Source organism: Gadus morhua, chromosome 23 (genome assembly GCF_902167405.1).
Source record: "Gadus morhua chromosome 23, gadMor3.0, whole genome shotgun sequence".
In the NCBI taxonomy this organism is placed as follows: Eukaryota; Metazoa; Chordata; class Actinopteri; order Gadiformes; family Gadidae; genus Gadus; species Gadus morhua.
The window spans coordinates 7,512,331-7,656,509 of NC_044070.1; the positions used below are offsets into that span (position 1 = coordinate 7,512,331).

At 42.3% G+C, this 144,179-nt stretch overlaps 6 protein-coding genes, 1 long non-coding RNA gene and 1 pseudogene across 15 annotated transcripts; 4 read left to right on the forward strand and 4 right to left on the reverse strand.

Annotated features, from left to right (window-relative positions):
- Window positions 1–24,728: 24,728 nt before the first annotated feature.
- On the reverse strand, window positions 24,729–26,467 carry LOC115537404 (uncharacterized). The gene is made up of 3 exons (XR_003974799.1): window positions 26,391–26,467; window positions 26,038–26,301; window positions 24,729–24,940 (listed from the first exon to the last, which is right to left on the reverse strand). It is a non-coding gene; the product is annotated as an uncharacterized LOC115537404 (long non-coding RNA).
- Window positions 26,468–29,439: 2,972 nt separating this feature from the next.
- On the forward strand, window positions 29,440–32,798 carry LOC115537649 (uncharacterized; annotated as a pseudogene).
- An 11,047-nt stretch (window positions 32,799–43,845) lies between these two features.
- Window positions 43,846–56,260, forward strand: LOC115537653 (arachidonate 15-lipoxygenase B). Its single transcript, XM_030349698.1, has 14 exons — window positions 43,846–44,083; window positions 44,227–44,431; window positions 44,598–44,679; window positions 46,284–46,406; window positions 46,559–46,662; window positions 47,272–47,438; window positions 51,052–51,195; window positions 51,358–51,561; window positions 51,689–51,775; window positions 52,252–52,421; window positions 54,018–54,139; window positions 54,274–54,374; window positions 54,505–54,675; window positions 55,069–56,260. Exons 1-14 carry the CDS (start codon window positions 43,946–43,948, stop codon window positions 55,246–55,248), a joined length of 1,998 nt encoding a protein of 665 aa, XP_030205558.1. The 5' UTR covers window positions 43,846–43,945; the 3' UTR covers window positions 55,249–56,260.
- A 4,341-nt stretch (window positions 56,261–60,601) lies between these two features.
- LOC115537317 (zinc finger and SCAN domain-containing protein 2) lies at window positions 60,602–88,787 on the reverse strand. Of its 8 annotated transcripts, none has more exons than XM_030349143.1 (10): window positions 68,154–68,698; window positions 67,239–67,422; window positions 65,656–65,890; window positions 65,260–65,533; window positions 63,971–64,061; window positions 63,526–63,791; window positions 63,281–63,344; window positions 62,513–62,778; window positions 62,268–62,334; window positions 60,602–61,763 (listed from the first exon to the last, which is right to left on the reverse strand). In XM_030349143.1, the coding sequence occupies exons 1-10, from the start codon at window positions 68,421–68,423 to the stop codon at window positions 60,751–60,753; spliced, it is 2,730 nt and encodes a 909-aa protein (XP_030205003.1). In that variant the 5' UTR covers window positions 68,424–68,698; the 3' UTR covers window positions 60,602–60,750. The 8 variants fall into 8 exon arrangements, with proteins under 8 accessions (XP_030205003.1, XP_030205001.1, XP_030205002.1 ...); XM_030349141.1 differs by having other exon boundaries at window positions 63,281–63,347; XM_030349142.1 differs by having other exon boundaries at window positions 62,268–62,331; window positions 63,281–63,347; window positions 68,154–68,697.
- On the forward strand, window positions 76,246–80,637 carry LOC115537318 (hydroperoxide isomerase ALOXE3-like). Its single transcript, XM_030349150.1, has 8 exons — window positions 76,246–76,409; window positions 76,572–76,775; window positions 76,903–76,989; window positions 77,453–77,622; window positions 79,192–79,313; window positions 79,448–79,548; window positions 79,679–79,849; window positions 80,249–80,637. Exons 1-8 carry the CDS (start codon window positions 76,392–76,394, stop codon window positions 80,426–80,428), a joined length of 1,053 nt encoding a protein of 350 aa, XP_030205010.1. The 5' UTR covers window positions 76,246–76,391; the 3' UTR covers window positions 80,429–80,637.
- LOC115537319 (zinc finger protein 239) lies at window positions 85,771–87,465 on the reverse strand. Its single transcript, XM_030349151.1, has 2 exons — window positions 87,441–87,465; window positions 85,771–86,932 (listed from the first exon to the last, which is right to left on the reverse strand). Exon 2 carries the CDS (start codon window positions 86,844–86,846, stop codon window positions 85,920–85,922), a length of 927 nt encoding a protein of 308 aa, XP_030205011.1. The 5' UTR covers window positions 86,847–86,932; window positions 87,441–87,465; the 3' UTR covers window positions 85,771–85,919.
- Window positions 88,788–95,129: 6,342 nt separating the features above from the next.
- Window positions 95,130–98,298, forward strand: LOC115537320 (tigger transposable element-derived protein 6-like). Of its 2 annotated transcripts, XR_003974794.1 has the most exons (4): window positions 95,130–95,509; window positions 95,687–97,101; window positions 97,222–97,371; window positions 97,484–98,298. XR_003974794.1 is itself a non-coding variant. In XM_030349152.1 (3 exons), exons 1-2 carry the CDS (start codon window positions 95,207–95,209, stop codon window positions 97,055–97,057), a joined length of 1,674 nt encoding a protein of 557 aa, XP_030205012.1. In that variant the 5' UTR covers window positions 95,130–95,206; the 3' UTR covers window positions 97,058–97,101; window positions 97,222–98,298. The 2 variants fall into 2 exon arrangements, 1 of the variants encoding a protein (XP_030205012.1); XM_030349152.1 differs by having other exon boundaries at window positions 97,222–98,298.
- Window positions 98,299–100,356: 2,058 nt separating this feature from the next.
- On the reverse strand, window positions 100,357–119,794 carry LOC115537321 (arachidonate 15-lipoxygenase B). The gene is made up of 14 exons (XM_030349153.1): window positions 119,565–119,794; window positions 119,223–119,421; window positions 118,967–119,048; window positions 118,261–118,383; window positions 117,994–118,097; window positions 117,177–117,343; window positions 113,864–114,010; window positions 113,525–113,728; window positions 113,313–113,399; window positions 112,346–112,515; window positions 109,234–109,355; window positions 108,991–109,091; window positions 108,687–108,857; window positions 100,357–101,189 (listed from the first exon to the last, which is right to left on the reverse strand). Exons 1-14 carry the CDS (start codon window positions 119,703–119,705, stop codon window positions 101,010–101,012), a joined length of 1,998 nt encoding a protein of 665 aa, XP_030205013.1. The 5' UTR covers window positions 119,706–119,794; the 3' UTR covers window positions 100,357–101,009.
- Window positions 119,795–144,179: the final 24,385 nt, after the last annotated feature.

Sequence of the window (144,179 nt, forward strand, 5' to 3'; positions counted from 1 at the left end):
GTGTGTGTGTGTGTGTGTGTGTGTGTCTTTGATCCGGACCCAAATTTAACCTAAAGGTGCGGCCACACCAGACACGTATCTCGCGTACTTCGCGTATGAAATCGCCATTTTTTCCATAGGGAACCATTGGTTTACGCGCGTATTACGCGTATTAAGCAACATTTTACGCGCGTATAGCGCGTATATTTACGCGCAATACTCGCTATACGCGCGTATATCGCGTATATCGCGTACATTTCAAGAGTTCAAAAAATTGAACTTTTTACGCGAAGTACGCGAGATACGCGTCTGACGAGACACGCATTGCCCAATCAGCGTTGAGCTTGACCCGACGTCACTGGCAGAGAGTAGTGAGCTTGGACAGAAGCATACGGCCGACATCTTTCTTTATTCTGTGTGGAAATAGTAACATAGTTACGCCATTAAATGCTTTTATGGAAACATTTCTAGCGAGAAATGTGCATTTTACTTTCATAATGTTCACTCGGTGAATGTGAAGGATGTTTGGTTTGATAGTTATGACGAAGAGGGAACGCTCCGTTCACTTGCATGGACATGGACTCATCTAGGCGAGTGACGTATGCGCGTATGGCGCGTATTGCGCGTATGTGACCATTTTTGACACAAAATGTTCAAGCAACATTTTACGCGCGTATCTCGCGTAAAAATTACGCGAGATACGCGTCTGGTGTGGCCGCACCATAAAACACACTCTGATATTGAATCGAAAAATTCAATTTGAGTGCACCAGGACAGATATCTGGGTCATTTTTTTTAGAGGCAGCCTTTCTAAGATGCTCTGCCAGTGTAACATCATACCGTGCTATAAGAGATTAAGGATACATTTTTTTACATTAGCTCACTAAAACTCTCTGTAACTCGTGTATTAAGCAAAAAAAGCCTTACCTCCAACAGTTGGTGTTATCGTGAGAAAAGGGAATGATGCAGAATTTCCAAAGTGATTCAGAAACTGCCGTAAAGCAGTACCTCTGACAGTATGACAATGTGTGACGTCATCGAATTTTTTGGGGTTTTGAGGTACGTGTCATCAGATGACAATACGGTTCAAATGAAGACACTCTGGTGCTCGCCTACAGGGCGTGGTCGAGGGGGCGCCCACTGGAGCGCCGTGTGGGGAGGAGGGGGGGAGGGAGGCGAAGGAACTTCACTATTTTATCAGTGACGTTCCTCTGTTATTGATTATCATATCATGTACACAAACGCTGTTAAATACAGAAAAAATAAAAATAATAATCAAATAATTTTACTTCCATCACTTTGGCGCCCCCTCTGGTGCGGCACCCCTATGCGCCGCATATAGTGCATACCCACTTTTTGGAGTAAGGTCTCGCTGCAGCCTGTAGGACATGGACATCCAACGTCCAAGTGCTGTCGCGTGACGACAAGATGACGGTGAGACTCCTTACGCCTCGTTTCCACATACGTACATTCTCGTATGCGATCCAACCGTCTCCGACCGAAAGTCCATTAATTCCTATGTGATTCTCCGTAATGTCAGTTTTTCCTCCGAGACTCTTTCTGTCCGGTATGTCCGTAATATACCTTCAGAAAATTTAACTTTCGCCGTCGTTTTACGGAGATACCGTATGAAAGTTTTTATGTTTTTCACAAAACATTTAAGTTCCTGGCAGGCCAAACTCCTCGCCGATCTCTTTCCAAGCCTGGTTGGTTTTGTTTTTATCTCTGTATATGTCGATCCTCATGTTCCAAAGTACCGGTCTCCTAAAAACGGACATTATCATACGATCCCCCATCTTTTGTCCTTAAATAAATTCATGTCCGTACGTAAAAAACACTAGCGACTCCTTCCGTAAATTTACGGAAGCACGGATACGAAAAACATAAGTATGTGGAAACGAGGCGTTAGCTGTGTCCCTATTCCTCTACGAATAGTCAAATCTCCTATCCTTTACTTAAACTTTGTGGAAAACGTCATCGGGTCAAGGAGAGATGAAAATGTGCTTCCTTTCGAACATAGGAAAAGACAGCGCTGTTTAAAATGAATTCGACTCCACTTCTCCTAACCAACGTCATTGCGCGACGGGGAGTATTGCTGACCTCTAGCGTTTCTATGGTGGAACTACAGTTTTCCGAAGTTGGTCTACAACAGGGGTTCTCAAAGTTTTGACAGCTGAGCAGGGACACGGGAAGTGGGGGTGCTTAGGGTGCTGCAGGACCCCCCCCTGGCGGCCCCTGGCTGTAACTGCAAGTTAGAAAGTTTTCTGAAAAAATCGATACATTTTTTTTAATTTAATTTTATCATACAACATGATTTTTCATCAAATGTTTGACATCCAACCTTTTTATGATATTTATGATGTTATCATTTCATTTTATTTAGAACATTGTCTGTGTAGGCTGACTTAGGCTATGATGCACAACGCAGAACTGTCCATAGCTGAATAATGGTACTATGCTGATTTTACATAAGCATGTTGGTGTTCAACATCTGCTGTAGTAAACATTCTAAAACTGGTGTAAGATGTTGCTGCCATACTAATAGACAAGTTGAATGTTATCGTTTTGATTCTGGAATCCCGCACATAAAATGGTTGGCAAAAAAAGAGCAAAGATGGACGGTTCACTTGACGGAGAAACCGTCACTTTCCTCTTATCAGATAACTCGTAACTCTGGATGAAAATGAAGGCTTTCTCTTATTTTAATTTTCCTTTGTAAACCTTTAGAAATAACCTCCTGAATCCTTGTTATAACGCTGTGTATAATCCCGGACCGCAACATCTTGTCGGCATGTTGTTAGTGTGTGAAATTCAGAACAGTATCAGCCGAGTTGACTCTAATTTCCACATTGTTTACTTGCCAATAAATAAAAAACGACAGTGTTACCCCTTATATTATATTTGACAAAGACAGCAGTGTTACCCTTTGTGTTTTTTCTCATGACGACCAACAAAAAAAAACAATGTTATCCCTTTAGTTTTTTTTCATGACGACCAATAAAAAACAACAGTGTTACCCCTTATGTTTTTTTTCATGACGACCAATAAAAAACAACAATGTTACCCCCTATGTTTTGTTTGATAAATAGCAACAGTGTTACCCCTTATGTTTTTTTTCATGACTACCAATAAAAAACGACAGTGTTACCCCTTATGTTTTTTTTCATGACGACCAATTAAAAACGACAGTGTTACCCCTTATGTTTTTTCTCATGACGACCAATAAAAAACAACAGTGTTACCCCTTATGTTTTTTTTCATGACGACCAATAAAAAACGACAGTGTTACCCCTTATGTTTTTTTTCATGACGACCAATAAAAAAACCACAGTGTTACCCCTTATGTTTTTTTTCATGACGACCAATACAAAACAAGAGGGTTACCCCTTATGTTTTTTTTCATGACGACCAATAAAAAACAACAGTGTCACCCCCTATGTTTTATTTGATAAATATCAACAGTGTTACCCCTTATGTTTTTTTTCATGACGACCAATAAAAAACTACAATGTTACCTCTTATGTTTTTTTTCATGACGACCAATAAAAAACAACAGTGTTACCCCTTATGTTTTTTTTCATGACAACTAAAGAAAAACAGCAGTGTCACCCCTCATGTTTCATTTGATAAAAACGACAGGAAAAGGCTTGCTTAACAAAGCATGGAACATGAGATTTACCTGTATAACTACTGTATTAACAGTATAAGGGGGAACATAAGTGTTCCCCCTTATGTTTTTATCAGAGCTGTCAGTTAAACGCGTTTTTATCAAATGAAACCTTTACGTTTCATTTGATAAAAACAACAGCGTTTTTTTTCATGACGACCAATAAAAAACGACAGTGTTACCCCTTATATTATATTTGACAAAGACAGCAGTGTTACCCTTTGTGTTTTTTCTCATGACGACCAATAAAAAAAAACAATGTTATCCCTTTAGTTTTTTTTCATGACGACCAATAAAAAACAACAGTGTTACCCCTTATGTTTTTTTTCATGACGACCAATAAAAAACAACAATGTTACCCCCTATGTTTTGTTTGATAAATAGCAACAGTGTTACCCCTTATGTTTTTTTTCATGACTACCAATAAAAAACAACAGTGTTACCCCTTATGTTTTTTTTCATGACGACCAATTAAAAACGACAGTGTTACCCCTTATGTTTTTTCTCATGACGACCAATAAAAAACAACAGTGTTACCCCTTATGTTTTTTTTCATGACGACCAATTAAAAACGACAGTGTTACCCCTTATGTTTTTTCTCATGACGACCAATAAAAAACAACAGTGTTACCCCTTATGTTTTTTTTCATGACGACCAATAAAAAACGACAGTGTTACCCCTTATGTTTTTTTTCATGACGACCAATAAAAAAACCACAGTGTTACCCCTTATGTTTTTTCTCATGACGACCAATAAAAAACAACAGTGTTACCCCCTATGTTTTATTTGATAAATATCAACAGTGTTACCCCTTATGTTTTTTTTCATGACGACCAATAAAAAACTACAGTGTTACCGCTTATGTTTTTTTTCATGACGACCAATAAAAAACAACAGTGTTACCCCTTATATTTTATTTGACAAAGACAACAGTGTTACCCCTTATGTTTTTTTTCATAACGACCAATAAAAAACAACAGTGTTACCCCTTATGTTTTTTTTCATGACGACCAATTAAAAACGACAGTGTTACCCCTTATGTTTTTTCTCATGACGACCAATAAAAAACAACAGTGTTACCCCTTATGTTTTTTTTCATGACGACCAATAAAAAACGACAGTGTTACCCCTTATGTTTTTTTTCATGACGACCAATAAAAAAACCACAGTGTTACCCCTTATGTTTTTTTTCATGACGACCAATACAAAACAACAGGGTTACCCCTTATGTTTTTTTTCATGACGACCAATAAAAAACAACAGTGTTACCCCCTATGTTTTATTTGATAAATATCAACAGTGTTACCCCTTATGTTTTTTTTCATGACGACCAATAAAAAACTACAGTGTTGCCGCTTATGTTTTTTTTCATGACGACCAATAAAAAACAACAGTGTTACCCCCTATGTTTTATTTGATAAATATCAACAGTGTTACCCCTTATGTTTTTTTTCATGACGACCAATAAAAAACTACAGTGTTACCTCTTATGTTTTTTTTCATGACGACCAATAAAAAACAACAGTGTTACCCCTTATATTTTATTTGACAAAGACAACAGTGTTACCCCTTATGTTTTTTTTCATAACGACCAATAAAAAACGACAGTGTTACCCCTTATGTTTTTTTTCATGACGACCAATACAAAACAACAGGGTTACCCCTTATGTTTTTTTTCATGACGACCAATAAAAAACAACAGTGTTACCCCCTATGTTTTATTTGATAAATATCAACAGTGTTACCCCTTATGTTTTTTTTCATGACGACCAATAAAAAACTACAGTGTTACCTCTTATGTTTTTTTTCATGACGACCAATAAAAAACAACAGTGTTACCCCTTATATTTTATTTGATAAATAGCAACAGTGTTACCCCTTATTTTTTTTTTCATGACGACCAATAAAAAACAACAGTGTTACCCCTTATGTTTTTTTTCATGACGACCAATAAAAAACAACAATGTTACCCCCTATGTTTGATTTGATAAATAGCAACAGTGTTACCCCTTATGTTTTTTTTCATGACTACCAATAAAAAACAACAGTGTTACCCCTTATGTTTTTTTTCATGACAACCAATAAAAAACAACAGTGTTACCCCTTATGTTTTTTTTCATGACGACCAATAAAAAACAGCAGTGTTACCCCCTATGTTTTTTTTCATGACGACCAATAAAAAACAACAGTGTTACCCCTTATGTTTTTTTTCATGACGACCAATAAAAAACGACAGTGTTACCCCTTGTGGTTTTTTCATTACGACCAAAGAAAAACAACAGTGTTACCCCTTGTGGTTTTTTCATGACGACCAATAAAAAACAACATTGTCACCCCCTATGTTATATTTGATAAATATCAACAGTGTTACCCCTTATGTTTTTTTTCATGACGACCAATTAAAAATGACAGTGTTACCCCTTATGTTTTTTCTCATGACGACCAATAAAAAACAACAGTGTTACCCCTTATGTTTTTTTTCATGACGACCAATAAAAGACGACAGTGTTACCCCTTATGTTTTTTTTCATGACGACCAATAAAAAAACCACAGTGTTACCCCTTATGGTTTTTTTCATGACGACCAATACAAAACAACAGGGTTACCCCTTATGTTTTTTTTCATGACGACCAATAAAAAACAACAGTGTTACCCCCTATGTTTTATTTGATAGATATCAACAGTGTTACCCCTTATGTTTTTTTTCATGACGACCAATAAAAAACTACAGTGTTACCTCTTATGTTTTTTTTCATGACGACCAATAAAAAACAACAGTGTTACCCCTTATATTTTATTTGACAAAGACAACAGTGTTACCCCTTATGTTTTTTTTCATAACGACCAATAAAAAACAACAATGTTACCCCTTATGTTTTTTTTCATGACGACCAATTAAAAACGACAGTGTTACCCCTTATGTTTTTTCTCATGACGACCAATAAAAAACAACAGTGTTACCCCTTATGTTTATTTTCATGGCGACCAATAAAAAACGACAGTGTTACCCCCTATGTTTTTTCTCATGACGACCAATAAAAAACAACAGTGTTACCCCTTATGTTTTTTTTCATGACGACCAATAAAAGACGACAGTGTTACCCCTTATGTTTTTTTTCATGACGACCAATAAAAAACAACAGTGTTACCCCCTATGTTTTATTTGATAGATATCAACAGTGTTACCCCTTATGTTTTTTTTCATGACGACCAATAAAAAACTACAGTGTTACCTCTTATGTTTTTTTTCATGACGACCAATAAAAAACAACAGTGTTACCCCTTATATTTTATTTGACAAAGACAACAGTGTTACCCCTTATGTTTTTTTTCATAACGACCAATAAAAAACAACAGTGTTACCCCTTATGTTTTTTTTCATGACGACCAATTAAAAACGACAGTGTTACCCCTTATGTTTTTTCTCATGACGACCAATAAAAAACAACAGTGTTACCCCTTATGTTTTTTTTCATGACGACCAATAAAAAAACCACAGTGTTACCCCTTATGTTTTTTTTCATGACGACCAATACAAAACAACAGGGTTACCCCTTATGTTTTTTTTCATGACGACCAATAAAAAACAACAGTGTTACCCCCTATGTTTTATTTGATAAATATCAACAGTGTTACCCTTATGTTTTTTTTCATGACGACCAATAAAAAACTACAGTGTTACCTCTTATGTTTTTTTTGACAAAGACAACAGTGTTACCCCTTATGTTTTTTTTCATAACGACCAATAAAAAACAACAGTGTTACCCCTTATGTTTATTTTCATGGCGACCAATAAAAAACGACAGTGTTACCCCCTATGTTTTTTTTCATGACGACCAATAAAAAACAACAGTGTTACCCCTTATGTTTATTTTCATGGCGACCAATAAAAAACGACAGTGTTACCCCCTATGTTTTTTCTCATGACGACCAATAAAAAACAACAGTGTTACCCCTTATGTTTTTTTTCATGACGACCAATAAAAGACGACAGTGTTACCCCTTATGTTTTTTTTCATGACGACCAATAAAAAAACCACAGTGTTACCCCTTATGGTTTTTTTCATGACGACCAATACAAAACAACAGGGTTACCCCTTATGTTTTTTTTCATGACGACCAATAAAAAACAACAGTGTTACCCCCTATGTTTTATTTGATAGATATCAACAGTGTTACCCCTTATGTTTTTTTTCATGACGACCAATAAAAAACTACAGTGTTACCTCTTATGTTTTTTTTCATGACGACCAATAAAAAACAACAGTGTTACCCCTTATATTTTATTTGACAAAGACAACAGTGTTACCCCTTATGTTTTTTTTCATAACGACCAATAAAAAACAACAGTGTTACCCCTTATGTTTTTTTTCATGACGACCAATTAAAAACGACAGTGTTACCCCTTATGTTTTTTCTCATGACGACCAATAAAAAACAACAGCGTTACCCCTTATGTTTTTTTTCATGACGACCAATAAAAAACGACAGTGTTACCCCTTATGTTTTTTTTCATGACGACCAATAAAAAAACCACAGTGTTACCCCTTATGTTTTTTGTCATGACGACCAATACAAAACAACAGGGTTACCCCTTATGTTTTTTTTCATGACGACCAATAAAAAACAACAGTGTTACCCCCTATGTTTTATTTGATAAATATCAACAGTGTTACCCCCTATGTTTTTTTTCATGACGACCGATAAAAAACAACAGTGTTACCCCTTATATTTTATTTGACAAATACAACAGTGTTACCCCTTATGTTTTTTTTCATGACGACCAATAAAAAACAACAGTGTTACCCCTTATGTTTTTTTTCATGACGACCAATAAAAAACAATAATGTTACCCCCTATGTTTTGTTTGATAAATAGCAACAGTGTTACCCCTTATGTTTTTTTTCATGAATACCAATAAAAAACAACATTGTTACTCCTTATGTTTTTTTTCATGACAACCAATAAAAAACAACAGTGTTACCCCTTATGTTTTTTTTCATGACGACCAATAAAAAACAGCAGTGTTACCCCTTATGTTTTTTTTCAAGACGACCAATAAAAAACAACAGTGTTACCCCTTATGTTTATTTTCATGGCGACCAATAAAAAACGACAGTGTTACCCCCTATGTTTTTTTTCATGACGACCAATAAAAAACAACAGTGTTACCCCTTATGTTTATTTTCATGGCGACCAATAAAAAACGACAGTGTTACCCCCTATGTTTTTTCTCATGACGACAAATAAAAAACAACAGTGTTACCCCTTATGTTTTTTTTCATGACGACCAATAAAAGACGACAGTGTTACCCCTTATGTTTTTTTTCATGACGACCAATAAAAAAACCACAGTGTTACCCCTTATGGTTTTTTTCATGACGACCAATACAAAACAACAGGGTTACCCCTTATGTTTTTTTTCATGACGACCAATAAAAAACAACAGTGTTACCCCCTATGTTTTATTTGATAGATATCAACAGTGTTACCCCTTATGTTTTTTTTCATGACGACCAATAAAAAACTACAGTGTTACCTCTTATGTTTTTTTTCATGACGACCAATAAAAAACAACAGTGTTACCCCTTATATTTTATTTGACAAAGACAACAGTGTTACCCCTTATGTTTTTTTTCATAACGACCAATAAAAAACAACAGTGTTACCCCTTATGTTTTTTTTCATGACGACCAATTAAAAACGACAGTGTTACCCCTTATGTTTTTTCTCATGACGACCAATAAAAAACAACAGCGTTACCCCTTATGTTTTTTTTCATGACGACCAATAAAAAACGACAGTGTTACCCCTTATGTTTTTTTTCATGACGACCAATAAAAAAACCACAGTGTTACCCCTTATGTTTTTTGTCATGACGACCAATACAAAACAACAGGGTTACCCCTTATGTTTTTTTTCATGACGACCAATAAAAAACAACAGTGTTACCCCCTATGTTTTATTTGATAAATATCAACAGTGTTACCCTTATGTTTTTTTTCATGACGACCAATAAAAAACAACAGTGTTACCCCCTATGTTTTATTTGATAGATATCAACAGTGTTACCCCTTATGTTTTTTTTCATGACGACCAATAAAAAACTACAGTGTTACCTCTTATGTTTTTTTTCATGACGACCAATAAAAAACAACAGTGTTACCCCTTATATTTTATTTGACAAAGACAACAGTGTTACCCCTTATGTTTTTTTTCATAACGACCAATAAAAAACAACAGTGTTACCCCTTATGTTTTTTTTCATGACGACCAATTAAAAACGACAGTGTTACCCCTTATGTTTTTTCTCATGACGACCAATAAAAAACAACAGCGTTACCCCTTATGTTTTTTTTCATGACGACCAATAAAAAACGACAGTGTTACCCCTTATGTTTTTTTTCATGACGACCAATAAAAAAACCACAGTGTTACCCCTTATGTTTTTTGTCATGACGACCAATACAAAACAACAGGGTTACCCCTTATGTTTTTTTTCATGACGACCAATAAAAAACAACAGTGTTACCCCCTATGTTTTATTTGATAAATATCAACAGTGTTACCCTTATGTTTTTTTTCATGACGACCAATAAAAAACTACAGTGTTACCTCTTATGTTTTTTTTGACAAAGACAACAGTGTTACCCCTTATTTTTTTTTCATAACGACCAATAAAAAACAACAGTGTTACCCCTTATGTTTATTTTCATGGCGACCAATAAAAAACGACAGTGTTACCCCCTATGTTTTTTTTCATGACGACCGATAAAAAACAACAGTGTTACCCCTTATATTTTATTTGACAAATACAACAGTGTTACCCCTTATGTTTTTTTTCATGACGACCAATAAAAAACAACAGTGTTACCCCTTATGTTTTTTTTTCATGACGACCAATAAAAAACAATAATGTTACCCCCTATGTTTTGTTTGATAAATAGCAACAGTGTTACCCCTTATGTTTTTTTTCATGAATACCAATAAAAAACAACATTGTTACTCCTTATGTTTTTTTTCATGACAACCAATAAAAAACAACAGTGTTACCCCTTATGTTTTTTTTCATGACGACCAATAAAAAACAGCAGTGTTACCCCTTATGTTTTTTTTCAAGACGACCAATAAAAAACAACAGTGTTACCCCTTGTGGTTTTTTCATTACGACCAAAGAAAAACAACAGTGTTACCCCTTGTGGTTTTTTCATGACGACCAATAAAAAACAACATTGTCACCCCCTATGTTTTATTTGATAAATATCAACAGTGTTACCCCTTATGTTTTTTTCATGACGACCAATTAAAAACGACAGTGTTACCCCTTATGTTTTTTCTCATGACGACCAATAAAAAACAACAGTGTTACCCCTTATGTTTTTTTTCATGACGACCAATAAAAAACGACAGTGTTACCCCTTATGTTTTTTTTCATGACGACCAATACAAAACTACAGGGTTACCCCTTATGTTTTTTTTCATGACGACCAATAAAAAACAACAGTGTTACCCCCTATGTTTTATTTGATAAATATCAACAGTGTTACCCCTTATGTTTTTTTTCATGACGACCAATAAAAAACTACAGTGTTACCTCTTATGTTTTTTTTCATGACGACCAATAAAAAACAACAGTGTTACCCCTTATATTTTATTTGACAAAGACAACAGTGTTACCCCTTATGTTTTTTTTCATAACGACCAATAAAAAACAACAGTGTTACCCCTTATGTTTTTTTTTCATGGCGACCAATAAAAAACGACAGTGTTACCCCTTATGTTTTTTTTCATGACGACCAATACAAAACAACAGGGTTACCCCTTATGTTTTTTTTCATGACGACCAATAAAAAACAACAGTGTTACCCCCTATGTTTTATTTGATAAATATCAACAGTGTTACCCCTTATGTTTTTTTTCATGACGACCAATAAAAAACTACAGTGTTACCTCATATGTTTTTTTTCATGACGACCAATAAAAAACAACCGTGTTACCCCTTATATTTTATTTGACAAATACAACAGTGTTACCCCTTATGATTTTTTTCATGACGACCAATAAAAAACAACAGTGTTACCCCTTATGTTTTTTTTCATGGCGACCAATAAAAAACAACAGTGTTACCCCCTATGTTTTATTTGATAAATATCAACAGTGTTACCCCATATGTTTTTTTTCATGACGACCAATAAAAAACAACAGTGTTACCCCTTATGTTTTTTTTCATGACTACCAATAAAAAACAACATTGTTACTCCTCATGTTTTTTTTCATGACAACCAATAAAAAACAACAGTGTTACCCCTTATGTTTTTTTTCATGACGACCAATAAAAAACAGCAGTGTTACCCCTTATGTTTTTTTTCATGACGACCAATAAAAAACAACAGTGTTACCCCTTATGTTTTTTTTCAAGACGACCAATAAAAAACGACAGTGTTACCCCTTGTGGTTTTTTCATTACGACCAAAGAAAAACAACAGTGTTACCCCTTGTGGTTTTTCATGACGACCAATAAAAAACAACATTGTCACCCCCTATGTTTTATTTGATAAATATCAACAGTGTTACCCCTTATGTTTTTTTTCATGACGACCAATAAAAAACAACAGTGTTACCCTTTATGTTTTTTTTCATGGCGACCAATAAAAAACAACAGTGTTACCCCCTATGTTTTATTTGATAAATATCAACAGTGTTACCCCTTATGTTTTTTTTCATGGCGACCAATAAAAAACAACAGTGTTACCCCCTAGGTTTTATTTGATAAATATCAACAGTGTTACCCCTTATGTTTTTTTTCATGACGACCAATAAAAAACAACAGTGTTACCCCTTATGTTTTTTTTCATGACGACCAATAAAAAACAACATTGTTACCCCCTATGTTTTATTTGATAAATATCAACAGTGTTACCCCTTATGTTTTTTTTCATGACGACCAAAGAAAAACGACAGTGTTACCCCTTATGTTTTTTTTCATGACGACCAATTAAAAACGACAGTGTTACCCCTTATGTTTTTTTCATGACGACCAATAAAAAACAACAGTGTTACCCCTTATGTTTTTTTTCATGACGACCAATAAAAAACAACAGTGTTACCCCTTATGTTTTTTTTCATGACGACCAATAAAAAACAACATTGTTACCCCCTATGTTTTATTTGATAAATATCAACAGTGTTACCCCTTATGTTTTTTTTCATGACGACCAATAAAAAACGACGGTGTTACCCCTTGTGTTTTTTTTCATGAAGACCAATAAAAAACGACAGTGTTACCCCTTATGTTTTTTTTCATGACGACCAATAAAAACGACAGTGTTACCCCTTATGTTTTTTTTCCTGACGACCAATAAAAAACAACAGTGTTACCCCTTATGTTTTTTTTCATGACGACCAATAAAAAACGATAGTGTAACCCCTTGTCCTTTTTCTCATGACGACCAAAGAAAAACAGTGTTACCCCCTATGTTTTATTTGATAAATATCAATAGTGTTACCCCTTATGTTTATTTCATGGTGACCAATATAAAACAACAGTTGTAGGCCTACCTCTATCAATGTTTTTACGTGGATCCGAACCTGAGCTGGTTAGAGTGTTAACCCCCGAACTTTTCAATGCACCATCATGACACCGAATAAAGCCAACACAATGGTTATACTTGACTTTATAATTCGCATGAAATATAGATAAGAGTTTCCCAACAGAGTACCGGACTTGAACCCCGGTCTCCAGTGGGTTAGCTCACAGCTCTCTCCACTTCCCACTGAGCTTTGTTATTTAAATAAGTCTGTGGTTATATATGACAATAGTGCAATAGACATGATGGCATTACGTTTAAAATGAAAGATATTGTGTTTTCCACAGAAATTAAGCCGCGGTCTCCAGTGGGTTAGGCAGAGTGCACTCCACTGCACCACTGAGGCGATGCTAATACAAAATAATCAATCATCAATAAAGAGGATATACATGACATTAAAATGTATATGTGTGTTTCTATTATTTCCCTTATGTTTTTTTTCATGACGACCAATAAAAAACGACAGTGTTACCCCTTATGTTTTTTTTCATGACGACCAAAGAAAAACAACAGTGTTACCCCTTATGTTTTTTTTCACGACGACCAATGAAAAACGACAGTGTTAGCCCTTGTTGTTTTTTCATGACGACCAAAGAAAAACAACAGTGTTACCCCCTATGTTTTATTTTATAAATATCAACAGTGTTACCCCTTATGTTTTTTTTCATGACAAACAAAAAAATACAACAGTGTTGCCCCCTATGTTTTATTTGATAAATATCAACAGTGTTACCCCTTATGTTTTTTTTCATGACGACCAATAAAAAACAACAGTGTTACCCCTTGTGGTTTTTTCATGACGACCAAAGAAAGACAACAGTGTTACCCCTTATGTTTTTTTTCATGACGACCAATAAAAAACGACAGTGTTGCCCCGTAAGTTTTTTATCATGACGACCAATAAAAAACAACAGTGTTACCCCTTATGTTTTTTTTCATGACGACCAATAAAAAACGACAGTTTTACCCCTTGTGGTTTTTTCATTACGACCAAAGAAAAACAACAGTGTTACACATTATGGTTTTTTTCATGACGACCAATAAAAAACAACAGTGTTACCCCTTATGTTTTTTTTCATGACGACCAATAAAAAAACGACAGTGTTACCCCTTGTGGTTTTTTCATTACGAGCAAAGAAAAACAACAGTGTTACCCCTTGTGGTTTTTTCATGACGACCAATAAAAAACAACATTGTCACCCCCTATGTTTTATTTGATAAATATCAACAGTGTTACCCCTTATGTTTTTTTTCATGACGACCAATTAAAAACGACAGTGTTACCCCTTATGTTTTTTCTCATGACGACCAATAAAAAACAACAGTGTTACCCCTTATGTTTTTTATCATGACGACCAATAAAAAACGACAGTGTTACCCCTTATGTTTTTTTTCATGACGACCAATAAAAAACGACAGTGTTACCCCCTATGTTTTTTTTCATGACGACCAATACAAAACAACAGGGTTACCCCTTATGTTTTTTTTCATGACGACCAATAAAAAACAACAGTGTTATCCCCTATTTTTTATTTGATAAATATCAACAGTGTTACCCCTTATGTTTTTTTTCATGACGACCAATAAAAAACTACAGTGTTACCTCTTATGTTTTTTTTCATGACGACCAATAAAAAACAACAGTGTTACCCCTTATATTTTATTTGACAAAGACAACAGTGTTACCCCTTATGTTTTTTTTCATAACGACCAATAAAAAACAACAGTGTTACCCCTTATGTTTTTTTTCATGGCGACCAATAAAAAACGACAGTGTTACCCCTTATGTTTTTTTTCATGACGACCAATACAAAACAACAGGGTTACCCCTTATGTTTTTTTTCATGACGACCAATAAAGAACAACAGTGTTACCCCCTATGTTTTATTTGATAAATATCAATAAATATTATAAATATCAATAAATATTGGTCGTCATGTTTTTTTTTTTCATGACGACCAATAAAAAACTACAGTGTTACCTCTTATGTTTTCTTTCATGACGACCAATAAAAAACAACAGTGTTACCCCCTATGCTTTATTTGATAAATATCAACAGTGTTAACCCTTATGTTTTTTTTCATGACGACCAATAAAAAACAACAGTGTTACCCCTTATGTTTTTTTTCATGGCGAGCAATAAAAAACAACAGTGTTACCCCCATTGTTTTATTTGATAAATATCAACAGTGTTACCCCTTATGTTTTTTTTCATGACGACCAATAAAAAACAACAGTGTTACCCCTTATGTTTTCTTTTCATGACGACCAATCAAAAATAAAAGTGTTACCCCTTATGTTTTTTTTCATGACGACCAATAAAAAACAACAGTGTTACCCCTTATGTTTTTTTTCATGACGACCAATAAAAAACAACAGTGTTACCCCTTATGTTTTTTTTCATGACGACCAATAACAAACGACAGTGTTACCCCTTGTGGTTTTTTCATTACGACCAATAAAAAACAACAGTGTTACCCCTTGTGTTTTTTTTCATGACGACCAATAAAAAACAACATTGTTACCCCCTATGTTTTATTTGATAAATATCAACAGTGTTACCCCTTATGTTTTTTTTCATGACGACCAAAGAAAAACGACAGTGCTACCCCTTATGTTTTTTTTCATGACGACCAATTAAAAACGACAGTGTTACCCCTTATGTTTTTTTTCATGACGACCAATAAAAAACAACAGTGTTACCCCTTATGTTTTTTTTCATGACGACCAATAAAAAACAACATTGTTACCCCCTATGTTTTGTTTGATAAATATCAACAGTGTTACCCCTTATGTTTTTTTTCATGACGACCAATAAAAAACGACGGTGTTACCCCTTATGTTTTTTTTCATGAAGACCAATAAAAAACGACAGTGTTACCCCCCATGTTTTTTTTCATGACGACCAATAAAAACGACACTGTTACCCCTTATGTTTTTTTTCCTGACGACCAATAAAAAACAACAGTGTTACCCCTTATGTTTTTTTTCATGGCGACCAATAAAAAACAACAGTGTTACCCCCTTTGTTTTATTTGATAAATATCAACAGTGTTACCCCATATGTTTTTTTTCATGACAACCAATAAAAAACAACAGTGTTACCCCTTATGTTTTTTTTTCATGACGACCAATTAAAAACGACAGTGTTACCCCTTATGTTTTTTTTCATGACGACCAATAAAAAACAACAGTGTTACCCCTTGTGTTTTTTTTCATGACGACCAATAAAAAACAACATTGTTACCCCCTATGTTTTATTTGATAAATATCAACAGTGTTACCCCTTATGTTTTTTTTCATGACGACCAATAAAAAACAACATTGTTACCCCCTATGTTTTATTTGATAAATATCAACAGTGTTACCCCTTATGTTTTTTTTCATGACGACCAATAAAAAACAACAGTGTTACCCCTTATGTTTTCTTTTCATGACGACCAATCAAAAATAAAAGTGTTACCCCTTATGTTTTTTTTCATGACGACCAATAAAAAACAACAGTGTTACCCCTTATGTTTTTTTTTCATGGCGACCAATAAAAAACAACAGTGTTACCCCCTTTGTTTTATTTGATAAATATCAACAGTGTTACCCCATATGTTTCTTTTCATGACAACCAATAAAAAACAACAGTGTTACCCCTTATGTTTTTTTTTCATGACGACCAATTAAAAACGACAGTGTTACCCCTTATGTTTTTTTTCATGACGACCAATAAAAAACAACAGTGTTACCCCTTGTGTTTTTTTTCATGACGACCAATAAAAAACAACATTGTTACCCCCTATGTTTTATTTGATAAATATCAACAGTGTTACCCCTTATGTTTTTTTTCATGACGACCAATAAAAAACAACATTGTTACCCCCTATGTTTTATTTGATAAATATCAACAGTGTTACCCCTTATGTTTTTTTTCATGACGACCAATAAAAAACAACAGTGTTACCCCTTATGTTTTCTTTTCATGACGACCAATCAAAAATAAAAGTGTTACCCCTTATGTTTTTTTTCATGACGACCAATAAAAAACAACAGTGTTACCCCTTATGTTTTTTTTTCATGACGACCAATTAAAAACGACAGTGTTACCCCTTATGTTTTTTTTCATGACGACCAATAAAAAACAACAGTGTTACCCCTTGTGTTTTTTTTCATGACGACCAATAAAAAACAACATTGTTACCCCCTATGTTTTATTTGATAAATATCAACAGTGTTACCCCTTATGTTTTTTTTCATGACGACCAAAGAAAAACGACAGTGCTACCCCTTATGTTTTTTTTCATGACGACCAATTAAAAACGACAGTGTTACCCCTTATGTTTTTTTTCATGACGACCAATAAAAAACAACAGTGTTACCCCTTATGTTTTTTTTCATGACGACCAATAAAAAACAACATTGTTACCCCCTATGTTTTGTTTGATAAATATCAACAGTGTTACCCCTTATGTTTTTTTTCATGACGACCAATAAAAAACGACGGTGTTACCCCTTATGTTTTTTTTCATGAAGACCAATAAAAAACGACAGTGTTACCCCCTATGTTTTTTTTCATGACGACCAATAAAAACGACACTGTTACCCCTTATGTTTTTTTTCCTGACGACCAATAAAAAACAACAGTGTTACCCCTTATGTTTTTTTTCATGGCGACCAATAAAAAACAACAGTGTTACCCCCTTTGTTTTATTTGATAAATATCAACAGTGTTACCCCATATGTTTTTTTTCATGACAACCAATAAAAAACAACAGTGTTACCCCTTATGTTTTTTTTCATGACGACCAATAAAAAACAACATTGTTACCCCCTATGTTTTATTTGATAAATATCAACAGTGTTACCCCTTATGTTTTTTTTCATGACGACCAATAAAAAACAACAGTGTTACCCCTTATGTTTTCTTTTCATGACGACCAATCAAAAATAAAAGTGTTACCCCTTATGTTTTTTTTCATGACGACCAATAAAAAACAACAGTGTTACCCCTTATGTCTTTTTTTCATGACGACCAATTAAAAACGACAGTGTTACCCCTTATGTTTTTTTTCATGACGACCAATAACAAACGAGTGTTACCCCTTGTGGTTTTTTCATTACGACCAATAAAAAACAACAGTGTTACCCCTTGTGTTTTTTTTCATGACGACCAATAAAAAACAACATTGTTACCCCCTATGTTTTATTTGATAAATATCAACAGTGTTACCCCTTATGTTTTTTTTCATGACGACCAAAGAAAAACGACAGTACTACCCCTTATGTTTTTTTTCATGACGATCAATTAAAAACGACAGTGTTACCCCTTATGTTTTTTTTCATGACGACCAATAAAAAACAACAGTGTTACCCCTTATGTTTTTTTTCATGGCGACCAATAAAAAACAACAGTGTTACCCCCTTTGTTTTATTTGATAAATATCAACAGTGTTACCCCTTATGTTTTTTTTCATGACGACCAATAAAAAACAACAGTGTTACCCCTTATGTTTTTTTTCATGACGACCAATAAAAAACAACATTGTTACCCCCTATGTTTTATTTGATAAATATCAACAGTGTTACCCCTTATGTTTTTTTTCATGACGACCAATAAAAAACAACAGTGTTACCCCTTATGTTTTCTTTTCATGACGACCAATCAAAAATAAAAGTGTTACCCCTTATGTTTTTTTTCATGACGACCAATAAAAAACAACAGTGTTACCCCTTATGTTTTCTTTTCATGACGACCAATCAAAAATAAAAGTGTTACCCCTTATGTTTTTTTTCATGACGACCAAAGAAAAACGACAGTGCTACCCCTTATGTTTTTTTTCATGACGACCAAAGAAAAACGACAGTACTACCCCTTATGTTTTTTTTCATGACGATCAATTAAAAACGACAGTGTTACCCCTTATGTTTTTTTTCATGACGACCAATAAAAAACAACAGTGTTACCCCTTATGTTTTTTTTCATGGCGACCAATAAAAAACAACAGTGTTACCCCCTTTGTTTTATTTGATAAATATCAACAGTGTTACCCCTTATGTTTTTTTTCATGACGACCAATAAAAAACAACAGTGTTACCCCTTATGTTTTTTTTCATGACGACCAATAAAAAACAACATTGTTACCCCCTATGTTTTATTTGATAAATATCAACAGTGTTACCCCTTATGTTTTTTTTCATGACGACCAATAAAAAACAACAGTGTTACCCCTTATGTTTTCTTTTCATGACGACCAATCAAAAATAAAAGTGTTACCCCTTATGTTTTTTTTCATGACGACCAATAAAAAACAACAGTGTTACCCCTTATGTTTTCTTTTCATGACGACCAATCAAAAATAAAAGTGTTACCCCTTATGTTTTTTTTCATGACGACCAATAAAAAACAACAGTGTTACCCCTTATGTTTTCTTTTCATGACGACCAATCAAAAATAAAAGTGTTACCCCTTATGTTTTTTTTCATGACGACCAAAGAAAAACGACAGTGCTACCCCTTATGTTTTTTTTCATGACGACCAAAGAAAAACGACAGTACTACCCCTTATGTTTTTTTTCATGACGATCAATTAAAAACGACAGTGTTACCCCTTATGTTTTTTTTCATGACGACCAATAAAAAACAACAGTGTTACCCCTTATGTTTTTTTTCATGGCGACCAATAAAAAACAACAGTGTTACCCCTTATGTTTTTTTTTCATGACGACCAATTAAAAACGACAGTGTTACCCCTTATGTTTTTTTTCATGACGACCAATAACAAACGAGTGTTACCCCTTGTGGTTTTTTCATTACGACCAATAAAAAACAACAGTGTTACCCCTTGTGTTTTTTTTCATGACGACCAATAAAAAACAACATTGTTACCCCCTATGTTTTATTTGATAAATATCAACAGTGTTACCCCTTATGTTTTTTTTCATGACGACCAAAGAAAAACGACAGTACTACCCCTTATGTTTTTTTTCATGACGATCAATTAAAAACGACAGTGTTACCCCTTATGTTTTTTTTCATGACGACCAATAAAAAACAACAGTGTTACCCCTTATGTTTTTTTTCATGGCGACCAATAAAAAACAACAGTGTTACCCCCTTTGTTTTATTTGATAAATATCAACAGTGTTACCCCTTATGTTTTTTTTCATGACGACCAATAAAAAACAACAGTGTTACCCCTTATGTTTTTTTTCATGACGACCAATAAAAAACAACATTGTTACCCCCTATGTTTTATTTGATAAATATCAACAGTGTTACCCCTTATGTTTTTTTTCATGACGACCAATAAAAAACAACAGTGTTACCCCTTATGTTTTCTTTTCATGACGACCAATCAAAAATAAAAGTGTTACCCCTTATGTTTTTTTTCATGACGACCAATAAAAAACAACAGTGTTACCCCTTATGTTTTCTTTTCATGACGACCAATCAAAAATAAAAGTGTTACCCCTTATGTTTTTTTTCATGACGACCAAAGAAAAACGACAGTGCTACCCCTTATGTTTTTTTTCATGACGACCAAAGAAAAACGACAGTACTACCCCTTATGTTTTTTTTCATGACGATCAATTAAAAACGACAGTGTTACCCCTTATGTTTTTTTTCATGACGACCAATAAAAAACAACAGTGTTACCCCTTATGTTTTTTTTCATGGCGACCAATAAAAAACAACAGTGTTACCCCCTTTGTTTTATTTGATAAATATCAACAGTGTTACCCCTTATGTTTTTTTTCATGACGACCAATATAAAACAACAGTGTTACCCCTTATGTTTTTTTTCATGACGACCAATAAAAAACAACATTGTTACCCCCTATGTTTTATTTGATAAATATCAACAGTGTTACCCCTTATGTTTTTTTTCATGACGACCAATAAAAAACAACAGTGTTACCCCTTATGTTTTCTTTTCATGACGACCAATCAAAAATAAAAGTGTTACCCCTTATGTTTTTTTTCATGACGACCAATAAAAAACAACAGTGTTACCCCTTATGTTTTCTTTTCATGACGACCAATCAAAAATAAAAGTGTTACCCCTTATGTTTTTTTTCATGACGACCAAAGAAAAACGACAGTGCTACCCCTTATGTTTTTTTTCATGACGATCAATTAAAAACGACAGTGTTACCCCTTATGTTTTTTTTCATGACGACCAATAAAAAACAACAGTGTTACCCCTTATGTTTTTTTTCATGACGACCAATAAAAAACAACATTGTTACCCCCTATGTTTTATTTGATAAATATCAACAGTGTTACCCCTTATGTTTTTTTTCATGACGACCAATAAAAAACGACGGTGTTACCCCTTATGTTTTTTTTCATGAAGACCAATAAAAAACGACAGTGTTACCCCTTATGTTTTTTTTCATGACGACCAATAAAAACGACAGTGTTACCCCTTATGTTTTTTTTCATGAAGACCAATAAAAAACAACATTGTTACCCCCTATGTTTTATTTGATAAATATCAACAGTGTTACCCCTTATGTTTTTTTTCATGACGACCAATAAAAAACGACGGTGTTACCCCTTATGTTTTTTTTCATGAAGACCAATAAAAAACGACAGTGTTACCCCTTATGGTTTTTTTCATGACGACCAATAAAAAACAACATTGTTACCCCCTATGTTTTATTTGATAAATATCAACAGTGTTACCCCTTATGTTTTTTTTCATGACGACCAATAAAAAACGACGGTCTTACCCCTTATGTTTTTTTTCATGAAGACCAATAAAAAACGACAGTGTTACCCCTTATGTTTTTTTTCATGACGACCAATAAAAACGACAGTGTTACCCCTTATGGTTTTTTTCCTGACGACCAATAAAAAACAACAGTGTTACCCCTTATGTTTTTTTTCATGACGACCAATAAAAAACGGCCGTGTTATCCCTTATGTTTTCTTTCACGACGACCAATAAAAAACGATAGTGTAACCCCTTGTCGTTTTTCTCATGACGACCAAAGAAAAACAGTGTTACCCCCTATGTTTTATTTGATAGATATCAATAGTGTTACCCCTTATGTTTATTTCATGGTGACCAATATAAAACAACAGTTGTAGGCCTACCTCTATCAATGTTTTTACGTGGATCCGAACCTGAGCTGGTTAGAGTGTTAACCACCGAACTTTTCAATGCACCATCATGACACCGAATAAAGTCAACACAATGGTTATACTTGACTTTATAATTCGCATGAAATATAGATAAGAGTTTCCCAACAGAGTACCGGACTTGAACCCCGGTCTCCAGTGGGTTAGCTCACAGCTGTCTCCACTTCCCACTGAGCTTTGTAATTTAAATAAGTCTGTGGTTATATATGACAATAGTGCAATAGACATGATGGCATTACGTTTAATATGAAAGATATTGTGTTTTCCACAGAAATTAAGCCGCGGTCTCCAGTGGGTTAGGCAGAGTGCACTCCACTGCACCACTGAGGCGATGCCAATACAAAATAATCAATCATCAATAAAGAGGATATGCATGACATTAAAATGTATATGTGTATTTCTATTATTTCCCTTATGTTTTTTTTCATGACGACCAATAAAAAACGACAGTGTTACCCCTTATGTTTATTTTCATGACGACCAAAGAAAAACAACAGTGTTACCCCTTATGTTTTTTTTCACGACGACCAATGAAAAACGACAGTGTTACCCCTTGTTGTTTTTTCATGACGACCAAAGAAAAACAACAGTGTTACCCCCTATGTTTTATTTTATAAATATCAACAGTGTTACCCCTTATGTTTTTTTTCATGACAAACAAAAAAATACAACAGTGTTGCCCCCTATGTTTTATTTGATAAATATCAACAGTGTTACCCCTTATGTTTTTTTTCATGACGACCAATAAAAAACAACAGTGTTACCCCTTGTGGTTTTTTCATGACGACCAAAGAAAAACAGCAGTGTTACCCCTTATGTTTTTTTTCATGACGACCAATAAAAAACGACAGTGTTACCCCGTAAGTTTTTTATCATGACGACCAATAAAAAACGACCGTGTTACCCCTTATGGTTTTTTTCATGACGACCAATAAAAAACAACATTGTTACCCCTTATATTTTATTTCACAAAGTCAACAGTGTTACCCCTTGTGGGCATGCAATGCCCATTTTTGAGCATCGCTAGGGTTCTACTGTGTGTGTGTGTCTCCCACTCACACCTGGCATGGGGTTGTACGTGCCTGTCCTGGGTTCTATGTGTGTGTGTCCGGCTTGCTTTGACAATGATAATGTTCATACGGGGGTCTGTGTGATTGGCTTGGGTTATTGGAATTGTCAACTAAATCATACCTGATGGACGGCCACACGTTTACTTAAGGGCCTCCAGTAGACATGAAGAGCCCTGATCGACGCTCCGGAGCGATATCCAAAACACTGGGCAGGAAGGAGAGTACCCAACTCAAGTGTAAAAGGATGCATGCGGCGTGTTCAGATCAGTGACTTCAAACTAGGACTACACCAATTAGGATCAATGGAGGATGGACACCAAAAGGAATTCCACAAGGAGAGTCTGACGTTGGAAAGGGACCTAAATGGATATTCAAGATGACCTTCAGACCCGTAATGAGACGGCTCTTCCTACCTTGCTGGATTGATGGAGAGCCCTGTGGACAGGACTAGCTGAACGATTGGTTCCCTTAAATCAGAACCAATCCGGGAAGTCCAGCTAGTGCGCTCTTCGAGCTGAAGTTGTGCTCTTCAGCTGTGGAGGTTAGGAAACCTTCACTGGGCCTTCAAGGTGTAAAGATGAGAATGTTTCAAAGTGTTCCATGGTACTCTGATGAAGAGTATGACAGCTCCCTCTGCTGGACAACAGTCTCACACCAAACTACATTTTCCGTTTGAACCAACGTAGCTATAGTACAATGGTATGAGACGGGTTGGCGGATTGAACGTGTTGTAGTAGCAGAGAACGGCCTGCGGGGCAGTATGTACATTGTTAAATACATGATTAGCTTGAATTTAGTAGTAATATGGAGGTTTCATATTTTTACAAAATGTATTATGTGAACATTGCTGAATAACAATCACGTATATTAAATGTAATGCAGGAGTTTAGCTTGACATTAACCAAGTTAAAGGACAATTAAATGAACCGCACCAAACATGTAGAAGTCAATGTGGGATTTTAATATATAAACAAAAACACTTGACAGAAGTTTAATACAATTTTGTAAAGGAAAGCAGAGGAAAACATTTTCCCAAATGAATCTTTTCAAAATGTCACCATCATTCCGAAAGCAAGTGAAGAGGTTTGTGTAAAAGCAGTCCTCCCTGACCAGCTCTGTCCCTGACTCTAAACCCTGACTCTCAACCCTAACGCTAAACCCTCTGAGGGCAGGAAGACGCGCCTTCAGTGTAAAGGTTTGAACCACAGAGAAGGAAGAAAAGAGGAAGCAGGAGAGAGTAGTGAAGTAGTGAGGTAAGTGACAGACGTGAGGGAAAGGCGTGTGGAAGCACACGGTTACATGTGGGGTCAAGAAGATCACTCCCACTGGAGGTCATTGATCCATCAGCCTCAGACTGCTGAGCTCAGCAGGTCTTCTGGAGGACGAGGCTCAGATGAACTGAGGAGACGGGACCATTAGGATGCCAGGATCAGGGCGGGCTTAGCTCAGGTGTGTCTACCCCCGACCAACAGGATCAGGTGAGGTTCAGCTCAGGTGTGCCTGCCCGGACCAAACAAGGACATTGATTAGGTTCAAAATTCAAAAGATGCCACATTTTCTGAACCAAAGATAAGTCATTAAGGATCAGGCAGGCTTTTGGGTGCCTTGCTCAAGGACGCATCACTGTATTCTGAGGACCTGAACCCGGCACCATTGGTTTGAGAGTTGAACACTCAACCCCCTACCTAGTCCAGATAATGCAAACTTATGAGGAATCCTTTATGGTAGAGTACAGGTGGTCCTCAGGATTTGCCTTCCAGATGTACGGCTTCACCATCATTCCTCCAGATTCCTGGTCTGGTTACAAACGCAATTTGTCTCTAATGTAATGTAACAAACACAGTAGTAGTTTGTCTCTAATGAAAGGTAACAAACACAGTAGTAGTTTGTCTCTAATGTAATGTAACAAACACAGTAGTAGTTTGTCTCTAATGAAAGGTAACAAACACAGTAGTAGTTGGGCTCAAATATCAGGTAACAAACACAGTAGTAGTTTGTCTCTAATGTAAGGTAACAAACACAGTAGTAGTTTGTCTCTAATGTAAGGTAACAAACACAGTAGTAGTTGGGCTCTAATGTAAGGTAACAAACACAGTAGTAGTTGGGCTCTGATAAAAGGTAACAAACACAGTAGTAGTTTGTCTCTAATATAAGGTAACAAACAAAGTAGTAGTTGGGCTCTAATGTAAGGTAACAAACACAGTAGTAGTTTGTCTCTAATGTAAGGTAACAAACACAGGAGTACTTGGGCTCTAATGCAAGGTAACAAACAAAGTAGTAGTTGGGCTCTAATGTAAGGTAACAAACACAGTAGTAGTTTGTCTCTAATGTAAGGTAACAAACACAGGAGTACTTGGGCTCTAATGCAAGGTAACAAACACAGGAGTAGTTTGTCTCTAATATCAGGTAACAAACACAGTAGTAGTTTGTCTCTAATGTAAGGTCACAAACACAGGAGTAGTTGGGCTCTAATGGCGCGTAACAAAGTAGCAGTTGTAGTTTGTCTGGTAAACAACCATAATAGTATGCCGTAACTTGTACTGGACAAACTAATCCTGCGTTACAACAAGTCCACTGTTTATTTTAGGCAAATTTACGACGATCCTGGTTGGTGGAGTGATGTCGTCCTCCAGAGTCTTGGCTCCTCCATCAGCTCTCCTCAGCCAGAGTCCTGGTCTGGAACAAACAGCGTGAGTCTGGCCCTAAAGTCTGGTAACAAACATGTAGTTTGTCATATTTTTCAGCCCTTTATTTCCAGTGTGTTTGGTTATTACAAACTTGCGATCCTTGTTGGCAGAGTGATGGTCATCCTCCAGATTCACCGCTCCCCTACCAGCTCGCCTCCGCTCCAGAAACACGTTCTAGTAAGAAAACACATCGGTAGTTGGTTAACGCATATCAAAGTGTATTTTGCCCTATAAGTCAACCATGTAAGTAAATACAAACTTACGAGGAATCCTTGTTGGTCGATTCCTAGTCGTCCTCCAGTGTCTCAGCTCCTCCAGCAGCTCTCCTCAGACAGAGTCCTGGTCTGGAACAAACAGCGGAAGTCTTGCTTCAACATGTGGTAAAAACAGATGTAGTCGTCTGGTATATATGGTACAAACGCCGGTAGTTTGTGGTAGCAGTATTCTACGAGAAGTGGCACTGAGTGTGATGATCACTTCAGAGTCAAGCTCCATCTACCCCACGACAGACGTCCTTCACCAGGCAGGGCCTCCACCAGCTCCTCCACAAGGCAGGGCCTTCAGCACGACTCCTCCATCAGCTCCTTCAGCACGGCTCCTCCATCAGCTCCTTCAGCCATGGATTCCTGGTCTGGTTACAAACACGGTTCGTCTCAGCAGTAAATCACCTGGGGACACAACACACCCCCACCTCCTGCATCTGAGGTTCAATTGTAAAATGGAAGACAAATTTAAACACTTAAATTAGACAACGTCTGCAGATTGTCGCGTTCAGCAATTCATCCACTACGGTAGTAGCAGAACTAGTAACATTAATGGCTCATATGACTCTTGCATAACCCCCGTATGAATTAACTCAAATCACAGCTTGGCACAGATTTAAAGTCATAAGATGATCAAAACCAGACCTAAACTACCGTGGATTTTAGTGTTTCAGATGAGCTTGGTGATGGTTACCCTCTGGTCCGGTGCTGCAGGCCCCTGGTCTCCAGCCTCACTCTCCGGTCCACCCTGGCACCACAAGCCTCCGGTCCCCAGCCTCTCAGCCTCGCCTTTCAGCTACAGCAGCAGGTTTATATCAGCATTTGCCCAACAATAATATCAATTGACTCATCCGAAACCGAGTTACGCAATTAATTGAACTATTATTTTATAAATGACCTGTTCTGGAGGACTTCTGACAGGAGGTGGAGGTCTGGCTCTGGGTGAGGAGGTGGAGGTCTTGCTCTGGGTGAGGAGGCAGACACCTTGGAACAAACTACATGTTACCTTTTTAACCTTGTACAGTTGTTGTGTTCCACTGGCTGAGAGGAAGAACCCAAACATCTTCCTCTTGGCCTTTCTCCTCTGAGAATCGTGGCGCCATCTTAAAGGATATTCCAGCTCATGTAACTGATGTCACGACAGATTCTCAAACACATGGTTTCTCCTGAGGGGAGCGTCTATAGAACTGAAGACTTCAGCAGGAATGTCTGTGTATTTACATTTTAAACTGTTCATGGGCTGGTCTAGTTTGTCTGCAAATAACTCTGCCTCCAGCAACAGGATTGGTCGAAACATATGAAGTGAAAGAAATAAAAGCTCAGTTCACCAGATCTGAGGTCAGCTGCGGTCAGATTTTGGATCATGAATGTATTGAGTGAACGACGTCTGAGCTAAATATTAACCACCTGGAACTTGGTTTCCTCGAGCTCGGAGGACGCCAGGACGCGTGTTTACCTGGTCGATTAGGCCCTGAACGCAGACTCTGAACTCAGACATCCTAATCACAGACCCTGTGTTTAATTACCTCACCTAACCCTAGACCCAAATATAATTTTTGGGTTAAAATAATAAATAAAAGTAAAAATATTTGTAATTATTTATAAGTACTAGCCTAGTCTAGATAGTCCTTCTTGCAAGCGAATAAACAGTTTAAAAACATAACCTTTTTACCACCTCAAGTGAATTAACCTATCCTATCCCCAGTCAGATGTGTGTGTCTAAAGTCTGTCTCACTTGTATTAATTTTACTCTGAAATAACTTGAATGGAACTTATTTGGGGATTTGAGACATTTGGGGATAAGCAGCACAGCAGTCAGGTAGCTGTTCTATTTCATTCCTACTGACCGGTGCTTTAGCACTGGATGTTCCATCTCGCGCACGCGCAGGTCGAGTAATTATACCAAAAAAGTCACCTGTGACACCTGGGTGACCCGAGAAAGTCTATATATTCCGGAGTCACCCGAGGTTCTGTTCCTTCTATTTTCTCGCGGTAGCGTACTAGCAGGACACACAAACATTGTTTGTTGTAAGAGATACCATATTAGCTTGTCGCAAGTAGCCTTGAAACCCAAGGGTTGGTGCCTCGATTTAAATTTGTCCACCAAGGGCTGCGACTTGCAATTTGTTTGATTTCGGCAGGGGTGAGTAAAGTGTGTAGGCTACGCGTAGTCGACTATCCGTCGGCTAGCGCGGCAGCTGATTTCACCTTTCTACCCTTGGCTTTAATTTGCTTAGAGCATTAATTGGCGGCTAGTTTTTCAGTCGCTGTGTTATTCTTTCGGTCTCGCACCGTTTCTCGGGTGCGTTCGCCTAAGCCCGGTTGCTCATTTGTATGCGCCAGTGCGCGGCTTGGGGTCCAAGCCGCCGTCACTGTATTTATTTAGCCAGTTGCGCTCTTTGTTTAATCGCCAGTGAGTGGCTTGGGTTTCCAAAAGCCGTCACTGTATTTTCCTGGCGCCGTCACTCTATTGTCGGGCGCATTATTGCTCGGGTGCTCTCGCCTGTAGCTTGATTGCCTAGCCTGCGCTGATTGCTCTCCGGTGGGCTGCTTGGATTACCAAGGCTCGCCGTCACTGTGTTGTTGCCGGGGTGTCGCGTCGTTGTTTTGGTGCTCTCGCCTAAAGCTCGATTGCCTAGCCTGTGTTAATTTGCTCTCCAGTGGGCTGCTTGGGTTTCCAAGGCTCGCCGTCACTGTTATTTTCGGAGTGTCGCGTCGATCGGGTGCTCTCGCCCGTACCCCGCCGTCACTGTTATTGTCGGGCTGTCGCGTCGTTGATTGGGTGCTCTCGCCTAAAACTCGATTGCCTAGCCTGTGTTTATTTTCTCTCCAGTGGGCTGCTTGGGTTTCCAAGGTTTGCCGTCACTGTTATTATCGGGGTGTCGCGTCGCTCTGGTGCTCTCGCCTGTAGCTTGCCGTCACTGTTATTGTCTGGGTGTCGCGTCGTTGCTCGGGTGCTCTCGCCTAAAGCTCGATTGCCTTGCCTACTGATTCATTTGCTTGCAATTAATTTGCCGACACGCTAAGCGCTCATAGTTGTGTCGCCTGCATGGCCTCCCTGCAGGCGGAGGATGGCCATGACCAGTGCCCTGCGTGTCTCGGGGTTGAACACCTCAGGGAAGCAGTGTCAGATAACCCGTGCATGAACTGTAGTTTCATGCCTCATGCACTGAGGCTAGCTAGGTTGGCTGAGGTGGAGGGCAGACCAGGGTTGCCCCCTTCGGGTCTTGGTCCTAGTGGCACCAGACGCCGTGCCTCGGCAGCTGGGGGTCCCCCCGGGAAGTCCCGTAAGGTCGAAAACTTGGGGAACCAAGTGGATAAGCTCTCGGATGAGGTTGCTCAGATTAAAGCCCTCCTACAGAACCTCCAACCAGCTCAGGGTGTACCAGCCGCGGCCCCTGCGGCTGCGCAACCCACTTATACAGAGGATGACATGCTGTCTACAGCTGCGTCCTGTAGCCTCTTTGCAGAGGAGGAAGAGCAAGCGGCCCTTGCCTCTCAGGCGTTCTCTCAAGGGTCTCTGGGCGGCTCGGCTAGAGGGTCAGTGTCCGGCTGCGACGCTGTTGGACCAGCCGTGCGAATGGCCCTGGCAAGACTGGGGTTGGATGAAGCTCCTGTTTCATCTGCACCTGTGAATGCCTTTTTTCCCACAGGCCGCTCAACCTTCCGTTTTCTCTTTGCCCCCCTCTGAGCCATACATCGCAGAGCTTCATAGATGCTGGCCAGACTCGAGGGCTCTCTCCCATCACACTAGTGATAGCAGAGGTCTGGCAACTATGGCCAATGCCGATTCTTATGGCTTGGACCGGTTAGCTCCGATTGAGCCTGCTATAGCGTCCCTGGTTGTCTCCCCGGACGAGGCTCTGAGAACTGATGCGCGCTGCCCTCGGCCCCAGTGCCGGATTACAGATGACATCCTTACCAGGAGTTACAACATTGCTGCCCGTGTGGGACGTCTTGGGAATTCGCTTTCTCACTTCGTTCTGGCGCTGTCTCAGACTATACGTGGGTCAAATGCTGATCCTTCAGCACAGACCCTCAGTGATGCTTCACTGCAAACTTTTGCTTACATGACTAGGGAGCTAGGCAGGTTAATGTCAACTGTTACATTGGCGCGCCGCCAGGTTTGGCTGGCGCAGTCACCACTTTCGGAGGTGTGTCGACGGACCCTCCGTTCTCTTCCAGTGGTCCCAGGCCAGACATTTGGGCCAGCTGCTCTTCAGGCCCTGGAGCGAAGTGTACAGGTTGGCCAGGCTAGCCAGCAGTTTGCTAGCTTACGGCGTGCACCTCTGCTTCATTCTAGGCCGGGGGCCTCTGCGGTACCCCGTGCCTATAGCTTTCAACCACGTTCAGGTGGACAATCGAGGGGCCAGCACTTCTCAGCACGGGCTGACCAGCGCCGTAGCTCTGCGCCACGGGTGGCATTTCAGGCGCCAAGAGGTTCGGCGCCCAGTCGCCGCCCCCCCAGGGCCCCTAGGGGCAGGGGGGGTAGGTACTGAAGTCCAAGGGCCGGTCGTCGGACGCTTTTCTCAGCAGCACTTGAGCTACTGGCAAGAGCAGACCACAGACCCTTGGATAGTGTCCACGCTATCCAACGGGTACACACTACAATTCCGACGCCGGCCCCCAACTTTCAGCGGGATCAAGGTTACCGTGGTCACCAATCCCGCCAGATCCCTGGTCCTGAGACAGGAAGTAGCCACCCTCCTTGGGAAGGGTGCTATCGAAGTAGTAGAACCACAAGAACATCTCGATGGGTTCTACTCAACCTACTTTCTGGTACCGAAGAAGGATGGCGGGTTTCGCCCCATTCTGGACTTGAGAGGGCTGAATCAGTTCCTCAAGGTTCTTCCCTTCCACATGCTGCGTGTTGCGGACGTCCTCCAGGCTATCGCTCAGGGGGACTGGTTCGTATCAATAGACCTGAAAGACGCTTACTTTCACGTCCCTATTACCCTACGTCACAGGCGGTTCCTCCGCTTTGCTTTTCTGGGCAAGGTGTACCAGTTCAGGGTTCTTCCGTTCGGGCTGTCTCTGGCCCCGCGTATATTTACACGGTGTGTAGCAGCAGCCCTGTCACCATTACAGGCCACAGGTATGGCGATACTGCCATACCTGGACGACTGGTTAGTCATTTCCCCAACTCGGGAGCAGGCGGTCAGGGACACAGCCATGCTCCTCAGCCATGTGGACCGGCTTGGCCTTATGGTCAACTTTACCAAGAGCAACCTTACACCATGTCGGGTTGTGAGCTATCTGTGGCTGGTGCTCGACTCGGTGGCCATGCGAGCCTGCCTCTCTCCAAAGCGCGTAGCTACCATTCTGCAGCTGCTACAGCGCTTCAGACGGGGGAAGTTGCTGGAATACAGCCTCTTCCTTCGACTGATAGGTATGCTGACCTCAGCATCCATGGTGGTCCCACTAGGCCTTCTGGAATTGCGTCCCCTTCAGATCTGGGTGAATGGTCTCCACTTGGACCCCAAGTGGCAGAGACACAAGATGGTCAGGGTGTCTGGGCGGTGCCTTCGGGCCCTCAGACCCTGGAGAGAGAGGGCATACCTGATTGCGGGGTCGCCCTTAGGGAGGATAGCTTCCCGGCGGGAGGTTGTGGAGACGGACGCCTCCCTTTCCGGCTGGGGTGCAGTATGGCAGTGCAGGACTGTCAGAGGCCAGTGGGATGCCCAGCAGAGACTGGAGCATATAAATTTGCTGGAACTCCTTGCGGTGTTCTTAGCTCTCAGGCACTTCCTTCCAGTTCTGAGGGACCGACATGTTCTTGTCCGGACAGACAACACCTCCACAGTCTACCACGTCAACCATCAGGGGGGCACCAGATCGAGGCAGAGCCTGCGGGTCACGCAAAGGCTCCTTCCGTGGGCGTTCCCCCATTTTCTAAGCCTGAGGGCTGTCCATGTTCCAGGTGTCCGGAACACAGCGGCAGACCTTCTCTCTCGCCAAGGACCACCCCCCGGAGAGTGGAGACTCCATCCGGAGGTGGTGGGGATGATTTGGGACAGGTATGGCAGGGCAGTGGCGGGTCTCTTTGCTTCCGAAGAGACCACCCACTGTCCCCTTTGGTTCTCCTTGACGGAGAGGACCAGTCCCCTAGGGCAGGACGCTCTGGCTCATGCTTGGCCAGACAGCCTGCTTTATGCATTTCCCCCAATTCCCCTTTTACTGGCAACGCTGGACAGGGTCCAGCGTGGCTGACACAGCCTACTTCTGGTGGCCCCATATTGGCCAGGAAGGCCATGGTTCCCACCGTTACTGAAACTCCTCAACGGAGAGCCTTGGTGCCTCCCAGAGAGACGGGACCTTCTGTCTCAGGTAGGCGGACGCATATGGCACACGAATCCGGGCCGCCTGCGGCTGTGCGTGTGGCCCCTGAGAGCCATGACCCACTACTGACGTCTTGCGACCAGTCAGTGGTCCGTACTATTTTTAGTTCAAGGGCACCCTCCACTCGGTTGCTCTATGCAAACAGGTGGAAGTTGTTTTCACAGTGGTGCGTGGCGCGGGGCGAAGTCCCGGAGACTTGCTCAGTGGTAGTGATACTACACTTTCTGCAGTCTGTGTTGGACAACAGAAGAGCTGCGTCTACCCTGCGTGTTTATATGGCCGCGATCTCAGCCACACACGCAAGGGTGGATAACCAGATGGTAGGGTCCCACTACCTAATCAGGCAGTTTCTGAAGGGAGCCCAGAGGCTTCAACCGCCACGATCCCTGAGGGCGCCATCATGGGACCTGCAAGTAGCTCTGAGGTCCTTATGTCTACCCCCATTTGAGCCACTAAGTCAGGCAGACCTGACGCGGCTGTCCATGAAGACGGCATTTCTCCTTGCCATTGCAACTGCAAAACGGGTCGGTGAACTCCATGCCTTGTCAGTGAGCCAGGCGTGTTTGCGCTGGCACGCAGATGGGTCAGGAGTAGTGCTCTGGCCGAATCCATCCTTCCTACCCAAACGATTGTCTCCCCATCATGTAAACCAGTCAATCGAGTTGGCTGCTTTCAATCCCCCAGGCTCTCCAGGGGGTGCAGAAAGAGTGTCAGACCTGTTGTGCCCGGTGCGGGCGCTTAGGGCATATGTTGAAGCGACAACCAGCTTGCGTAAGACGGATAACCTCTTTGTCTGTTACGGGGGCTGCAGGAAGGGGGCTGCCCTTTCGAAACAGAGACTCTCCCACTGGGTTGTGGATGTGGTCTTGAATGCCTATAGGGCACAGGGGCTCCCTGTGCCCTTGGCCGTTAAGTGCCACTCTACCAGGAGTATGGCTACATCATGGGCTGTCTTGAAGGGGGTTCCACTTCAGGACATTTGCTCCGCGGCTACATGGTCCTCATCATGTACGTTTGCCCGATACTACAGGGTTAATGTCGCTGCTCCTCATCCTGTGGCGACGGCTGTCTTGTCGACGGTTTCGAGCCCTTGATTGGTGAGCACTCTTCGTGACCTTTTTGGTATTAGTCATCCAGTGCTTAAGCACAGCCTCTGGCGGTCAGTAGGAATGAAATAGAACGATAGTTACGTATGTAACTACGGTTCTATGAATTCCGGATGACCGCCAGAGTTCTCTGTCACTCAGACTACTCAGATTCCGCAAGAAGATCCAGTTGGAACATAACCTCGGGTGACTCCGGAATATATAGACTTTCTCGGGTCACCCAGGTGTCACAGGTGACTTTTTTGGTATAATTACTCGACCTGCGCATGCGCGAGATGGAACATCCAGTGCTAAAGCACCGCCTCTGGCGGTCATCCGGAATTCATAGAACCGTAGTTACATACGTAACTATCGTTCTAATCTATAATAAACTGCACATTTTGTTTATTTAGGTGAAGCATTATGACATTTTTTTGGCATTTTCATTTTCCGTCTGGGCTAAGCCCCGGATGTTTATGAAACCTAGTAACACCCCTGGCTTAAGGAGTGGACCCATCAAAAACTCATTTCACAAACGCATGTTTTTGCAATCACAATTAGGTTGTTTCAGTCATTAGCCAGTGACGTCAGTGGGGCTGGCAAGTGGAATCACGTGACAGCACTTGGACGTTGGATGTCCATGTCCTACAAGCCGCAGCGAGACATTATAGACTTTTTGCGCCACTGTGTGTGTGTGTGTGTGTGTGTGTGCGCGAGCACAGGTATGCTAAATATGAAGGTATTATTGTAGCAAAAGTCTTTTGCACCTGTAACTGCAGAATTTGAATGCCTACACTAAAGTCACAGTAAATTTGAAGTTGTATATATTTATTTTGCATGTGTACTCTAAAGTCACAAATGTGTAACAGTACATTTGTAGTTGTAAATATTTTTTATACCATTGTAAACACAAAATAGGGTCTACGAGTATGCAAATCTGTGTTACAGGTGCACAAATCCTTTTGCTACAATTATTGCAGCGCAGTTGGTGCAAAACACATTCGCACACCCGTGTTTCATAATCTGAGAACATGCCCAAAAGGTGTGAATTCGTAAACCCAAATTTGAACTAATGCATCAGAAGTTGCACATATGTGAAAATGTTCCTAACAAATTAAATGATAAAGAACGCTATGTTAATTCAGCAATTTAATGAGCGAGCACAAATCCATTTTACAACTGCTCGAATCTGCTCCTTCAAGTCTCAGCTGTGGGTTTTTTTGCAGGTAGTTTTGCAACACGTCTAGGTGGTAAATGTGTAGCAAAAGTATTCGTATCCGTAGATGCCAGAGCGTCCGTGGGCGGGACAAAATAGTTCCGCCCATAATTTCCTAATCCAATGAAAATCGCTAGCAGGGATGCATTTCTCAAATTACACTGGGACCCACCGCGTGCCAGCCATGATGGAGCTATAAAGATCGCAGCATACTCTTTGCGCGGGATACGTGGAGAAGGGAAGAGGGCGTCCTACTGAACGGAGGTGGGTATCCTACATTATGTTAAATGAAATGACTTAGTTTAAGTGAATTCCCCCCAAAGTATTTCATTAACATGCCCACAAATGTACTTCAATGTATTTTAATGGTCGCCATAACATAAATTCAGAAATGTTAATGCAATACTTTGGGGGGAATTCACTTGAACTAAGTCATTTCATTTGACATAATGTAGGATACCTGCGAGAGTATGCTGCGATCTTTATAGCTCCATGACTGGCACGCGGTGGGTCCCAGTGTAATTTGAGAAATGCATCCCTGCCGGTGATTTTCATTGGATTAGTAAATTATGGGCGGAACTATTTTGTCCCGCCCACGGAAGCTCTGGCATCGACGGATACAAATACTTTTGCTACAAATTTACCACTTTTAGACGTGATGCAAACTACCTGCAAAAAAACCCACAGCTGAGACTTGCAGGAGCAGATTCGAGCAGTTGTAAAATGGATTTGTGCTCGCTCATTAAAATGCTGAATTAACATAGCGTTCTTTATCATTTTATTTGTGAGGAAATCTTTCACAGATGTGCAACTTCTTATGCATTAGTTCAAATTTGGGTTTACAAATGCACACCTTTTGGGCATGTTCGAGTCAGATTATGAAACACTGGTGTGCGAATGTGTTTTGCACCAACTGCGCTGAAATAATTGTAGCAAAAGGATTTGTGCACCTGTAACACAGATTTGCGTACTTGTAGACCCTATTTTGTGTTTACAATGGTCTAAAAAATATTTACGAATACAAATGTACTGTAACACATTTGTGACTTTTATTTGTGAGGAAATCTTTCACAGATGTGCAACTTCTGATGCATTAGTTCAAATTTGGGTTTACAAATGCACACCTTTTGGGCATGTTCGAGTCAGATTATGAAACACTGGTGTGCGAATGTGTTTTGCACCAACTGCGCTGAAATAATTGTAGCAAAAGGATTTGTGCACCTGTAACACAGATTTGCGTACTTGTAGACCCTATTTTGTGTTTACAATGGTCTAAAAAATATTTACGAATACAAATGTACTGTAACACATTTGTGCACCTGTAACACAGATTTGCGTACTTGTAGACCCTATTTTGTGTTTACAATGGTCTAAAAAATATTTACGAATACAAATGTACTGTAACACATTTGTGACTTTAGAAAGTCACAAATGTAAACAAATGACTACAGTGGAAAACATAATCACATGATATCTATGTAAAGAGGCAAGATAATGAAATGTGACATGCAAAATAAATATATATAATACTTCAAATTGACTGTGACTTTAGTGTACGCATTCAAATTCTGCAATTACAGGTGCTAAAGACTTTTGCTACAATAATACCTTCATATAATACCTTCATAGTAGGTCCCGCCCACGAGATTCAGCTCAACAGCAAGCAAAGCTTTTGGATTCGCAAGCAAAACTTTAGGATTCGCAAACAAAACAAATGACTACAGTGGAAAACATAATCACATGATATCTATGTAAAGAGGCAATATAATGAAATGTGACATGCAAAATAAATATATACCACTTCAAATTGACTGTGACTTTAGTGTACGCTTTCAAATTCTGCAATTACAGGTGCTAAAGACTTTTGCTACAATAATACCTTCATATAATACCTTCATAGTAGGTCCCGCCCACAAGATTCAGCTCAACAGCAAGCAAAGCTTTTGGATTCGCAAGCAACACTTTAGGATTCGCAAACAAAACTTTTTGAATCGCAAACAAAACTTTTGGATTCGCAAACGAAACTTTTGGATTCCCATTAATATTTTTTTTATCACATTAATTTATCTTGCAATAAAACATTTTTTGACTGCAGTGTCGATAGTTTTGCTCTCAAACCTATTATTTTTGATTGCATAATAAAGACACAAATCTACCTCCATAGAATACCTCTCTGTATTGGCCCTTAGCGGGCAGTGAGTGATGATGCATTTCGACCCCAGCGTGTCCAGGATTGCAGCAAAAGTTGATGACGCTCTCCCATTGAAAACGGGAGACGTCATGTTGAGATGAGCTCCATGACACAGCTATAGTTTACTTGGGTAAAACACTCAGTAAAGCATTACGGTTGTTAATGTTGTTAGACAAACGACTAGTGACTCTTACGGAAGCATTGTACAGTAGTGTAGTTGTGTTATAAATTGGTTGCGTTTCCAAAAATAAGACGCCTTTGCATCCAGTTAATCAAAACCTAATAGGCCTATTGTGTTTCCCTCCACTGCTTGAAACTTGCCAAAAACACTGTTATGCGCTCATTCTATAATTTCGGTCGCCTGATGTTGCGTTGTTGTCCCCTTTTCCTGGATCGTCTCTGTGCGCAAAGCAGCGACTTCGGAAATCAATGTGACGCAAGTCGATATCACTTTGAGACACAAAGTTTATTCAGATCAACAAAATATACATTACGGGATTCGAACTCATACCATTGTGGTCGAAAAATATAACTACAATTCCATTCCATTGTGCCGTTGATCCACAGGCTAATTTTCCACCGTAGTTGTAAAAATCACAAATTCTTCCTGAAAAGAGGAAAGGTAATAATGGTCTTCGCGGTAAACATCACATCGCTTTGAACTGTGGGTAATTCCCTTAGGTGAAGTCTGCACTGATGCAGACTCAAGAAAAGGGCTCGCTAAGTGTGGACTCAAACCCTCACACCATTTGGAATTCGACATTGGGACAGCCCTAAAGCCTTTTACTAATTTCGCGAGAACGCGCATCAAAGTCTGTGAGTCCGGACTTTGTGATTGGGCCGGCTTTGGGACACATTTCTCAGAACTCCCCGTGTGTTTTGAAGACTGTTGGAGCCTGCAGGGGCTGAATGCTGTCAAGGCTTGGTGCTGGGGCTGTCAAGGCTTGGTCTTGCATAAACACATTCGATCATTGGGTATCAGCTGGAGTTGAGTCAAACAACAGCACTACGCCTCCCTTTCCTCATAATACGCACCTATTAGGTCGTTATGGGCGTCAAAAGCCACAGCTCCGGGACCAGACGTGTGTACATTAACAGCCACCCGCCCGCCCAACATGTGAAAAAACATGTCAAAGCAAAGTGTTCAAAGTGTGAAAGTTCGGTTCTTAAAGAGTAGCTAAGAACAAGGTTGGCCACCCTGCCAGCCGGCGTATCGTAATTGTCCGCGCGGACGCTGTGCACACGGTGCAACCATGTGCACAATCCCGTAATGTATGTGTGTACTTAACGCAATAAAAGTCAAACAGTCTAGACTCTAGCGGTTTCAGAGACCGTCGCCGCGCCAGGAGTGCTTTGAAGTGCTCTCACATCTCCTACCTGCCGTTGGAGTCATGTGACATGGCCAGCTGTACCTGGGAGAGAACGCACACGATTGAGATAAGATAAGATGAGGCTTTATTGATTGAAATCTTGGTACAGATTAATATCTTTAGGGGCAAGGTTAAGGATGGTTTAGTTTAGGTGATAGGTTAGAAGGGTTAAGTTTATGTGTGATTTTAGGTGGTTAAATTATAAGGTCAGAGATTGTTTACTTGGTACCGGGTACGGGATGGCTAGGGTGAGGGTTTGTTGACACCGTTACAATCAGGGTAAATAACTGGGGAATTCAGTGCACTATGGGAATCTTCAAAAACACCCATTTACAAAGTCTAGTGATGCACCCTGCTGAACCCATCCAATATGCATACCACCACAGTATTTTACATTGTTTACATTGTTAAAAATCACTATTTAAAATGACTTTCGAAATTCTGTTTAAACAGACTGTTTTAAATTACTGTATTTTTGATGTCGTCCCAGAGCATTAGCTAGCCGATAGAAGAATACAGTTAATGTTATAGGCACTTTTCGAATAGCTTTGGGCTACCTTACACATGCTACTGTCGATGTAACTGTTTGTCATGGTCTTAGTCACAATGTATTTATTAATTTCATATCCATTCAAATCAGATGAGGATCCCTGGGCGGGACACTGAACACACAGTTTAAATTGTGAAGCTGGAAAGTAGCATTAAACCAATCTTCCGGAACCCTGGGCCCTATTTCCCGAGCTCTTTGACTGATGCATAAACTATTTTCGTGTGACCGTGTGTATTCGAGACTCTTAGAACCTCACGTACGGGGTTCCCATTGTTCCCGGCGGACCGGGCCCTCCACAGTTCCTTGTCCCTTTCTCTACCTCCTGTGATTTGTTCTCCTTATCTCGCACACATGAACACAAACACAAGACCTTGCCGACGAGCCCGGTGTTTGGCAAAGGATGGCTCACACTGCACTGTTAACTCGATCCACTGATTACCGCCAGCCATAGACTTCCGTCTGAGGTGTGGTGGGTTTCTTCCTTTATGTGCCAACCGTGACTTGGCATCACATTAGGATAACAACATATGTGAAATGATTAAACCAGACGAGAGATACAGATCACCACCCGGCCTCTTTGAAAGTACAACCTGTTCCATTGAGCTGAATGCGCCGTCTGACCCCTGGTTTGACCTCTCCCAAACCGGTCGACGCCTCCCCTCGATTTAGGTCTAGGTCTGAGCGGTCCTCCCTTGACCCCACCGTTCCCTGCAGCAGCAGATGGTATCTCTGGGTCTTAAACCGCCCTGGCGTCTTGCCATCATCTTCAGCTGACTGCGGGAGGACTTCAATGAAAAGGCAAAAAAAAGCCCAGACGAAGGACTGGAGCTGGGAGAGGGAGGAGAGGAGCATGAGGAGAGAGAGAGAGAGAGAGAGAGAGAGAGAGAGAGAGAGAGAGAGAGAGAGAGAGAGAGAGAGAGAGAGAGACTCATTCACCACGTCTCTCCCCTCTGATCACGAACACGGGTCTCTGGGCTGAACTGATTTGGCACCGAATTTGAAATTTAGGACACAGGAGGTCTGGCTTGCAGACCAAAAACCTCTAGCTTACAGAACACGCGTCGCTATCGTTTCGGCCACGGTGACCACACGTTTAACTGCAGATTCACTCATATTTATCTATATGACGCTACAACTAATAGAAATGAGAGGAGAAATCGTCACAAGATCTGTGCTAAATAGATTTGGGCTGCTGGTCTTGATCAGCGATTGGGCGCAAACACTTCAAATGCATTGGCTGAGAGAAAAGAAGGGCGGAGATTATTAGCATTCTAGAGAAACGCCGTATTTTACGCCGCTGAGATGTGCACAAACGCGGCGTATTTTACGTGCGGTTTGATGTTCAAAACTGCGCTTTTTACGCGCCCTGTTGAAAGGCTTAATTGTGGCGTAAAAAGCAGCGTTTTTTTGAGCATGACGGCGTAAAATAGAGCGTTTTTCTACATGTTACAGCGTTTTTTACGGCGTAATGAAGGTGATACGCGACTAAATTATGGCGTTTTCAGGCGGGGATGGCTTGCCATATAAACGCGGGTATTCTACGCACGGTTTGATGCTCAAAAATTGCGTTATTTATGCGCGCTCTTGAAGGACTTCATTGCGGCGTAAAAAGCGGCACATTGTTTTGCGCACTATGGCGTAGAAAACGCACATTTCACGGCATTTTCTACAGTTTAACCTTTTTTTCCGTCAAGAAAAGATGTGTTTGCCTACGGTGTTTGCATTGATTTAAAAGCACAACTTATACCGCTGTAATTAAACCAACGTTATCATTTAGGCTACCCTATAACCAGATTTTGTTTTGGAAGGCTGGGCTATACTTTGCTAGATTTTATTATTGTTATTATTATGATTTTAACGCATGGCATAGCCTTCTACAGTGTTCATTCATGCAGCCCCTATGAAAACATTGTTTTTCCATAATCCAAATGCTATTTCTATGCAGTTTCACACATATGAACAATCTTTGACATCATAATATTTAAATTAGGCTAATTGTTTGCTGTGTATAACCTACGTTTGTGTAAGCTTATGTTACTGTTCCAACCTGCCTAGGCACGTCAAATAGCAAAACCAACTGTGCTATCCGCTAGGGTACTTAAACCAGGATTTTTTCGGTCAGTGGCGCAATTGCAAAATCAATCTGCAAGATAGCACAATGTATAATTTGCGTCAGAACACAGCTCTGCTTTTCGCCGACACGCCTCTCAGGGCGCAAGTGTAGTGGCTCGAGTTTGCTGCGGGGGAATATCAGGTTTGGGTGCAAACTAGCAATGATACATGCGTCGGTGTAGAAAGTCAGACACATTATTACAAGGATAATAAATGTGTACTTGTTTATTGGCCATTCTCACAATATGTCACACGTAGTAGACTGTGAGAAAGTATCATAAATCGATAACAGGCTCATAAAAAGCCCACTATTAATTTGAAACAGACGGACACCGAGTACACGCACATGTTGAACACACACACCGTGCACACACACACCTCACACACGCACACGCATACGTGCACATACATACACCTTGCACACCGTTGACACACTGCACACGCACACTATGGACACCTTGCACACGCAAGCCGTGCACAAGTACACGCGGAGCCACCAGGCCTCAGTCGTCTCAGCGTCCCGCTGAACCACCTTAGCCACGCTGAATAACAACAGGCAGGCAGCAGCACACCTACAGGCCCACGGAACAGCTCGGAGACGTGTAACAGTCTGAGAGGTGTATTGGAACCGGCATGACACAGGATGTTCCATTGCACATGTGTGCTCGAGACCTGACTGAGAAACTAGAGTTCCCATGATGCACCACTTTCGCCGGATCCATACCTTAACTCTTCTTACTTGAATCTTAAGCCTAATGGAACTTCAATTTTTTTTGACCATTCCTAGCCTAATACCAACATTTAACAATCTCTAAGCATTCACCTCAAGTAACCCATCTCTAACATAATACCTTAACCTAACCCTCCCCACCCGAAAAGTGCGTTCACATCGCTGGGAATTATGGGAAAAACCTTTTCGCGTGAACGCCACCTCATGACGCTGTTATGATTCTACTTCCGTTCGGCAACTGGGGCCAAATTTAGTTAACAGAGTTGCCCAGTTGGTGACGTATGGTGACTCATTGTTTACTAGTGATGCGCATGACCATGTCGGACCTCAACGCAAAAGTTTTGAACGGTGAGAAAGTTTGACTCAATATAAAAGAATCAACCATCATATCACACATTGTTTGCCATGTCTACACTTTACTATTGATTGACGTTGTAACCGTCTGTTTCCATCGACTTTGCTCAATTTTAAAGGTTGTGTACTGGTAAACCAGCTGTAGATAAGGGCAAGTGTAGCCCTCCATACAGTGGCAGTACTGTATGTGCTTCTCAACAAACAATATATTTCTTGCAGCTTCCATGATCCCCGACAATCAGTCAGAACCTATGTTCCACGCCAAACAGATGGTGGCGGTAATCCTCTTGGTGGGATACCGCTGACGAAGAAGAACTTCTAGATTCCGAGCGGAGTGCACATGAACGGTCGCTGTCGGAAATACGCATAAACATGCGCGTCATCACTGACGAGCCGTCTCGTTATCACCAGGAGAGTGAACGCACCATAATACCTAAACTTTAACATCTGTAACCTAATACCTAAACCGAACTATCTCTAACCTCTTACCATCTCTAGCATGATACCTAAACTTTACCATTGATGACATAAAGTACCGAAGCCTAACCATGGCTAACCTAAAACCTAAACTCAACCATCTCTAATGAAATGCATGAACCTATTCTGCATATTATTACTCAATTTCAAAGCAGTAAGAGAGAAACCGCAAATTCATATATAGTTTTTTTTTTTTTCTCCTCCAGTTTAGTATTATTCCAGTTGCCATCAAAGGTCAAAGCTTGGCATTTTGTTTGCTCGGCTAGCAAAGCTTCAACAACAGCCACAAGTCAGAAAAAAGGTTAGCCCAGCATTTCGCTTTAAGGGGTTACCACAGAATGGGAACATCACAGATGAGTTTAAGGAGTTTCACAGAGGACAGACCATCTAATTCATCAGTAGTACATGGACTTGTCTATTTTTTTAAATTCCGAATCGTTCTTTAATAAGGAATGTCCATAGATCGTGTCTATGACATTTTGGGTCATTTGGACTTTTAAGATTTTTTTTAGGTTTTCACTAAATGTTCACTGTAGGCCTATAGCTAAATGTATCCTGACATTATGGGTCCCAATTGAAAAAAAGGAGATCCATCGGGATGGCAATTACGAGCGTTTATCGAAGACTGGATGTGCCCCCTAAGGTAATTTTGGGACCAAACTTTTTTTAGGCCTATGTTAGAGGGATACTAAAAGGTTGAAGAAATTTGAAAACTCAGAGATCAAGATATGGGCCGTCCAAATAAAAATTATAAACACAATAACAATAGGTATCCAGAGATACATTGTGAATATCTAACGAACGGTCAGACAAGGTATTCACTGCCCACGCACCACCTATCCAAGGCGCTTCCCTTTTACAGCGAATCCCAGGTGTAATAATTACTGTTAGAGGGCAATTATGACTCAGGGAGAATCTCCTATCTAGTAGTGGTCCCTATTTATTTCCTTATGAACCTGTAGGTGTGTTATATCAGGTGGGGTGACATTGAAATAAGAGTATAAAAGGAAGGAAAAACTACACCAAGCATCACTTTAGAGGGCTGCATAACAAGGTAAGACTGGCATTCTATCTCATGTTAATATTATTCATCTGATTGGACCACTCCAACATTAACACTACAGAGGAAAGATGCCTGAATACAAAGGGGTCTTAACGACTGAAGACCGTCTCTTAGCAAAAACTTGGGATCGTATCTACATTAAATTAGTGGGGACAGATGGGGAGAGCCAACGCAAAGCCCTCTCTCGTGGCTCATACCCTGAATCTGTAAGTTTTACATTTTAAATACATTTCAGTACAAATATTGTCAACTTGCTTGTTTGACTTCATTTAATTATTGTCAAGGTAAATGTTTAGAACTTATAGCAAGCTTCTATATCACACTTCTCTCTCGTCCTGTCTACCTGTAGGTTTTTAAAGTTAAGGTGGATCACAACAACTCCATTGGCAAACTGGTACTGATTGAGCTGGAAAAAAAAACTGGTCTTCTGCCACCACAAGACTCCTGGTTCCCTGCCAAGGTGGAGCTCAAGTCCCCTGAAGGAGAGACCTTCCACTTCCCCATCCATCGCTGGATCACTGACGATGAAGTTCATCAGTTCAGAGAGGCCACAGGTACATGGAAATTACCTTGTGCTTACCTTAACCCCTACCTTAAAAAAGAATGGCTTACTGAATTCATTTAAAAAAAAAGCAAAGATATTGCTCGCTGCTGCCTAACGCCTCAACTTTTTTTTGGTGCATATTGTACCTTGTATGGTGTTTTTATCTTTTACTACAGCTTGTTTAGTGTTTGATGACAGCCATCCTCTTGCGAGCCAAAGCAGAACGGAAGAGTTAAAACAGAGAAAGAAACAGTATCGGTATGTAATATATATAGTCATAATGGATTTGTAATAGCACAATTCACGCGCTTATTTTCAATTGCTGTATAATTGCGTCCTTACTAGGGCTGTAACGATACACAAACTCACGATTCGGTTTGTATCACGATTTTTGACCCACGGTTCGATACATCCCACGATTTTTTGAAATTTAAAAAGCATTTTATTTAAACAACACTTATATACCAATTAACTTAATGTAACATTTAATAACAAATAATTTGGAACACTGAACAGATTTGAACAGAAAGAATACTATTAAAGTATAGCTAAATGAATAAAGAAATAACGTGTGGGAGGATGCTTTTTTCAACTGTTTGGTTGGTTTAGTCAAATATCCTTATTAGCACTGCTTATTAGGCTATGTAGCTTAAATAATGACATAATCAGGCCGTATAGAATGCAACATGTTTAATAGCCTAACTTTCAATAGATGGAGAAAAACCTGAATGTCATGAACGTCGCAATAACGAGGCGTTACGAGTAGCATATGTGTGTGCGCCAGAATGGCAATGTGCGTATGCGTGTGTGAGTGACGTCAGCGAGTGAGTGGACGAGCGAGGAGAGCGAGCGGTAGCGCGTGTGTCTAGTGAAGAAGCGAACGAGTCCGGTAGAATAAAGTACCCATCCTGTCAATAATCGGTGGCCGCTTCATTCCGACCTATAAGCAGACAAACTGCCAGTCAAATCACACAAAACACTAGAGACAGGATCACACAGGCCCCCTCTGGATAAATGTCGTTCATATCGCATATGAGCACTTCGACGGCTGTGGAGAAATGCGATCCTCCGTAGCCACGGAGGATTGCACTCGCATACTTACGGCATCGATAGGAGGGGGCGCTGTCAGCAGACTATTATTTAGACAAATTATTAGCAAATTTCAATCGGAAAATTTGACCGCAGAGTTAGAAAAGGCGTATCGCGCTTCTGCCTTCTCACACCGCGAGACAGGTTCGTGGCTTTGAGTATCGCGATTTTCGGTTTGATACGCGTATCGTTACAGCCCTATTCCTTACGCAATGAAGTTTGATCACTTACCTTGAACTTCATGCAATTTGTTTGTTGCAGTCAGTGGGCCTAATGTAGAGATGATATGAGATCCGCTCACAAAGCAGCAAACCAAGATCACAAGACACTTTGGTAGCACAGCAGGAGATCGGAAATGAATTAATATGGAGTCAAATGGCCAAATGGGGGTTGTACACGTGTTAGTGCCCATGTTAATTGTAACTGTCAGTAATGGGTTTCCAGATAACTTCAAAAGTTGTGACTACACCCCACTAATCTGTTTTAAGATAATATAGCTTGCAAACGCCTTGACAGCAATGTAGCCCTGCTAACTGTAAAAGAGTGACAGAAGCAGTCATTTTTTACAATCTGATTCTGGATCGGACTAGCTCCAAGCTTTGGACTAGCTTTGGTGTGTGGAGGCCTCACCATACCATAGGTTAACTTTGCTAGTATTGATAGTACTGAATTGTTATCATTAACTTGTTGTACTTGTAGAGTATATAATATATATATATATATATATATATATATATATATATATATATATAACACAATAATATTTTCCCTAGCTGGAGCATTTATGCAGAGGGAATTCCTCACTGTATGAAGATTGACTTTTTTCATGGTCTGCCTGACGAGGTCCAGTTCTCCTACACTAAACAAGCCGAGTTTGGATTCACTGCTATACAAGGGTATAGTTTTTTGTTGTCCTTTTGTTGTATTATTGCTTATTATAATTATTGTTGTTTTAGATTAATTATGTTGTGGTTGACACAAAGAATGTGCAACACTTAATCAATAAGTGTGGTACTATGCTTAAGGCTTTTGTGTTTTCTCAGTCCAGGCTGATAGAGCTGAAACTCGACGGACTAGCGGCCCGTAAAGAAAAGTGGACGAGCATTGATGCCATCGGCAAAGTCTTCCGCCACAAACAAACTGCACTGTCTGGTATAGACTGATTCACGTTAAGTTGATGGCTCATGTAGGGGTTTTACTTTAGATATTGAAGGCTCTGTAGGTAGGATGGTAACCGTTTGAGTGCCAATTCGATTGTGATTCTGTAAACATTGAGAAATGATAATACAATTTTGTGGACTTTATTTTGTGACTTATAAACGTATGGGTTTAACGTTGGGGTTTGAAAGGTCACTCATTTTTTTAAAGAAACACGGCGGAACAGAAAAGAGCATAGTTAATGCCAATTGACTATTGGTAAAAACAATATAATGCCCTCTGTCGTTTCTGACTTTAAACAAGAATTATAATACAAATCGATGTGTGAGTCAAAGAGATGATACAAGCCCGCCTGTCTCGGTGTGAGACTATTTAGATTTTAGAGCGCTACCAGCTATGCTAACCCCTCTTAGCGTATGGAGGTAAAGAGCATAGAGGGAAGTAGGGTGGGGTAGATGTTTACATTAAAATATTACTAGTTTTGGCCCCCTCTCTCATTACAACCCTGAAATGGTACCTAGTTCAGCTTTATTAAAATAATGTTTTAAATAAATGTGTTCTAAGCCTCTGTAAATGCATTCACACCATGCCTTCTGTTTGTAGAATACGTTCAGCAGAACTGGAAGAAGGATTCTCTATTTGGCTACCAGTTTCTAAACGGTGTCAACCCAATGGTGATCCGTCGTTGTTCGGTGTTGCCGGAAAACTTTCAAGTCACCGATCAAATGGTGTTCCTCCGCGGTGGGAGGAGCCTAACAAAAGAAATGCAGGTGTGTGATTCCCCTGAATGTCGATCTTTGAAGGACTCAACATGCATTGTTGCTTGCACAGCACACGGCCTCAACAAGCTCCAACACACAACTATAGAATGTGGGCATGTTGGGCAACACAAAATGTAATCCGACAGTCGATCTTGGTTTTTGTTGCCGTTTGTTGGTCCAACTTTAAATTATAGTGTGCTGTTATAGTGTGCTGTTATAGTACCATTATTCCATTGTGAATAACCAATGTAAAACAATAAACAATGTAACATGTACTTGAAAAGTTAGAAGGTTAAAGTGTAATTCCGGCGAAAATCTGCAAAGTCTTTTTCGGCATGAAGACCCATAAAATAAGCCCTCCAATTTTTTTCATAGATATTCGAGTATAGAGCTTGCTCGGAGCAATTTAACAGCCCAAATGGCTTCCATGTTATAAAACAGGGGCACAGCGAACACTTCCGAATCAGCATTTTTTAACCACTAATATTGCTCAAAATAGCACCAAACCTCTGCAGTATTATAACTAGGGTCCCTCCCTACACATAAAACAACAACTTAGTTAGCGTACCGGGAGTTTATTAAAAAATACAGTTTTCCAAGTCTGTGCCTTTGTTTCCAGGAAGTCCACACAAGTTGATAACCGGCTACCTTAAATAATATAATAGGAGCGCCAACAAATTTAAAACAGCCAAGTATCAAGAGGGGAGATTGTTAAGGTCAATTTGTTGGTAGCCGGTAATCGACTTGTGTGGACTAGGTCCATGTGGAAACATTGACCTACCGACTTGGAGTTAAGGTGACTTGGAAAACAGTATTTTTTTAAATAAACTTCCGGTACGCTAACTCAGCTGTTGACGGTTGGTTTTATGTGTAGGGACCCTAGTCATGCTACTACAGAGGTTTGGTGCCATTTTGAGCCCATAACCAATAACATAGAAGCCAAACATTGCACCGGGAAAACACTATACTCGATTTTCAATGATAATAGTATCTGAAGGGCTTATTTGATGGGTATACAAGCCAAAACAAAGACCCTGGTTTGGAGTTAAGGGTCCTTGCCGGATTTACACTTTAATGTAAAGCGTTACATTTTTATTTTATTTTATATAATCATACTACTAGCAGACCTATTCGTCAAGTTGCCCCTCCACGCCTGGTCCAGTGCGTATGTGCCAAGCAGCCCGCAGCTCACACACACAGCGCGCACACACTCACTAACACACACCGCATGCACACACACACACTTCACACAAAATCGGACGCGCACACACCGCACACACACACACGGACACCGGAGTTGCAAGACAATCAAGATAACGGCCCCGCCGTCTACACACTTTCCAAGCTAAGACGTTGTCTATCGAGTGTAGAAATTGCGATGCAGAAGTGAAGAGACAATTAAAAAACAAAACATTGCGCCGACTGGGATATCAACAAAAAAATGCGCAATCTTAACAAGACACCATTGCATAACACATAATGGCAACATGTCAATAACACAGTATGGTGAATTACGTCTATAGAGTCCACCACAAGACTACAATTGTACTCTCTGCCTTGAGCCTCCCGAAATGTCTTGACCCTTTTTTGCTAAAATGTAATATTACTCTTCTCCTTGAGCCAACCATTCGGTCTTGCGATACTGATGTCCCCCCTGCCCCCTTTTTATTGGAATAATGTTTTGTGTGTAGGCTATGTGTTACTGTAGGCTACTGCTGCCTGTCTTGATCAGGACACTTGAAAATGAGATTTGTACTCTCAATGACGTATTTTTCTGGTTAAGAATAAAACAACATCTTCAACTCTCACGTCAGGTAGCCAATGTACAATCCGCAATCTTGCCCTCGCACCCCACCTTCTCCCTCTCCCCCTCCCCCACACAAGCCTGTGCTTTATTTCACTATGGCTGCTTTCACGCATGCGGGTAAATCCTGATATTCTCTTGCTATTCTCCTGATGGGTCGTATGTGTGAACAACATATGCTGACATATGTAGCCTGAAAATCTCCTGAAAATGTTTCTTTGTAGGAAATGTAAATGATCTTATATGTTAATGGGGTGTAGATAGTCTGTATTTCTCAAACCAATTGAGTCGGCGTGTTGATAACGACTCGGTCTGCATTTGCATGTCATTGAGTAGCACCCTAAATGACAGTCAGTGTGTTGCCTTTTGTTTGCTGAATGGTTAAAAAATATTTAAATGTTGTCACTGCTTTTCAGTATCCTGAACATCCAGACCCACAGACCCATGTCTGGCAACGAGTAATGCAAATAGCCCAACTCGATGGGCGGCACCAAGCATGCATTTGAAAATATGGCTGCACGCAATTGGATAACAATGCGACCAATCAGAACAATACAAGGGGTGACGTATCCAGAGCCCCATACGCTAAGCTACCAGCGGAGCCAACCGATAGATTAGACTCTTGCCGTATCGGGTCGGTAAAATAGAAAAACGTCCTTCTTGCAAAGGAAAATCTTTGAGTGCCGTCTTTTGTTCCTCTTTAAGGGGAAAAGCCAAGTCTAACTCTTCTATCGTAGTGGCCAAAGCCGTTTCAAACAATATCAGATACACCGATGTGATTGGTTAATGTTCGGATCCAGGGGAATCGGGGCCCAGGGTGACTTCCTGAGCAAATTCAAATTGTGCTCTCACGAGAACTCTTGATTTCAATGGGGAAGCTTTCCAGAGTTATTTGTGTTGAACGCTAAAAGATAGGTCTTATCCTAACCCTTAAAGTGCACATCATACATAAATTACCATATGAGTTCACAGCTGCACGCATATATAATTTATTTTTATTTTCTTATTTTTCTATAATGTTCGACAGTTAGCTGAACATTATAGGGTCCCGGCCTTCCACTCCCTGTTTTCTCCATTAAACACAGATATCAACTACATTTTTCCCCGTGTTTGTTATATGTGAAATTAAGCGAAAAAATACGCTCTCTTTCTCCAGTAACGCAGTCGTTCGCGACACCTTTCTTCTTTGTTGTTTCTTCTATTTGTCTCTAACTCATGCTCCATTCTTTCTTGATCGATGCTTCGGATGTTGTGGATGGAACAGAATATTTGATGCATCGTTGCAGCAACTTTTAAGACGATCGCGATGAGTTCTGGCCGTTCTTCCTCCATGCTGTCTGACTGTGGTCAAACCAAAACAAACTAGAGTGACAGCGGCGTACTTATCCCGCCTCTTTCAAACTTAGACCCTACGTCATATTCCGCCCCTTGCAAGCCCACACCCTAAACCTCCCGTTGATTCTACTGATGCCGCAACAACATCGATGTCCGCAAATAAAGCATCAAGTGTGAATCACCTTCAGGGTCGAGTCTCCTGATATACAAATACGGTGAAAATGCAGAGACATGTCTGAAAACGGCTTATAATTAGGTTGTTTTAGATTATTTCACTAAGGTGCTTCTGTAAATTAACACAATTATCAGTTTCAGAAGAAGCTGTTATTATTATTTTCAACTAACCAATAGTAGTTACAATAGTTAGTAGCAAAAATAAATAGAACTGTCATAGAAGCCTGGGTTTGCAGGAACACCATTGTTGTAAAATGTATTTCAAAGACACCCTAGTAATTTGAAACATGTTATCTCATATTCAAACAGAGCGGAAACATATTCCTCTGTGACTACAAACTCTTGGATGGACTGAAAGCCAACAAGGTTAATGGCAAGCAGCAGTACCTGATGGCCCCCCTCGTCCTGCTCCACAAAACCCCTGAGGATCAGCTGATGCCCATAGCTATCCAGGTAAGGGTTGATATTAACACTTCATTCCATCCCCAAATTATGGCTGATGTATGGAAACTTTATGAAATAACTATGTAACTGCATGGAAACTTTTAGGAAATCCCAATATAAATCAAAGTGATTTTTCCAATTCATTCTGTGAGCTCTGTGTCTTTTCTATAGTTGAAGCAGGAACCATCAGAGGACAACCCCATCTTCTTTCCTACCGACTCAGAGTACGACTGGTTGTTGGCCAAGATGTTTGTCAGAAGTGCAGATTTCCAGGACCACCAGCTTAACTCCCACTTGCTCCGCACTCATCTTCTGGCAGAAGTCTTTTCTGTCTCACTCCTGGGTAACCTGCCCATGGTGCATCCACTGTACAAGGTGACCGTTCTTCTGCATTATATCATAAACTCTCCATCTAAAATATTAATTAACAGAGCATTATAGGAAACCTTTCAATATGATACATCTGAATAAAAAATATTTTGCTTTTCCTTTTTGTGGCTAGCTCCTGGTTCCACACACTCGCTACACCCTCCAGATAAACGCCCTAGCCCGGAACCTACTCATATCTGAGAGTGGAATTTTCAATACGGTAGGGAGCAGACCATATCTACACATGTTGTTGCCTCAAACAGGAACCGTCACATTCTGCTTTTTACTTGTATAAGAGAAAACTGCTTCATGCCTTCTGAGACAAAGATTGGGGTCTGCAGTAACTATGTCTAAATAGTTGGACCATTGATGTTATTTTTCTGATTCTAACCAAAGGAGAATACAAATACCTGACCAATAATGATCAATGGTCCAACTTTCAGAATAATTTTTCATGGAAATATTTCATGTTGCAGACCTAAATTATTTTCACAACACGGGGTAGGAAACAGTAGAAGCCTACTCTCTTATGTTAGGAACTAGCCAGGCATGGCAGAACCCCTTTAATGAAGCGATAGCATATGCCTTATTTCATATAACTTTATGAAAAATGGGCATGTGTTTATGATATTGTAGCATTTATTGGTCATCCTTTCCACCCTGATGGTTAGTGTAACAATGTGATTGCTTCCCAAGATCACCTCTTCTGGTGGAGAGGCTTTGCAAAAAATCCTGCAACGAGCCACATCATCTATGACCTACACCTCGCTCTGCATTCGGGATGACATCAAGGAGAGAGGGCTGGAGTCTGTGCCCGACTTCTACTACAGAGAGGATGGCTTCCAGATGTGGGACATCATCAACAGGTAATAGAAACACTTACAGAACATAAAAGCAGTCAAACTATAGACATAAACCAGTGTACTACGTTTACTGTACAATAATAGCCTATGATGAATTGTTAGCGCTGAACATCACACCTGCTTTAATGCAAATTAGCTGCTGCCCGTTGAACAATGAGCTGTCAGACTGAACCCCAGCATGGAGAAGGGATTGTTGCCGTTTGCGAACTCCTGGAGCTCTATATTTATATAATATAATAATAGTATTATGTATGGGTATTTATATGATATTATATCTTATTTCACTGCCAAAATCTCTCTGGCACTTCCACAACAAGGAAAGCCTCGTAGTGAGGGATATCTTGGCCATGGGTGAGAGGAATTGGGGGAAAGGAACTTGGCCCCGACTCTCTGAAGTCCATGAACCGCGACATGGAGAAAGGGATTGCACTATGGGAGCTGAGCTGCCGGACTTGCCGCCGAGACATACCCCCGCCGGACCAGTTCAGCTCCCAGAGTACACCGCCGGAGCTGCCGGACTTCCGCAGAAACTTCAAAGCTTTGGCGGCAGTCCGGCAGAGAAAGGGATTGTTCAACCGGAGCTTAGTTGCAGGGCTAGGGCCGAGTTCACCCCGCCGGACCTGCTCGTCCGCTGGTCCACAAAATCTTAGCTATGCCCTGATTGGAGGGGAGTGGGGGAGTGGGAGGTAATATTCAAGTGTGCCCCCTTCCTACGTAGGAGGGGGCACCGAAACTGACTCGCTCGTTTGGTATCTGTAGGCGGGGTACTTTCAGAAATGCGTAGCTCACTCAAAAAAAATCATGTAGGCCTACAGACTTTTTTCAAAGTTTGTATGCGTGTGGGATCACCAGAGACCAAAAACTATACCCCAAAAAAAAAAATATATGTGTATATCATAATATGTCCCCTTTAAAGAGAAAGAGTGTAACCCCTGGCTGTCTATCAACTATGTGCATGTGGTTCCAGGCTCCAGGTTCTGTATCATAAAACTGGTCGAGGGTAGAAGAAGTTGAAGTCTCGTTGTGAAATGTGAGAATGTATGCACTGCTGCTACAATGGTCAATAAAATAAGCTCTCCCTGAATATAGCTGACATCCACTAAGCCCCCCTCCAAAAAAACGTTGTGATTTTGTGTTGAAAAATATTCATAGGAAAGAACATGTTTTTAATAATAATGTGGAGCAGCATTGGAAAAACCAGCCGGGTGTCCAGGTTTTAGGAGTTTGCAACTCTCGTACCCCATAATACGCACGACCCTGATAGTTGCCATGCCTTTATTAACACACACACACACACACACACACACACACACACACACACACACACACACACACACACACACACACACACACACACACAAGAATGACTTATAACAACTATGAAATCATATTTTACGTTTGCGTAAGTGAGGATGACTGTTGCTGCTTGATGTGTGATTTGATTGGTTTATTTGTATCATATTGTAGTGTGTAGGATTATTTGTTATTCATCATTGTTTGTTGCATCAAAATGTATTAGCACCTGCAATAAACAATCTAGCCCCCCGTAGCTCCCGCCATCTAATTCTTCGGAACTGCTACTCTACGTGTGTGATACAGGTTTGTTCAGGGAGTGCTTGGCTACTACTACAAAGAAGACTCTGATGTCCAGCGAGACACAGAGCTACAGACCTGGGTTCTGGGCATCTTTGTACATGGATTCCTTTCACGGCCGGAATCTGGTGAGCTTCGAGCAAAATAAATGAGATCATCTTAGGTGGTTGAAAGAAATAATACAGGGAATAGACATACTGCCAAACACATTTTCACTAATCCAAGTAAAGTTTTCTTTGATATAAAAATGTATAATTCTCAGGAATGCCGCAAAAATTGAACACTGTAGCTGAGCTGGTGAAATTCGTCACCATGGTGATCTTCACCGGTTCTTCCCAGCACGCTGCAGTAAACAACGGCCAGGTCTGATTTTTTCACTTATCTGAATAATTATTTTGGTCCCTTCTTGACATTAATGTTTTTTATGATCGACTTGCTTTGAGTATTTGTCAAAATTTGACAAAAATGTGAACTGATAACGATTTATTTCTAGTTTGAATACGGTTCATGGATGCCCAACACTCCAACGACCCTACAGCGCCCCCCGCCAACATCCAAGGGAACTGCAGATGAAAGCTCCCTCCTGGAAACTCTCCCTGATGTCAACGCCACCGTTAATGGCATGGCTGTTATGTATCTGCTCAGCAAGCAGTCCAGCGATTTTGTAAGTTGTTATGTGTAGAATATACCGTACATCCTGCAGTATTCAGTAGACCTATACTTACTTCCTTGAGTCTGTATACTTATTCCCTGGAGTATTTGCAGTATACTATACTATGGTAATGCCCTGAGTATGTTAATCAAGTAGTTAATGTATACTAAGGCTTACTCCCTGTCATATTTATAGTATGACGAGTAAAGTTATCTTCTGTATGTGTTATATTCAATGTCGTATTAATTAATGTGCTCTGTTATAGTATTATATTTAATGTGTGTGTGTGTGTGTGTGTGTGTGTGTGTGTGTGTGTGTGTGTGTGTGTGTGTGTGTGTGTGTGTGTGTGTGTGTGTGTGTGTGTGTGTGTTATTACATGTATTTAACCTGTGTTCATCCCAACAGGTGCCCCTTGGCCACTACCCTGAAGAGTATTTCTCTGAAAGAGTTCCACACCAGCACATGCAGCTCTTTAAAGGGGAGCTTGGACTTTTAAGTTCAAAGATTGAAGCCAGAAACTTGGGTCTGATAATCCCGTACACGTTTCTGGACCCAGCGTTGCTGGAGAATAGTGTAGCCATCTGATAGCATGAGCTATGGGGGGTAGGAGGCTCTGGTGGTCCTGAAGGTGGACTCCCAGCTGAAGGTTTGGGTTCAAACTCCATTGTCTACACGGTCTGCTGCCTACAAATTTAAATTAAAATCGTAATCATTTAATTCTCAAATCTTTAGAACTGGGAGAAGCAAAAACTGATAATATGTGCAAGTGTTTGTTCCTCTGAAATTGTTGATTCAAAAGAAAAAGACAAAAGAAAGTAACATTAACCATGTCTTACATTCTAAACACTCCATTGTGAACGCTTCTTTACTTCTGCTTATGTAGGCCTACCTCCTTCACAATTTTATATTTCACTACTCTGCATCACTTTGACATGCAAAACAAAAACATATTCAACATTTCTTCAGCTGTTTTTTTTATAATTGTTCTCATGCTCATCCTACATGTCAAGAACATCCACAGGTGTCATGCCGAGTAAATGCCCTCGATATAAAGCGTGTCCCCGTTTCCGGGAGCACGCATGCATTAAGGGAAGAGGGAGCTACATTACTACGCTACGATCTCTTAATTATAAATTAGACACATTTGGTTTGTTTGATTCAACACCTATCAAGAAGGTTTTGCTAAGTAACCCTTTGATCATCTCTCAAAAGCAATGCTTCTTCTACACGTGCGGTCGACCTTTGTATAATTAATTGCACTGAATTGAGAATGTCTACGGGAAAAACAAATATATATATTTTTTTTTCATTCCATATTTTGACAATGTGAGTCGAATTCTTCATCCTTTAATTGTAATTTAAGGATTTTGGTCAATTCAAATTCAGATTTGATATTGTAAAATCAAGATGCAATTACTCGCCTCAATTAAATTTACTTGACTCAAGTTTTACATTTAACTGAATGAAGCATTGTAAACAACATTTTGTTTCTTTAATCCACTACAAATGTAAGCCTCCCTTAGGATATTGTTGTAAAGGATTCTGAATTCCACCTCCTCAAAGGGTAAATAATAAAAATTATCATGATAATAATGTATTGAATTTATATAGCCCTTTTCATTACTCAAAGCCATTGAGTGAATTTTCCAGGCTGGACATGCTTCTACCAAAATATGTAACCCCCTCTATAATGTACAGATGATGACCTACTGTGTTGAATTTTTTACTCTTCAAATCATACCTGATAACCCTTTGGAGGCCCAATTGACCAATTGGAGGGGGTGGGAGACAGTAGAATGATGGCCAGGCTATCCTGCCTGATCGGGAACTTGTCCAAAGCATGCACAACACACTGACTGCACTGGGCAGCTCCTTCAGTCAGAGGCAGCCTCACCCACCAGGAACATGTTTCCTCTCTACAAAAAAAAGTTGAGATGTTAACAAAGCATCTTTATTATTATGACAATAACAAATGTAGATTTCAGAGAGGCCTACAAACATTTGTAGGAGGTTGAAATGCAGTCTGAAAGAATGTGTATCCCTATTAACGTTAGCTGGGAAAGAGGAAACCGCTCTCCATATTCAACAAGGTTCTTGGGTATGATGAAGGTTTAGAAGGTTGAAAATGCAGTCTGAAAGAATGTGTATCCACCTTTAACTTTGGCTAGGAAGGAGGAAACTCCGCCATATTCACCAGTTATGAGATAAGATGAAAATAAGAAAATATTCCTTGAATAAGGGTGCACTCACCCTAGGCCATCTGGCCGTGGCCGTTTTCACACCTAACCATGCTCAAATCTGCCAGTGTGAGTGTGGCCAGTCTGGCCAGGCCAGGCCAATTTGGCCACTTGGGAGAGATGTGCTGCTACGGTACGGGCCGCTACAGTACAGATGCTAATGAGCCAACACGCGCACACGCACGGCTACGCAACCTGAGCTGGATGTAGGCCTAGTCCATGCGACGACCACGGACATAATAAAGAGGACGAGTCTTCTTTCCCATTAAACGGTAAACATCGCGTCAAGCGGTTCAACTGTTGGTGTGTTCTCTGTGTTGTTGTCCATTGTTTTTAAAACTCTGACTGGCGGCAGACTTTATTATGGTCCATGCAGCGGACGCTTGGGGATGACGTGTTTTGACGTGATGACGTATGTACAAGAGCCTACCGCGGCCAGGCCGCGAGTTTATTTTTTGCAGGGTGGTAGCGGGAAGCTCGTGAATATTCATGAGGGAACTCATCCCTCATTGGTTGGGACTTGGCTCGCTGGGACTTTGTCAGAGGGCTTGTGAAAACAGAGGGCTTGTGAAAATCACGAACGCAAATAAATGAAACGTTGTTATAAATCAACACAAATCATTGTATCAATAGTGTGACACATGTTATACAATAGTTGTTTTTAGACGAGTTAGCATTACGAGCTAACGTTTGTTTTGGCACTCACAGAAAGGTAGCTATAGAGTTGCCGTGTAGTAGCCTAGGTGGATTGATAGGTGAAAATCAATATTAAAATTCATTTAGCCCTACGCGAAAATATTCTATGGATAGGCCTACAGATTTTATGGCCCTTCTTTCTATAATGTAATTGGTTGTGGGGTGTGGCAGAACCACTATGAACAAATATCAGAAATCATAAGGTTTTTACTCTTATCCATCTACACCTAACCTCCAGCAGCTCCATCTCCTCAAAGTTGACATGTGTCTGGCAAATGTTGCAAGCTTTAATAAATCCTGCCATTATGCTCACTACTTCTAGAAACAGAACAGAATGGAATCTTAATGGAAATATCAAGACATGGATGGACAACAATTAGAAAAAAAAAACTTGGAAACAATCACCAGCTGCCGAAAGCACTGCGACGCGCTATACATAACGTTATAAAATATAATAAATAAAAAAAATGATTTACTACAGTAGCCCAGGCTGTGACACATAACAGTTTCACAGGGGCTTTTAGACGAGTGAGCTAACGTTTGTACTTACAGAAAGGTAGTATACGAGCCACATCCAATGGGTGTGCTCCGTGTGGTTTGACTCCCGGGTGACCTGGTTGACGCGCTGTGTTGATGTTTCCAGTAGCCTACTATGCAGCTACGTGAAGCAATGATTGATCCGTGCGATCGTCTCCGATTTACAACCCGTTTATTTCCTCACCATGACACCAATTGCATGGGAATACGGAATACATTCATAGATCCTCAGTGAAATAACAACAACTTTGTATTTCTTGCGGTCAAAAACCGTATGCCCTTCCGGGGTCAAACAACAGAGGTACCCCAAATGACGTCCCCTTTACACCTGTACCCGCAATACGGCAACACCACTCAGTGGTCAACACAGACATTACAACATAACTGAAAAACCGGAAAATGGCTCTTACAGGTAGACAAAGGCAAAGTGCAGTAACTACGCCAACATTGAAACTGAGAAAAATGCCTTCAAAGTATTCATACTGGCCGGCCAAACCTGTTTCAGGTGCAATAGTGGTGATACTCTCAATTAATACCTTTATAGGAAGAAAAATAGTTTTTGTCTCAAGACAAAAAAGGTGTTATAAAACCCATTTTCAGTCTGAACTCAATTTTGACAAAATACGTAGTTACTGCACTTTGCATTTGTAGGGCAGTATAGAGTTGCCGTATAGTAGGTGGGTATCATGTGTCACATTATTTCTAAAATGGTTCGTGTTAATTTACAACGTTTAATTCATTTGCCGATGCGCTATACATAACGTTATAAAATATAATAAATACAAAAAGGATTTACTACAGTAGCCCCCGTGACACATAACAGTTTCACAGGGGCTTTTAGACGAGTGAGCTAACGTTTGTACTTACAGAAAGGTAGCTATAGAGTTGCCGTGTAGTGGGTATCATGTGTCAAATTATTCGTGTTGATTTATAGCAACGTTTAATTCATTTGCGTTCGTGATTTTCACACAAGCCCTCTGACAAAGTCCCAGCGAGCCAAGTCCCGGCCAACAAGTCCCAGCCAATCAGGGATCAGTTCCCTCATGAATATTCACGAGTTTCCCGCTACCACCCTGCAAAAAAAAAAAAAAATTCGCGGCCAGGCCACAGTTGCGACGGCCAACGGCCACAGCCAGATGGCCTAATGTGAGTGCACCCTAAGTCATCAACAGCGGGGAAATGTGCAGCATATCATCAGCAAAAGTGGAGAGCGCAATAGCACTACCCCAGTGGCGGACTCAGGGGGAGGGGGGCAGGGGGAGGGGGGTGGGGCGACTGCCCCTCCGTGCCTCCTTGATTGAAAAAGTGCCCCTCAAGAGTGGCGAATACGAGAGAAAGTGCCTTATTGGCTGCCCTTTACATGTGAAATAAATTATTGGGTGCCCTCTGGTGCCCCTTCATGCAATAAATTATGAAGATGAGCCCTCTAGAACAAGAAAATTCAATAACGTGCCTCAATGAGTGCCCTCTTAATGCCCTTACTGTGGTTGAAAAAGTGCCCTCTAGAGTGGTGAATACGAGAGAAAGGGCCATACATGATGCATCATATCTTTTTGCACACTGGTTGGGCCCCATGTTGTGCAGAATGTGCCCTTTTTATTTTTCCGCCCCTGCCCTTCAAACAGTCTGAGTCCGCCACTGACTACCCTATATTACTTTTTCCTTCCTTATATCAGCATTTATTTTAAATCTCCAGGACATAAATTCTAAAATAAGGGTTTAACTACCCTTTCATATCTGACGTATTAACCACATATGACCCACCAACAAGTGTCTTTTACAATATGTACACTGTGCAGCAAAATCTATTCTGATGGACATTATGGGTCCAAATGGCAAAAAGCCAAGTTAGAGGTATAATTAAAGGTCTAACAAGTTTGAAAACTTTTTATCACTCAGTCGAGATATGGGCCTCTAAATTAAAAAAATAACCAGGTGTTCAGACACCCACGAAGAGCCTATCCCAGGGGCTGCCCTTTTCAAGCAAATAACTCTTGTAGTCATTACTCCAAGATGCAACTAGTCCTCCATCTTTGTTATTCATCATTGCATGCAGCACTCACCTAACCATAATACACAATTATATATTGCATGTAGCCAATTTAAAGGAAGACCTATATCTCCTTCGACCTAGAGATATCTCCCGTCCTCTCTAATTGAAAGGTGTTGCAATACTTTAATTTGCATTGCAAATTGCCTTGAAGTCTAATACTGAGGGCAATCGACTGACTTCTGTGTTGTGGAGATTTACCTCCAGAACCAACGCTGTTCAAAAAGGGGGCGATCACTGTTCTAATAACCCACGATGTGAAGTTTCCTATAAGAATCATGTACACCCATTGTCTCAATGAATGTATGTTTGGTAACTTTGCTGCCTTTATCTTCTCCCTATAAATGATCACTCTAAAATTAAATCAAATATTTTGTGTCCACGAAAGTTTTACAGCAATAATACAAGAAAGCAAATCAAAAGTTGGAAAGCGTCTTTAATCATGATGAAAAAAAACCTACAGTCACTTCAACGAATAAAACATAGAGCTGTCAATCAAAGTGTCACGTTGCCCCGTGTCCAAGCCCCCCTTTGCCTGTGTGCCTGAGCATGTGCACACGCAAATTGCTAGGGTCGCTGAAGCTGGCGTTGCACTGCAGACACGCAGGGCTTCTCCCCGGAGTGAGTCCTCATGTGGATCTTCAGAGTGGAGCTCCGTCCGAAGCGCTTCATGCATTGGGCACACCCGAAGGGCTTCTCCCCGGAGTGAGTTCTCGTGTGGTCCTTTAGGACAGAGTTCTGTCTGAAGCGCTTCATGCATTGGTCACACCTGTAGGGCTTCTCCCCGGAGTGAGTCCTCATGTGGAACTGCAGGCTGTAGCTTGTACTGAAGCGCCTCATGCATTGGTCACACCTGTAGGCCCTCTCTGCGGAGTGAGTCCTCATGTGCATCTTCAGGCTTGAATTCTGAATGAAGCGCTTCATGCATTGGTCACAGCTGTAGGGCTTCTCCCCGGTGTGAGTCTTCATGTGGATCCTTAGGTTGTAGCTTGTACCGAAGCGTGTCATGCATTGGTCACAGCTGTAGGGCTTCTCCCCGGAGTGAGTCCTCATGTGTTTCTTCAGGTTGTAGCTTGTACCGAAGCGCGTCATGCATTGGTCACAGCTGTAGGGCTTCTCCCCGGAGTGAGTCCTCATGTGTTTCTTTAGGTTGAAGCTTGTACTGAAGTGCTTCATGCATTGGTCGCACACGTACGGCTTCTTGCTGGTGTGGGTAACCATATGGATGGTCATCTTGGTATTGTCGGGAAAACCCTCGCCAGACAACACACGAGGCCGGCGCTTGGGGCCGCCCTGAGCCCCAATAAGGTCCTCGGGGTGGCCGAGCGGCTCACCGCGGTCCAGGCTCTTGGCCGCGCTGTGGTCCGCGGACGGCGAAGTCAAGGCCTCCTCGCCGGACGCAGTGAGGAGGGTGTCATGGCCGTCCACCGCCAGTGGGCCCTCCCCTTTTCCGTCGACGCTCAGGATCCGCAGCTCTCCGTTGTGACTGGACATGCGGGAGGAGCCAGGGGCGTCCACATGCAGATTCTCTGAGGTTGTGCCGCGCTGTGTGCTGCGGTCTCCAAAGTCATCGCAGTCTTCTGCAGAGAGGAAAACAAAGACGGACAGAAAGTGATTGTATTAATTCATTATTTGCAGAAAGGGATACAGCATGTACGTTGTACACACTTGTGTATTGGAAGAATTTTATTTCGACACATCCTTTCTAACTTCTATTTGCTGATTATGCCTTTTCCTTGTCCCCCTCAGGGTGGTCAAGGGACAGAGGCTTCAGCTGAAAAAGCACCGCAACGTGAGGTCATTAAGACACAACCCAGGTCATCTGTTGTTTCCTATCATCTGTTTTACAATTACGGTTGTTAAATTGGGATCAGAGCTGATCTCGGCCTTCCTGAGACCTGTCTCTCATGAAGAAGATGTAAATCATTTTGCTATAAACTGAACAAGTAGTCCTTGTGTTTTAGCAGGGCTCTGGTCATGATGCTTTTCAAAAGAGGACCAGGCTTTTTAGCGCAGGTAGAATCTAGTAAATTCTCAGTTGATCCAGGTCGTTTGCTTGCATATATGCAATGTGTATTACTAACCTACAGTGGGCATGCCTCCACCAATATCCTCTTCAACCTTGATTACAATGGTGTCCGGGGTCTGCTGCTTTCCACATAGAGAAGGAAACACACACAAGACATATTCTTACATTTGCACAGAATAGTTGTCAATCCCCACTGACGACACGTTGAATCATAAAGCTGGTGCTTTCTATGGGTGTGTGCTGGAGTGGTAACAGAGGAAGCCTCTCTTTTGGATGGTGAATGAGAAGATGATTTCTAACCTGCGCACTCAGCTCCTCGTGGCGGACCAGCAGCTCACCGCGCTCAAGGCTCTTGGCCGCGCTGTGGTCCGCAGACGGCGAGCTCAGGGCCTCGACTTCAGACGCGGTGACGAGGGTATCATGACCGTCCACCGCCAGTGGGCCCTCCCCTTTTCCGTAGACACTCACGATCTGCAGCTCCCCGTTGTGACTGGACATGTGGGAGGAGCCAGGGGCGTCCACATGCAGAGTCTGTGTGCTGTGGTCTACAAAGTCATTGTAGTCTTCTGCAGAGAGAAATACAAAAACAGAGGAAGTAATTGGGTTAATTCATTATTTGCAGAAAGGGATACGGTATGTACGTTGTACACACTTGTGTATTGGAAGATTTATGTATAGACACATTTTTTCTAACTTCTATTTGCTGATTATGCCTTTTCCTTGTCCCCCTCAGAGTGGTCAAGGGACAGAGGCTTCAGCTGAAAAAGCACCGCAACGTGAGGTCATTAAGACACAACCCAGGTCATCTGTTATTTCCTATCATCTGTTTTACAATTACTGTTGTTAAATTGGGATCAGAGCTGATCTTGGCCTTCCTGAGACCTGTCTCTCATGAAGAAGATGTAAATCATTTTACTATAAACTGCATAATAAGTCCTTGTGTTTTAGCAGGGCTCTGGTCATGATGCTTTTCAAAAGAGGACCAGGCTTTTTAGCGCAGGTAGAATCTAGTAAATTCTCAGTTGATCCAGGTCGTTTGCTTGCATATATGCAATGTGTGTTACTAACCTACAGTGGGCATGCCTCCATCAATATCCTCTTCAACCTTGATTACAATGGTGTCTGGGGTCTGCTGCTTTCCACATAGAGAAGGAAACACACACAAGACATATTCTTACATTTGCACAGAATAGTTGTCAATCCCCACTGACGACACTTTGAATCATAAAGCTGGTGCTTTCTATGGGTGTGTGCTGGAGTGGTAACAGAGGAAGCCTCTCTTTTGGATGGTGAATGAGAAGATGATTTCCAACCTGCGCACTCAGCTCCTCGTGGCGGACCAGCAGCTCACCGCGCTCAAGGCTCTTGGCCGCACTGTGGTCCGCAGACGGCGAGCTCAGGGCCTCGACTTCAGACGCGGTGACGAGGGTATCATGACCGTCCACCGCCAGTGGGCCCTCCCCTTTTCCGTAGACACTCAGGATCCGCAGCTCCCCGTTGTGACTGGACATGTGGGAGGAGCCAGGGGCGTCCACATGCAGAGTCTGTGTGCTGTGGTCTACAAAGTCATCGCAGTCTTCTGCAGAGGGTAATTAGTCAAAAGTAATTGTTTAGATACATTATTTGCACAAAAGCAGACAGCGTGTATTTGTACACGTGAAAGAAACTATTTAAATGTATGTGTATGTTCAAGGGACATCATATGATTCAGAATGCAGACTAATAATTCAGTTGTCAGACCTTCACATTTCTACAAACCTTGAGAATCTGCCCTCATTTCGTCTCCCACTGCAACTGACCCACGAAGGCGCAATTGTTGCTGGAAATGATGCTGCTGATCCATCTTCCACTTGTGAACAATAGACAGTTGCATGTTATTCCTTGCATGCCTCCGCAAGGTGTCATACTGAAATATCTCGGTTGCATGGCCTCACACACCTTTACATGAACGGCACATATATGGCGTCACATTAGTGCCATAATGCACTAACGTGATAAAAGATGCATTCGGGCGTATTACATTATTCCACACGCGTAGATATTAACTGCGAGCGCGCAAATGATCTCTGCGCGCGCAAAACAGCCTCTCGCGCGCGCAAATTACCTCAGCGCGCGCAAAACAGCCTCTCGCGCGCGCAAATTACCTCAGCGCACGCAAAACCTCTCGCGAAAGATGTTTTTACGCTCTCGCTCGAATTTAATTTTGGCACTATGGGGGAGGGAACCAAGGCAGGGCGGGCTTTCCTATGATTGGCTGTTTCTGAAGCGCGATATTTGATTGACAGCCCTCCTCAGCTCTCCTCTCATTCAATTCTGAATTGTACAGTTAATGGCTGAAACGATAGTTACTTATTGTAACTAGATTCTATGAGTATAGGGGCAGCCTTTTAAGGCTATCGATATTGGGTTATCCCTAGGCGTGAGCCGTAGCACTGAAAATTTGTAATCCCCGACCACCAACAGCGTGGGCCTCAATAACGTCCGCGTGCGGCGTGCCTCAACGACGTCCGCATTTCGCAGATAGTCGGGCGCCGGCGGACGTTCTGCTCCCAATAAACAGCTTTTCTTCAGCTATTTAAAGGACAATGAGGCCGACACTTCAAAGGCTGCGCCTATACTCATGGAATCTGGAGTTACAATACGTTCAGCCATTTACTGTACAATTCAGAATTGAATGTGAGGAGGGCTGTCAATCAAATATCGCGCTTCAGAAGCGGCCAATCACGTTTGGCCGTTTCACGTATCGCCCTGCCTTGGTTCCCTCCCCCATAGTGCCAAAATTAAATTCGAGCGAGAGCGTAAAAACATCTTTCGCGAGAGGTTTTGCGCGCGCTGAGGTAATTTGCGCGCGCGAGAGGCTGTTTTGCGCGAGCAGAGATCATTTGCGCGCTCGCAGTTAATATCTACGCGTGTGGAATAATGTAATACGCCCGAATGCATCTTTTATCACATTAGTGAATTATGGCACTAATGTGACGCCATACACATAAGCTGTGTTTAAGAAAAGTCCATCGCTAGTGAGTTTCACATAATGGTAAAATGTTTACCTTTTGTAGATGGGTGAAGGAGGACCCAGTGAAGTCGGTAGCAGCCAAAAGTTGCAGGTCGGCAATGGGGGTGTTTAAAACCATGGGCTGACTCTCCCACTGTCTGAAGTAGCTGCAGTGTAGACATCGCTGAGTGAAAGCCACATAGGTACCGATCCTTCGCTGTTGAAGGTCACAGCCTCCCTGACACGTGGGACAGTTTTCAAACAGCTGTTTGAGGCAGCTTTCAAAGACAATATACTTAGCCTCATTCTGTTTGGGCTGCGTCTCAAACCTAACATAAGGAAAAAAACATAAGGCAGAATACTATTAGAAATACTGAATTACTCATAGCCATACTACCAATCCCTAGCCAATGCTGCTTTTAGTACAATGCGGCCAATACTAAAAACGTACGAGACGTCAGATTCCTCTGTAAGAACAGAGTCTCCAGAGTTGTATGTAGAGTCCAGCGGCTCCTTATGTGATTCAATTGAGGAGTCACTCTCCTCCTCTTCCTCCAACTCAAGCCGTGGTCTCTTGCTAGGTCTCCAGCCCTGGCCCTTTATTGATGTAGAAGTCAGCGGTGAGTCTGGCAAATGAGAGGTTGTTCCAAAGTCTACACTGAGAGGAGACACCTGTGTCTGCATGGCTACAAAAAACAGAAACAAATCGTATTAGAAACTGGAAATAATAATTTAGCGGATGTTTTGTCCTTGGTACTGGAGTAACGATGAAGATTTGCAAACAAAATATATCCTACTTGGTTATCGGTATGATGTTATTTAGCAGACGCTTTTATCGAATCGTTAGTAGAAAGTAATGTGATACTTTATAAATTAATTAATGTGTAGCCCATATTCTAGCAACACAACAGACAGCAAGAGAGGGACATCACATAGAATACTGGACTGCAGATTCTAGGTACGCCAAGAAAAGAGAAAAAAAGACACCATCCCAAGACACAGGAAAAAGATGCTTCCACAAAGTTCAGTATGAAATACTAAAGACACTCTCAGTGTCTTTGTTTTGCAGACCAATATATAGGCCGGCCGATATTTGCGTTTTTTCGTGCATCGGTATCGATTTCAGTTTATTTTTTTGGCATGATTTTCAGAACGTTCAATAAATGTTCCTTCTTTTTTTTTTAAATTGAGACATTGTAACATTAGTTATCATCATTGTGTCATTTTTATGATGTAAATTGAGGGAGGCTTAGCCAGGAAATCCAGACCCACATCTAGAAAGCCAATAGGGCAGGGGTTGGCACCTGGCAATTATGTCTGTCCCGCAAGAAATAATATCTGGACCGCCAGATTATTCTGAAGTTATACAATATTATTTATGTATTTGAAGTTTTAGAATATCAAATATCTATATCTATTAGAGGTAAAGGGCCGGATACAGTGAACTTTTTCTTCTTTCACAACCCTTTTTGAATTTAAATGTATCAAATCCTGCTACTACTCCACGGTCACGAGGGGCTGGGCGGGAGTTATTGGAAACTATGCAATATATGTTCTGGCCCGCCACCCACTGGCTGGAAAAAAAAAATGACCCGAGGCCAAACTTAGTTGCCGACCCCTGCCATAGGGTCCGATAACGAGTAATGAAAAAGGCCCAACTCGAGGGGCCGCACCAAGCATGCATTTGAAAATATCAGAAGAATACAAGGGGTGACATATCCAAACCAGTGGAGCTAACCAATAGTTAAGACTCTTGCCGTATCGGGTCGGTAAAACAGCAACACTTTAGGCCCACCTATATTGATGCCTCGATGTGATTGATTAATGTTCTGGTCCAGGGGAGGCCCAGAATATACATGAGTATATTGCTCGTTCCTAGAATGACTGGCTGAGCAAATTCAGATTGTGCTCTCGCGAGATCTCTGAATTTCCAGGCTAGTATCTGCTCCAAATATATGCTCAAGAAAATCGTTATCGGTTATCGGCTAAGGCTGATGAAAAAAAAAATCTATATGGTCGATCCCAAGTACATACCTTTGGTTCTTACGCGCGTCTTTAGCGATCCCATGGAAAACTGTGTGCCGACTGATGTCGACTTGAACCGTGCAGTTTGTATTCCCACAGACGTGATGGTTTGGGTTCCCGCCGATATAATCGGAGGCGAGTCGGTCTGGCATCCGACGTGTTGGAAGGGGCGATAATAGGCACTGCAGTCCTGCTGAAATGATCACACACAAATCACGACGAATATTAATTTACACAGTACACACTTACAATTAACCTCTGAAACAGGTTGTAGCCATTTAAGCCGCCTGATAGTAACACCTCACACACAGCTAATGCTGTGATCCATTTCTATGGTACACCGGTACGCCCGACCTGCTCTATCGACAACGTGACGTAATTTCCTGGCTTGCAGCACTTATAGCATTCCCTTTTCTCATTGGCTAGTCGTTATTATTGTTAGCTACATTATGCTGCTATCCATTTGGATTAACGAAGCGTTAAAGTCGCAAATCTCCCAGCTTTCTTGCGGCATTTCACCGAGGCACGACCCCTTTTGGTCGTAGCATCTCGTCGCTATCAAAGTAGAGCGAGCAGAGCTGTACAACTCGCAAAGAAGATGGCTGCGCCCATTGTTGATGGGGGATGAGATGTATTTTCTTTCTATTTGTACCACGTTGGTGGTTTTAATGTCGTTTTTAAAGCCTCTTACACACTTTATTTCTTTGATGCTTTAATCCGGTCACCAATATATGCATTGCACGGTCTTGCTTTGCGTGCAATTCAATGTAAAGCTTTGTTTTGAAGCTGGTTTGCTAAAGAGGCTATGTCGCTAATGATGACTAGCCTGCTACTACTCCCCCTCGTGGCTCGACAGAAACACAAATGGCAAAGGCATCTGGATAAAACACTACAGAGCCACTTTTTCATGATCAGTTTACTTACATGTTGAGAGACATCTTCACCCATTGGGCCACACAGAGTTGGAACAGCATCTATCCTCAGAGTTAGCAGCTTTGCGAATCCACTAGTGAACGAACGCAGGTTCTTGAAGCAGCCCTCAGTGAAGTGGTGGCGACACAGAAAAAGGTTCGGTACAGTTGGGGGAATAGGGTTAAAAATGAACTCCAGCCAATGGCTACGTGAAGGCTCTGGCTTTGGCAACGCATACAAGGGAGATGTCCCTCCACAACGAAAAAAACACCTTCTTACCATTGTTAAACAAATACTAGCTGAGAGTAGCTAAATCAGACAGTTCTTCTTACTGATCGTGAATCATCTGATGAAGCGCTCCGATAATATATCTATGCCATTGACTCCCAGCCAAAGTACAACTTTTCGTCACCTCGTACCGGTGTGGAAATTTGCGTTGAATGAAAGATACAATTTCGCACGTTGAGCACACAGACTGTGCGACTCGTTTATTTAGTTAGAGAGGAAACCGGAAATCAAAACGTGCTGCAAGTAAACATATCCCGCATCGGGCTCCACGTCGTGAGACGTTCGTAATCCTTAAAGGGACAGCGATCCCTGAACCACCAAGACAGTAAACGACATGCCTAACACAGTGTAAAGAACAACACATTACAAAATACTGTAGGTGAATTATGTTACACTCACTACACAGGAAAGCCGCGGATGGAATTCCCAACGAGCCGTTTCTAGGCAGCGCAGTAACTCTTATTTGCTGAATTAATTTACCCTCCTTTATGGCAACTTTGTGGTAATGTAGCTTTGCCAACCATTTGCACGCACATACATATGTAAAGCGCAATAGGAGAAAAAAATAAAGAAAAGCATACTAGGCCCTTTAACATATTGGACTTTGTTGTGGACGATTTAAAAAAAAAAACAGAACTGATGAACCAACCCTATGGGGAGGAGATCTGGGGCCGTATTCACAAAGGATCTTCAATATTAGGGCTAAAAGTAGGTCCTGGCGAATTTAGGAGTAGCGTTTCTTTGCTCACTGTCTCAACCCTAACCCTCATTGCTACCCCTCATTGCTACCCCTAACCGATCCCCTACCAAATGGGACAACCCTACCCTGTGACGTCATCATGGCCTCCCCGTGCCCCCTAGGAGATAACCAGACCCCTGGAAATGTTACAAGAGACAGACTGGCTGCCATTGTCTCGGGCAACGAGCAAGACCCATTGTAAAGATGTTTAACCTGAAATGGTATTTATATTTTGTAATTGGCATGTTTAAATAAAGTATTAAAAAAAATAATTAATAATAATACTATTTGTCCCTCATAATATACCTTTATTTTGAATGTCACTTAGCTACATGTTAAAGGTGGTATTAGGGTGCACTCACACTAGGCCATCTGGCCGTGGCCGTTGGCCGTTTTCACACCTAACCGTGCTCAAATGGCCCCATTGTTCTCTGGCCTGCACTCACACTAGGCCATCTGGCCGTGGCCGTTGGCCGTCGCAGCTGTGGCCTGGCCACGGAAGGCTCTTGTACATACGTCATCACGTCGTAACACGTCATCACCAAGCGTCCGCTGCATGGACCAAAATAAAGTCTGCCGCCAGTCAGAGTTTTAGCAACAATGGACAGCAACACAGAGAACACACCAACAGTTGAACTGCTTGACGCGATGTTTACCGTTTAATGGGAAAGAAGGCTCGTCGCCTTTATTATGTCCGTGGTCGTCGCATTGACTATACGTCATCCAGCTCAGGTTGCGTAGCCGTGCGTGTGCGCGTGTCGGCTCATTAGCATCTGTACCATAGCGGCCCGTGCCGTAGCAGCACACCTCTCCCAAGTGGCCAAATTGGCCCGGCCTGGCCAGACTGGCCACACTCACACTGGCAGATTTGAGCATGGTTAGGCCACGGCCACGGCCAGATGGCCTAGTGTGAGTGCACCCTTAGATAATAATCGGTTATGAACAAGAACACTTTAGAAGAAACACTTTATTTAAATAAGAAACACTGAACCACACATCTAAAAATACACACACACGCATCTAAAATTACACACACACGCACACCTAAAAATACACACACACACACACACACTCTCTCTCTCAGCTTTTGAGAGAATGGTGGAGAATCACATCTTCTCAACCATTCCGCCAACTTTGCCTCGCTCTCCTCATGCCTCGCCTGCTCCCTGGCACTCTCCTCTTGGAAGGGGTGTCTGGGATGGTGGAAGAGGTGCCTGGGGTGGAGGAGCATGAGGGAGAGGTGGGGGGGGGGGCTGGTGGCAGTGGACTCAACGAAGTCCTGAAAGAAAACGAATAAGAAGGAATTAGGAATTATATGCCAGAACTGGTTGATATGGCCATATGTTATGTACAATATATAATAGCTATGTACACAATATAGTACTGCCAAAAAATACATGGATTAACCATGTAATATTACTAATATAATATATTAGTATATATAATAATACTTATAGAATATTACTAATATAATATAATATATTAGTATATATAATATTACTTATATAATATAATATATTAGTATAAATCTTATTTTTAACCTGGAGACCCCAGGACATGGAAGATCTGGATATCATACGACATATTATGCAGCCCGGTCTGCAGAGCCCGGTCGACGGCCGGGCTGCAGAGCCCGGTCGATGGCCGGGTTGCCGGCCGAGAACCGGGGTCGAGCGGCCCGCGAAAGTCGGCCTCGCGATCTTCCACGAAAGTCGGCCGCGGACTTTCGCGATCTTCCGAGAGTCCACGGCCGGGCTTCGAAGAATATTACTAATATAATATAATATATTAGTATAAATCGTATTTTTAACCTGGAGTCACTAGAACATGGAAGATCTGGATATCATACGACATGATATGCAGCCCGGTCTGCAGCCCGGTCGATGGCCGGGCTGCACAGCCCGGTAGATGGCCGGGCTGCCGGCCGAGAACCGGGGTCGGGCGGCCCGCGAAAGTCGGCCTCGCGATCTTCCGCGAAAGTCGGCCGCGGACTTTCGCGATCTTCCGAGAGTCCACGGCCGGGCTTCGAAGCTCGCGGCCGGGCTGCAGAGTATAATTAATAAAATAAGTACTAGTTAATTACAGAGAAAACACTTACATTTGGGTTTTTCCAATCCTGTCGCATCTTTTCGCCCTCCATCTTGTCTAGGATATTTCTTGATTTTCAGTTTTCTCGCTAGGTATTGTGGGAGCAAGTCAGAACTGAAGCGCTTTGAGGGTGCCCATGGAAAATCTCAATTTTGAGGGGATGTTAGCCCTCCCCCTTACCCCTCAAGCTACCTTAAAGTGGTATTGGGACGTTGCTCCACGGCGCGTGAACGCACAACAGCGAGGGTTAGGGTTGAGATTTTCTATGTAGCAAATGAATGAGATTGGGCCTCCTAAAAAGAATGGGCGTGTCACTCTTAAATTTAGGACTCCTATCTTTTTTTCCACTAAGAGCAATTCACAAAGTATTTTAGGCCTAAAAGTCGCACCTAAATCTAGGAGAGCTTAAAAGTCCTCAAGAGGACTCCTAACTCAGTAAGACCTATTCACAAAGAATCGTAAAATGGCTGCGAGACGAAATGTTTTGGAGACAATGGAAGACTGTGAGTAATGAAGAGATATCGTGAGGGTATTAAACTTGTTGTGGAGTTAGTGCGGGATGCAATAACATCCCCGACTAACAGGAATAATCAGATTAGTCCCGATATAAAATGTTTGGCAACACTACGTTATTTAGCAACAGGGAAAATGAAATTTTGAAATGCCGACGATTTAGGAATATCCCAACCATCAGTCAGCCGTGCCATAAACGAACCAAACTATCAACGCGCTCTCTAGACCATATATCATACAACAGTTTATCCGGTTTCCTTTGGACATTCTGCAATTACACAGTATCAAAGCCAACTGCATGGCAAAGGTATGCCCGGTGTGGTCGTTGCTATTGACGGGACGCACATAAAAATAATGCGCTATCAAAAGATGAGGTCGTGTTCGTATAGGAAGAAAATGCATTAAATCAACACGCAGGTTGTTTTTGATGCACATTTTAACGTAGCCTACTGGATGTTGTTACAAAGTGGCCTGGCTACCCATGATTCGCTTTTTGAGAGGCACCATGTACCAGTTGGGTGTCACTTGCTGGGTGACAGTGGCTATCCCTGCAAGACGTGGCTCTTGACTCCCTACCTCAATCCACAACCGGAAGCACAGTTAAAGTATAACATGCAGGTGATTACGCAGATTACGCTTAGTCCTATGCACATCGTATTGGCTTTGACGCCTTTTATTTGTTGAATCCATATTTATTATTGTTTACTGTGTTCCTCCATATAGGTTAGAGCACACAAACATACACGAAATGTTGTGGAGAGAGGATTTGGGCAGATGAAACGTCGGTTTCATGTCCTCCAAGGCGAAATACGCCTCACCCCAGAGAGGGCAAGCAGTCATCACTGTATGTGCCATTCTCAGAGGCGCTGCATCCCATTAGGCATACCAGGCAATTGCTTGGGGCCCCGGGCCACTACTAGGGGGCCCCCTAGAGCCAAAAAAATAAATACAAATAAAAAATAAAAAATCGCTCCATACCCCCCCCCCCCCCCCCCCGTCAACAATCCTCTGCCTAGGGCCCCCACACTCCCTAGAATCGCCCCTGGCCATTCTACACAATATCTGCAAGCGGAAGAACATTCCAAAGCCAGACGACGATGATGATGATGATGACGACGATGAAGAGGACGACGACCACGATGATTGATGATGATGATGGCGATCAACATGACAATGAATTTGGCCGTGTGGAACCGAGTGGACTGGCATTTAGGGATCACTTTTGGGGCTTTCACACCAAAAAGAACCAAGAGCCAGTTCCGGGCCGGTGCTAGGGCCAGTTCCAAACAGGTTCCAGCCTTATCCCAGTTAAAGGGGAATTCCGGTGTAAAACGGATTTGGGATGTTTTGTATGATAACGAGTTGAAACGTTCGTTTTGGAGCACAAAAAACGCATATAGACGCTTTCTTCAGTTGGCTGTTTTTAGCCGATTCTATCAAAACGCTATAAACTTGTAACAATGGGGGCAGTGGTTATGGTAAAAACTAAATCGCTATTTTAAACCATTTAAAAGGCTAGAAGTAGCCGACACTTCTTTGGTAGTACAATAAGGGTCTTAACATATAAAACAAGGTTAGGGTTAGGGTTACAGAACTTTTTGAGTGTACAGATTGTTTATTTAAAAGTACATTTTATACACACAATACCATCAGTAGATCACCCGTCGACGCCATTTTGTTTTCAAGACTCGACTCCCAATTCCTAGGACGCATCCTTCGTAGACCGCGTCCTTCGAAGGATGCGGTCTACGTAGACCGCGAAGGACACTCCGAAGGCCGAAGAAATGGGACGGTCTAGCCTACAGAGCATTTCCGGTTTACGTAACAAACCGTTACCGCCCTTTACCTTGCGTGACCACCACGCGCTGCTCCTGTCACCGCAACCCTGACAGCTGACCTGACAGTAAACAGAAGTTATTGCTTCTGTTTACTAACGGAAGCAATAACAGCTTCCGTTACAGCGCGGGAAAAAAAGAACAAAGAAACCAAATAAACCAACAAAAATGGCGCCAGAAATTATAACTTTTATCTTTTATTGGAGGAGTTGGGGAATACTCACCGCCGGAGCCGACGGGGGATATATCTTCGGCTCCGAGAAAGAGACGACCACAGATTGGTAAAGCTGTGTTACCTTACTGTACTTACTTACGCATCCTTCGAATACAGCCTTCGAAGGATGCGTCCTAGGAATTGGGAAACAGCCTATATCTCTGCTGATCAACACTATAGGATACTGGAAACACACCAGCAGCTGGTTGCACCAGCAGAACGTAAGGTCCCACTTAGGCTACGTTGAACGTAAATCACCCAAACGTTCAACTTTACACTCTACTAAAAAAATAGCAGTTGCACCAAGCAGATAGTTTCAACGTAACACTAAGTTATAACTTATCTTTTACACCTCCCCTCTAGCTGGTGTAAGTTCCATACTAACGATAAAGAACCGTTAAAAGAAAAAAACGTAAAAAGATTTCAACACTAAGGCAGGTTAAAGATGGCTATTCGTTTTGAGCAATGGGAAGAGGAGTTTCAACGCGGTTTGCGGCGGGAACGGATTGTCCGTGACCGTATCGATCCATTTCTTTATTATGATGATGTTTGATGTATGCTTGATTTTGGTTTTGCCGGGCGGAATATTTTATTTATTTATTTATTATAAAATCCGCCATCAAATAGCTTAACCTCACGCCATACCGTCCAAGCAAATTTTAGAGAATAAATGACTGAAACTGTTTTGTTTGCCCTCTCATTTGGGTGCTAACGCGTCTTCACTAGGATAAGGTGGAAACTTGCCGGTAATTCCTGTTTACATTGTTAGCTGTCAATGATTGGCTTGAAATTATCTAAACGTCATTAAAAGCGACACTGGTACAATTGATGCACTACTAGTAACGTTACAACTTAAGTTATGGTGGTGCAACCAAAATTTAGAACACCTTTAGTTTGACACTAGCTACGTCAAGCGTAGGGTTAAGGCAGACTTTACACCCAAACTTATGATCGGCTTTACGTTCTGCTGGTGCAACCGACTGCTGACACCCCATGTGAAGTTATTTAACCCGATTATTGTAATTTATATCCGAGATTATTTAATCAAACCCGATCTAAACTCTATCATGCACCCAAACACGGCGGCGTTTGGGTTTCCTACCTCGGACTCCTAAATCCAGCGCAGCCACAGGCGCGTTGAACCATTTTTGTGACACACAATGATCAAGCGTCAAGTTAGGCGCGTTATGCACGTTTTTTAACCTGAATAACGCATGCAGTGTGGCCTTAGCTTAAGGAAAAGGGATATATAAATGCAATACATTGTAATCATGATTGTTTTTTATTATTTACCCTTCAAGAAGGTTGAATATCCTTTACAACAATATCATAAGGTAGGCTTAAATTTGTAGTAGATTAAAAAAACCAAATGTGGTTTACAATGCCTCCTTCAGTTAAATGTAAAACTTGAGTCAAGTAAATATAAGTGAGGAGAGTAATAGCATCTTGATTTTACAGTATCGAACGTGAATGTAAATTGACAAAATCCTTACCTGACAAAGGATGACGAAGAAATATATCAGCATTGTCAAATGATAGAAAGAAAAACATCATTGCCTTACAGTAAACATTCTCAATTCATTGCAATTAATAATACAAAGGTTAGAGAAGAAGCATTGATTCTGAGCAATAAGCAAAGTGTTACCTCGCTGCCTTGTTGATGAAAGTACAAAACTAAAAAGATAAATCAAACAATCCAAATGTGTCTTATAATTTTGTTAAGTTAAATCGTAGCATGGTAATGTGTAGCTCCCCCTTCCCTGAATGCATGCGCACTCCCGCAAACTGGGACACGCTTTATATCAGGGTACTTACTGGGCATGACACCTGTGGATGGTCTTGACATGTATGAAGAGCATGAGAACAATGAATCAATGAATTAAAACGAACCACTGAAGAAATGTTGAATGTGTTTGTGTTTTGTATGTAAAAGGGATGCATCATAGTGAAATTAAAAAAGGTGCAGGAGATACATAAGCAGAAGTAAAGAAGCGTTCACAATTGAGTGTTTCAAATGTACTACACATGCCTAATGTTACATTTTTGCAGGAACCAACAATTTCAGAGGAACAAACATTTTGAATATCGTCAACATCGATGTCCGCAAATGAAGCATCAAGTGTGAATCACCTTCAGGGTCGAGTCTCCTGATATACAAATACGGTGAAAATGCAGAGACATGTCTGAAAACGGCTTATAATTAGGGAGGTTGCTGCCTTAGTTGTTTTAGATTATTTCACTAAGGTGCTTCTGTAAATTAACACAATTATCAGTTTCAGAAGAAGCTGTTATTATTATTTTCGACTAACCAATAGTAGTTACAATAGTTAGTAGCAAAAATAAATAGAACTGTCATAGAAGCCTGGGTTTGCAGGAACACCATTGTTGTAAAATGTATTTCAAAGACACCCTAGTAATTTGAAACATGTTATCTCATATTCAAACAGAGCGGAAACATATTCCTCTGTGACTACAAACTCTTGGATGGACTGAAAGCCAACAAGGTTAATGGCAAGCAGCAGTACCTGATGGCCCCCCTCGTCCTGCTCCACAAAACCCCTGAGGATTAGCTGATGCCCATAGCTATCCAGGTAAGGGTTGATATTAACACTTCATTCCATCCCCAAATTATGGCTGATGTATGGAAACTTTATGAAATAACCATGTAACTGCATGGAAACTTTTAGGAAATCCCAATATAAATCAAAGTGATTTTTCCAATTCATTCTGTGAGCTCTGTGTCTTTTCTATAGTTGAAGCAGGAACCATCAAAGGACAACCCCATCTTCTTTCCTACCGACTCAGAGTACGACTGGTTGTTGGCCAAGATGTTTGTCAGAAGTGCAGATTTCCAGGACCACCAGCTTAACTCCCACTTGCTCCGCACTCATCTTCTGGCAGAAGTCTTTTCTGTCTCACTCCTGGGTAACCTGCCCATGGTGCATCCACTGTACAAGGTGACCGTTCTTCTGCATTATATCATAAACTCTCCATCTAAAATATTAATTGACAGAGCATTATAGGAAACCTTTCAATATGATACATCTGAATAAAAAATATTTTGCTTTTCCTTTTTGTGGCTAGCTCCTGGTTCCACACACTCGCTACACCCTCCAGATAAACGCCCTAGCCCGGAACCTACTCATATCTGAGAGTGGAATTTTCAATACGGTAGGGAGCAGACCATATCTACACATGTTGTTGCCGTCACATTCTGCTTTTTACTTGTATAAGAGAAAACTGCTTCATGCCTTCTGAGACAAAGATTGGGGTCTGCAGTAACTATGTCTAAATAGTTGGACCATTGATGTTATTTTTCTGATTCGAACCAAAGGAGAATACAAATACCTGACCAATAATGATCAATGGTCCAACTTTCAGAATAATTTTTCATGGAAATATTTCATGTTGCAGACCTAAATTATTTTCACAACACGGGGTAGGAAACAGTAGAAGCCTACTCTCTTATGTTAGGAACTAGCCAGGCATGGCAGAACCCCTTTAATGAAGCGATAGCATATGCCTTATTTCATATAACTTTATGAAAAATGGGCATGTGTTTATGATATTGTAGCATTTATTGGTCATCCTTTCCACCCTGATGGTTAGTGTAACAATGTGATTGCTTCCCAAGATCACCTCTTCTGGTGGAGAGGCTTTGCAAAAAATCCTGCAACGAGCCACATCATCTATGACCTACACCTCGCTCTGCATTCGGGATGACATCAAGGAGAGAGGGCTGGAGTCTGTGCCCGACTTCTACTACAGAGAGGATGGCTTCCAGATGTGGGACATCATCAACAGGTAATAGAAACACTTACAGAACATAAAAGCAGTCAAACTATAGACATAAACCAGTGTACTACGTTTACTGTACAATAATAGCCTATGATGAATTGTTAGCGCTGAACATCACACCTGCTTTAATGCAAATTAGCTGCTGCCCGTTGAACAATGAGCTGTCAGACTGAACCCCAGCATGGAGAAGGGATTGTTGCCGTTTGCGAACTCCTGGAGCTCTATATTTATATAATATAATAATAGTATTATGTATGGGTATTTATATGATATTATATCTTATTTCACTGCCAAAATCTCTCTGGCACTTCCACAACAAGGAAAGCCTCGTAGTGAGGGATATCTTGGCCATGGGTGAGAGGAATTGGGGGAAAGGAACTTGGCCCCGACTCTCTGAAGTCCATGAACCGCGACATGGAGAAAGGGATTGCACTATGGGAGCTGAGCTGCCGGACTTGCCGCCGAGACATACCCCCGCCGGACCAGTTCAGCTCCCAGAGTACACCGCCGGAGCTGCCGCAGAAACTTCAAAGCTTTGGCGGCAGTCCGGCAGAGAAAGGGATTGTTCAACCGGAGCTTAGTTGCAGGGCTAGGGCCGAGTTCACCCCGCCGGACCTGCTCGTCCGCTGGTCCACAAAATCTTAGCTATGCCCTGATTGGAGGGGAGTGGGGGAGTGGGAGGTAATATTCAAGTGTGCCCCCTTCCTACGTAGGAGGGGGCACCGAAACTGACTCGCTCGTTTGGTATCTGTAGGCGGGGTACTTTCAGAAATGCGTAGCTCACTCAAAAAAAATCATGTAGGCCTACAGACTTTTTTCAAAGTTTGTATGCGTGTGGGATCACCAGAGACCAAAAACTATACCCCAAAAAAAAAAATATATGTGTATACCATAATATGTCCCCTTTAAAGAGAAAGAGTGTAACCCCTGGCTGTCTATCAACTATGTGCATGTGGTTCCAGGCTCCAGGTTCTGTATCATAAAACTGGTCGAGGGGAGAAGAAGTTGAAGTCTCGTTGTGAAATGTGAGAATGTATGCACTGCTGCTACAATGGTCAATAAAATAAGCTCTCCCTGAATATAGCTGACATCCACTAAGCCCCCCTCCAAAAAACGTTCTGATTTTGTGTTGAAAAATATTCATAGGAAAGAACATGTTTTTAATAATAATGTGGAGCAGCATTGGAAAAACCAGACGGGTGTCCAGGTCCATAATACGCACGACCCTGATAGTTGCCATGCCTTTATTAACACACACACACACACACACACACACACACACACACACACACACACACACACACACACACACACACACACACACACACACACACACACACGAATGACTTATAACAACTATGAAATCATATTTTACGTTTGCGTAAGTGATGACTGTTGCTGCTTGATGTGTAATTTGATTGGTTTATTTGTATCATATTGTAGTGTGTAGGATTATTTGTTATTCATCATTGTTTGTTGCATCAAAATGTATTAGCACCTGCAATAAACAATCTAGCCCCCCGTAGCTCCCGCCATCTAATTCTTCGGCACTGCTACTCTACGTGTGTGATACAGGTTTGTTCAGGGAGTGCTTGGCTACTACTACAAAGAAGACTCTGATGTCCAGCGAGACACAGAGCTACAGACCTGGGTTCTGGGCATCTTTGTACATGGATTCCTTTCACGGCCGGAATCTGGTGAGCTTCGAGCAAAATAAATGAGATCATCTTAGGTGGTTGAAAGAAATAATACAGGGAATAGACATACTGCCAAACACATTTTCACTAATCCAAGTAAAGTTTTCTTTGATATAAAAATGTATAATTCTCAGGAATGCCGCAAAAATTGAACACTGTAGCTGAGCTGGTGAAATTCGTCACCATGGTGATCTTCACCGGTTCTTCCCAGCACGCTGCAGTAAACAACGGCCAGGTCTGATTTTTTCACTTATCTGAATAATTATTTTGGTCCCTTCTTGAAATTTATGTTTTTTATGATCGACTTGCTTTGAGTATTTGTCAAAATTTGACAAAAATGTGAACTGATAACGATTTATTTCTAGTTTGAATACGGTTCATGGATGCCCAACACTCCAACGACCCTACAGCGCCCCCCGCCGAAATCCAAGGGAACTGCAGATGAAAGCTCCCTCCTGGAAACTCTCCCTGATGTCAACGCCACCGTTAATGGCATGGCTGTTATGTATCTGCTCAGCAAGCAGTCCAGCGATTTTGTAAGTTGTTATGTGTAGAATATACCGTACATCCTGCAGTATTCAGTAGACCTATACTTACTTCCTTGAGTCTGTATACTTATTCCCTGGAGTATTTGCAGTATACTATACTATGGTAATGCCCTGAGTATGTTAATCAAGTAGTTAATGTATACTAAGGCTTACTCCCTGTCATATTTATAGTATGACGAGTAAAGTTATCTTCTGTATGTGTTATATTCAATGTCGTATTAATTAATGTGCTCTGTTATAGTATTATATTTAATGTGTGTGTGTGTGTGTGTGTGTGTGTGTGTGTGTGTGTGTGTGTGTGTGTGTGTGTGTGTGTGTGTGTGTGTGTGTGTGTGTGTGTGTGTGTGTGTGTTATTACATGTATTTAACCTGTGTTCATCCCAACAGGTGCCCCTTGGCCACTACCCTGAAGAGTATTTCTCTGAAAGAGTTCCACACCAGCACATGCAGCTCTTTAAAGGGGAGCTTGGACTTTTAAGTTCAAAGATTGAAGCCAGAAAATTGGGTCTGATAATCCCGTACACGTTTCAGGACCCAGCGTTGCAGGAGAATAGTGTAGCCATCTGATAGCATGAGCTATGGGGGGTAGGAGGCTCTGGTGGTCCTGAAGGTGGACTCCCAGCTGAAGGTTTGGGTTCAAACTCCATTGTCTACACGGTCTGCTGCCTACAAATTAAAATTAAAATCGTAATCATTTAATTCTCAAATCTTTAGAACTGGGAGAAGCAAAAACTGATAATATGTGCAAGTGTTTGTTCCTCTGAAATTGTTGATTCCTGACAAAAAAAAGTAACATTAACCATGTCTTACATTCTAAACACTCCATTGTGAACGCTTCTTTACTTCTGCTTATGTAGGCCTACCTCCTTCACAATTTTATATTTCACTACTCTGCATCACTTTGACATGCAAAACAAAAACACATTCAACATTTCTTCAGCTGTTTTTTTTATAATTGTTCTCATGCTCATCCTACATGTCAAGAACATCCACAGGTGTCATGCCGAGTAAATGCCCTCGATATAAAGCGTGTCCCCGTTTCCGGGAGCACGCATGCATTAAGGGAAGAGGGAGCTACATTACTACGCTACGATCTCTTAATTATAAATTAGACACATTTGGTTTGTTTCATTCAACACCTATCAAGAAGGTTTTGCTAAGTAACCCTTTGATCATCTCTCAAAAGCAATGCTTCTTCTACACGTGCGGTCTTTGTATAATTAATTGCACTGAATTGAGAATGTCTACGGGAAAAACAAATATATATATTTTTTTTTTCATTCCATATTTTGACAATGTGAGTCGAATTCTTCATCCTTTAAATGTAATTTAAGGATTTTGGTCAATTCAAATTCAGATTCGATATTGTAAAATCAAGATGCAATTACTCGCCTCAATTAAAATTTTTTACATTTAGTTTTACATTTAACTGAATGAAGCATTGTAAACAACATTATGTTTCTTTAATCCACTACAAATGTAAGCCTCCCTTAGGATATTGTTGTAAAGGATTCTGAATTCCACCTCCTCAAAGGGTAAATAATAAAAATTATCACGATAATAATGTATTGAATTTATATAGCCCTTTTCATTACTCAAAGCCATTGAGTGAATTTTCCAGGCTGGACATGCTTCTACCAAAATATGTAACCCCCTCTATAATGTACAGATGATGACCTACTGTGTTGAATTTTTTACTCTTCAAATCATACCTGATAACCCTTTGGAGGCCCAATTGACCAATTGGAGGGGGTGGGAGACAGTAGAATGATGGCCAGGCTATCCTGCCTGATCGGGAACTTGTCCAAAGCATGCACAACACACTGACTGCACTGGGCAGCTCCTTCAGTCAGAGGCAGCCTCACCCACCAGGAACATGTTTCCTCTCTACAAAAAAAAGTTGAGATGTTAACAAAGCATCTTTATTATTATGACAATAACAAATGTAGATTTCAGAGAGGCCTACAAACATTTGTAGGAGGTGGAAATGCAGTCTGAAAGAATGTGTATCCCTATTAACGTTAGCTGGGAAAGAGGAAACCGCTCTCCATATTCAACAAGGTTCTTGGGTATGATGAAGGTTTAGAAGGTTGAAAATGCAGTCTGAAAGAATGTGTATCCACCTTTAACTTTGGCTAGGAAGGAGGAAACTCCGCCATATTCACCAGTTATGAGATAAGATGAAAATAAGAAAATATTCCTTGAATAAGGGTGCACTCACCCTAGGCCATCTGGCCGTGGCCGTTTTCACACCTAACCATGCTCAAATCTGCCAGTGTGAGTGTGGCCAGTCTGGCCAGGCCAGGCCAATTTGGCCACTTGGGAGAGATGTGCTGCTACGGTACGGGCCGCTACAGTACAGATGCTAATGAGCCAACACGCGCACACGCACGGCTACGCAACCTGAGCTGGATGTAGGCCTAGTCCATGCGACGACCACGGACATAATAAAGGCGACGAGTCTTCTTTCCCATTAAACGGTAAACATCGCGTCAAGCGGTTCAACTGTTGGTGTGTTCTCTGTGTTGTTGTCCATTGTTTTTAAAACTCTGACTGGCGGCAGACTTTATTATGGTCCATGCAGCGGACGCTTGGGGATGACGTGTTTTGACGTGATGACGTATGTACAAGAGCCTACCGCGGCCAGGCCGCGAGTTTATTTTTTGCAGGGTGGTAGCGGGAAGCTCGTGAATATTCATGAGGGAACTCATCCCTCATTGGTTGGGACTTGGCTCGCTGGGACTTTGTCAGAGGGCTTGTGAAAACAGAGGGCTTGTGAAAATCACGAACGCAAATAAATGAAACGTTGTTATAAATCAACACAAATCATTGTATCAATAGTGTGACACATGTTATACAATAGTTGTTTTTAGACGAGTTAGCATTACGAGCTAACGTTTGTTTTGGCACTCACAGAAAGGTAGCTATAGAGTTGCCGTGTAGTAGCCTAGGTGGATTGATAGGTGAAAATCAATATTAAAATTCATTTAGCCCTACGCGAAAATATTCTATGAACAGGCCTACAGATTTTATGGCCCTTCTTTCTATAATGTAATTGGTTGTGGGGTGTGGCAGAACCACTATGAACAAATATCAGAAATCATAAGGTTTTTACTCTTATCCATCTACACCTAACCTCCAGCAGCTCCATCTCCTCAAAGTTGACATGTGTCTGGCAAATGTTGCAAGCTTTAATAAATCCTGCCATTATGCTCACTACTTCTAGAAACAGAACAGAATGGAATCTTAATGGAAATATCAAGACATGGATGGACAACAATTAGAAAAAAAAAACTTGGAAACAATCACCAGCTGCCGAAAGCACTGCGACGCGCTATACATAACGTTATAAAATATAATAAATAAAAAAAATGATTTACTACAGTAGCCCAGGCTGTGACACATAACAGTTTCACAGGGGCTTTTAGACGAGTGAGCTAACGTTTGTACTTACAGAAAGGTAGTATACGAGCCACATCCAATGGGTGTGCTCCGTGTGGTTTGACTCCCGGGTGACCTGGTTGACGCGCTGTGTTGATGTTTCCAGTAGCCTACTATGCAGCTACGTGAAGCAATGATTGATCCGTGCGATCGTCTCCGATTTACAACCCGTTTATTTCCTCACCATGACACCAATTGCATGGGAATACGGAATACATTCATAGATCCTCAGTGACATAACAACAACTTTGTATTTCTTGCGGTCAAAAACCGTATGCCCTTCCGGGGTCAAACAACAGAGGTACCCCAAATGACGTCCCCTTTACACCTGTACCCGCAATACGGCAACACCACTCAGTGGTCAACACAGACATTACAACATAACTGAAAAACCGGAAAATGGCTCTTACAGGTAGACAAAGGCAAAGTGCAGTAACTACGCCAACATTGAAACTGAGAAAAATGCCTTCAAAGTATTCATACTGGCCGGCCAAACCTGTTTCAGGTGCAATAGTGGTGATACTCTCAATTAATACCTTTATAGGAAGAAAAATAGTTTTTGTCTCAAGACAAAAAAGGTGTTATAAAACCCATTTTCAGTCTGAACTCAATTTTGACAAAATACGTAGTTACTGCACTTTGCATTTGTAGGGCAGTATAGAGTTGCCGTATAGTAGGTGGGTATCATGTGTCACATTATTTCTAAAATGGTTCGTGTTAATTTACAACGTTTAATTCATTTGCCGATGCGCTATACATAACGTTATAAAATATAATAAATACAAAAAGGATTTACTACAGTAGCCCCCGTGACACATAACAGTTTCACAGGGGCTTTTAGACGAGTGAGCTAACGTTTGTACTTACAGAAAGGTAGCTATAGAGTTGCCGTGTAGTGGGTATCATGTGTCAAATTATTCGTGTTGATTTATAGCAACGTTTAATTCATTTGCGTTCGTGATTTTCACACAAGCCCTCTGACAAAGTCCCAGCGAGCCAAGTCCCGGCCAACAAGTCCCAGCCAATCAGGGATCAGTTCCCTCATGAATATTCACGAGTTTCCCGCTACCACCCTGCAAAAAAAAAAAAAAATTCGCGGCCAGGCCACAGTTGCGACGGCCAACGGCCACAGCCAGATGGCCTAATGTGAGTGCACCCTAAGTCATCAACAGCGGGGAAATGTGCAGCATATCATCAGCAAAAGTGGAGAGCGCAATAGCACTACCCCAGTGGCGGACTCAGGGGGAGGGGGGCAGGGGGAGGGGGGTGGGGCGACTGCCCCTCCGTGCCTCCTTGATTGAAAAAGTGCCCCTCAAGAGTGGCGAATACGAGAGAAAGTGCCTTATTGGCTGCCCTTTACATGTGAAATAAATTATTGGGTGCCCTCTGGTGCCCCTTCATGCAATAAATTATGAAGATGAGCCCTCTAGAACAAGAAAATTCAATAACGTGCCTCAATGAGTGCCCTCTTAATGCCCTTACTGTGGTTGAAAAAGTGCCCTCTAGAGTGGTGAATACGAGAGAAAGGGCCATACATGATGCATCATATCTTTTTGCACACTGGTTGGGCCCCATGTTGTGCAGAATGTGCCCTTTTTATTTTTCCGCCCCTGCCCTTCAAACAGTCTGAGTCCGCCACTGACTACCCTATATTACTTTTTCCTTCCTTATATCAGCATTTATTTTAAATCTCCAGGACATAAATTCTAAAATAAGGGTTTAACTACCCTTTCATATCTGACGTATTAACCACATATGACCCACCAACAAGTGTCTTTTACAATATGTACACTGTGCAGCAAAATCTATTCTGATGGACATTATGGGTCCAAATGGCAAAAAGCCAAGTTAGAGGTATAATTAAAGGTCTAACAAGTTTGAAAACTTTTTATCACTCAGTCGAGATATGGGCCTCTAAATTAAAAAAATAACCAGGTGTTCAGACACCCACGAAGAGCCTATCCCAGGGGCTGCCCTTTTCAAGCAAATAACTCTTGTAGTCATTACTCCAAGATGCAACTAGTCCTCCATCTTTGTTATTCATCATTGCATGCAGCACTCACCTAACCATAATACACAATTATATATTGCATGTAGCCAATTTAAAGGAAGACCTATATCTCCTTCGACCTAGAGATATCTCCCGTCCTCTCTAATTGAAAGGTGTTGCAATACTTTAATTTGCATTGCAAATTGCCTTGAAGTCTAATACTGAGGGCAATCGACTGACTTCTGTGTTGTGGAGATTTACCTCCAGAACCAACGCTGTTCAAAAAGGGGGCGATCACTGTTCTAATAACCCACGATGTGAAGTTTCCTATAAGAATCATGTACACCCATTGTCTCAATGAATGTATGTTTGGTAACTTTGCTGCCTTTATCTTCTCCCTATAAATGATCACTCTAAAATTAAATCAAATATTTTGTGTCCACGAAAGTTTTACAGCAATAATACAAGAAAGCAAATCAAAAGTTGGAAAGCGTCTTTAATCATGATGAAAAAAAACCTACAGTCACTTCAACGAATAAAACATAGAGCTGTCAATCAAAGTGTCACGTTGCCCCGTGTCCAAGCCCCCCTTTGCCTGTGTGCCTGAGCATGTGCACACGCAAATTGCTAGGGTCGCTGAAGCTGGCGTTGCACTGCAGACACGCAGGGCTTCTCCCCGGAGTGAGTCCTCATGTGGATCTTCAGAGTGGAGCTCCGTCCGAAGCGCTTCATGCATTGGGCACACCCGAAGGGCTTCTCCCCGGAGTGAGTTCTCGTGTGGTCCTTTAGGACAGAGTTCTGTCTGAAGCGCTTCATGCATTGGTCACACCTGTAGGGCTTCTCCCCGGAGTGAGTCCTCATGTGGAACTGCAGGCTGTAGCTTGTACTGAAGCGCCTCATGCATTGGTCACACCTGTAGGCCCTCTCTGCGGAGTGAGTCCTCATGTGCATCTTCAGGCTTGAATTCTGAATGAAGCGCTTCATGCATTGGTCACAGCTGTAGGGCTTCTCCCCGGTGTGAGTCTTCATGTGGATCCTTAGGTTGTAGCTTGTACCGAAGCGTGTCATGCATTGGTCACAGCTGTAGGGCTTCTCCCCGGAGTGAGTCCTCATGTGTTTCTTCAGGTTGTAGCTTGTACCGAAGCGCGTCATGCATTGGTCACAGCTGTAGGGCTTCTCCCCGGAGTGAGTCCTCATGTGTTTCTTTAGGTTGAAGCTTGTACTGAAGTGCTTCATGCATTGGTCGCACACGTACGGCTTCTTGCTGGTGTGGGTAACCATATGGATGGTCATCTTGGTATTGTCGGGAAAACCCTCGCCAGACAACACACGAGGCCGGCGCTTGGGGCCGCCCTGAGCCCCAATAAGGTCCTCGGGGTGGCCGAGCGGCTCACCGCGGTCCAGGCTCTTGGCCGCGCTGTGGTCCGCGGACGGCGAAGTCAAGGCCTCCTCGCCGGACGCAGTGAGGAGGGTGTCATGGCCGTCCACCGCCAGTGGGCCCTCCCCTTTTCCGTCGACGCTCAGGATCCGCAGCTCTCCGTTGTGACTGGACATGCGGGAGGAGCCAGGGGCGTCCACATGCAGATTCTCTGAGGTTGTGCCGCGCTGTGTGCTGCGGTCTCCAAAGTCATCGCAGTCTTCTGCAGAGAGGAAAACAAAGACGGACAGAAAGTGATTGTATTAATTCATTATTTGCAGAAAGGGATACAGCATGTACGTTGTACACACTTGTGTATTGGAAGAATTTTATTTCGACACATCCTTTCTAACTTCTATTTGCTGATTATGCCTTTTCCTTGTCCCCCTCAGGGTGGTCAAGGGACAGAGGCTTCAGCTGAAAAAGCACCGCAACGTGAGGTCATTAAGACACAACCCAGGTCATCTGTTGTTTCCTATCATCTGTTTTACAATTACGGTTGTTAAATTGGGATCAGAGCTGATCTCGGCCTTCCTGAGACCTGTCTCTCATGAAGAAGATGTAAATCATTTTGCTATAAACTGAACAAGTAGTCCTTGTGTTTTAGCAGGGCTCTGGTCATGATGCTTTTCAAAAGAGGACCAGGCTTTTTAGCGCAGGTAGAATCTAGTAAATTCTCAGTTGATCCAGGTCGTTTGCTTGCATATATGCAATGTGTATTACTAACCTACAGTGGGCATGCCTCCACCAATATCCTCTTCAACCTTGATTACAATGGTGTCCGGGGTCTGCTGCTTTCCACATAGAGAAGGAAACACACACAAGACATATTCTTACATTTGCACAGAATAGTTGTCAATCCCCACTGACGACACGTTGAATCATAAAGCTGGTGCTTTCTATGGGTGTGTGCTGGAGTGGTAACAGAGGAAGCCTCTCTTTTGGATGGTGAATGAGAAGATGATTTCTAACCTGCGCACTCAGCTCCTCGTGGCGGACCAGCAGCTCACCGCGCTCAAGGCTCTTGGCCGCGCTGTGGTCCGCAGACGGCGAGCTCAGGGCCTCGACTTCAGACGCGGTGACGAGGGTATCATGACCGTCCACCGCCAGTGGGCCCTCCCCTTTTCCGTAGACACTCCGCAGCTCCCCGTTGTGACTGGACATGTGGGAGGAGCCAGGGGCGTCCACATGCAGAGTCTGTGTGCTGTGGTCTACAAAGTCATCGCAGTCTTCTGCAGAGGGTAATTAGTCAAAAGTAATTGTTTAGATACATTATTTGCACAAAAGGAGACAGCGTGTATTTGTACACGTGAAAGAAACTATTTAAATGTATGTGTATGTTCAAGGGACATCATATGATTCAGAATGCAGACTAATAATTCAGTTGTGAGACCTTCACATTTCTACAAACCTTGAGAATCTGCCCTCATTTCGTCTCCCACTGCAACTGACCCACGAAGGCGCAATTGTTGCTGGAAATGATGCTGCTGATCCATCTTCCACTTGTGAACAATAGACAGTTGCATGTTAACCTTGTAGGTTATATCAAACATTTTCTTATTACTGAACTTCAAATAACTTTTCTTAACCCGTTTTTAACGGTATCTTTAAGGTGCTTTGCAACAATCAATAAACATTTTAATACTTTACAAAACGTAAAGAAGTGAGCCACGTGTGGTGTTATTACAATAAAACAAAAAGGTAGAGACGAGCGTGATCCGTATTAGCTTAAAGCTACTAGCCTAACGGTAAAACTTCCAACGGCGCCGTCATTACAAATCTCTCGGCGAGCGTCGGACCTTACTAGCTAGTAGCTTAAAGCTACTAGCCTAACGGTAAAACTTCCAACGGCGCCGTCATTACAAATCTCTCGGCGAGCGTCGGACCTTACTAGCTACACATGTACTCATTTTAACACTCATACTTTACTAAAACATTTCACTACACATTATCCAATCACTAACATCAACTTGTTTTACATTTTAAACACATAACCCACCTGAAACAAAGAGAAAAGAATGCTGACACGGGAGACGTGACATGTCTTTTCAGATCCTCATTAGTTATGAGGATCTCACGGGGATTCAGGAAAACCACAATATTACTGTGCCTCCTACTGGCAGGATAGTGCAATTGCATTGTGAAAATGTAAAACTATAGAAGATATTGCTCATACAAAATAAGATCAATTTAGTAGGAAATAGTGTGTCTTAATATTATAAAATGGTGTAGTATATAAAAACTTAATACACACAAATGTGGGCACACATTAGTGGGCATCACACATGCTAACACAGTGTAAAGAACAACACATTACAAAATACTGTAGGTGAATTATGTTACACTCACTACCCAGGAACTAAAAGAAAGCCGTGGATGGAATTCCCAACGAGCCGTTTCTAGGCAGCGCAGTAACTGTTATTTGCTGAATTAATTTACTCTCCTTTATGGCAACTTTGTGGTAATGTAGCTTTGCCAACCATTTGCACGCACATACTTATGTAAAGCGCAATAGGAGAAAAAAATAAAGAAAAGCATATTAGGCCCTTTAACATATTGGACTTTGTTGTGGACGATTTAAAAAACAGAACTGATGAACCAACCCTATGGGGAGGAGATCTGGGGCCGTATTCACAGAGGGTCTTAGGGCTAAAAGTAGGTCCTAACTGGCGAATTTAGGAGTAGCCTAACTCCTAAAAACTCCTTTGAACTTCACATCAAACAGCTTTGCAAAAACTCTTTTTACCACCTAAAAAAACATTGCAAAACTCCGTCCATCACTCTCTCTCCCAGATGCAGAAAAACTCGTCCATGCCTTTGTCTCCACCAGGCTGGACTACTGTAATGCTCTTCTTGCCGGGGTCTCCAACAAAAACATCCAAAAACTCCAATACATTCAAAACTGTGCTGCTGTCACGTTAAAATTGTATCGGGGGCGAAAATTGTACCGGCCTACGTCATCGTTTGTTTACATCCTGACAACCTGCCCGGCAACAGACGACGCGATGCAGAAAACATGTTTCCAAACGACGAAATAACATAATACAGATAGCGGATCGCTATCTGTATTATGATAGATAGCGAGAACACTTGTTTTTACTTTATATTTGTATTGTATTTAATTGTTTAATCGAAACAATAAAAAAAATTGCCCGCAAAACGGGCAATCGCGTCAAATGACAAATGTTTTGCCCGCGGTCCTCGCTGAGTCCATAAAGAAGCCCACCTGGCCACGAAAACATTAGAGCTCTCTCGGCAGCGATTAGACATACGTGGGTTTGTGGCTAGGATCAGCTAGGAGAACACTCTCGCACGTGCTTAGAACACATCTTCAATCTCTCTTTACTTCAGAGCATCAGTTTACCATACCGAAAATACTTTATACAAATAAAGTCTCTTTAAAGCTATTCCTTTGGATTCGACCCCTCCTTCCACGAAGAAATACGTAATAGTTTCTAGTCACTCGAGTATTTAACGATACAAATGTTAAAAAAAAACAAGGGCCCTTAAAACTTTTTTCATTAAAGTAATAGGCAATATAAGTAAGGTAACGTTACAGTTAGTGAGGCTGTCACGTTAAATAAGAACACCCGTTAAGCCCTATAGTTTCAAATTTAAGAGGTCAAAATGGTTATATTTACCTAAATTGTGGCGATTATATAGATAATTTGCTATTCTGTAACGTTAGATAAATGTACCAACGCGAACACAGGTTGTGGACCCTGGTTTTCAGACCGTAACGTTACAGACGTTGGGATGGGATTGATTAGACAGTTAACTTGGTTATTTTGCTATTTAAGCTGCTTTTGTTTGGTAGTGTAAAGCAAAACTAATTCTAACATTTGGTTTTGGTTTTGGGAGCCAGCAGCATACTGCTCGATTTATTCTATTGAGGGGGGAGAACGATGAGCTGTTCACCGGGGTGAAATACTCAGCAAGTGTGGCTTGGGGGTAAGGAAACAATCGTTTATTTATATCGTAAGTTAGTTTATAAAAAATATTATAGGCCATTTATATATCTACATTTGACCATCTTGTAAAGGTTAGTTAAATTAGCCCTCATTAAACAGCTGGACAGATACAACATCCCCAGAAATCGTTTACTACTATGTCCTATTTTGGGTTATTAAAGAAAGAAAGACAAAAAAAGTCACAGCTCGCATCAGTACTAGACAGCACTAGAAAAACACACAAAGAAAAAGGGTGTTTTGACTTCTACTGGTTCTATATCTCTGCTGATCAACACTACGGATACTGGAAACACACCAGCAGCTGGTTGCACTACCAGAACGTAAGGTCCCACTTAGTCTACGTTGAACGTAAATCACCCAAACGTTCTACTGGTTGTCTTATTATTATGGGCTTCATATAGGATGAGGGCTAATTTAAATGTAACCTTTACAAGATGGTCAAATATATACATTATAAATGGCCTATTGTTAACATGGGCTATTAACATGATTGATAAATGTGTCTCTTGTTTTCTCTGATTAATAATGTCTCTGTGTTTAGGACAATTCTGGAGAAAATAGGCCTGCAGGGGAAGGTGACTCCCCTGCAGGCAAAGAAAAAATGGGACAATTTAAAAAAATATATGAAGTATGTACATGTCATTTTAAATATACATTATTTGTTTTAACCATGCAAGTTAACCATGCTTAAATTTGTTTTGATAATGCTGTTGTTAACTGCCATGATTGATTTCCTCTGCCTTAGGATTGCAAGAATCCAGGGTCAGGAGAGGGGGTAGGTGGGAAACCCACTGCTGCCACTTGCCCCTGGTTTGTCCCCATGGATAAGGTATTGGGACAGAGGCATTCCACCAACCCCCCTGTCCTAATTGCCTCCATCCCTGAGAACACACCAGGGCCAAGTACAGCAGTGGTGGATCAGGAGGTGGAGGACAAGGATCAGGAGGAGGAAAGACAGCGAGGGCCAAGGTCCAGAAAGAGGAACAGAGGAAGACGCTCACTATCTTCCGAAAAGGACTCAAGACTCACCTGTTCAGAGTCCACCTCAACTCTGCATAGCCACCCTCCCCCTTCTGGCCACCATTGTACACTGTGTTGTATTGCATTATAGTACTTAACTGTGTAGCAACTGCAGTAGCTGCTATCATGGCTGTAACATGGGGAATTGATTAGCCTAGCGATTGTGGTACTTGCACTTGGTTCTATGAACATCCTTTCTGTACCGACAGCGATATATTGATGCACTTCTTATGACAAATGTACTTATTGTAAGTCGCTTTGGATAAAAGCGTCTGCTAAATGCCCTAAATGTAAATGTAAAATGTAAATGTTCCAGTTAATAAAAGAGGACATGAGGCTACAAAGGGAGGTAGAGGAGAGAAGAGCCCAGGAGAGCAGGGAAAGAATGGATAGGTTTTTCTCAATTTTGAAGCTTTTGGTGGACAAATTACCGTTATATTTAACACATTGTTTATTATTATTTACATATTTATTGAAACTAACTTATTTAACTAACTTTTTTGATTAACTATTTATTAAAACCCTAACTAACTTTTTTGTATTGACTAATGTATTCGTATATAACTTATAAAACATATATATAACAATAAAACTATTTACAACAAAAAACATTCATGTGACTATTTACAACAATTATTATAAAAACTACTATATACAAAAACATACTGATCAATAATCATTTTTGTTGGTTTCTTTGTTCTTTTTTTCGCGCTGTCCGGTTTAACTTCTGCAGCTGGTTGCACCAGCAGAACGCGCGTTTCCACTGCAGGGTGCGGAACGGAACGGATCGCAAAGGTGCGGGTCGGGTCGCGTTTCCACCGCCAAAAGTGGGCGTGACCCGGACTTTGCCGTACCTGTTCCGGCCCCGTTCTCGGGACTCCTCCGTTGGGGTACCGCAAACGAGACGAGACGCCTGAAAGGGTCCCGGGGAATTTTAGCTACACCCCCCCTCCGTTGATTGGTCGACAGAATCGTCACTTCCGGGTGACGCGGGGATAAAACAGTAGCCTCGAGGTATTATTCTTTACAATTAACTTGTCGCGTAAAACGCTTGCTTGGGCGAACAAGGAGGTGGAGACGTTCGTCTGCATTCTTGCGGAGGAAGACGTTTTTTACGATGTTTACGTAGCTGCCGCGGCGATCGACATCCGGCCTACCACAAAGGGTACTGTCGGCAGTGGAAACGCGACCTCGGAACTGAGCTGGGCTATACCGCCACCTCCCTACCGCACCTTTGCGATCCGATCCGTTCCGCACCCTGCAGTGGAAACGCGGCACACGTTGAACGTAATGCCCCGTGCCCACTACCTCCGTCCGTTGACTGATCCCCATTGACTTTGAATGGGGACGGACGCGTAATGCGTGGATCCGTCCGTTCCGTTGGAGCCTTCGGCGCCGTCAGAAAGTTGAAAAATGTTCAACTTTTTCGGCAGCGACGCTTCCGTCATTCAATCAGATCACGTATGCAAATGTAAGCACTGTGACGCGACTCGGGCTCTGACGACACTGGAAAGCGGGAAAGCGGGTCATCTTGCATCGCAACAAGCAGGAAGTAGCGGGAAGAACCCGGCGAAGCGATTTGATTGGCTGACGGATGCCTCTGCAAAGACTACTCCCCCATCAGTCAGCCACGAGTTCCCACGTCCGTTGACTGACGGAGGTAGTGGGCACGGGGCGTAAGGGCCCTTACATAGTCGACGCATCGCTACGCTTACGCGTCCAAAAGGCTACGCGACGCTTCGGCCGCCATTAAGCGTCGAAGCGTAGCAAAACGCGTCCTCCAAATTTTTGATACACGACGCGCCGATCCATGCAATACCATGCGTTGTCGGTGGGGGCGATACTGCAAATATTGTACATTATTGCCACTATAGGTTATATTTACAGAAGAACATATGAGAGGATGCGGGAACGTGATAAGAATGACTTAACGTCTCTTTTCCTAATTATCTGTGCCAATTTATGCTAACCCTTCCACAGGGGCAAAGTGCTATTTTGATGCGCGACATCAAACAGCTGATGCGGGATTATGAGCCATTTTAATGATCTTGTCACCCAATATTCGTTCTATTACTGGCCTTATTTGTTTTAGTGTTAGCCTATTTGAATTAATTACGCAATTTTTTGTGTTCACGTTCTATGTGAAACATAAGTGTTCATGTTCTGTGTGAAACATAAGTTCAGTAGCCTCTTTGAGTGAATGAAATTTGAAAGCGTGAGTGTGTAGTGAATGAAAAATGTGTGCGTGTATGGTGGGACTATTTTCTGTATTTGATAAATAAACCCCTTTTCTCTAATAACGTTGCCTACCATATCATTTCTGTGGACATTATGCGCTATAGCTTAAAGCCTTTGGCTATAGGCCTACACTTAAATAATTCATTCATCTGTCAAGGCAATAGCTCGTTGTATAAACATTGTATATGGATATGAATGAATGAGTTTGACGTAAACCAAATTAGGTAACTTGTGTAACATGATAACTAATGAATCAAAAGTCATGCTTCCAAGTGACCAATGTATATACATTTATTGGTCAGTGCGCATACCCAATCGTAGCACATTGTAGGGTAGACTGTGTACAGTTGAGTACAGGGTACAGTTGAGACATCCGTAATATCTTTAGTGCGCAAACATGCTTCTGCGCTGATTTTTGCTCTGCACATGCGTATAGACGTCCTCTTTCAGCGTGGGAGATTTGAACTGTGTGTGTGGCTCCGCTACGAAGTTATCGGCAAAAGTCTGTTTTTGCAGGTACGATTTTGACTTCACCATGTCCATTTCGCAATGAATACCTTCTTACCCCTTTGTTACTCAAAAAGTAATGTTGCATATTTGTAAACGTTAGTTTGTGCTCTAAAAATAGATATATTGCATGGCATAGTTGCATTGAAGGGCATTACGTAATACTGTGTAATGTGCCAGGAGGTCATCGGGGGACAGTTGAGACACATCGTCTCAACTGTACCCGACCTAGAACACCGTTGCGTTACATGTGAAGCGCTTGCCCGTTTATGACGACAGGGTTTGAATCACAATTAGACCAAATTAAAGACATTTGTGAATTCATATTGATGTGTATATATATATATTTCAACTGTATACTATGAATCTGTGCATTTTACTTGTATGAATGTTGCCAAAACTTCAAAGTTTAAAGTGAAATACAACAAGTGGTTAAACGAGTACAGTTGAGACAGATCATCCTATAGGCAGCTTTACACATTAACTAATAGACTATACTTTTTAAAGCGTGTTTTAATGTTTTTTTGTGTAGCTAGTATATTTATATTGTCATTTAGACATTACATAATACAATTAGGTGTAAAATGTTTATGTTCCTTCCAAAAGAATAATGGTACAAACGTTGGCAGTAGCCTAAATTATTGTGGTGTGTGTGTTTGTGAGAGAATGAGAGGGGGGGGGGGACTTTGTATTTATTTATTTATGTATTTATTTATTTCCCTACTTGCTTACTAACTTATTTGTACTATGCCTGTTACAGGATGCCACGATCGAGAGTTAGGTCTACAAATAGGGGAGTGCCACCAGAGGACTTAGAGAGGGCTTCCAGGTCTATTGAGTCAGGATTGTCATACAGGAAGGTCGCTGAGATCTTTGGCATACCGCTTTCTACATTGGGCCGCTACATGAGGAAGAAAGGGACAATGGCAGCGCAGGGAGTAACAGGGCGTCCCTCAGTAGGCTACAGGGAGTGCAATGCTGTGTTTACAGTACAGCAGGAGCAGAGCCTGGTAGCCTATGTCAAGAAGGCTGCGGCGATGTATTATGGTTTACCGCCAAAAGAGGTAGGACAGTATTCAACAAGACTAAAAGGGGGTGACTAGGCCAAGTAAAATGACAAAAAGCATATGCCTAACTAGTTTTGTAAAAAAATAAATAAATGTCTGCTAAGTGTAATGTAATGTCTTAGCCTAACGTGCTTTTTGCATTTCTAAATGTTTAAATTTGTTTGTTTGTTTAAGGTCCGCAAACTTGCCTTTGAGGTTGCCAAGACGTACAACATAAAGATCCCGGATAAGTGGAATGAGAAGTCCATGGCCAGTGCCAGCTGGTTCACAAATTTTATGAAGAGGCATCACAAGCTGTCGATCAGAAGGCCCCAGGCAACCAGCCTTTACAGGCAGAGTAGCTTTAATGAAACGAATGTGAACAAGTTCTTCACCAAGCTCACATCAGTGTACAGCAAGTACCAGTTTCAGCCACAGGATGTCTGGAATATGGACGAAACCGGACTCATGACAGTCCAGAAGCCAGGCCACCTTGTGGCAACGAGAGGGGAACGCCGGGTGGGGAGCATCACCTCGGCAGAGAGGGGAACCCTCGTGACGATGGCACTGGCCTGCAATGCCATGGGGAACATCATCCCACCCCACTTCATTTTCCCCCGGAAAAGGTTTTTGCCCCATTTTGTGCTGGGTGGTCCTGAGGGGTGCCTTGGCACAGCCAATGGGAGTGGGTGGATGCAGGAGGAGGATTTCTTGACTTACCTCAGGCACTTTGTGCATCATACAAGGGCGTCGGCGGAGAAAAAAGTCCTCCTCCTGCTGGACAATCATTCCTCCCACATTTCAACGGCCGCAATCAACTACTGCAGAGAGAATGGGGTGGTCATGCTGTCCTTTCCACCCCATTGCACACACCACCTGCAACCCCTTGATAAGGCAGTGTATGGGCCATTGAAGAGGCTGCTTGCAAGTGAGATGGACCAGTGGCACCGTCACCACCCCGGCAAAACTGTGACAATCTACGACATGCCATCGCTGCTGAACACCATCCTGCTGGAGGCGGCATCCCCAAGAAACATCTTGAAGGGGTTCAGCAGCACGGGGATTTGGCCGCTGAACAAAGACATTTTCCCAGCTGATGTCTTCCTCCCAGCCTCGGTGACAGACAGACCCCCTCCAGTCATCCCTGGGCCATCCCATGACGACCCCTCTCTCTCTCTCCCTGGGCCATCCAACACTGACCCCTCTGTGATGTGCAGCGCGGATCTCTCTCTCTCCATCGCCGGCCCATCCAACGCCGACCCCTCTCTCTCCCTCGCCGGCCCATCCAACGCCGACCCCTCTCTCTCTCTCGCCGGCCCATCCAACGCCGACCCCTCTCTCTCCCTCGCCGGCCCATCCAACGCCGACCCCCCTGTGATGCGCCGCGCCGACCCCTCTCTTTCTCTCGCCAAGCCATCCGCCGACCTCTCTCTCTCTCTCTCGCCGGCCCATCCAATGCGGATCTCTCTCTCTCCCTCCCTGGGCCTGCTGCCGATGTGTCATCACAGCTTCTTGACGGCTCCCTCACCCTTGTGTTCCCAGAATTCCCAGACTTGGAGTTGGTGACCATTCTTTTGGGGGAACCTGAAGAAGTTGTCGTCACTACTGAGGTAAGGAAAACTCATACCACATTTAATAATTGATTTCACATTATGATTTTGAAAATGCAATGCTCAGTTTTGATGTGTTTGCAATAAAAAAATGTTTGTGCTTTTGTCAATCTTCACTAGGAAAATTAATTTTCACCCGAGAATGTCATGCCCTTTCCACCTGCTGGCCCGAGGAAAGCGAGCAGCAGCAGGAGGAAGAGGAACACAGAGATCCTCACAGACACTCCAGTAAAGGAGGCTATGGAGGAGAAGAAGGCTGCACCAAAAAAGGTGAAGCGCAACCAACATGAAGGAGATAAAAAATTTGAGGGAAGGTGGGGAAACAAAAAACATATGAGGATACTCAATGCCTTGTGTGCTCGGAATGGTTTTCTGATTCAAGACCAGGAGAGGATTGGACGGCCTGCTCTGTTTGCTGTATGTGGTCCCACACTGCGTGTACCCCTGGTGGTGCTAGTAGTTCCATGTACACATGCCACCATTGTGAGTAGGGCTAACATGTATGTATCTTTGGAAAAAAAATTACGTAACAAACTTTACAATTGAAATAGATTTTAAATATTGAATACCCAGCTTTTAACCTGACATGATGGTTCCTAAATATTTGTTATTATATTTGTTACAAGTTTGTTGTTATTATATTTGTTATAAGTTATTTGTTTAACCAGTTTTTTAATATTATATGATGACATTGATGAGTTGAAAAAATTAATAAATGTAGCCTAGGCTAAGCTTAAAAAGTGGATGTTTGTTGTTTGCTTTACCCTGCTATTAATAGATGGTGTGATGTAAATGACATTGATTATAGACTTATGGATTGTAGTCTATGGTATTTTAACCTAATACATTAGAAAAACACATGAACACATAATTATTTCAATGATTTAAATACAAAGACAAAGACTGCAAAGACTGGCATGTCACATTTCCAGTGTTTTCAATGGAGTCTCAACTGTACCCGCGACTGTCTCAACTGTACCCTACCATTTTTCAGCGAGGGTACAGTTGAGACAAAAGTGCACTTTTTTTATTTGATTGATTGCATAAAAATTAGACACCTTCAAGATATAAATCCTTGGTTATATTTTGGCACACACCCTGAAAATATGTTAAGTCTAAAATAATTTCTTTTTTGGTGTCTTTTAATAGTCTAATTTGTGTGAGGAAGCTGGTAAAAGTAAACGTGTATCCAACTGTACTCAGTCTACCCTACTGGTAGGGAAACACCCCAGCATCTAACAAAAAATAATCTGCCAGCTGCTCCCTGACAAGGGCCGGTTTTGGTGAGAGTCGGGAAGATATCGGATGACTTGCGAAAGGAGATCATCAAACTTTGGCGCCGACATCCGAAAATACTGGAAATGCCTCTCCTCGTCCATGTTTCGCATTGGAAGCACCAGAGAAACAAATTCCCCATCCTGATCTCGTGTGGCATTTAAAGGGCGCACATACCACCGCCTATCTCTGCGCTTCATCACTCTTCTTCCGTAGCCACTTTGATCGGAACGTCACCTGGGTCCAGTTGCACCAGCAGAACGTAAGGTCCCACTTAGGCTACGTTGAACGTAAATCACCCAAACGTTCGACTTTACACTCTACTAAAAAAATAGCAGTTGCACCAAGCAGATAGTTTCAACGTAACACTAAGTTATAACTTACGCCTCGTGCCCACTGCACCGTCAGTCAACGGACGTGGGAAGGCGTGGCTGACGGATGGGGGAGTAGTCTTTGCAGAGGCATCCGTCAGCCATCAAATCGCTTCGCCGGGTTCTTACCGCTTCTTCCTGCTTGTTGCGAGGCAAGATGACCCGCTTTCCCGCTTTCCAGTATCGTCAGAGCCCGAGTCGCGTCACAGTGCCTACATTTGCATACGCGATCTGATTGGATGACGGAACCGTCGCTGCCGAAAAAGTTGAACATTTTTCAACTTTCTGACGGTGGCGAACGCTCCAACTGAACGGACGGATCCACAATGCATTGCGCGTCCGTCCCCATTCAAAGTCAATGGGCAACGGTCAACTGACGGAGGTAGTGGGCACGGGGCGTTATCTTTTACACCTCCCCTCTAGCTGGTGTAAGTTCCATACTAACGATAAAGAACCGTTAAAAGAAAAAAACGTAAAAAGATTTCAACACTAACGCAGGGTAAAGATGGCTATTCGTTTTGAGCAATGGGAAGAGGAGTTTCAATGCGATTTGCGCCGGGAACGGATTGTCCGTGACCGTATCGATCCATTTCTTTATTATGATGATGTTGAATTATATGCGCGATTTCGGTTTTGCCGGGCGGAATATTATATTTATTTATTTATTATAAAATCCGCCATCAAATAGCTTAACCTCACGCCTATACCGTCCAAGCAAATTTTAGTGAACAAATGACTGAAACTGTTTTGTTTGCCCTCTCATTTGGGTGCTAACGCGTCTTCACTCGGGTAAGGTGGAAACTTCCTGTTTACATTGTTAGCTGTCAATGTTTGGCTTGAAATTATCTAAACGTCATTAAAAGCGACACTGGTACAATTGATGCACTACTTGTAACGTTACAACTTAAGTTATGGTGGTGCAACCAAAATTTAGAACACCTTTAGTGTGACACTAGCTACGTCGAGTGTAGGGTTAAGGCGGACTTTACACCCAAACTTATGATCGGCCTTACGTTCTGCTGGTGCAACCGACTGCTGACACCCCATGTGAAGTTATTTAACCCGATTATTGTTTTTTATATCCGAGATTATTTAATCTAACCCGATCTAAACTCTATCATGCACCCAAACACGGCGGCGTTTGGGTTTCCTACCTCGGACTCCTAAATCCAGCGCAGCCACAGGCGCGTTGAACCATTTTTGTGACACACAATGATCAAGCGTCAAGTTAGGCGCGTTATGCACGTTTTTAACCTGAATAACGCATGCAGTGTGGCCTTCGCTTAAGGAAAAGGGATATATAAATGCAATACATTGTAATCATGATCGTTTTTTATTATTTACCCTTCAAGAAGGTTGAATATCCTTTACAACAATATCATAAGGTAGGCTTAAATTTGTAGTAGATTAAAAAAAACAAATGTGGTTTACAATGCCTCCTTCAGTTAAATGTAAAACTTGAGTCAAGTAAATATAAGTGAGGAGAGTAATAGCATCTTGATTTTACAGTATCGAACTGGAATATAAATTGACAAAATCCTTACCTGACAAAGGATGACTAAGAAATATATCAGCATTGTCAAATGATAGAAAGAAAAACATCATTGCCTTCCAGTAAACATTCTCAATTCATTGCAATTAATAATACAAAGGTTAGAGAAGAAGCATTGATTCTGAGCAATAAGCAAAGTGTTACCTCGCTGCCTTGTTGATGAAAGTACAAAACTAAAAAGATAAATCAAACAATCCAAATGTGTCTTATAATTTTGTTAAGTTAAATCGTAGCATAGTAATGATAGCTCCCCCTTGAATGCATGCGCACTCCCGCAAACTGGGACACGCTTTATATCAGGGTACTTACTGGGCATGACACCTGTGGATGGTCTTGACATGTATGAAGAGCATGAGAACAATGAATCAATGAATTAAAACGAACCACTGAAGAAATGTTGAATGTGTTTGTGTTTTGTATGTAAAAGGGATGCATCATAGTGAAATTGAAAAAGGTGCAGGAGATACATAAGCAGAAGTAAAGAAGCGTTCACAATTGAGTGTTTCAAATGTACTACACATGCCTAATGTTACATTTTTGCAGGAACCAACAATTTCAGAGGAACAAACATTTTGCACACATTATCAGATATGTTCCTCACAGTTCTAAAAAATTAAGAATTAAATGATTCTTGAAAATACTTAATAATTATTCATATTGCATAGTAGGAAAGAGCAGGAATACCCTCCTGCCCCCCATAGCTCATGCTATCAGATGGCTACGCTATTCTCCATTAACGCTGGGTCCAGAAACGTGTACGGGATCTTCAGACCCAAGTTTCTGGCTTCAATCTTTGAATTTAAAAGTCCAAGCTCCCCTTTGAAGAGGTGCATCTGCTGGCGTGGGACTATTTCAGAGAAATACTCTTCAGGGTAGTGGCCAAAGGGCACCTGTTGGGATGAACACATGTTAAATACACATAATAACACACACACACACACACACACACACACACACACACACACACACACAAACGCATAGACCAACAGAGCACATTAATTAATAAGACATTGAATACAACACATACAGAAAATAATTTTTACTCACCACACTATAAATATGACAGGGAGTAAGCCTAAGTATTAGGGATGGGCGTGAGGAATCGATTACTCGAGTACTCCTCGTTAAAAATGAACTCGGTTGGTGGACAGGCAAACTCGAGTTTGCATATACACACACAAACAAAGTTTTCTGAAGCAAAAATGTATCCATTACTGTGTGGCGCCCACTGGCGCGTTCCGTGCCGTGTGCAGGCACGCCAGAATTAAAAAAGTTAAGAGATGGCGGTTAAAGCAAAGCGCAGCGAAGAATTGAAATACTTTAAAGAAATAGGAGATCATAAGGTGAAATGTAAAATATGCCAAAGGAAATCGAGCTACCAGAAAGTACTATGCGGCAACATATGCTCCTGAAACACAACGGTGAATTCGGGAAAGCAGACCCACAGCCAACAAGTGTGTCGGCTATTTTCACCGCCGCAAGACGCAGCTTTAATCCCGGCCGTGTAGAGAAGATCACAACGCTGAGTATTTCCATAGTCCATTTGCTGCCGTTTTATTTGCAGCTTTAAATTATTTGCAATGGTTAGGCTACATATTTCGTTTTGTTTTTTTTAACTGTGATTTTAAACCGTGATTTAAATTGTGAGACGCATATTTATTTTTGTAAGGAAAATGTGTTTTGAACGTTTGCAAAAACAAATAATGATTACATGTTTGGTTGGTAATATTACCGTTCATCATCAGGCCTATTCCTGCTGCAGATGCGTTGCATTCTAAAAATAGATTTGATTAAACGAGTACTCGATTGATCCTCGAGGAATTCCTTCGATCACTCGAGTTTGGAATTTACTACTCGTGCCCATCCCTACTAAGTATACATTAAATACTTGAATAAGATACTCGGGGCAATACCATATAATTAGACTGGGTAGCCCCGCCCATTCTGCCAGCAATTTGAGTTCGCCCAGCACAAGGGTCTGGAGACGAGGAATATATTTCTTTCTGATACCTTTTTGCGGGAGCCAATCACCAAGCTCGTTTTCCACTTTGCATACTATTGGCTGGTTCAACACAATGACGATACGACAGCGAAGCGACGGCAAGAGCCAATCGCGTACAGAGTCAGTTGAACTAGGCCCGTTGATCACGCCTCTTGTGCTGAAGAAAATGACAGCAGCTTCCCCAGACCAACGTGCAATCTACGATTGAGCTTGGTCAGGCAATAGCCAAACTACCATAGTATAGTCAGACCCTCCAGGATTTCGCTATGTTGCGATTTGCAACTTTAACGCAACATCAACCAATCACCGCAAATTGAGTGCGCTGTTGTAATTTTAACCAACCACCGCAGCTTTCCCGCAAATTTGACCAATCAGTGGCGTCGTCTTGAACTGACGTCAACAAACAACCTTCCGCCTCACTTGCGTGTTTACTACTACAAGCGATTCAGGCATTCCTGCAGGATGTGCGCGTCCACCGTTTCACACTTGCCAACTATGGAGGTAGATTTCTGTCTTTATGATGCAATCAAACAGAATAGGTTTGAGAGCAAAAAAATATATATTAATGGAAATCCAAAAGTTTTGTTTGCGAATCCAAAAGTTTTGTTTGCGAATCCAAAAGTTTTGCTTGCAAATCCAAAAGTTTTGCTTCGGAATCCAAAAGTTTTGCTTGCGAATCCAAAAGCTTTGCTTGCTGTTGAGCTGAATCCCGTGGGCGGGACCTACGCCGAAAGATGTAAGACACGTCTCTATTGGCCAGTCTCGATCGGAGTGCCAGCTTGGCAACATCCACAGTTAGTAACGAGAGATCGATGAACACAAATAGTCCTGTTAACTAGTAGCTACTAGTTAACAGGACTATGCACAACGTCATGCAGGCTAATAGGCAGCCTGGGCACGTAACGTACCTATGACTAGGTAATTGAGCTAAGCTAGCAGCTACATGCTGACAAAATGATGTGTACTTTTTAACCCATTACAACATCCACAGATTGTTAAACAAAAGCAATCTACAGGCACCAGTTCAAACATAACATTCTTGCTATTACTATGACTGAAGACATACCTACTAGAGCTGTCAGTTAAACGCGTTATTAACGGCGTTAACGCAAACCAAATTTAACGGCGCTACATTTTTTATCGCGCGATTAACGCAATTACTTTAAAAAAAAAAAAAAAAAAACTTTTTTTCTTTTTTTTTCTTTGGCTCAAAACAAAGAAGCAGTAGCCTGACTGCTATGTTCAAATGACATTTGTTCAAAGCAGTCGTTTAATTGCACTATAGGCTCTTTTTTTGTATCGTCCTGTTTTGATCAGTGTATATGCCAATGTTGTTATCAATAAAAAATCATTTGCACAAGGCAAGCCGATGCACTTCACCATGTTGATAAGAGAATTAAAATGAGAAGAATTATGGGACAAAAAAATCAAGGGATATTTAGCATAGAAAAAGAATTTGCGATTAATCGCGATTAATTAGAGTTAGCTATGACATTAATGCGATTAATCACGATTAAATATTTTAATCGCTTGACAGCTCTAATACCTACGCATTGATTTTCTGTCCTCAAAATTCCTTCAAAACTCCCTCTCTCGTTACTAACTGTGGATGTTGCCAAGCTGTCACTCCGATCGAGACTGGCCAATAGAGACGTGTCTTACATCTTTCGGCGAAGGTCCCGCCCAAGAGATTCAGCTCAACAGCAAGCAAAGCTTTTGGATTCGCCAGCAAAACTTTTGGATTTGCAAGCAAAACTTTTGGATTCGCAAACAAAACTTTTGGATTTGCAAACAAACTTTGGATTCCCATTAATACTTTTTTTATCACATTTATTTTACTTGCAATATTTTTTTTTTGATTGCAGTGTCCATAGTTTTGCTCTCAAATATATTTTTTGATTGCAGTGTGGAAAGTTTTGCTCTCAACCCTATTTTGTTTGATTGCATAATAAAGACACCAATCTACCTCCATAGCCAACAAAATTAACTGCGAAAAATCGCGAAAAGGGGTCAGCTTAGCTCAGGAGGTAGAGCAGTTGTCTTGTAACCGAAAGGTTGCTAGTTCAATCACCAGCTCCTCCTAGCTAAGCGTTGATAGGTCCCTCCCTGAGCAAGACACTAAACCCTAAAGGCCGATCCATACCTTCGGATCCGGACGAAATTCGTCCGTCGCCCCAAACGTTGCCCCCGGAACTACCCTTCATACCTCCGTCTGGTTTCAGCGTTGTTATGGATGTTACGCAATAAATCCTCTAGAGGTCAGTGACTGTCGTTTCAAAAATTAATGGCATCGACAATCGCAAACATGACATCTGTAGAGAGGATTTTGCTTTGCGTCATCCGAAACGGGCAAAAAAAAGTGCAAAAAGTGTGCGTGGCATGTGACACCCCTCACCAACCCGCGGATTATCTCCTCAAAATGTTGTTAAATGACCAGTTACAACTCATTGCCAAAGCAGGGGAACAATAACAATAAAATAAAAATGTCAGGTATATAGTATAATATAAGTACAAAACGTCAAATACTATATATATATATATTAGGGCTGTAACGATGCACAAACTCACGATTCGGTTTGTATCACGATTTTTGACCCACGGTTCGATACATCCCACAATTTTTTGAAATTTAAAAAGCATTTTATTTAAACAACACTTATATACCAATTAACTTAATGTAACATTTAATAACAAATAATTTGGAACACTGAACAGATTTGAACAGAAAGAATACTATTAAAGTATAGCTAAATGAATAAAGAAATAACGTGTGGGAGGATGCTTTTTTCAACTGTTTGGTTGGTTTAGTCAAATATCCTTATTAGCACTACTTATTAGGCTATGTAGCTTAAATAAACCAAAGTCAAGAGCCTCGGCGTCATCCTGGACAACACCCTCTCATTCGCACCCCATATTCACAACATCACCCGGACTGCATTCTTCCACCTCCGCAACATCGCCAGACTCCGCCCATCACTGACCCAATCCAGCACTGAAATCCTAGTTCACTCATTTGTCACATCACGCATAGACTACTGCAACGCCCTCCTCACCGGACTCCCCACCAAACTCATCAACAGACTGCAGATCATTCAGAACTCAGCCGCCCGGATCATCACCCGCACCAAATCATCTGACCACATCACCCCTGTCCTCATTCAACTTCACTGGCTCCCAGTACACTACCGAATCCAATACAAAACCCTACTCCTCACCTACAAAGCTCTCCACAACCTAGCCCCCAGTTATCTCTGCGACCTCCTCCAAGAATACACTCCCTCCCGCTCCCTCCGCTCAACCTCTGCTGGACTACTATGTATCCCCACATCACGACTCACTACAATGGGTGCCCGGTCATTCAGCTGTTCAGCACCCAGGCTCTGGAACTCCCTCCCCCCACACATAAAACAATCAGACACCATTACAACCTTCAAGTCACAACTCAAAACTCACCTGTTCAAACTCGCACACAACGTCTAACTGATCACTGTTTTGATTGTTTTTTTTTGTTTTGTTTTGTTTTGTCTTGTTTTTGTTTTATTTATTTATTATTGCTTATGTTTATTTATTTTTACACAATGTCTTGTTTATTAAAAAATGTATGATGACTATATGCTCTGTAAGGTGACCTTGGGTGTCTTGAAAGGCGCCTCTAAATTAAATGTATTATTATTATTATTAAATAATGACATAATCAGGCCGTATAGAATGCAACATGTTTAATAGCCTAACTTTCAATAGATGGAGAAAAACCTGAAGGTCATGAACGTCGCAATAACGAGGCGTTACGAGTGTGCGCCAGAATGGCAATGTGCGTATGCGTGTGTGAGTGACGTCAGCGAGTGAGTGGACGAGCGAGGAGAGCGAGCGGTAGCGCGTGTGTCTAGTGAAGAAGCGAACGAGTCCGGTAGAATAAAGTACCCATCCTGTCAATAATCGGTGGCCGCTTCATTCCGACCTATAAGCAGACAAACTGCCAGTAAAATCACACAAAACACTAGAGACAGGATCACACAGGCCCCCTCTGGATAAATGTCGTTCATATCGCATATGAGCACTTCGACGGCTGTGGAGAAATGCGATCCTCCGTAGCCACGGAGGATTGCAGTCGCATACTTACGGCATCGATAGGAGGGGGCGCTGTCAGCAGACTATTATCTAGACAAATTATTAGCAAATTTCAATCGGACAATTTGACCGCAGAGTTAGAAAGGGCGTATCGCGCTTCTGCCTTCTCACACCGCGAGACAGGATCGTGGCTTTGAGTATCGCGATTTTCGGTTTGATACCGTATCGTTACAGCCCTATATATATATATATATATATATATATACTACTCTATCTATTTTCGCGAATGGTCTGACTTTTGACTCTATACTGCCGCCTTGATTTCCGGTGGCATAGCTCCGGTTCACCCGGAGCACTCCGGATTCGTAAGCTCAGAGGCGACGGACCCTCCGGGACCGGACGAAACTGTCCGTATCCGTATTTACCGTAGGGTGTGAATGGGCCTTAACTGCTCCTGACGATCTGGCTGTCGCCTTGCATGATTGACTCTGCCGTCGGTGTGTCAATGTGTGTATTAAACGATGTAAGTAGCTTTGGATAAAAGCGTCTGCTAAATGCCCTAAATGTAAATTGTAAAAGCAGTATTCTACATGACAGCGGGGGAAAAATATTTTGCACTGCATGCAATGTTGTGGTAGCCTGGTTCTACCAGACTCTCGTACTTCATTTCATTTCATTTGTATAGAGAGTCTGGACCTAATCAATTGACAAACGTTAACTCACTTGAAGGTGGGTGTCTGTTGAAGTTTAAAATGATTGGATCTGCCCAGTGCCACTCTGGATCTGCCATAACCAATCGCAAACGTTTGGTTGTGACGTATGTCATGCGCCGGGAATCACGCGCAGGTTGTACACAAACCAAACACCTTGCGCGTCTGCACGAAAATGTCTGTCAACGACAGCTGCAGGTTTTGTTCGTCTAATTTAATTTATCAGGGAAAAATTGCACATTGTAAATCAATATTTTATAGTAAGGCCAGAGATGATGTATGCAGTCAACTTTCAAAGCTGGGTCTAATCGTTGACAACACGCCATCGCCATCGTCATTGTTCGCTGATTGGGCGCTGCTGTGGCGGTGTCACGTTAAAATTGTACCGGGGGCGAAAATTGTACCGGCCTACGTCATCTGTTGTTTACATCTTGACAACCTGCCTGGTAACAGACGACGCGATCGTCTGTTGCCGGGCAGGTTGCAAAAAACATTCGGCTCATGTTTCCAAAAGACGAAATAACATAATACAGATAACGGATCGCTAGATAACACTTGTTTTTACTTTATATTTGTATTGTATTTAATTGTTTAATCGAATAGCAAAAGACGACGCGATCGTCTGTTGCCGGGAAACGGGAGATCGCGTCAAATGACGTAGGAAGGTTCTTGAACATTCATAAATGCGATTAAACAATTAAATACAATACAAATATAAAGTTAGCAACGCCAATAAATGTTAATGGTAAAATAAGTGTTCTGTCTTGTCACGCTCAATGAAGGAGTGCAATGAACGAGCATGAAAGTTCGCGAATGTTCAAGAACCTTCCTACGTCATTTGACGCGATCGCCCGTTTCCCGGCAACAGACGATCGCGTCGTCTGTTGCTATTCGATTAAACAATTAAATACAATACAGATGACGTAGGCCGGTACAATTTTCGCCCCCGGTACAATTTTAACGTGACAGCGGCCCCAGAAAACCAAATTACATCCAGCAGGTCCAGACCTAGTACTGAAGGGAAATTCAAATTGAGCGGAAGTACTTAGGCGGGCGGAGCCAGGCTAATGTTGTGGTGGAACATAAGGGGAAATCTTCCATTGATAAGCATTTTGCCACCGTGAAACAGAACTACAGAACTGCAGGCAGGACATCAGACGACGAGGCAGCTCACTATGAGGCTGTTGCATCCAAGTCAATTGCCAGCGCGGAAAGAATCAAGAATCTATATTATTCATAGGACCATTTCTCAGTGTTTTTTATCTTTTAATTAATGTTTTTTTTTTTCAGTAATAACTTAATATTTAACAAATTACTCTGGGAAAATTGCAGTAATAACTTAATATTTAACATCAGCAAAATCGCAACTTTCACTTCCTCTCGCACTGTAATCGCAACAAAAACATTTAAAACACTGCAACTTTCATCGCAACTTTTTGGAAAAGCTCACGCAACATTAGGGATTTTAGGCCTCAACAATCTCAAAAAAGGCCCGCGAAATCCTGGAGGAACTAAACTGAAAATACTCCAGGGGACAGACTCAAGGAAGTAGGTCTACTGAATACTGCAGGATGTACGGTATATATTCTGCATACATGACAACTTACAAAATCACTGGACGGCTTGCTGAGCAGATACATGATAGCCATGCCATGAACGGTGGCGTTGACATCAGGGAGAGTTTCCAGGAGGGAGCTTAAATCTGAAGTTCCCTTGGTGGTCGGCGGGGGGCGCTGTAGGGTCGCTGGAGTGTTGGGCATCCATGATCCGTAGTCAAACTAAAAATAAATCGTCATCAGTTCACATTTTTGTCAAATTTTGGACAAATGCTCAAAAGAAGTGGATCTGAAAAAAACGTTAATTGCCAAGAAGGGACCAAAATAATGATTCAGCTTAGTGAAAAAATCTGACCTGGCCGTTGTTGACTGCACCGTGCTGGGCAGAACAGGTGAAGATCACCATGGTGATGAATTTCACCAGCTCAGCTACAGTGTTCAATCTTTGAGGCATTCCTGAGAATTATACATTTTTATATTAAAGAAAATGTTACTTTGATTAGTGAAAATTAGTTCTGCAGTATGCTTTTTCCCAATATAATTATGTATTTCTTTCGACCACCTAACAATGAATTAATGTATTTGGATTGAAGCTCACCAGATTCTGGCCGTGAAAGGAATCCATGTTCAAAGATCTCCAGAACCCAGGTCTGTAGCTCTGTGTCTCGCTGGACATCAGAGTCATCTTTGTAGTAGTAGCCAAGCACTCCCTGAACAAACCTGTATCATACACATAGAGTAGCAGTGCCGAAGAATTAGATGGCGGGAGCTACGGGGGACTAGATTGTTTATAGCAGGTGCTAATACATTTTGATGCAACAAACAATAAAAGATAATACTACACACTACAATATGATACGAATAAACCAATCAAATCACACAACAAGCAGCAACGGTCATCATCACTTACGCAAATGTAGAATATGATTTCATAGTTTTGTTATAAGTCATTCTGATGTCTTCATATATTATTGTGTGTGTGTGTGTGTGTGTGTGTGTGTGTGTGTGTGTGTGTGTGTGTGTGTGTGTGTGTTAATAAAGGCAACTATCAGAGTCGTGCTTATTATGGGGAACGAGGGTTGCAAACTCCTATAACCTGGGCTGAAGAGCTTTAGCCCCCACTAGCACCACCCCCCCCCCCCCCTTGATTTTTTAAATTTGCAAAGTGTTTTGGATATTCAGTTCTTTCAACACCTCTCAGGCCCCCTTTTCAACAGACTGAACCACAGTCCACCCTGGTGATTTTTATGGACCAGTGTAGCAGCAGTGCATATATTTTCACATTTAACAACGAGACTCCGACATCTTTCCCCTCAACCAGGTTTATGATACAGAACATGGAACCGCATGCACATAGTTGATTGAGAGCCAGGGGTTACGCTCTTTCTCCTTAAGGCTCTCTGATTGGTCGGAAGGAGTGGGCCTCATTGTGAAACTTGCAAATGGAATATCTCTGCACTACTGCTAATTGGCCAATGAAACTCACTCACAGTAGACCGTGTGAGAAATATTCCCCCAAATCATACCTACAATAGCTTTAACATTTATAGGCTACCGTTTAAACCAATAACCAGAAGCGAATTGAGCGACCAAATTGCCGGAAGTCATTCACTTTCTATGGGCAAGAGCGACCAAAGCGACCAAAGCGACCAGCGGCCAAAGTTGAGCGACCAGAGCGTCAAAAAGAAGTTGACAACTTTTAACTTTATGCAAATTACTATGACGCGCTTCAGCGGCCAAACACTGACAGCCAATCGGAATGTAGACGCTCTTCGCTTGCGTGGATCCCAGGGAACACCGGCAGGCACTTTGGTTCCTTCCTACGTACCTTTATTCACTCACTGAACAAAATGTCGGCTGAAGTATTAATCGCGGCTGTAACTGGGCACCCGGTGTTGTACGACCCAACCCTTTTTCAGTTCAGAGATCGAAATGCCAAGGCTCTGGCCTGGGCGGAGGTGTCACGCGTGGTTGGTTGGTCTGGTGAGTGAGTTAATGAAACGTTTGAGATTATTGTAAAATAGGCGCCATACATGCCTGCTAACCGAGATCCTAGCATACTAATCTTCCTTGCTCTGAAAGGGACGATATCGTTTTCAAATATCGAAAATACATACGTTGTGCAAAGGAATAATACGCAGTGCAAAGGAATAATGCACGCATAATAATGCAAATTAATAATGCACGGAACAAACGTGTCACTTACAATGCGGTTTAATTGAGGATAGACAGCTGACAAATGACCATTTAGCTTTTATCCAAAGCAACTTACAATAAGTCATTTGACATAAGAAGTGAAACAATATATTGCTGTAAGTGACATATACAATGATAATGACAGCTGTGTTTTCTGTTTTGTGTTCAATAGTTAATGAGTGCATCAAGAAATGGAAGGGTCTCAGGGACACCTGACACCTGACAGGAAGAATAGGAAAAAGGAAAGGAGGAGGAGTGGTGCAGGGGCAGGTGGAGGGAAGCCATGGAAGTATGCCCGCATAATGGCCTTCATAGATCCATTCATGGAAGACCGCCATAGCCAGACCAACATGGCAGGGCCAGTGAGTGAGAGTGAGGAGGACACAGACCAGGCAGCACCAGGTAGAGCAACGGTCGAGGACCAGGAGGCACCGGTAGATAATCAGGCAGCACCAGGGTGAGCACCGGTCGAGGACCAGGAGGAGCACAGGCCGCTGACCAGCTAGCACCACAGGCCGAGGAGCAGGCAGCAGAAAAGAGCAGGAGAAAGACAGGACGAGGCAGAGACCAGACTCGTGATGCTCTTGATGCGGAGAGGCTCATCACAGCTACAGAGGCTGTTAGCAATCGAGTAGTGAGTCAGAGTCCTCCAGAGGACTCTGACTCACTATTCTTTCGAAGCCTCCAAGAGGATTTAAAAAAGCTGTCTCTTAAGACTAGAGAGGGTCTAAAGTTCGAAATGTACAGGATGGTGTACGAGACCAATTGTCGTGAGGTTGACATGTGGGATGAGGGGAACGGGGTGCAGCTGACAACATTGTGAGGGGTGTAATAGTAAGCTTATTACCCTCGCAGTGCTGTCAGCTGCACCTTGTTCTTCTCCCTCACATGCCATTCACACACACACACACACACACACACACACACACACACACACACACACACACACACACACACACACACACACACACACACACACACACCAATTTTACAACTTTCTTTTGATGTTCTCTTTCACATGTACACAAGTTTGTTTCTTTGTTTGTTAAGTTCCCACCTGTGCACTTTTATCAGCATTTGCTGATTTGTTAAATTGAATAAATATTTCCAAAAACAAGCTGTTGTGTTTATTATTTTAAAATCGACAATGTTATTGTAAAATATAGGCCTATGCTTTGAGGACATTAAATTACTGCAGTTTAATGACATTAAATTACTGCAGTTTTTGAAATCGTCACATAAACCAACTAATCGACAAGACGAGGGATAAATGACAAGGGATATATCTTTTGTGAACAGAAATATTCGCAGCGAAACTTTGTGAGCGTCTTTGACGCTTTGGTCGCTCCTGGTGTGGACGTACGGTTAGGCTGGCATATGTTTAGCTTTTCAAGAGCCGGTTCGATGTTCAGCGCTAACAATTCATTATTAGGCTATTATTGTACAGTAAACGTAGTACACTGGTTTATGTCTATAGTTTGACCGTTTTAATGTTCTACAAGTGTTTCTATTACCTGTTGATGATGTCCCAAATCTGGAAAGCATCGTCTCTGTAGTAGTAGTGGGGCACAGACTCCAGCCCTCTCTCCTTGATGTCATCCCGAACGCAGAGCGAGGTGTAGGTTATAGATGAATTGGCTTTTTGCAGAATCTTTTGCATAGGCTCTCCACCAGAAGCGGTGAACTTGGGAAGCAATTACATTGTGACACTAACCATCAGGGTGGAAAGGATGACAAATAAATCCAAAAGGTCTGGTACAATATCACAAAGACATGAACATTTTTCATAAATGTATATGAAATAAGGCATATGCTATCTCTTCATTAAAGGGGTTCTGCCATGCCTGGCTAGTTCCTAACATAAGAGAGTAGGCCTTCTACGGCTTCCTACCCTGTGGTCCAACTATTTAGCAGAGTTACTGCAGACCCCAATCTTTGTCTCAGAAGGCATATGAGGTAGTGATGATCTTTTCCTTGATTCAGTTCGTGTCGGTCAGTTCACCTAGAGGAATCGGTCAGCATCACTCAGTCGCGTTTCCGGTCGCGGTGTATCATGGAATGCACGGTTCTCAGCTCAGTCAGTCAGACTCAGCTCCTCCCTCATTCTCGTACGATCGTGCAAACGGTCATCAATTAACACGCAACATTACAACCAAGTTCCTCTCAGCTGAGGAGTGCTTCATGTTCGGAATCGAGATGTTGTTGCCCAGGCCAGTCCCTCTTCACCACTCTGCTAACTTAACACAGTGAACCGCGAGTGGGAGTCGAGTCTAGGAGAATGAACGATAGAGACTAACAAGAGAGAACTGAAAGGTTGAATAAGGTCAGTTTGTTCTTGTTAAAGAGTCGTTCCTTCAAACTGATTCGTTCACAAACGACCCATCACTAATATGAAGTGGTTCTCTCTTATACAAGTAAATAGCTGAACGCGACGGTTCCTCTTTAAGGCAACAACATGTATACACACGGTCGGCTCCCTACCTTATTGAAAAATCCACCGTCAGATATGAGTAGCTCCCGAGCTAGGAAGTTAATCTGGAGGGTGTAGCGAGTGTTTGGAACCAGGAGCTAGCCGAAAACAGGGAAACAAAATATGTTTTTTCAGATGCATCATATTGAAAGGTTTTCTATAATGCTCATTTAATTAACATTTTAGATGGAGAGTTTATGAGATTATACAAAACGATGGTCACCTTGTACAGCGGATGCACCATGGGCAGGTTACGCAGGATTGAGACAGAAAAGACTTCTGCCAGAAGATGAGTACGGAGGAGGTGGGAGTTAAGCTGGTGGACCTGGAAATCTGCACTTCTGACAAACATCTTGGCCAACAACCAGTCGTACTCTGAGTCGGTAGGAAAGAAGATGGGGTTGTCCTTTGATGGTTCCTGCTTCAACTATAGAAAAGGCACAGAGCTCACAGAATTATCAGAATCACTTTGATGATATTGGGTGTTCCTAAAAGTTTTCATGAAGTTATATACATCAGCCATAATTTGGGGATTGAATGAAGTGTAAATATCAACCCTTACCTGGATAGCTATGGGCATCAGCTGATCCTTTTTTGGGGTTTTGTGGAGCAGGACAAGTGGGGCCATCAGGTACTGCTGCTTGCCATTAACCTCGTTGGCTTTCAATCCATCCAAGAGTTTGTAGTCACACAGGAATATGTTTCCGTTCTGTTGGAATATAAGTTAACAACATGATTTAAATGAGTAGGATGTTTTTGTAACATATTTTACAACAATGGTGTTCCTGCAAACCTAGGCTGCTATGATAGTTCTGCCTCCGATGTGCGTGCGTTCTAGCATGGTAACTACTATTGGATGGTTGAAAATAGTAACAACAGCTTCTTCTGAAACTGAAAATTGTGTTCATTTACCGAAGCACCTTAGGGAAATAAACTAAGTGTAACAACAGCTAAGGCAGCATAGGCATGCATGAGTAATATACTCATTCCCCGATTCCCCTGGATCCGAACATTAACCAATCACATCGGTGTATCTGATATAGGGGGGCCAGAATGGAGCTAAACAGATGACGACAGCACTGCAACGGAATCAGTCCGTTATCAGTAAATATTGCAAGGTGTCTACGGATGAACAGTTATCTATCTGAAACGACTTTGGCCACTACAATTCAAGAGTTAGACTTGGCTTTTCCTCTAAAAGAGGAACAGAAGACGGCGCTCAAAGATTTCCTTTGCAAGAAGGACGTTTTTCTACTTTACCGACCCGATACGACAAGAGTCTAATCTATCGGTTGGCTCCGCTGGTAGCTGAGCGTATGGGGCTCTGGATACGTCACCCCTTGTATTGTTCTGATTGGTTGTAGTGTTATCCAATTGCGTGCAGCGATATTTTATCGGTCAGATTTTTTAGCTTGGGGCCGCCCCTCGAATTGGGCTATTTGCATTACTCGTTGCCAGACCCCACATATTTCTAGATGTTGGTCTGGATGTTCAGGCTACTGAAAAGCAGTGACAACATTCAAATATTTTTTGACCATTCAGCGAAAAAAAGGCAACAGGCTGACTATCATTTAGGGTGCTAGTCAATGACATGCAAATGCAGACCGAGTCTTCATCAACACGCCCACTGAAGTGGTGTGATAAATACGACTTTCTACTCCTCATTCACATGTAAGATGATTTACATTTCCTACGGAGAAATTACTACCTCAAGGGTAGTATTTCTTCGGGACATTTTCAGCGTACAAATGTCAGGATTTGTTGTTCACACATACGGCCCATCAAGAGAATAGCAAGAGAATATCAGGACTTACACGTATGTGTGAAAGCAGCCATAGTGAAATAAAGCACAGACTTTGGTGGGGGAGGGGGAGAGGGAGAAGGGGCGGGTGCGAGGGCAAGATTGCGGCCGACCTGACGTGAGTGTTTAAGATGTTTTTTTATTCTTAACCAGAAGAATACGTCATTGCGCTTACAAATCTAATTTTCAAATGTCCTGGCCAAGACAGGCAGTAGTAGCCTACAGTCACACACAAACATTATAAAAATAAAACAACTAAAACAGTCGGCAGGGGGGAAGGGTATCAATATCACAAGACATTTCGTGCTGCTCAAGTAGGAGAGTAATATAAAATTTGAGCAAAAAAGTGTAAAGACATTGCGGGAAGCTCAAGGCGGAGAGTAGCAACAAAGTCTAGTCTTGTGGTGGACTCTATAGACATAATTCACCATACTGTGTTATTGACATGTTTTCGTTCTGTGCTATGGGACGCTGTCTTTTAAGATCGCACGACTTGTTTGTTGATATGCCGGTCGGCGCAATGTTTTAAAGATTTTTGGATGATGAAATAAACGACAAGCCGATGCGTTGTGAAATTGTCCCTCACTTCTTTATTGCAATTTCTAGAGTCTAAATGAAGAACGTCGTAGCTTGGAGTGTGTCGACGGTGGGGCCGTTATCTTGATTGTCTTGCAACTTCGGCGTCCGCACATGTGTGTGCGCGTTTGCTTTTGTGTGCAATGTGTGTGTGTATGCGGTGTCTGTGTGTGTGTGCGGTGTGTGTGTGAGCTGCGGGCTGCCTGGCAAATGCGCACTGGACCAGGTGTGGAGGAGCAACTTGACCGACAGGTCTGCTAGTAGTATGATTATATAAAATAAAACAAAAAGGTAACGCTTAACATTAAGTGTAATTTACACATGTAATAAATGATGTATTAACCGGTTACTGTATGTACTTAATATAAATTAAGGCACTTCACATTTTTGCCTATTCCAAGCGTTCCTTACCACTAACCCTTAAAGTGTAATTCCGGCAATGAACACCAAGACCCATAAAATAAGCCCTCCAGACAATTTTTTACGTTGATAATCGAGTATAGAGCTTGCCCGCAGCAATATAACAGCCCAAATGGCTTCCATGTTATTGGCTAAGCACAGCGAACGCTTCGAGTTCAGCATTTTTTAACCGCTAATATTGCTCAAAATAGCACCAAACCTCTGCACTAGCATGACTAGTCCCTACACATAAAACAAAGCATCAAGAACTTAGTTAGCATACCAGGAGTTTATTGAAAAAGGCTTTTTTCCAAGTCTGTGCCTTACCGGTAGGTCCATGTTCCCAAGAAGTCCACACAAGTCGACTACCGGCTACCAACCATTTTAACTGAACATTCTTCCCTCTTGATACTTGTTTTAAATTTGTAGGTGTCTCTATTATATTATTTACGGTAGCCGGTAATCGATTTCCTGGAACCATGGACCTACCGGTAAGGCACAGACTTGGAAAACAGTCTTTTTAAATAAACTCCCGGTACGCTAACTAAATTGTTGATGCTTAGTTTTATGTGTAGGGACCCTAGTCGTAATACTTAAGAGGTTTGATGCTATTTTGAGAAATATTAGTGGTTAAAAAAATGCTGATTTGGAATCGTTCGCTTTGCCCCTATCCAATAACATAGAAGCCATTTGGGCTGTTGCATTCCTCCGGGCAAGCCTTATACTCGATTACGAAAAAAAGTGTCTGGAGGGCTTAATTAATGGGTCTTCATGCCGAAAAAGACCCTGGGTTCAATTTTCCCCGGAATTACACTTTAACCTTATAACTTATTAAGTACATGTACAACCTTATTGGTTATAGTGTTACATTGGTTATTTACAGTATTTACTTGTGGAATAATGGTACTATAACAGCAAACTATAATGTAAAGTTGGAGCAACAAACGGCATCGAAAACCAAGATCGACTGTCGGATTACATTTTGTGTTGCCCAACATGCCCACATAGTTGCGTGTTGGAGCTTGTTGAGGCCGTGTGCTGTGCAAGCAACAATGCATGTTGAGTCCTTCAAAGATCACCATTCAGGGGAATCACACACCTGCATCTCTTCTGCTAGGCTCTTCCCGCCGTCGAGGAACACCATTTGATCGGTGACAGGGAAGTTTTCCGGCAACACCGAACAACGACGGATCACCATTGGGTTGACACCGTTTAGAAACTGGTAGCCAAATAGAGAATCCTTCATCCAGTTCTGCTGAACGTATTCTACAAACAGAAGGCATGGTGTGAATGCATTTACAGAGGCTTAGAACACACTTATTCAAAACATTATTTAAATAAAGCCAATCTAGATACGATTTGAGGGTTGTAAAGAGAGAGGGCGCCAAAACTAGTAATACTTGACTGTAAACATCTACCCCACCCTACTTCCCTCTATGCTCTGTACCTCCATACGCTAGAGGGGTTAGCATAGCTGGTAGCGCTCTAAAATCCAAATCGTCTCACACTGAGACAGGCGGGCTTGTATCATCTCTTTGACTCATACATCGATTTGTATTGTAATTCTTGTTTAAAGTCAGAAACGTCAATGAAATCTGAGCCCAGGCTAGCTTAAGACACAGGAGATTATACTGTTTTTACCAATAGTCAATTTGCATTAATTATGCTCTTTTCTGTTCCGCCACGTTTCTTTAAAAAACAATGAGTGACCTTTTAAACCCCAACGTTAAACCCATACGTTTAAAAGTCACCCAATAAATTCTACAAAATTGTGTCCCCATTTCTCAATGTTTACAGAATTACAATCGAACAGGCCTCAAACGGTTACCATCCTACCTACAGAGCCTTCAATATCTAAATTAAAAATACATGAGCCATCAACATGAGCCATCAACTTAATGTGAAGCATTCTATACCAGACAGTGCAGTTTGTTTGTGGCGGAAGACTTTGCCAATGTCATCAATGCTCGTCCACTGTTCTTTACAATCCGCTAGTCCGTCGAGTTTCAGCTCTATCAGCCTGGACCGAGAAAATACAAAAGCCTTAAGCATAGTACCACACTTATTGATTAAGCGTTGACAATTCTTTGTCTCAAATAAATAATGAACATAATTAATATAAGACAAGAAGAATAATAAAATAATATTAATAAACAATAATAAAGACAACAAAAAAACTATACCCTTGTAAATTGGTGAATCCAAACTCCACTTCTTTAGTGAAGGAGAAGCGGACCTCGTCAGGCAGAGTATGAACATTGTCAATCTTCATACATTGAGGAAGGCCCGCTAAATAAATGTTCCAGCTAGAGAAAATAATATTATATTATACATATGATATACTCTACAAGTACAACAATACAATAATAACAATTCAGTCCTATCAAATAGAATAGTTAACCTATGGTATGGTGAGGCCTCCACACACCAAAGCTAGTCCAAAGCTTGGAGCTAGTCCGATGCAGAATCTGATTGTAAAAAATGACTGCTTCTGTCACTCTTTTACAATTAGCAGGCTTATATTGCTGTCAAGGCTTTTGATTGCTACAAAAGCATTGACACTTTTGATAGAAGTTATCTGCAAACCCATAACTGACAGTCACAATTAACATGGGCACCATGTGTACAACCCCTATTTGGCCATTTGAGTCCATATTAATTCATTTCCGATCTACTGCTGTGCTACCAAAGTGTTTTGTGATCTTGGTTTGCTGCTTTGTGAGCGGATCTCATATAATCTCTACATTAGGCCCACTGACTCCGCAACAAACAAATTGCATGAAGGTCAAGGTAAATGATCCAACTTCATTGCGCAAGGAAGCAATAAATATTGAAAATAAGCACGTGAATTGTGCCATTATAAATCCATTATGACTATATATTACATACCAATACTGTTCTTTTCTCAGTTTTAACTCTTCTGTTCTGCTATGGATCGCAAGAGGATCGGTGTCATCAACCACTAAACAAGCTGCAACAAAAGAAAAAAAAAACATACAAGGTACAATATGCACAAAAAGTTAACGTGTAACTTTAACGGCTGTAGGCAGCATAGATAAATATTTATGCTTATTTAAAAGTGAATTCATCAAGCCATGCTTTTTTCAGGTAGGGGTTAGGTAAGCATAAGGTAAGTTCCATGTACCTGTGGCCTCTCTGAACTGATGTACTTCATCGTCAGTGATCCAGCGATGGATGGGGAAGTAGAAGGTCTTTCCTTCAGGGGACTTGAGCTCCACCTTGGCAGGGTACCAGGAGTCTTGTGGCAGCAGAATACCAGAGCTTTTTTGCAGCTCAATCAGTACCAGTTTGCCAATGGAGCGGTCCACCTCAATTTCAAAATCCTACAGGTGGACAGGACGAGAGAGAAGTATGATATAGCAGCTTTTCATAAGTTGTAAACATTAACCTTGACATTAATTAAATGAAGTCAAATAAGCAAGTTGACAATATTTGTACTGAAATGTATTTAAAATGACAAACTTACAGAGTCAGGGTATGAGAGAAAATGCGGGAGGGTTTTCCTTTTGCTCTCCCCATCTGTCCCCACTACTTTAATGGAGATATGATCAAAAGATCCCGCCCAGAGACGGTCTTCAGTCGTTAAGACCCCTTTGTATTCAGGCATCTTTCCTATGTAGTGTTAACGTTAGAGTGGTACACTCACATGAAGAATATTAACATGAGATAGAAGGCCTTACCTTGTGATGTAGCCCTCTAAAGTCATGCTTGGTATTTTAGATTTGCCTCCCTTTTATACTCATATTTCAACTCCACCCCTCCTGATGTAACACACCTGGGTTACGTCACACAGTTTAACTCTTCAAATGTATCTTTTTTTATCGGAATCAAACATTTGAAAGCAATTATTCTGGCCAGCCAGAATAATGTTTTTTTTATGGGTTGCATACTTTTGTCCATTTCACATCACAAAATAAATTATTTTCACTGTTATTTATATGGAGTATCCATATAAATGACAGACAAATTTGTCATTTATTTATTACTTTTATTTTTTCAATATTCTAATTTTTTGCATCCTTATCTTAATAGCTCTCGAGGTGCCCTCTAGGCCCTGCACCCAGGGTAGCAGCAACTGATTATCTGAGGGCATCTTAGGAATGGCTGCCACCTGGGCCATACTGATCAGTGGAAAGAATCAATACGTGAAATCAAGACATCAGGATGGTCTCCCGAGGCCATCTAACTTCAAAAGACATGGTTCTGTTCTATAGGGAGAAGGGACAAACAATCTGTGTGCCCTGTGAAACTGTCTCCATATAGTCGCAGTCAACTTATCTTTATCTTTTTTAAGATGACAATCAGGCAACCAAAAGAAACAGCAAGAGGATGTGATTCTCGTAAATCTTGCTTTCCCATTTCTTTGGAACGGAAGGCAGTACTGTCTGAGGTTTCTTGTTCTACAAGATTATTATCACAAATTAATGTTATTGTCTGCACTTGGAATGTGACAAACGGTTATTTTCAGGGTAAGGTGTGGATCAAAGTGTGTGAAGAAAGAGGCAGCAGGCAGCAAATTGTTTGGAAAACAAAATACTTCTACACTGAAGTCAGTATAAACATAAAACAAAGAGCAAAGACTTTCCTTTGCAAAACAAAAGTTGAGATACTTGAGATACTTCAAAAACACTAACAGGGATAGTCACATCTATGGAACCACGTTCCGTCAATAATCCATAAAACAAACATTTGTGAAGGTTCAGCAGGGAGTGAGGGGAACAGATAGACTGGGTAGCCCCGCCCATTCTGCCTGCGATTTGAGTTCGCCCTGCACAATATATTCAAACAGATATTAAGCAACATGTTAGCTTACCGCACCCTTACCTTTTGAGGAATTTGACAGTGTTGTTTCCAAGGAAAAAGCAAGGGAAAATGAGTTTTTCCAAGTAACCAGGGAATGAACGCCTTCTCCAATTTCTGCTTTTTACTGTAGACAGGGAGGCTGGCTCCCTGCGCTTTGCAGCCTTCCTCCTCACTACATGGAGCCTATAGTAGGGGTCACCTCTGCTTCACCATACTGCTGCTGTGCAGCCTGCCTCCTCTACATGGAGCCTAAGGGGCACTAAGGAACAGTTTAACTTTAACAGGTTGGCAATTCATAGCATAAGTAAGAATCCCCAAAGCAGCAGTTCTGGTGAAACAGAGGTGACCCCTATACTTTGATCTTATGTGACCCCATTAGATCATATCCAACCATAAGGGGTTCATGCAAATTTATGTTTTTCCTCAGAAATACCCATGTTGGTGAGTCACGTGGTCTATGCACTAGACTATAAAACTCAGTGGGACTAAGTTGGCCAACTTTTTAATTGATACAAGTATGCTTTTAAGTATACTTTTAATTTAAGAGCAGTACACTTTTTTTTTACGAGTAGTAAACTTCGAGGACACAAGTAGAACTTAGTGTTAGTTTACTAAGGATATACAGGTGGCACACTTTTTAGTTTATTTGTCACTTTTTTGTCACTTCTAAATATACTCTCAGTGAACTACTAGATAATACTATATTAAAACTCTATTCTATACTGAAAGTTAAACTTTGCTAAAGTTTTTAACAAAAATCTGCATGAAACAGCATTGGATGAAAACAGATACTCTTTTATTAATTACACATATTAAATACATGTATGATGAGTTACATATACTATACTAGGAATCTCAAGCAGCTGTGTTTTTCCTTATATTATATATTTAAGCAATAGATCACGCCAGGCTGTGGTATGTGCTCATTATGCCACTGTTAAGGGGAGTTGTCCGGCCCCGACGCGCAGCGGAGGGCCGGCGACCCCCTTCACAGTGGTATAATGAGCACATGCCACTGACTGAAGTGATCTATTGCTTTTATACAACGGTTACTGTTATGGCCTAACGAAAGTCATAGACACACTACATTTAAAAAGAAACAAAGAAAGTCAAAGTAGCCGTTTTGTTAAAGAATTAAAAAAAGTAGTCCCTCCTGGCTGCCGCTATGCATCGACGGTCGCTATGCAACACACTTTAGCATCCCTCCGAGAGAAGGCTCCGATAGAGCGGTTCGCCGGCAATTTATCCTATGGAGCAGTTCACTCGCCGTGTGCCTAAGCTTTCGTTAGTCTCTCCATCGCCTTGCTCACTCCCGGAATAACAACATTTACACCCTCTCCATCATCCAACACATGTTTTACTTTGTAACTGTTTCTACTTCCAGGCGCGGAGTGATATGCAAACTTTCACAAAATGATCGGGCGTCATAGCAGTTATGTATATGCTCATTATACAACAGTTGGGAACCAGTCAGATCGCTGGATTTAGGTCCCCCGTTGTATAATATATAGATATATATAATATAAGGAAATACACAGCTGCTTGAGATTCCTAGTATCACTGTCTGACTTGATCAACCACAAGTTATGGAATGAACATAATACTATTCTTATAAGCATCATATCCATATATTCATACAGCATTTTAATGCAATATAGATTTATAACCCGGGACAAGACATGGAGAAATTAAGAGTATGTGTGCTTTGATTGTTGAGGCCCAGGTATTAACCAACATGTTACCTTTTGAGGAATTTCACAATGTGTTTTTTTTCCAAGGAACAAGGAAGTGAAAAGGAGTTTTTCCAAGGGACCAGGGAGTGAACGCCTTTAGGGGTCGACTCCCTGACATAATATATACCTGTTGTGAGGACATCCAAGCAGTGGACCAGTGAAGCGGTGGAGCACCTTCAGGCGTGTTTGGACTGCACCGACTGGGATGTGTTCAGGTCTGCCACCAACTGTCTGGACGAGTACCAAGAGGCTGTGAGTTATAACAACGACAAACCCTGGTTTACAGCCAAACTCAGGAAGCTACGGCTGCAAAAGGAGGAGGCGTTTAAGAGTGGGGACAGAGAAAGGTTTACAGAGTTGAAGTACGCGTTTAGCAAGGCGGTGAGTGAAGCTAAACGTCAGTACTCTGAGAAGCTCCAACATCAGTTCTCAGCCAAAGACTCTAGATCTGTATGGAAGGGGCTCAAGCAGATCACCAACTACAAACCAACTCTCGCTACCCCTCGCTACATCAACAACCTGCGCCTTGCAAATGAGCTGAATGTGTTCTACTGTCGCTTTGATAGACAAAGGGACAGGCCTGACACCATCCCCCACGACACCTTCTCCCAGCCTCATCCCACTGACTCCCCCACCACCAGCTCTACAGGACCTCCACACTTTCATACCTCTGTGTCCCCAACCTCCCCCACCACAGTGACGACACTCTCCCTGCAGGAGTGGGACGTCCACAGGCTCTTTAAGAGTCAGAACTAGAGATGTCCGATATTATCGGCCCACCGATATTATCGGCCCGATATTAGCATAAAAATGTAATATCTGTCAATATCGGTATCGGATTTTTTTTGCCTTAAAACCGATTTTTTTTTTTTTTTATAGCTCAAATAAATGTTTTCAAAATTGTGCAGTACAGTGCACATTGTAATTGACTCATATTTGTGCATTTATTCAATTAAGGTTATTGAGTTTTAGTTAAAGAAACATACTGCTATGTTGCACATAGTTGTTCAGGTACAATGTTTTATCATTTGTGAAGTCAAGTTCGCCCTATTTGTTGTGGGCATTGTCAAGATTATCTCAGGGAGAGTGTAATCCAAACTGTTGTCTGAGACCATTAAAAAAATAAAAATAAACATGGCACTTTTCCCTTTTTTTTAAGTTGAAGTATTTTTCTTATTTTGCACAGACAATGTTAACATTTGGAAAGCCTTGTTGCATTCAAGAATGCATCCAGTTGGGCATCACAATAACATTAAGCATGTTGTGTTAATTCCACAACAGGAGATATGTAATGTTACCTAAATTAGGTTTGAGGAAAAATAACCCAAATATCGACATCGGTATCGGCTGACATCGGAATCGAAAATTTAGAGTTGGACAATATCGCATATCGGATATCGGCAAAAAAGCCAATATCGGACATCCCTAGTCAGAACCCCCGCAAAGCAGCCGGCCCAGACTGTCTCTCCATCCACCCTGAAGCACTGCGCCGACCAGCTGTCTCCAGTGTTCACTGACATCTTCAACTCCTCGCTGGAGACCTGTCACGTGCCAGCCTGCTTCAAAGCCTCCACCATCATCCCCGTCCCCAAAAAACCAAGGACCACAGGACTCAATGACTACAGACCCGTCGCCCTGACCTCTGTGGTCATGAAGTCATTTGAGGGCCTTGTGCTGCCCCACCTGAAAGCCATAACCGACCCACTCCTGGACCCCCTAGAGTTCTCCTACAGAGCCAACAGGTCTGTAGACGATGCAGTTAACATTGCTCTGCACTACACCCTCCAGCATCTGGACTCCCCAGGAACATATGCCAGAATCCTGTTTGTGGACTTCAGCCCTGCCTTTAATACTATCCTCCCAGCTCTGCTTCAGGGTAGGCTCGCCCAGCTCTGTGGAAGCAGCGTGTGAAGCGTGTGAAGCAGCAGCAGGAAGCAGCGTGTGAAGCTGGTGAAACATTTATCTGAATCCCAGACCATCAGCACCGGATCCCCCCAAGGCTGTGTTCTTTCCCCTCTTCTCTTTTCCCTGTACACAAACAGCTGCACCTCCAGTCAGTCTGTCAAGCTCCTGAAGTTCGCGGACGACACCACGCTCATCGGGCTCATCTCTGGCGTGAATGAGTCCGCCTACAGGTGGGAGATTGATCATCTGGTGACCTGGTGCAGCCAGAACAACCTGGATCTTAACGCTTTAAAAACAGTGGAAATTATTGTGGATTACAGGAAGAACCCAGCTCCATCCACGCCCATAATCCTGTGTGGCTCCCCAGTCGACTCTGCGGAGCCCTGCCGCTTCCTGGGCCCCATCATCACCCAGTACCTAAAATGGGAGCTCAACATCCGGTCGCTCACCAAAAAAGGCCAGCAGAGGATGTTTTTCTTGCGCCAGCTGAAGAAGTTCAACCTGCCAAAGTTTATGTTGGTGCACTTCTACACTGCCATCATTGAGTCTATCCACACCTCATCCATCACTGTCTGGTACACTGCTGCCACGGCTAAGGACAAGAGCAGACTGCAGCGTATCATATGCTCTGTGGAGAAGGTGATTGGCTGCAACCCTCCATCCCTCCAGGACCTGCACAGCTCCAGGGCTCTGAGGCGGGCAGGCAGGATTATGGACGACCCCTCCCATCCTGGTCACAGTCCATTTGGAACTCTCCCCTCTGGTAGGAGGACCAAAACCTCCCGCCACTTGAACAGTTTTTTCCCCTCTTCAGTTGGGTTCCTTAACAGGTACCAGGACCACCAGCCCCACTGACTGACACCGACTCTGGCACTCATACCCGTCACCAATTTGTAAATTCTTATAAATTTTTAAGTATCTTTTAATTAATTTTTTATTTCTATTTTATTCAATTATATCCTATTTTTAATTGATCACTTATGTACTTGCTTGTTTATATTTTGTTATATATATATATCACTGTTGGTTCATTGTTCATTCTTATTGTTTTAGGCTTCGTCCACATGAAGCCGAAACGGGCGAAACCGTTACGATCTATCCGGTTTCGGAGTATCTCCGTATAGACAGAGTCAAGCAAAATCGGGTAAATCTGTAGAAACGCTGTAGTACAAATTCCAGGCCCATAAGGGGCGCTGCTTCTGCTACAAAAATCCAGATGAAAAATAAATAAGAAGAAGAGGCGAGCATGCGCATAAAGGGTGAGACTCCACGGGCTTAACAGTCATTGGCTAGAGGGTCGAGGGGTGGGGCGATGACGTCATGTTTTACGGTTTCAGTTGTTTTCAGGCGTCCACACGAATCCAAAACGAAACCGGGTAGATTTGAAAACATCTCAGAGGGTGGTTTCAGAAGTTTATGGTTTCGGTCAGCGGATTCGCCGGCTTCGTGTGGACGTAAGGCCGAACCGTACAAGACCTCTGTGGTTTCGCCATGAAATCGGCTTTGTGTGGACGGGGCCTTAATGTGTGCACCTTATTCACCAAGCCAAATTCCTGGTGGGTTTAAAACCCTTCTTGGCAATTAAATCCTTTCTGATTCTGATTCTGATGACAAATGGTTTTATTGTATAATTAAAAATCAAAACTTGCGTTATCAGTTGACATTTTAACAAACCTCATCCAATTCCCCTGCATCTACCTCATTACTATTATCCTCTGGCTGGTTGATGTTCTGGCAAGAGTTACCATGACAGTTCCCACAAGCAGAAATACATTTGACTCCTTTTTTACAGCAGCATCTGAGAGTGCCACAGTCACCTGCATAGTTGCAGCTGACCTACTACCTATACTAAAGGACATCCAGTGATTGACTTTGTAGCAGTAGCCAATCTCTGGTATGGAGATATGCCCGCAGAGAGTGCTGTGCTGCAGCTCCTGTAGTTGGAGGCAGTTTCTCAGGCATGATGCTCCCAGCTGCGGCCCGCTTGCTGAAGATATCAAATCTAAAGTCTTCCAAATCTTCAAATGGATTTCCGCGGAATATGATCTTGAACAGTTCACAGCCAGCTTTGATGATGTCACTTTTCTTGGCTCTGATGTCACTGAACACATCCATGGCCCGCTCTGATTTGTCAGTCTTGCAGAGCTTGCTGAGCAAAGTTGGTTTGCTAAACCCAGAAATTGCTGATACGGTATCACAGCAAGAGAAGCTATGTAGGAATATAAGGTATGACGGCACCTCTCCTGGTATGCCTCTCGAATCTTTCCGACATCATAAGATGTAGCTTTAGCTGTCGTGAGGAAGACCGGGTGGTTTGCCCTATGATGGACCAGCATAACCAGGACGTCTGTGTCCTCAGCCCTCACCTCAACAGAGGACTCTATTGCCTAATTTAGTGCAGACACGATGGAGCTGTCAGCATCATCGGAGCATAGTTCAACACTGATCCTACCTCTGTGGAAGGTCTCAGCAGAGCAGAATGAGCTGGGCCTTGTTGTTCTTGTTGTCAAGAAACTTTTCCAATGGAACGATGCTTTTTAAGTCTGGACGAATCTGAATCTCGCAGCATGCATTCTTTGTTCGTCGATTGCCAGGTGCACAATACAACTTCCGGCCTCTGTCTGGGTTATAGCGACATATATGATTTACTTTCAAGAGAGTTTTACTTTGAAAAAACAAAATAACCTTTCAAACTATTCATGTGAACATAGAATACAGGTAACTTACCGGGTATTTATCAAGCATTACACTATCGATGCCCTTATTGCAGAGGATACAAACATCTAGGTAGACCAGTGCCGTGTTCCAATACCCGTACTTTCCGTACTTACTAGTCAAATTTTGAGTACGCAGTACGTTCCAATTCAGATCCGGCGAAAAGAAGTATACTTCAAGGACCCGGATGTCGTACTCTAAACGGGCTAATCGTGAAGTGTGGATCGAAGGACACTTTCCGTACTCAACGGCAGCCATCTTAGCTACGTAGCGGAAGAGGCGGAGCCAGGCTGAGCCAAAGTCGGCGCATTTTCCACATAGCCTGCATTAAAAGTGTCATTTTGTAGTTTTTATAGTTTTGATAGCTTTTTATAGTTGCTAGGCGTAAAGAGTTCACCGTTTAAAGTGGGATGTTTATTGCGGGGGAGGAGCCGCGGCGGCAGTCGTGATCGTAATTTCCGGTTAGTGCACCACGGAGTACTCGATTTGGAACAGCACTCACATCTGAAAAATAACGTACTCAAGTGAGTACGGATAGTGCAGATAGTGTACTTCCTTTAAGTATACTCATGGAAGTACGGGTATTGGAACACAGCGAGTGCTGATGGGGTTTGGGATGTGGAGCTTCCAGCACTTGAAGTACTTGGCCCAGACAGTACGTGGCGTCTTTTATCCTTTATGATCGTTGGTCCAGAGCATATTGTCCTATGGATGGATGAAAGACAATTTTGGGAGCTTTTATTCATTCAATTGTGTGAGCTTCTATGTATGGGAAACACTGCTGTAGTAGGTTATGCCATGCGTTAAAATAATAATAATAATAATAACCTAGAACAAATGTTTTGGCAATTATGTTTTGGCTATATCCCAGCCAAAACATAATCTCGGTTTAGGATAGGCCTAAATGATGACCTTGGTTAAATTATTTGGGAAGGAACAGCTGATGCAGCTGTAATAAGTTGTATTTAAATGAATGCATCTGCAAACACCATAGGGCAAACACATAATTTCTTGGCACAGACATTGTGTACAAGCCCATAACTTTAGGATTGATGAGTATTTGATAGTGAGAAATAGTTTTACCGCGAGTGAGTGTTAAAAAGGAATGAATGAAATCGGGCATGCATGTGTGCATCCATCTGTTTAAACACACGCAAACTAAACACATAACGCAGAATACAGTCCATGGCAATGTATATTAACGGGGGGACGCATGCAAATTAGGAACACAAGTCGATAACGATAATGTATACAAGTTAAGAAACGATGTATGTTAATGTTCCGCATATCAATAAATAGACCGCCAGTTGCGGCCGAAGGACCGCATAGCGTATGTGTGTTAGGTTTTCTTTGCCGAAATTTACATGACGGCTCAGTATTTCTGAAGTTGTTGAAGGAAACGCTATTCTATTTGTGAATTAGGCCATATTATTGGGCCACAAACTGAGCAATTTGAATTTTGAAATTCATTTGTTCATGAATCTGTCTCATCCGAGACAGCAAACGCACTGTCAAAATATAAATTTGTCAGGTTCAAATGCGCTCATGGCTCTTAAAGGGGATTGGAGATGGCACTCTCATTGGTTAGTTGGTTGGTTGCACGTTACGCCCAAACCTCACCTACGGGTAGTTAGGCTACTTCAGGGCAACCCTTTTTTAGATTTGGGTCGGGCGTGAATGATGAGGCACAGGTATTAACCAACCTTACCGCACCCTCCCTTTTGAGGAATTTGACAATGTGTTTTTTCCATGGAACAAAGAAGTGAAAAGGATTTCTTCCAAGAAACCAGGGAGTGAACGCCTTTAGGGATCCACTCCCTGGTTAGGGAATGTTAGGTAATGTTTTTGGCAGTTTCTGAAATAATTTATGACCGATAGCTTTTTTTGACCATGTGTTCCTATAGGTGTCTAGTAACACCTCCCAATTTATCCACAGCCAAATCCCCTTGGAATCGTCTTGAGAGCCTAAAAGTTGGGGTGCCCAGAGGGCCTGGGTAAAAAGAGTGAAAGAAAAATGATTATACCAAAAAGTGCCTTTTGAGATGGCTAACTAGGGTATTTTAGGGGTGCTGAATCTATCCCAGTCATTAGTTTTGAGTAAAAATGACATTTTAACAAACCTCATCCAACTCCCCTGCATCTACCTCACTACTATTATCATCTGGCTGGTTGATGTTCTGGCAAGAGTTACCATGACAGTTTCCATGGTAAATCTGGCACACTGAGAGTGCCACGGTCACCTGCACGGTATCAGCTGACTAACTTCAGAAGGTGGTCCGATGCAAAGGGATCTGTTGTAGGCAGGGGCGGCGCCAAACGGTTGCTTGCCGTTGCTATAGCAACTCCAAGCAATGACTCAGAAACCCCAGAGCAACCCCTGATTTTTTGTCAAACTCAAACAACATATTTGAAATAATGCCATTTTTCGTAAAATGGTATTAAAGAAGTTCAACTAAACCTATGGCCGAATGCGGTACCCGTCACCATACCGACCATTCCTGTCATATGAATCACCAGATTAAGTGCATAATCAGTGAGTAGCGTCAACATTTCAGGGCCGTGACTGGACTGTCGTTCAAATCAACACGAGTCAGCCTGGGACTCTCCTCTCCTCCCCTCCCCCTCACCATGCCCAGTTCCCGAGCGTTGGGCATGCGCACACTCTGTAAGTGACATGAACATCGATTTAAGGTAGGCCGTTTGGTTATTAAGTTTGCCCGTCGCAGCATATTGACTTGGGGCCCATGTGATTTTGTTTTGAAGTAGAACTAGATTCTAGGTTTGGCTCATGCCAAAGGATGGGTTTATCGTAGCCTGGTATGATCCGCCCTTAATAGAAGTATTATGAAGTATAATAGTATCAACAATAATAGCAACTATTGTATTAATGTTCCACATAGAACTACATTTGAGACATATCGCGCAACTAATGTGAATGCTTTGGAATGTACCGTGGCGACGGTGGGTCTGAGATGTGCAATTCACCACTATTGACAGGACAGCTAACCTTGTAGTTGGGGGACTGCTGACGGGCTGTTGATTGAGAGAACTATGTTATTTGTTATATGTCGTGTGGCCGCAGTGCCACCTGGACTAGCAGTGAATGTGTACATGCCGCTGGGCTATTTTCATGTTGGCCTCCTTAAAGATCTTCCTCTATATTGTTCTATGTCTTTACGTCTTTATGTCTGTGCGTGTGTGAGGGAGAGGGAGAAAGATAGCGCACGTTGAACTGTCAAATGATACGATCACACTCAATCACAGTGGTGCGATTAGTCTGTGTTGTTACTGTACTGTAAACTTGCCTCGTACGGGACCGCAACCACCCCAACCCGTGCCGAAAATGTCTTCCCGGCCGTGCCTCTGCCAAAGTCAGGTGTTTTGATCAAGGTTTTTTTTTTTGACGAGCAACCTCTTGAATTCATACAGCAACTGTTAAGCAACTGCAACAAATTATTTCTGGCGCCGCCACTGGTTGTAGGGACTGGTGCATAACCTTGTTTTCCTTGTTTCCATCCATACTCAAGGACATCCAGTGATTGACTTTGTAGCAGTAGCCAATCTCTGGTCTGGGGATATGTCCGCAGAGAGTGCTGTGCTGCAGCTCCTGTAGTTGGAGGCAGTTTCTCAGGCTTGATGCTCCCAGCTGCGGCCCGCTTGCTGAAGATATCAAATCTTAAGTCTTCCAAATCTTCAGATGGATTTCCACGGAATATGATCTTGAACAGTTCACAGCCAGCTTTGATGATGTCACTTTTCTTGGCTCTGATGTCACTGAACACATCCATGGCCCGCTCTGATTTGTCAGTCTTGCAGATTTTGCTGAGCAAAGTTAGTTTGCTAAACCCAGAAATTGCTGAAATTGCAGCCAGAGAAGCTATGTAGGAATATAAGATATGACGGTACCTCTCCGGGAGTGCCTCTCGAATCTTTACGTTGCGTACGTTGCGTCTTTTCATTCTGCATGATCGTTGGTCCAGAGCATGTTGTCCTATGAGGAAGAATTCATAGGACAACTTTTGAGAATTTTGCGAGCTTTTAGTCATGCCGCAAAATGTATTGGATTGAAATGATGAGTTGAAAGGAATGATTGACAGAAAGTGGCAACAACATTCACAGAAGGAAAATAACCTGAACGATTTACAATGGATACACTTCTCGAACGATGGTACAACTCGTTTCTGCAATCCAAATGGTACTTCAGCTTGGGGTCATCTCCATCTTTCTGAGAGTTTTTGCATCTCAGTCCCAGGGCCACCACAGATGAAGCACCTCAAACCATGCCAATTTGTGGTATCCGCTTCCATACCGTCCTAAAAAAGACAAGACAGCTCTGTGAAAAAAAATGTTTTGACTACTCAAACATATCATGCAGAATGGGTCCATGCAGCCACATTTATAGATTATGGGCCCTATCTTGCATCCAGCGCAATTGACTTTCTACACAAAGAATGTATCTTTGCTAGTTCGCACCCGGCGCAACACCAATTTCCTCCCCCTTAGGACGTGGATTCCTGCCGGTGGCAGGCGATTAGACGTGGAGTCCTAACGGGACTTGCGATCGCAAATAACCCGCTGCTTCGGGTTTTCCTTTGTAGGCGAGGTGAGAGGAGGAGCGGGTAAATCCGTTGTCAGTGTGCATGTATCAGTGATACGCGGGTTTATCCAATAAAGTGTACCCGGCCGCGCACCATTGCAATTTAGCCTATGCGCGCTTGTCTCTGTGTGCGTGTGTGAACGAGAATGACAGGGAGAAAGAGTGCTATGCGGAGATGAATGAACGGAACGATATTTATATTTCAAAATGGCGTAAAAAATAAATAAATAAAAGCAGAATAAATTTTTATGGGGCGCTCAGTGTTGATTCTGTGGCGCTGCGCCACATATTGGTCTATGGATGGGAATTGGGAAACACTGCTGTAGTAGGCTAGCCTGGTCCTACCAGACCATCGTACCTCATTTCATTTTTACAGAAGGTCTGGAACTGCTCAATTGACAAACGTTCACTCACTTGGAGGCGGGTGTCTGTAGAAGTGTTAAAATGATTGGATCTGCCCAGTGCCACTCTGGATCTGCCACAACCAATCGCATAGCGTTTGGTCGTGACGTGTGTCATGCGACGGGACCGGCCGGAAACCACGTTGCGTGCAGGCGCAGACTGTACACAATCAAAACAAGATGAAGTGTGAAGATGTCTCTGAACGATATCTTTAGGTTTTGTTTATCTGATTTAAGAGTTCAAGGGACATTTGTACATTCTAAATTAATATTCGATAGCAAGGACAGAGATAATGTTTGTGGTCAACTTTTATTTAGCAGGGGCATGTGCAGTTTTGTCAAATTGCACAAATTACAAACACATTTACAAAATATGTACAACTGACACCAACTATGATCCTGCAGAAGTACACAGAGGGTTTAAGTGTTCTGATCACAAGCATCACCAAATTTACTGTTCAGACACAGAGCTACCATCATCAACATTGTCAAAGTAGTTACTGTAATGTCAGTTAAATACCTCTCTGAATCATATTGCAGATCCCCATCAATATCCCCAAAAACATCACTGATGATAATTAAAATCTCCTTCACTTGGTCCTCCATAAGTGCAACAACAGGGGAGACGACAACAACTATCGGGTTAGCATTGCTTGCGTTCGCCTTAGCTAACTCCGTCTCCTTCACCACTAACGGAGCCAGCTGGAAAATCAAACTTTTCCCGAACCCGGTGAGGAGAAGCGCCACAACATCATGGCCACCAACAAAACTCAGCAAAGCTTGTTCTTGCTCCGGCTTTAATTGATCGATTTTCGGCAGCGATCCCACAACAGACCGAATTGCTTCTCTCGTATCCTTCTCCATTGTCTTCCTCTGACTACAACTGAAACTGGCGCGCGACCTAGACGTCATCGTTCTCAGCCACTCCCTCTGTTCGCTGATTGGACCGCCAGAAATCTGGTTTCCATGGAACGCATTTATATTAAGCAGACCCAGACTTATGCTGCTATCCATTTGGATTTACGAAGTGGTAAAGTCGCAAATGTCCCAGCTTTCTTGCGGCATTTCACTGAGGCACGCCCCCTTTTGGTCATAGTATCTCGTCGCTTTCAAAGTAGAGCGAGCAAAGCTGTACAACTCGCAAAGAAGATGGCTGCGCCCATAGTTAATGGGGGATGAGATGTATTTTCTTTCTATTTGTACCACGTTGGTGGTTTTAATGTCGTTTTTAAAACCTCTTACACACTTGATTTCATTGCTGCTTTAATCCGGTCACCAATATATGCATTGCACGGTCTTGCTTTGCGTGCAATTCAATGTAAAGTTTTGTTTTGAAGCTGGTTTGCTAAAGAGGCTATGTTGCTAATGATGACTAGCCTGCTACTACTCCCCCTCGTGTCTCGACAGAAACACAAATGGCAAACTGGAAGGCTGGAGCAAGGGAAATACGTCACGTTCTCGCTGAAGCTGGTTGTTCGTACCAGCGTACCATCCAAATGGATAGCAGCACTAGTACTGAAGTGAAATGAAAATTGAGCGGAAGTAGGTAGGTGGGCGGTGCCAGGCTGGTAGTAGGCTATGCCATGCGTTAAAATGATAAACTGTGATTCTGAATAAAGTGTAAATGATATCGAAATTACGTTTGAATATTATTGAAGATACAAGTGTATAGATTAGTTAAATGGTTTGAACGAAGATAAATGGTTGAAAATCGATTTTACTTAAACAGTTTAAGTACCAGAGGCCTCCCATTGACTCACATGTTAAGAGAAAAAAACTGTCCTGCGTAGTACAGTGAGGGTTTCAGTGCGACTAGAGATGTCCGATATTATCGGCCCACCGATATTATCGGCCCGATATTAGCATAAAAATGTAATATCGGTCAATATCGGTATCGGATTTTTTTTGCCTTAAAACCGATTTTTAGGGGTCCAAGCCAACAGGTTGGATCCCTATTGTTTTTGTAAGGATTTTTTTAGGGGTCCAAGCCAACAGGTTGGATCCCTATTGTTTTTGTAAGGATTTTTCTTATTATACTTCCTACCAAGAAAGTGGTACTACAGCCCAAACCGTAAATGGTGCACACACACCAATTACATGACTAGATCCAGGTACGTGAAGACTATGCAGACGACAAAATCCAGACCTGCCGGCCACTAGGTGGCGCTATACCAAGGAATACGCGTTTGGGGCTATAACTCCCACACCGAACCTCCCACATTCAAAAACTTGTACCCACATATTCACTGGAGTCTGCTGCATCTTTTGGCCTAGGCCACGCCCATTTGCGTCTAGAATTTTTTTTCGCAAAATCGCGAAAACCGCAAAACTGTTTTTTCGCTACTCCTCCCACATTTCTTGACCAATCGACACCAAACTTTGCACACGGCATCTTCAGACGCACACGCATAGAAATGATAGACACTTTTTTGATCGGACCTTCGACGACGAAACGGTAGCGTTTTGAATATTGGTTTATGAGCTAAATTAGACGTGGAAAATCAAAAATCCAAAGAAATCCAAAATTAGACATCGGAACGAGTCCAAATTTTACACACATGTTGGTGCTAACCTTAATGTCGTTCGACAAAAATTTCGGAAAATTTCGCCATTAGGGGGCGCCATAAACGACGAAATTGTTTATCTTCTACAAAATTTCGCCGCGAAAACGCTACACTGACTTTTCGCTACTCCTACCACAGTCATATCCTTTGTATCCACAGGTTCAGGGTAGCGTTTTGAACACATGCTTCGCGTTGTGCCGGCGAAACGCACGTTTCTTGTCGCGTCGTGCCGGCGAAATGCACACTTCTTGGACCCCTGCATAACTGCTTGCAGTTCTAGTTTATTATTATTTTTAGGGGTCCAAGCCAACAGGTTGGATCCCTATTGTTTTTGTAAGGATTTTTCTTATTATTATTATTATTAGGGGTCCAAGCCAACAGGTTGGATCCCTATTGTTTTTGTAAGGATTATTATTATTATACTTCCCATCTAGAAGTGGTACCACAGCCCAAACAGTAAATGGTGCACACGCGCCAATTGCATCACTAGATCCAGGTCCGTGAACACTACGCAGACGACAAAATCCAGACACGCCGGCCACTAGGTGGCGCTATACCAAGGAATACGCGTTTGGGGCTATAACTCCCACACCGAACCTCCCACAGTCAAAAACTTGTACCCACATATTCACTGGAGTCTGCTGCATCTTTTGGCATAGGCCACGCCCATTTGCGTCTTGAATTTTTTTTCGCAAAATCGCGAAAACCGCAAAACTGTTTTTTCCCTACTCCTCCCACATTCCTTCACCAATCAACACCAAACTTTGCACACGACATCTTCAGACGCACACGAAAAGAAAAACTCAAACACTTTTTTGATCCGACCTTCGACGACGAAACTGTAGCGTTTTGAATATTTGTTTATAAGCTAAATTAGACGTGGAATATCAAAAATCCCAAAAATACCAAAATTAGACATCGGATCAAGTCCAAATTTTTGAGACATGTCGATGCTCCACGTAATGGCGTTCCATAAAAAAATCGGAAATTTTCGCCATAAGGGGGCGCAATAAACGAGGAAATTGTATATCTTCTCATTTGCCAGAGGAATGTTCTTCAAACTCAAGGGAAACCATCAAGGGGCAATCCCTAGTCTATATAGACAATATGGCCAAGAATTATTAATGTGGGCGGGAGTTATTTGGAAAAGGAAAATTGTCTTTGGAAAAATTCGCCACAAGGGGGTGCAAAAAAACGACGACATTGTCTATCTCCTATTTGGCCAATGGAATGTTCTGAAAACGCGTTTCAGGCTATAACTCCCACACCGAAGCTCCCACAGTCAAAACCTTTATATCCACATGTTGTTCACGGTAGCGTTTTGAATACTTGCTTCGCGTTGTGCCGGCGAAACGCACATTTCTTGTCGCGTTGTGCCGGCGAAATGCACACTTCTTGGACCCCTGCATAACTGCTTGCAGTTCTAGTTATTATTCCCGGCTAGAAGTGGTACCACAGCCCAGACCGTAAATGGTGCCGACACGCCAATTGCATGACTAGATCCAGGTCCGTGAGGTGACGGGAGACGACAAAATCCAGACACGGCGGCCACTAGGTGGCGCTATACCAAGGGAAAACGCGTTTGGGGCTATAACTCCCACACCGAACCTCCCACAGTCAAAAACTTGTACGCACATATTCACTGGAGTCTGCTGCATCTTTTGGCATAGGCCACGCCCATTTGCGTCTATAATTTTTTTTCGCAAAATCGCGAAAACCGTAAAACTGTTTTTTCGCTACTCCTCCCATATTTCTTGACCAATCAACACCAAACTTTGCACACGGCATCTTCAGACGCACACGCAAAGAAATGATAGACACTTTTTTGATCCGACCCTCGACGACGAAACGGTAGCGTTTTGAATATTGGTTTATGAGCTAAATTAGACGTGGAAAATCAAAAATCCAAAGAAATCCAAAATTAGACATCGGAACGAGTCCAAATTTTACACACATGTTGGTGCTAACCTTAATGTCGTACGATAAAAAATTCGGAAAATTTCGCCATTAGGGGGCGCCATAAACGAGGAAATTGTATATCTTCTAATTGGCCAAAGGAATGTTCTTCAAACTATGAGGGAACCATCACGGGGCAAACCCGAGTCTATATAAAAATTATGGTCAAGAATTATTAATGTGGGCGGGAGTTATTTGGAAAAGGAAAATTGTCTTTGGAAAATTTCGCCACAAGAGGGCGCAAAAAAACGACGAAATAATACATCTCCTAATCGCCAATGGAATGTTCTGAAAACGCGTTTTGGGCTATAACTCCCACACCGAAGCTCCCACAGTCAAAACCTTTATATCCACATGTTGTTCACGGTAGCGTTTTGAATACTTGCTTTGCGTTGTGCCGGCGAAATGCACATTTCTTGTCGCGTTGTGCCGGCGAAATGCACACTTCTTGGACCCCTGCATAACTGCTTGCAGTTCTAGTTATACTTCCTACCAAGAAAGTGCTACTACAGCCCAAACCGTAAATGGTGCACACACGCCAATTACATGACTAGATCCAGGTACGTGAAGACTATGCAGACGACAAAATCCAGACATGCCGGCCACTAGGTGGCGCTATACCAAGGAATACGCGTTTGGGGCTATAACTCCCACACCGAACCTTCCACAGTCAAAAACTTGTACCCACATATTCACTGGAGTCTGCTGCATCTTTTGACATAGGCCACGCCCATTTGCGTCTATAATTTTTTTTCGCAAAAACGCAAAAACCGCAAAACTGTTTTTTTCCTACTCCTCCCACATTTCTTGACCAATCGACACCAAACTTTGCACACGACATCGTCAGACGAACACGAAAAGAAAAACTCAAACACTTTTTGATCCGACATTCGACTACGAAACGGTAGCGTTTTGAATATTTGTTTATTAGCTACGTTTTACGTCGATACGCAAAAATTCAGAAAATACCAAAATTAGACATCGGATCAAGTCCAAATTTTAGACACATGTCGGTGCTACCCTTAATGGCGTTCAATAAAGAATTCGGAATATTTCGCCATTAGGGGGCGCAATAAACGAGGAAATTGTATATCTTCTAATTGGCCAAAGGAATGTTCTTCAAACTCAAGGGAAACCATCAAGGGGCAAACCCGAATCTATATAGAAAATATGGCCAAGAATTATTAATGTGGGCGGGAGTTATTTGGCAAAGGAAAATTGTCTTTGGAAAATTAAAAAAAAAATTTATTTATTTTTTTTATTTATTTTTTATTTATAGCTCAAATAAATGTTTTCAAAATTGTGCAGTACAGTGCACATTGTAATTGACTCATATTTGTGCATTTATTCAATTAAGGTTATTGAGTTTTAGTTAAAGAAACATACTGCTATGTGGCACATAGTTGTTCAGGTACAATGTTTTATCATTTGTGAAGTCAAGTTTGCCCTATTTGTTGTGGGCATTGTCAAGATTATCTCAGGGAGAGTGTAATCCAAACTGTTGTCTGAGACCATTAAAAAAATAAAAATAAACATGGCACTTTTCCCTTAAATTAAGTTGAAGTATTTTTCTTATTTTGCACAGACAATGTTAACATTTGGAAAGCCTTGTTGCATTCAAGAATGCATCCAGTGGGGCATCACAATAACATTAAGCATGTTGTGTTAATTCCACAACAGGAGATATGTAATGTTACCTAAATTAGGTTTGAGGAAAAATAAATAACCCAAATATCGACATCGGTATCGGCTGATATCGGAATCGAAAATTTAGAGTTGGACAATATCGCATATCGGATATCGGCAAAAAAGCCAATATCGGACATCCCTAAGTGCGACCTAACCCTGCGTTCACAGCAAAAGATGCAAAAAGTTGACGCGCGTCTTGATCCCATTCAAAGTGAATGCAGAGACACGTTGCTGCTTTGCTGCCGCAGCATTTGCTGCCGAGAAAACGGGCAGCAAATCTTGATTTGCGGCGCGTCAAAATCTGATTTGCAGCGCGGCATGCCCGTGCCCGCTGCCGGGCACGGGCGAAGGGCGCGTTCGCGTATTTTGCGGCGCGTCAAATGCTGCTCGAGTTGAAATATTTCAACTTTTGACGCGCGTCAAAAGTTTGACGCGCCGCAAAACTTGATTTGACGCGCCGCAAAACTCAGGCGTCAACGCGTTCGGGCAGCAAATGCATCTTTTGGTGTGAACGCAGGGTACAATTAATCCTTCGCCCCCTCCCTTCTGCGTTCCATTTGTTAATTAATTAAGGGCGCCCCCAACATATTTGCCGCCCTATATCGCCTCGGTCGCCTATGCCGAGCGCCGGCCCTGCTTATGAGCGTCGCCATCTTGTCATAGTTTGACTCTTGCCGTTTCTCAATACTAACTGTACGTCCACACCAGGAGCGCACAAAGTTTCGCTGTAAATTTTTCTGTTTGCTTTGGTCGCTCATGACGTACAATTCAATTATGCAGACGCATTTAAAGGAGCCGTATGCTTTTAGTAGGCCCTACAGACAGCCATATCAAAGAGTGAACTCTCCCATACACCTTGGCCATATGGCCGAGACGGTTTTGATTGTTGGATGAAGTGCTTCGACAACAAGTAGGACAGTGATTCCCCCCAATATAAAAAAAAAAATCCTAAAATGTAGGCTAATTACAACCGAGAACAAAAAACCCTGCGTGCTGTAGTAGGCTAGTTAAAATATGTTTCACTGATCTGCATCTGCAAATCATGATCTGCACTCATTCGTCGCACTCAAAACAAATAGACATTGGCGCACATGGCTAATTTGCATACGTGCACAGGACTGGTTGGCTCCGCAAGGCAAATAATGGAACATATATATCTATCTAGGCCTATCTGTCTATCTATCTATCAACGCGTGTCTAGTTTTAATGTGATGTATTGTGTGTATGTCCAGTCAGACTTGGTCTGTGTGGTCTTGTAGGCTACTGTCCTGTGTGGGCCGAACCACCTCGGCCCACACAGGACGAGGTGGTCGGGAATCGCCGGATTCCCGACGATTTGTGTCGTTTGGTATTAATAAAGACTTGACTAGGCTATCTATCTATCTAGACTATTTAATTAACAATTATTCACCTCAGGCTCCGTGAATAGTGGGGAATAGAGGGATAAAAGACAAGATATATATCCCTTGTCATTTATCCCTCGTCTTGTCGATTAGTTTGTTTATGTGACGATTTCAAAAACTTTTTTGGTTTTGTTTAAAGCATGCTACACGCGATTGGTTGGTTAGATTGGTGGCATGGAGAGCAAATGAAAATGATTCCCGCTTAAATACGAACTTTCTAGATGTATAAATACTCCCGCTTATCATCACTTGGTATCCAAACCACTATGGCGTTTCGATCTCTGAACTGAAAAAGGGTTGGTTCATACAACACCGGGTGCCCAGCAATTAATACTTCAGCCGACATTTTGTTCAGCGAGTGAATAAAGGTAGGTAGGAACCAAAGTGCCTGCCGGTGTTCCCTGGGATCCACGCAAGCGAAGAGCGTCTACATTCCGATTGGCTGTCAGTGTTTGGCCGCTGAAGCGCGTCATAGTCATTTGCATAAAGTTAAAAAGTTTTCAACTTCTTTTTGACGCTCTGGTCGCTCAACTTTGGCCGCTGGTAGCGTTGGTCGCTTTGGTCGCTCTTGCCAATAGAAAGTGAATTACTTCCGGCGATTTGGTCGCTCAATTCGCTTCTGGTGTGGACGTACAGTTAAATACGCGAATTGCGGACTCGCGGACTTGGTAGTTAGCACTTGGCAAGTCCGGACTTCAATAGTTTCATACCGGCTTTGTTTTGAGTTGGTCTCATAGATTTATTTTGACACTGGAGAGTGAGGACGCTCAGCAGTGTTGCCAGATTGGGCGGTATTTCCCGCTCTATTGGGCTACTTTTTATCACGCACCAGCTCGCTATTCTCTTAAACAAACAAACACACACACACACGCACACAGTCACCAGCAGTGCAATACATTTGACCTTTCAGATTCCTCAGTTAAAGGTTGGGTATTGGATTTGCGAAACGGCAGCAGATTTTAAAAATACACAACTCGAATGGTCCTACCCTCTCTCCTTCAACGATGACTCCAACTCCATCCATTCCAAGTACATAGCAATCATGCACGAGCGCAAACACAGATGTGCGAGAGCGAGCCATTAGCTAGTCAGCTAGCTCCAGTAGCTACCGCAGGATAACAACAAACAGAAGCTTGCTCTGGGTCACGAGCTTTGAGAACGTGCACGAAGGGGTCACGCGCGGGGGGAGGGGGAGTGCAGTACGACCGTTTGATTGACGTACTTACTGTCCTATGCCACTCGGTGGGTCTGGAAATCATTGGCTGGAGTTTTTCGAGCCCTGCCCGTTCCACAGATGATTGACTTGTTTAATTTTCATGTCAGTACTTCTAACTCAGTGGCTATAAGTGGGTTATGATAAGGATTTCAAGTAATTTTGCAAAAATGGCCAAAAAGGAGAATTCCATACCCAACCTTTAACGAGGCAGGGTCTTTTGAAACAATAGGAGAGCTCATTCCTCCTGAGTGTGTATTGACTATTTGTCTACAATTAAATATTCATTGCAAGCTTCCGATTTTTGTGTCTGGTGTACCTACTGCCCACAACAACCCCCCCCCCCCCCCCCCCCCCCCATATGGATTTGGTGAATTGTTGCCCCGCCCCAATAGTGGTATGCACGTGATAGTGGGCATTCAAATATACAATGATCAATTAGGAGGCAGAATAACTAAAGTAAGGGATGCAGTTAGCAGGTGACTTAGGAGTCAAGGCCAGCAACCAGTAGGCTATACACCTGTGGTCTATTCTATAGCAAAGTGTCTCAAGGAGTTTAGAGGCAGTGGAGCCTCCCTCTAGTGGTGGAGCATTAGGCCCGTCCGTTGAATGCTCTGGTACAGCTGGGATTTGGTGCTCCGTTTGAAAACTTTTGACCATGGGTAACCCAATTGAATGTTTGCATCTGAATCTGAACATTAAAGATTGAGAATTCTGAAATGACATTTCAAAACGAAAACATGACCATGTTTTAAAGTATTAAGAGGCTGCTGCTAGTAGCTGGGGCTGCTGCTGGTATCCAGGAAGCTGATGTTGCGGCTGGTAGCTAGATACAAGATCTACAAACATTTTAATAATACCAGTTGCAGTTGGCCAGTCAAAGCAGCTCCATCTGAAAAGGTATCAAAATGGGTGTCCACATTTTCTGCCGCAATTCAGCCTAGCCAATTACCAAAAAGACAATGTCAAAACTGTTTCATTGTTTTATTATTTTTCTGTAGACATATCACATTTGGACAGTATATCCATGTCGTTGCAGGAACTCTAATACATTTGCACAGTTATGGACCACTTCATTCTTGCAGGATTTGATGCAGGTCTTTTCAATGAAGATAATGTACTCAGCGTAATCTTCATAAGGTACATATTCTGCGTTACTGCGGCTTGTAGCCAGGCTGCTGGGGCTTCGGCTTGTAGCCAGCCGGCGGCATGTAGCCAGCCGGCGGCATGTAGCCAGCCGGCGGCATGTAGCCAGCCGGCGGCTGCTGGGGCTGGTAGCCAGACTGCTGGGGCTGCATGTAGCTAGGCTGCTGGGGCTGCTGCTGGGGCTTGTAGCTAGGCGGCTGCTGCTGGGGCTTGTAGCTAGGCGGCGGCTGGGGCTTGTAGCTAGGTGGCGGCTGGGGCTGCTGGGGCTTGTAGCTAGGCGGCTGCTGCTGGGGCTTGTAGCTAGGCGGCTGCTGCTGGGGCTGCTGGGGCTTGTAGCTAGGCGGCTGCTGCTGGGGCTTGTAGCTGGGCGGCGGCTGCTGCTGCTGCTGGGGCTTGTAGCTGGGCGGCTGCTGAGTTTGCTGGGGCTTGTAGCTAGGCGGCTGCTGCTGAGTTTGCTGGGGCTTGTAACTAGGCGGCTGCTGCCGAGTTTGCTGGGGCTTGTAGCTAGGCTGCTGCTGCTTGGGCTGGGGCTTGTAGCTCGGCGGCTGCTGCTGGGGCTTGTAGCTCGGCTGCTGGGGCTTCGGCTTGTAGCCAGCCGGCGGCATGTAGCCAGCCGGCGGCTGCTGGGGCTGGTAGCCAGACTGCTGGGGCTGCATGTAGCTAGGCTGCTGCTGCTGCTTGGGCTGGTAGCCAGACTGCTGGGGCTTCGGCTTGTAGCCAGCCGGCGGCATGTAGCCAGCCGGCGGCATATAGCCAGCCGGCGGCTGCTGGGGCTGGTAGCCAGACTGCTGGGGCTGCATGTAGCTAGACTGCTGCCGCTGCTGCTGCTGGGGCTTGTAGCTAGGCGGCTGCTGGGGCTTGTAGCTAGGCGGCGGCTGGGGCTGCTGCTGGGGCTTGTAGCTAGGCGGCTGCTGCTGCTGGGGCTTGTAGCTAGGCGGCTGCTGCTGCTGGGGCTTGTAGCTGGGCGGCGGCTGCTGCTGGGGCTTGTAGCTAGGCGGCTGCTGCTGCTGGGGCTTGTAGCTAGGCGGCGGCTGCTGCTGGGGCTTGTAGCTAGGCGGCTGCTGCTGGGGCTTGGCCTTGTAGCTAGGCTGCTGCCGAGTTTGCTTGGGCTTGTAGCTAGGCGGCTGCTGCTGCTTGTAGCTAGGCGGCTGCTGCTGCTGGGGCTTGTAGCTAGGTAGATGCTGCTGGGGCTTGTAGCTAGGCAGATGCTGCTGGGGCTTGTAGCTGGGCTTGTAGCGAGGTGTTTGCTGCTGTTCGGGCTTATAGCTAGAAGCCTGATGCAGCCCATGGGTAGGCTTCTCCGGCTCAGCAAAGACATTCCTGTAAGCTGTTATGCATACTTGTTAGCACATGGATACCTGCCTGTTTTAATGAATACTTCAGCCTGAACTCACCATGTACTTGACACCCCACAGCAAGTAGAAGAGACAATTGCAATACCCTGGTGGATAATTAAGAATGTTTCATTATGTCCATGCCACTCATTAATAACAGAATAATGTACTCCAGAATGAAGAAATTACCTCATAAGAAAAGCCATGGTTGCTGTTGAGATCAACTTTGGTGAGCCTGCCACTACAACTCACCTGAAAAGACCAATCTTATCACATTCTTCTCTGTCACTGATTGGTTTGAAACAAGGTGCATCTCAATCCTAATCACTGTGCCTGGGGAAGGATGGAAGGCACCAGGTGGAGCAGAACAGGTCCAAATCAATGATACAGTTTAAGATATTTATATTACATATCTTTAGATTAGGTTAAATCGCTAGGCGTCAGCAAATAACAAGTGCAAATGTACAGCAACACTTGCATGTTTGGCACCCTTCAGTACACAACTTAAACCCGGTTTATTCCTAAACAGAAACTAAGATAAGGAATGCATAAAATGCTGTTGTGATTGGTAAAGGCTGTAAGGTTTTTCCTTTGGCTACGTTATTGGAGAAGAAAACGTGTA

What these genes read in the sequence shown, in the direction of transcription:
- LOC115537653 (XM_030349698.1), top strand. Translation starts at nt 43,946, where the DNA reads ATGCCTGAATACAAAGGGGTCTTAACGACTGAAGACCGTCTCTTAGCA. An exon ending in GCCTAACAAAAGAAATGCAG is followed by an intron (nt 47,439 to 51,051) that starts GTGTGTGATTCC and finishes ATATTCAAACAG; the next exon opens with AGCGGAAACATATTCCTCTG. An exon ending in GCAAGCAGTCCAGCGATTTT is followed by an intron (nt 54,676 to 55,068) that starts GTAAGTTGTTAT and finishes TCATCCCAACAG; the next exon opens with GTGCCCCTTGGCCACTACCC.
- LOC115537317 (XM_030349141.1), bottom strand. Translation starts at nt 68,423, where the DNA reads ATGGTAAGAAGGTGTTTTTTTCGTTGTGGAGGGACATCTCCCTTGTAT. An exon ending in ACGAGGAGCTGAGTGCGCAG is followed by an intron (nt 63,348 to 63,525) that starts GTTGGAAATCAT and finishes CTATGTGGAAAG; the next exon opens with CAGCAGACCCCAGACACCAT. An exon ending in TGGAGGCATGCCCACTGTAG is followed by an intron (nt 61,764 to 62,267) that starts GTTAGTAATACA and finishes TCCTCTCTGCAG; the next exon opens with AAGACTGCGATGACTTTGGA.
- LOC115537318 (XM_030349150.1), top strand. An exon ending in ATGTGGGACATCATCAACAG is followed by an intron (nt 77,623 to 79,191) that starts GTAATAGAAACA and finishes TGTGTGATACAG; the next exon opens with GTTTGTTCAGGGAGTGCTTG. An exon ending in CTGCAGTAAACAACGGCCAG is followed by an intron (nt 79,549 to 79,678) that starts GTCTGATTTTTT and finishes ATTTATTTCTAG; the next exon opens with TTTGAATACGGTTCATGGAT.
- LOC115537319 (XM_030349151.1), bottom strand. Translation starts at nt 86,846, where the DNA reads ATGTCCAGTCACAACGGAGAGCTGCGGATCCTGAGCGTCGACGGAAAA.
- LOC115537320 (XM_030349152.1), top strand. Translation starts at nt 95,207, where the DNA reads ATGCCACGATCGAGAGTTAGGTCTACAAATAGGGGAGTGCCACCAGAG. An exon ending in ATGGTTTACCGCCAAAAGAG is followed by an intron (nt 95,510 to 95,686) that starts GTAGGACAGTAT and finishes TGTTTGTTTAAG; the next exon opens with GTCCGCAAACTTGCCTTTGA.
- LOC115537321 (XM_030349153.1), bottom strand. Translation starts at nt 119,705, where the DNA reads ATGCCTGAATACAAAGGGGTCTTAACGACTGAAGACCGTCTCTGGGCG. An exon ending in TTCTCTCATACCCTGACTCT is followed by an intron (nt 119,422 to 119,564) that starts GTAAGTTTGTCA and finishes GTCCACCTGTAG; the next exon opens with GATTTTGAAATTGAGGTGGA. An exon ending in CCTTTCACGGCCAGAATCTG is followed by an intron (nt 109,092 to 109,233) that starts GTGAGCTTCAAT and finishes TATAATTCTCAG; the next exon opens with GAATGCCTCAAAGATTGAAC.